At 41.8% G+C, this 118,487-nt stretch overlaps 3 protein-coding genes across 11 annotated transcripts in view; 2 read left to right on the top strand and 1 right to left on the bottom strand.

The window, feature by feature from the left end:
* Window positions 1-15,769: 15,769 nt before the first annotated feature.
* Window positions 15,770-58,643, top strand: LOC123762622 (thiosulfate:glutathione sulfurtransferase). 4 transcript variants are annotated; one of them, XM_045749237.2, is made up of 5 exons: window positions 15,773-15,926; window positions 26,441-26,527; window positions 41,826-42,095; window positions 56,333-56,495; window positions 57,184-58,643. In XM_045749237.2, exons 1-5 carry the CDS (start codon window positions 15,830-15,832, stop codon window positions 57,311-57,313), a joined length of 747 nt encoding a protein of 248 aa, XP_045605193.1. In that variant the 5' UTR covers window positions 15,773-15,829; the 3' UTR covers window positions 57,314-58,643. The 4 variants fall into 4 exon arrangements, with proteins under 4 accessions (XP_045605194.1, XP_045605193.1, XP_069188505.1 ...); XM_045749238.2 differs by lacking the exon at window positions 26,441-26,527 and having other exon boundaries at window positions 15,770-15,926; XM_069332404.1 differs by lacking the exons at window positions 15,773-15,926; window positions 26,441-26,527 and adding an exon at window positions 27,264-27,367.
* On the bottom strand, window positions 58,631-103,087 carry LOC123762620 (cell division cycle protein 23 homolog). Of its 4 annotated transcripts, none has more exons than XM_045749234.2 (13): window positions 102,895-103,076; window positions 99,800-99,943; window positions 95,018-95,130; window positions 87,212-87,305; window positions 84,537-84,711; window positions 79,292-79,469; window positions 75,445-75,624; window positions 72,865-73,029; window positions 72,361-72,455; window positions 67,550-67,701; window positions 63,803-63,992; window positions 61,277-61,345; window positions 58,631-59,063 (listed from the first exon to the last, which is right to left on the bottom strand). In XM_045749234.2, exons 1-13 carry the CDS (start codon window positions 103,068-103,070, stop codon window positions 58,950-58,952), a joined length of 1,845 nt encoding a protein of 614 aa, XP_045605190.1. In that variant the 5' UTR covers window positions 103,071-103,076; the 3' UTR covers window positions 58,631-58,949. The 4 variants fall into 4 exon arrangements, with proteins under 4 accessions (XP_045605190.1, XP_045605191.1, XP_069188504.1 ...); XM_045749235.2 differs by having other exon boundaries at window positions 58,631-59,060; XM_069332403.1 differs by lacking the exon at window positions 63,803-63,992 and having other exon boundaries at window positions 58,922-59,060; window positions 102,895-103,087.
* A 3,920-nt stretch (window positions 103,088-107,007) lies between these two features.
* Window positions 107,008-118,487, top strand: part of LOC123762623 (uncharacterized) — a 14,318-nt gene continuing 2,838 nt past the window's right edge. The window contains exons 1-4 of one of the 3 annotated variants that reach the window (XM_069332401.1): window positions 107,113-107,164; window positions 114,264-114,357; window positions 117,316-117,457; window positions 117,964-118,083. In XM_069332401.1, the coding sequence (XP_069188502.1) occupies window positions 114,302-114,357; window positions 117,316-117,457; window positions 117,964-118,083 (318 nt within the window). In that variant the 5' untranslated portion in view covers window positions 107,113-107,164; window positions 114,264-114,301. Of the gene's footprint in view, window positions 107,165-114,263; window positions 114,358-117,315; window positions 117,458-117,963; window positions 118,084-118,487 lie in introns of all 3 variants that reach the window. The other 2 variants (XM_069332399.1, XM_069332400.1) reach the window with 2 other exon arrangements.

The following is a 118,487-nucleotide window of genomic DNA, read 5'->3' as shown; positions in this document are numbered from 1 at the left end:
AAAAAATATATTAATTCAGGAAAACTTGGCTTATAAGGCAAATCGGGCCTTGAATAGTAGGCCAAAAAGTGAGTTCTGGCTACTAGGTACGACATATATATATATATATATATATATATATATAGTCTGTCATGTATATACTAAAATTTATTTATAAATGTTTATATATGCACTAGTCCTTCATATATTAGTCTCATGATTATAACCTGCTGTATTTGGTCCACTTGTGTTTTTGTACACATACACAGGTGTAAAAATGCAGGTGTATTTTTTACACATACACATGTTTTTTTTTTTACACATTATTTGGTAGCCCACATCCCTGTACAGTAAGAGTTCCAGCAGTACTGACATAAACGGTTTGTTTGTTTCGGGAAACCTGAAGCATATTGCTTCTAATAACAAAACTAGTTGGAACTACAATTAAACTTGTGTATGAAATTTAAATATGCATTACTTTATTGAATTTATTTGCATGGCATGTAATGTACTAGCCTATATAACAGAATACAATATATATGTCTATAAAATAATTATAAAAATAATAAGAGTATGAGATGGTTACACAAATTATGTAGTAATTTATTTGAAAAATTATAAAGATGTTGACAAGATAATTTTCAGTTAATAATTACTTATGTACTGTACTTACAATTAAAAATGACTTGGTAGTTAAGCATATTTGACATTGTGATAATTTCTGTTAAATAATAATGCATATGCTGTTGTTAGTAGTTCAATGGTATTGTTATGTTAAAATTCTTAAAATTTATTCATGTGCATTTTTGCACCTCTGTACGGAAATTTATTTTTCTACTATTTTCACTGAAGAGCAGATAATGTTGGAAAACAGACAGCCAGTGTATATATACATGTTAGGCTTGTATCACGGTACCCCCCAGGGTCAAATTACTGGCTCTTCCCAGGATACAACCTCACAAGAAGCTGACTAACTTCTGGGTACCTATTTACTGCTAGGTAAACGGGTTCATTATGTGATAGGAAACACGCCCATCCATTTCTGTCCTGCTTGGGGTTTAAACCCGGGAATTCCCTATTATGAGTCGAGAACAAACCCGACTGCACTATTTGGGACCCAAATGGACGGTATATATATGATATCCTAAATTAATTTGCTTCTTATATGCTTTTTCACTACTCATGAGTTGTTTTGTCATAGAGCAAATTCAAAATGACTTGCCAATATTTTACATTTTATTAGCAGCATTTCAACAATCTATTATCAGACTGCCATGTACAATAATACTGTGTAATGGTCAGATCATAATTGGTATGACTTGGGTTTGATTTCTGTGCAGGGTCCCATACTTCTTGGGGGGCAGATAGGCGCACTCTCCTTGCTTTACATTCTTCTCTCGTCCTGTCTAAGCTCGATTATGGTTGCCCTGCTTACTCGTCTGCTTCTCCTTCTACTCTTCGCCGTCTTGATGCTTTGCACCATACTGGGTTGCGCCTCAGTTCTGGTGCCTTTCGTTCGACTCCCGTCCTTAGCTTGTATGTTGACACTGGCTTCCTGTCTCTCCAGGACCGCCGTGATCGCTACTGTCTTCGCTATCTTGCGCGGTCCTTGCAACATCCTTCCTCTCGCCTCTGTCGTGCTTTAACTTTTACCCCTCCTGCGGTTCCTGTTCCTCTTCACCACCTCCCTCTTTCTGTCCGGTTATCTCTCCTGCAGGATTCTCTTTCCGTTCGTATTTCTGATGTTTCTCCTCGTGTTGTTCCTTCTTTGCCCCCGTGGAGGGTCCCTCTTCCGCGGTTTTGTACTTCCTTGACCCGTATCACTAAAGCTTTTACCCCTCCTGCGGTTCTAAAACGCCTTTTCCTCGAGCACTTTTCTTCTCACTCCCGCTCCGTTTCTGTCTTCACCGATGGGTCTAAGTCAGCGGACGGTGTTGGCTACTCTGTTGTTTTTCCTGATCGCACTTATATGTGTCGCTTGCCTCCGGAGGCTAGCATCTTTACAGCGGAACTTTATGCTATTCTCTATGCTCTTCGTCTCCTACTTTCTCGTTGTCAGTCTTCCTTTGTAGTTGTTGTTGACTCTCGTAGTGCCCTCATGGCTCTCGGGTCCTTTAATCCAGTTCATCCAGTGGTTGTCGAGATCCAGCATTGGCTGTTTCTCGTTCATAGTAAATTTAAGTCGGTTGAGTTTTGTTGGGTTCCCAGCCATATTGGTGTGTCTTTAAATGAGCGTGCGGATGCTGCCGCCAAGGAAGCTGTCCGCTCTTGTCCCATCTCTCGTAAGGGCATTCCGTATTCCGACTTTTACCCGGTTATCCATTCCTCAGTCCTTACCCGTTGGCAGGCTTCTTGGTTGTCTGTTACTGGTAACAAGCTACGTACTCTTAAATGTTGTGTTTCCTCGTGGCAGTCCTCCTTCCACCGTAACCGGCGGTGGGAAACAGCTCTGGCGAGGTTGCGTATTGGCCATACTCGCTTAACCCATGGTCACTTGATGGAGCGCCGCCCTGCTCCTTATTGTCCTAGTTGCATTGTCCCTCTTACGGTCGTGCATGTCCTTCTTGAATGTCCTGACTTCCAGGACGAGCGTATGTCTTGCTTTCCGACCGCCCCTCACGGTCACCTGTCCCTCGATAGAATTCTTGGTGACTCGGATACTTTTGATATCGTTCGCCTTATGCGTTTTTGTTCTCGTATTGGCATCCTTGGTGATATTTAGCGCCCTCTGATTATTTTGCGTATTTGATGGTGCTACATAGCCTTCCCGGTTTGGTGCCTTCTTTTGATAATTACTTACTTACTTACTTCTGTGCAGGGTGTTTCCTTACACCTGATAACTTTGTTCACTTAGCACTAAATAGGTACTTAGGAGTTACACAACTTGGTTGTATTCTGTGGAAGGGCAGTTATTGGACTAAAGGAATGTAAAATATGCCTAAGAGGCATTCTGTATCCAACAGAAAACCATTTATAAACTTAATGTGAAGATTGCGATAACAGGACAGCTTTATGGTCGTCCTCTTGTGTACAGGGATTCCACTGAGCTTTTGGGGTTAATCTTTGGCGCTCGTTTGTCTTGGTCGCCCCATATCTCTTACCTCTAAGTTGAATGCTCTAAGCCCTTAACCTACTTAAGGTGTTGTTCCATGCTTCTTGAGGAGCGGATTGGTGCACACACCTCTCTTTGCATTCCTCTCTCGTCCTGTCTAAACTCGATTATGGTTGCCCTGCATACTCTAATGCTTCTCCTTCTACTCTTCGCCGTCTTGATGCTTTGCACCATACTGGGTTGCGCTTCAGCTCTGGTGCTTTTCGTTCCACTCCCGCCCTCAGCTTGTATGTTGACACTGGCTTCCTATCTCTCTCCAGGACCGCCGTGATCGCTACTGTCTTCACTATCTTGCGTGGTCTTTACAACATCCTTCCTCTCGCCTCTGTCGTGCTTTAACTTCTACCCCTACTGTGGTCCCTGTTCCTCTTCATCGCCTCCCTCTTTCTGTCCGACTATCTCGCTTTCAGAATTCTCTTTCCGTTCGTATTTCTAATGTTTCTCCTCGTATTGTTCCTTCCTTGCCCCCCTGGAGAGTCCCCCTTCCAAAATTTTGTACTTCCCTGACCCGGATCACTGAAGCTTTTACCCCTCCTACGGTTCTGAAACGCCTTTTCCTTGAGCACTTTTCTTCATACTCCCGCTCCGTTTCCATCTTCACCGATGGGTCTAAGTCTGTGGACGGTGTAGGGCTACTCTGTTGTTTTTCCTGACCACACTTATGTGTATTGCCTCCCTTCAGAGACTAGCATCTTCACAGTGGAACTTTGTTATTCTCTATGCTCTCCGTCTCCTGCTTTCTCGTTGTCAATCTCCTTTGTGATTGTAGTTGACTCTCGTAGTGCCCTCCTGGCTCTCGGGTCCTTTAATCCTGTTCATCCGGTGGGCGTCGAGATTCAACATTGGCTGTTTCTTGTCTCTAATAAATTTAAATCTGTAGAGTTTTGCTGGGTTCCCAGCCATATTGATGTTTCTTTAAATGAGTATGCAGATGCTGCCGCTCAGGAAGCTATCCGCTCTTGTCCCATCTCCCGTAAAGGTATTCCTTATTCCAACTTTTACTCGGTTATTCATTCCTTCATCCTTGCCAGTTGGCAGGGTTGTTGGTCTTCTGTTGTTGGTAACAAACTGCGTACTCTTAAGCGTTGTGTGTCCCCGTGGCCTTCCTCCTGTCACCATAACTGGCAGTGGGAAACGGCTCCAGCAAGGTTGCGTTTTGGCCATACTCGCTTAACTCACGGTCACTTATTGGAGCGCCGCCCGGCTCCTTATTGTCCATATTGAATTGTCCCTCTTAGAGTTGTGCATATCCTTGTTGAATGCCCTGACTTCCAGGAAGAGTGTGTGTCTTGCTTTCCGACCATCCCTCGCGGTCACTTATCCCTTAATAGACTTCTTAGTGAATTGGATACTTTTGATATCATTCGCCTTATGCGTTTCTGTTCTCGTATTGGCATCCTTGGTGATATTTAGTGCCCTCTGATTATCCCGCACATTTGATGGTGTTGCATAGCCTTTCCGGTTTGGTGCCTTTTTTTGATAATTACTTACTTACTTTGTCACCTGGTCATAGAATTCTATTAATTGGCAAGGCAAGATTTATCATCCCTTAACACATGGTGGTTACGGTCATATGTTACAAAATTCTTTCTCTCCAGACGGTTACTAGTTTCTTACAATTTTGTCCATCACCTTGCATGGTATGCAAGTTAGACACTGGCCTGTAATTCAGTACCTGCTGTCTGTCTTCCCTCTTGTATAGCTGGCCTACATTGGCCATCTTCCAAATTTTTGCCAATTGGAAGACTTGTTATAAACCATCGAGAGTGGTAGGCATAGTGCTTCTGCTCCCTGTTTTAGTATTCATGGTGAGATTCTGTCGCGTCCAACAGTGTTTGCTACATCCAATTGAAGCAAATGCTTCCTTACCGCCTTACTGGCAATCGCAATATCCTCCGGTGGTGCCTGGTTGGATTGTTAAAACATTGCTAGACACTGTAATGGAAAAAGATTGCTAAAGTGACCCTTAATATAGCATTTAATGAGAGAACCTGTGTGGAGTCCTGTACTGAGAAAGCACATGAGCTAATGAAGATAGATAACCTTGAGTATTTTGATGAAACATATTATATAATTTACTCGACAGCTGCTGCCTAGATATATATGGGTTAGAGGCGTAATCAAACATTTGTGGTATTTCATAGGTATAATGATTATGGCTGTGATCCGTGGGGTGGTTTCTTGAATTTCTTTACCTTTTATTTTTTTTAATGTTGGAGTCTGTATTTGAATAGGCAGTGGTAGTGTCACCAGCAAAAAAAAAAAAATAATCAGCAGTTTTGCATCTGTTTTGGAAAGAACTGGTCTAGTCGCTGATATTTAGAGGGCATAGATATCGGCCAAGTGTGTAATTGAGGAATTTGTATTTTGGGGGGGGGGAGAATTACATAAAAAAAAAATTAATATACTGTAGTTAAGTTGTATGAGATTACTTTGCCATCTCAGTTGTGATCTAATTTAAGGTGTTATTAAAAAAACTATAATCCAATTGAATGTTTTATTTGTATAGTGTCATGTAGATTATGTCTGACATTTTATTTGTAGTACTGTACAAAGTATTTGTGTTCTAAAGTTTGAAGCCAAAGTTGGTAGTAGGAGTTTAGTATATTGTGTTTCTATGTAAGAATATAATTATTGATAGATTATCTTTTAAAGGTATGATTTCAGTAAGCATTGGGTTATTAAATATTGATTCATAGGTCTTTAGTTCTGTGTTGTCACCATTTTCATGTATAGGAATTAATATAATTATTGGAATTATGCTGAGGAAGGTAGGAATTAGAGGATTTATTGACAAAATTTACAGGAGCTGGATCAATGTATATTAGCTTAACTAATGTACTTAAATTTTCAAGTAAATATATTACATGAGGTAATTTCAGATTACAATAGCTGGTTGGCATAAGGAGTTGCAGCAGTTGCCAGTAGGATGAACATTCTCATTGATTTTGATCTGGATAATTTGAAGTGAATTTAATCCCAGTAGAAGAAAATTAGCTGTTGAATTCAGCAACAGTATCCAAAATGGGAGACAGAGGTGTACCACCTTTGAAGGATTCAGGCTTGGTGTGCGAGACCCCTGGATTGGAGTTCTCGGAGATCTTTTATTAATGTTTCCCTGGGTTCCTTAAATTTTTCTCATGCAAAATTTGGTTCTAAAGTGTACACTGATTATTGTTGCAGAATATCTATTGTTTTCTTTTGAAATATTGGCCGAGTTATGTATATCAATGTGACTGAATATTTTCATAATGTAGAGTACGTAGAGTACTGTACTTATGTATTATTATGATTATAGTTGTTATTATTATTATGGTTATGATTGTTATTATTATTAATTATTATTATTATTATTATTATTATTGTTATTATTATTCGCAATGAAATCACAATAGTGTGATATATCAATGAAAATCACTTTGAGGCACATGGAGTGAATTGAACTCACATTCTAATGATTCCCAGACACCTGCCTTAACCAGATTCTACTGAATTCACTGGGAGGTTCTGGAGGCCTTGAACCAGAACCCATCCAAGGTTTTACAGTTGATCCGACCACTCACTGGCTTACAGTAATGGGATCCACTCTCTTACGCCCCACTCAGATCGCAGTGAAATCACAATGGCATGATATGTCGATGAGAAATTATTTTGAGGCAATAGAGTGACTTAAACTCGCATTCTAGTGATTCTGGTGATTTCATTATGATCTGAGCTGGGTGTAAGAATGTAAACATCATTACCATAGGCCAGAGTGTGGTCGGGTCAACTGTAAAACCCTGGTTGGGCTCCAGTTCAGAGCCCCAGAACTTCCCAGTGAACTCTGTACAGTTTTGGGTTGGTCAACTTTTGTACCAAGTCCCATTGCCTCAATTATTTTCATTTATTATCAATATTATTAATTTTGTTTGCTTCAACAGACTGGAATTAGTTTTCCAAATTGTACTCGTGCATTAGAACATTATCTAGTCTGCACTTACTTTCATAGTCACATTCTTGTCATGAAATCAAAGTACTGTACTGTGTCCATTTTTGTAAGCAATGATAGCTTTGTGTTTTGGTTGTGATTTGTATGGTTGCCAAAGAATGGATTGTTGTAAAGGTTTAGAGATCTATTAAAAAAGTCATTCACTTGTATTCTGTATTATGTACTGTTGTTTGCTTTCCCAGTGAACTACAGTACATTATACGCCAAGCCAGGACATAGAAAGCCATTATACTCGTAACGGCTTGGCATTTTCTCATAATAGTTCCCATCCCTTCACTTACCTAGTTTATGCCTCCAATTGTGTTGCAAGTCATTTACCAAAGGCATTCTTATATCTTCATTTTTATTTCTCGGTTTCTAGTGGTGTTTTAATAGTGTTGGAATTAATAGAATGGGATGGATAAGAAAATAATTAATTCACTCACATACTGTACCTCTTTTGTGCTACAATTAGAAATATTGAAGCCACTGGCAATAAGCCTTACTTGCAATCTCTCTAAGAATTGGAGCATTACTGATCTTTTAAATTTTATTAATTTGTCACAAGAATAATAATGTTTTCAACAATTTTAAATGGCATGCATTCATGAGGAATAATGCATGGAATGAAAACCAAAGCATCTGTGATTTTTAACAAAAACAAAATTGAATAACTAGGATCTATTATATTGTTTAAACATTTTAATGCTGAAGTATGTTACATTTTGTAAATTTACCTTCATTTGTTCCTAATCAAATAAAAGTGTGTAAACAAATAATTTGATCATCATTGTATACCAAGAGCCAGGTAGTATGTCGACATAATGACTTAAAATGTTATTACAAGTTTAGACAACAAACACATAGTATGATACCTAGTATATTCCATGTAAATAGTTACAGCAGTAGTTGATGCATGGTATGACGGGCATGACAAAGCAAACCATGCGATGAGGCTGTGGAGTGCCGGGGGTGGCCAAGACTGGTTACAGTTAGTGGGACTGAGGCTGGCAAAAAGTGATGTTACCGCTGGCTGCTATGTTGAAACTGCCAGTTGAGGTAGATGGGATCCACTTCTGACAGATGGTGTTGCTTCTGGCTGAACTGTGTTGAAACTGCCTTGATGCTGTGGTCAGATGGGCTTATATTCCCTGACTTGGTTTAGAGCAAGGCTGCTCATGAATTGGTCGAAGGGAAACTGCTTGATGTTGTTTGTACTACATGGAGTTCTTGGGAAATTATATATTTGTACCTGCAGAATCAAGCTATTAGCTCTTGGACACTGCCTTTGTAACCAATCTATTTTGTCCTCTATTACATATATTTCTCTAACACATGCAAACATGCACAACATCGCCAGGAAGCAGCCCATAGCAGCTGTTTAACTTGCAGGTACCTATTTACTGATAGGTGAACAGAGGAATCAGATGAAAAACTTTGCCCATTTGTTTCTACCTCAGCTGGGAATCAAACCCAGGTATTTAGGGTGTAACAGTGTAAATGTTTTACTGTTCCATGTTGTAGGTGTGTGTGTGTAATTACCCAAGTGTAATTACCTAAGCATAGTTACAGGATGAAAGCTACGCTTGTGGTGTCCTGTCTTCCCAGCACTCTTTGTCCTATAACGCTTTGAAACTACTGATGGTTTTGGCCTCCACCACCACCTCACCTAATTTGTTTCAACCGTCTACCACTCTGTTTGCAAAAGTAAATTTTCTAATATTTTTTCGGCGTCTTTGTTTAGTTAGTTTAAATCTATGACCTCTTGTTTTTGAAGTTCCAGGTCTCAGGAAATCTTCCCTATCAATTTTATCAATTCCTGTTATTATTTTGTATGTAGTGATCATATCTCCTCTTTTTCTTATCTTCTAGTTTTGGCATATTTAATGCCTCTAATCTCTCCTCGTAGCTCTTAGCCTTCAGTTCTGGGAACCACTTAGTAGCATGTCTTTGCACCTTTTTCAATTTGTTGATGTGCTTCTTAAGATACGGGTACCATACAACCTCTGCATGTTCTAGCTTTGGCCTAACAAAAGTCGTGAACAATTTCTTTAGTATTTCCCCATCCATGTATTTAAAAGCAATTCTAAGTTAGAAAGCGTGGCATAGGCTCCTCGCACAACGTTCTTTATGTGGTCCTCAGGTGATAGTTTTCTATCTAGAACCACCCTTAGATCTCTTTTGTTATCAGAAGTTTTTAAAGATTTTCCACATAATTTATAGGTTGTGTGGTCTATGCTCTCCTATTCCACATCCCATAACATGGCATTTATTCACATTAATTTTAAATTCCATTTGCCAAGTGGTGCTCCATATACTTATTTTGTCCAGGTCTTCTTGAAGGGCATTACAATCATCTAAGTTACTTATCCTTCCTATTATCTTAGCATCATCAGCAAATATGTTCATATAATTCTGTATTCCATCTGATAGATCGTTTATGTAGACAATGAACATTACCGGTGCAAGAACTGAACCCTGTGGTACTCCGCTCGTGACATTTCTCCAGTCCGATGTACTTCCTCTTATTAATACCCTCATCCCCCTCCCTATCCGGCCCATTTTCGTCGTAATGGGGCTTGGTGGGTGGATGCCAGAGTGTGATGCTCCATGGGTCAGTCCTCTGTCCTTTTTGGGGCCTTATGCTCCTGCTGCTCTCTTCTCCAATTATGTTGGATCAGCTTTCCTTTTCCTTGTGTTTCATTCCCCCCCCCCACCTCTTCTCCTTTCTAATTATCATTTCCCGCCGACTTTTCGCCAGTCTTGATTATTCTTTTGGACTTCTTTTGTTTTGATGCCCTGGTGTTTGAGGAGGCATACTCTCTCACCTGTAGAACTGTGGTACCCGACGTCGCGAGCGAGGGGACGCTTTTATTGTCAATCCTTCTTTTGTCACTGAACCCGATCTCAGCGGACTGATGGTTCTTAAGGTGGTGTTTGGGAGTATAATCATGACACACTCCTGGGAGGCCCTGGCAAGACCGGCTTGGTGCTGTGATGGGGCTTGGTGGTCGGCTGCCAGAGTGTGATGCTCCATGGGACGGTCCTCTGTCCTTTTGTAGCCTTATGCTCCTGCTGCTGTCTTCTCCAATTGTGCCAGATCGCTTTTCCTTTTCCTTATGTTTCGTTTTTCTCCCCCCTCTTCTATCTGTATGTCGTTTCCTGCCGACCTTTTGCTTGTTTTGGTTATTCTTTTGGACTGATTCTATTTTGACGCCCGGGTGCTTGGGGAGGCATACTTTGCACCCGTAGAACTGTAGTACCCAACGTCGAGATCTTATTTGGTCATCTTTGTATGGGATGAACCAGAGTTAACCAGTGGATTCATTAAATACACTGGTACTAGTGTAGTACCAGTGTTTCTTATGTTTCACCCCCCATTTATCCCTTAAGTATCCCCCATGTTTTCACCTTTATTGTCTTATCACCTGACCCAGTGCGGGTATAAATCAACCAGTTCTGAAAATTCTTTTCACTTGAGAATGAACCATGGAGGTTCGAAACGTGCAAATTGTATAAATAAGTGTAATACATTCTATAGTAATTCACTTATTTTCTTCACCTTGAAATTACGAAAATGAGTTTTGGAGAACGCCTCTTTCAGCTAAGCCCTGATGCTAAGAAAATAGAGGGATAGAAGCCCTAAATCAGAAGATAGTAAATACAGAATATGCGGTCTCTCGTGTGTGTGTGTGTGTGTGTGTGTGTGTGTGTGTGTGTGTGTGTGTGTGTGTGTGTGTGTGTGTACTCACCTATATGTACTCACCTATATGTGCTTGCAGGATCGAGCATTGACTCTTGGATCCCGCCTTTCTAGCTATCGGTTGTTTACAGCAATGACTCCTGTCCCATTTCCCTATCATACCTAGTTTTAAAAGTATGAATAGTATTTGCTTCCACAACCTGTTCCCCAAGTGCATTCCATTTTTCTACTACTCTCACGCTAAAAGAAAACTTCCTAACATCTCTGTGACTCATCTGAGTTTCCAGTTTCCACCCATGTCCCCTCGTTCTGTTATTATTACGTTTGAACATTTGATCTATTTCCACTTTGTCAATTCCCCTGAGTATTTTATATGTCCCTATCATATCTCCTCTCTCCCTTCTTTTCTCTAGTGTCGTAAGGTTCAGTTCCTTCAGCCGCTCTTCATATCCCATCCCTCGTAGCTCTGGGACAAGCCTCGTCGCAAACCTCTGAACCTTCTCCAGTTTCTTTATGTGTTTCTTCAGGTGGGGGCTCCATGATGGCGCGGCATACTCTAAGACGGGTCTCACGTAGGCAGTGTAAAGCGCCCTAAAAGCTTCCTCATTTAGGTTTCTGAATGAAGTTCTAATTTTCGCCAGTGTAGAGTACGCTGCTGTCGTTATCCTATTTATATGTGCCTCAGGAGTTAGATTAGGTGTCACATCCACTCCCAGGTCTCTTTCTCGAATCGTTACAGGTAGGCTGTTCCCCTTCATTGTGTACTGTCCCTTTGGTCTCCTGTCACCTGATCCCATTTCCATAACTTTACATTTACTGGTGTTAAACTCCAGTAGCCATTTCTCTGACCATCTCTGTAGCCTGTTTAAGTCCTCTTGGAGGATCCTACAATCCTCGTCTGTCACAACTCTTCTCATTAATTTTGCGTCATCTGCAAACATTGACATGTATGATTCCACTCCTGTAAACATATCATTTACGTAAATTAGAAAGAGGATTGGTCCCAGCACCGACCCTTGAGGTACTCCACTTGTTACTGTTCGCCAGTCCGACTTTTCGCCCCTTACCATTACCCTCTGGCTCCTTCCTGTTAGGTAGTTCTTCACCCATACTAGGGCCTTTCCGCTTACTCCTGCCTGCCTCTCAAGTTTGTATAGCAGTCTCATATGCGGTACCGTATCAAAGGCCTTTTGGCAGTCAAGAAATATGCAGTCTGCCCAGCCTTCTCTGTCCTGCCTTATCCTTGTTACTTTATCATAGAATTCTAAAAGGTTTGTTAGGCATGATTTCCCTGTCCAGAACCCATGTTGGTGCTTGTTTACAAACCCAATGCTCTCCAGGTGCTCAACAAGTCTTAGCCTAATTATTCTTTCAAGTACTTTGCAGGGGATGCTTGTCAGTGATACGGGTCTGTAGTTAAGTGCCTCCTCCCTATCCCCCTTTTTGAAAATCGGTACGACATTTGCCTCCTTCCAGCAACTGGGCAATTCTCCCGACATAAGTGACTCATTGAAGATCATTGCCAGAGGCACGCTGAGAGCCTGCGCTGCCTCTTTAAGTATCCACGGTGATACTTTGTCTGGTCCAACAGCTTTATTTGCATCCAGTGTTGTCAACTGTTTCATTACATCCTCTGCTGTCACCTCTATATCTGATAGTCTTTCATCTTGGGTAATCTCTTCTAACAATGGGAGCTGCTCAGGCTCGGTAGTGAACACTCCATGGAATTTTGCATTCAGTACCTCGCAGATTTCCTTGTCGCTTTCTGTATATGCCCCTTCTGTTTTCCTCAGTCTTGTCACTTGGTCATTTACCGACATCTTCCTTCTTATATGGCTATGTAGTAATTTTGGTTGCTTTTTCGCTTTGACTGCAATATCGTTCTCATAATTTCTTTCCGACACTCGTCTTATGTTAATGTAATCATTCCTAGCTCTGTTACATCTAATCCTGTTGTCCTCTGTCCTTTGTCTTCTGTACTTCCTCCACTCCCTCCTGCTTCTCACCTTTGCTTCCTGACACTGTCTATTAAACCATGGGTTATTATATTCCCTCCTGCTTTTTGTCTTTATTGTTGGAATAAATCTATCTTCAGCCTCCTTGCATTTCAATATGACTTGGGTCATCATACCTTGCACTGTTTTTCCTCTAAGTTCTTCCTCCCACTGCACTTCTCCCAGGTAGTCCCTTATCCTTCTGTAGTCCCCTTTTCTGTAATCAAGTCTCCTTTCCCGGACCTCTTGTCCTTTGGTCACAATTTTAAGCTCCATCATGTAGTCAAAGGCTAGGACACAATGGTCACTAGCTCCTAGTGGTATTTCATGTTCCAACTGCTCGATGTCTTCTACATTCTGAGTGATAATGAGATCTAATAGGCTGGGCGTATCCCCTCCTCTTTCCCTAGTATCTTCTTTCACATGCTGTGTTAGGAAATTCCTGTCAATAACGTCTACCAGCTTCGCTCCCCAGGTCTCCTCCCCGCCATGGGGATTCCTCGTTTCCCAATCTATCTCTCCGTGATTTAGGTCCCCCATGACCAGCAGCTTCGCTCTCATTCTATGCGCTAAAGTTGCTGCCCTCTGCAGTTCATCCATACATGTCTTGTTGCTGTCCTCGTACTCCTGCCTGGGCCTTCTACTGTTTGGTGGGGGATTGTAGAGTATCAAGATTACAATCTTCTTCCCATCCACTGTCAGGGTTCCATGTATGAAGCTTGTGCTTTCATTGGTACCCGGATTTTCCAGCTCATCAAACTTCCATTTCCGCTTTATTAGTAGTGCCACTCCTCCTCCCTGTCTCTGTGTCCTTTCTTTTCTTATCACCTGGTACCCCTCTGGAAAGATTGCATCCGAGATCATGCCATTTATTTTAGTTTCCACTATTGCCACTATGTCTGGGTCTGCCTCACTAACTCTTTCTTTTATCTCTTCTGCTTTATTGGCTACCCCATCAGCATTGGTGTACCAAACCTTGAGACTCTTCTTGGAAACTCGGGTGTCAGAGTTCCCCCTTTCACCAGGGGTCTGGAGGGAACTGGGGGGTGTCTGGGGGGCAAGTGGGGGCTGTGGGGGCGAGTGGGGGGGTGCTAGGGGGGTGCCTGGGAGTGCCTGGTAGGCGAATGGGGTCTGGGCATCTAGGGGGGTAGGAAGGGCATAATGGGTCTGAAAGTTAGGGGTCTGAATAGCATAGGGGGGTTGAGAAATAGAGTGAGACTGAGAGTCAGATAGAGGTTGAGAGGTTGGGGGGAAGAGGGATACTGAGGTGAGATGAGAATGGAGCATGGGTGCTGGGAGTGGAAGAGAGGGTATATTAGTTAGGGGGGAATCGGGGGTAGGTGGGGGTTTTGGGGTAGAAGAGGGGAAGAGGGAGATGGGGGAAGGTGTTAGGGGGTCACAAGGTGAGGGGGTTAAATGTGGGCTGGAGGTGCATAGGAGGGGTGAGGGTTGGGTGGGGTTTGGGGGTGAGTGGAAGAGGGGTGCAGTGGAAGCTGGGATGGAGTAGATGGAATTGAAGTCAATGGGGTAGAAGGGGCAGGGGAGTGGGAAGGGGTATTTGGGGAGGGGGGATGGGAAGGTGGGTTTGGGGAGGGCATGGCTTGACCCACTGGGGTCGCTGACAAGTGTGATGTAGCAGGGGCAGGGGAATCGTTGTGGAGGTGCAAATGTGGAAGGGACAGGGGGGTTTTGGGAGGCTGAGGCAGGGGGGATGTATAGGAGGGCTGAGTTGGGGAGGATGCGACCTGGGAGGTGACCTGGGAGGTGACCTGGGAGGTGACCTGGGATGTGACCTGGGAGGTGAGACTACCTGGGAGGCTAGTACGTTGTCGTTGTTGCCATCTATTTTTGTGGGCTGTTTGCTCATCTTTCGTCATAAACCTCTCTATAAACACATTGTAATGGGTTTCACTTCCTCTGAGTAAGTGCTTGCTCCTCATTATGTACTCCACTGCCTCCTCATTGGAGAATTGCACCAGAACAGGTCTCTTCTTGGTACAATTGTAAGGTCCAACCCGTCGATTGATATCCACCTCGCGCTCTGCCATCTCTGCTCCAATACACCTCAATATCTCGTGCAATTCGTATTTTTCTGTTTCTATTCTCTCTTGTCTTGTTGGTGCCCTAGATTCGAATAATCCATGTATTATAATAGACCGTCTCCTCAGGAATTCATTGTCATGCTGGTAGCCTGTCCCCTGGGGATTCCCCATCCCAACCGCAGTCACTAACCCATCTCCCACTAATCCTCTATCCTTAGCCCTGCTGCTAAACCTTCCTAATTCGTTTGTGATACGAGCACATTCCCTCTCCCAGTCCTCTCTTCCCTTCCTAATCTCTTCCTGAACATAGAGCATAAGTTCTTGTTTCTGCCTCTCTACCGCATCCTGTATTTGCTGAAATACCTCACTTTTAATCCCCTGGATTAGATCCTCCAACCAATCACTCCTTCTCTCTACAAATTTCCCTATTAATTTGTCTATAAATCTGTCCTCCTCCTCATCCCTGCTGGTGATTGACCTTGAACCCCTTCTAGTCATTGCAGTAACAATCTAGCCAAAAAGGCGCTCCTCAATACCTTGCACAATCTGCTGTGTGTGTGTGTGTGTGTGTGAGAGAGAGAGAGAGAGAGAGAGAGAGAGAGAGAGAGAGAGAGAGAGAGTGTGTGTGTGTGTGTGTGTGTGTGTCAGTCAAAATAATAATAATAAATTAGTATTATTATTTTAAATAAAATAGTTATAGATAAATATATTGGTTCCTGGAGAATCGTTTTCTCTGGTTGCAGAATCCTGAAGAGAGGCAGATATGCATTAAATTTAACATTTGTTTTGTTTAATTATTACAATCTACTTAAATTTAAGTAAGCTAACTAAAACAAACGTATGTTTTTATAAAAATAAAACGTCAAACTTAGAACTTCCATAGCAGTATTTATGAATTTATAATAAAAATAATTGGCGAAGGAGCAACTGGAACTCGCGGAGCCAAGCCATAGTGGGAGACAGCTGGTGGGAGTGACGTCAGACGTAAACAGTGAGTGTTGGGGCGAACATTGGTAGTGTAACTCCGCTGCAATGGCAGCTTCTCGACCCTTGGGCCGCGCCGCTTGTTGCCTTTCCAACGTTATCAGGAGCAATGCCGCATTGTCATCAGCAAATGGACCATCAGTAGGTAAGTTTTGTTGATTCAGAGCAGTTTAAAATTCCTTATACTTTGATGGAGCTCGTGGATATTGCGTGTGAATTGTTACCATGAGGTCGACTGAACTACTGTTAATGTCAGAGGTAATCTCCAGTTTGTTCTTGAGGAGCCCATATTTACGGACGGTGGAGCGCCTGGTAAAAGGACAGTAATATATTGGACCAGTGAACTATGAAATATCCAGACTCTTAGGAACATCTTCAAAATGCGCAGTTTAATTTACGTGAGGGGCTACTATCTCTAGTGACCTCGACGAGGACAGGAAGACGGCGGCTTGTAAAAGGTACTCCCATTGTCTTTATTTTATCGAGCTGGATTTTGAAAATCTACACAATTTTTGTATTTGGCGCCTAACAGCTGAGTGGACCGCTTCGGATTCGTAGTCTTAAGGTTCTGGGTTCGATCCCCGGTGAAGGCGGAGACAAATGGCCTAAAGAATTTCACTCTGATGCCCCTGTTACCTAACAACAGTAAATAGGTACCTGGGATTTAGATAGCTGCTGCGGGTTGCTTCCTGGGGGGGGGGGGGTAACAAAAAAGGAGCCCTGGTCGAGGACCGGGCCGCGGGGACGCTAAGCCCTGAAATTCTCAAGATAACCCTCAAGATTGGTACAGATGCGTTTTCACCCATGGAACAGCCTACCAGCTTAAACCATAAATGCTAAAACTGTTATCTTTTCCAGTTGTACTTTAAAATTAAAGCCAAATGGGAAAGGGGGGGAAACCTTCGACAAGCCGCCGGCTTCCTGTCCTCGTCGGGGTCACTTTTTTCAGTCAAACGTTTTAACTATTCCTAGGATTTGGGTTCCTTTACTATAACCATGCCCTTTTTTATGTAATACCTCAAATGTGATGAAAATATATAACGGAATTTATCATAGGGAGCTACGGTAATTTACCATCTCAACGGAATTTACCATCTGGAGTGATATTGAAGGAGACGGGGAAATCAGGAGATTGTAAAGAGCACTCTATTATTCTTTAGTATTTTTACAAGCTAAATGTTCATAAAAGGTCTCCCATTGGTTCACAATCGAAAGATCTCTGGCCCGATTCTTGGTCAGGGGGAGATGTTTCGGCAAGTATCCTTTAAACTGCTGACAGGAATGTGAGTTCAGCAACTGTTGTGGGTAGCATCCTGTGGAAGATCAGTATTAGTTGGCACATTGGAACCTGTATAAACCTAGCAGGCTTCCTGTTATCGACAGTGGGATGCGATAAATTTTATTATAGTAGGCCTATATTTGTTACTCGCTGGTTTAACATAATTTTCGCAAATAATTTATATAAACGTCAATACACCATCTTATTTGGCTACAAGCAAAACTTGAACTGTTACATGCTTCGTATTATCTGTTGAGCCACCTTGCGGAAATATAAACTTGGAATTACTGAATTACAACACTGATTACGGTAATCATAGTAGATTATATTCTGCTTAGGATAAACCAGGGCTATGGTTGAGATAATGAGGATGGACGGGAAGGGATTTATCAGGAGAAAACGCCAAACGATTACGAATAAAGCACGTGGTAGGGGTCAGGATAAGGATTTGTGATGGGACGGAGGAAAGGAATGGTGCTCAACCACGACGGTTGGGAATGTAACTTCGACCTGCATGAAGAGAGATCGTCGCTCTACCATCCAGTCCTAATGAGGATGGAATTGAACTTAGAGTATTGGGGGGATAGAATATCGGAGATAAATGTAGGTTTGGCGATTAGAGTAATGAGAGGCAGGGGAGCTAATGAATTAATCCTCTCGGTTCTAAAGGTGGGAAGAGATTAACAATGTATTTTAAGTTACAATAAGAGAATATGAAAGGACCTTTCTCTAATGTTAAAATGTCTTGAAAGCATGTATTGCATTGCCTAAGGAACGGTTACCACCACCATGGGAGGAATATAACATAGATGTGGTAATTATTCCCCTGCTAAAGAAAGAGTATGTATGAAATAGGACAGCTAAAGGCAATATATATAATTAAACAATTACTTAAAGAAAACGCTACATGTTTGTGATGGTTCAGTAGTCTAAGCATGGAAAGGCAGATGTAGTCTGCATATAGGGAGTACACCGACATCGGCACCGTAATACTGTTTACGGTGCCGATGTATTACAGTAATACATCGCTTAACTGACACTCTTCAACGCAATCTGAACTTACAGCTGTATTAGCACGCTTAAAGTCAGATATGGTAAATATGCCCATTTTTTTTTTATTGATAGTAGAGCATTGGAGACTTAAACTAGAAAGGAGACTAGAGAGATGACAAATAATATACACATGGAAAATACTGGAGGGCCAGGTCCCAAATCTACACGGTAAAATAACAACGTAATGCAGTGAACGATATGGAAAAAAATGCAGAATAGAACCAGCGAAGAGCAGAGGTGCCATAGACACAATCAGAGAACACTGTATAAACATCAGAGGTCCACGGTTGTTCAACATCCTCCCAGCGAGCATAAGAAATATTGCCAGAACAACCGTGGACATCTTCAATTGGAAACTAGACTTCTAAAAAAAAAAAAAAGTGCCGGACCTACCGGGCTGCGGTGGGTATCAGGGATGCCAGATTGGGCTACAAGTAGCGAATTGGGCTACTTTTCAGAGCCCCGCGCTCCCAAATTTTTAATTTCGCTACTTGCGACTTTTTTTGGCTACTTTAAAAACAAGTTGGGCTATTAATGTTAAGAAACTCAATGATGATTTTTATGCTTTTTATAATATCATGTGTACAAATCACTGCGGAGGCCAGGTCAGCGACCGACCCCCTGGGGACGTTGATCCTAGGAACTTCCCAAAGAAAAAGTAACCGCAAGGCGAGATAATCCTCCCCAGGGGCTATAGATTTCCCAACCTTAATTGTCATTAATACTTCATCCCGGGTACTGTCTATGTTAAGTGACCTCCCACTGTTGCCTACTGCAAATATTAGGTTTCTCTTTAGGTGTTTCCAAGAATCAAATGACTGTCGTTAGAGCGGATTAGTATACAGGGAACTTGGCAGCTTCATCTGTGCTTGCATTGTTAGTGTGACTGACCTCCAGAAGGATAGTTCGACACAAGTTACCGCATATAAAAAAGAAGTTACCGCTGTTGCTTTTAGAATTTGCTTAAGTGTTAAGATAAAAAAGTGTAAAATGGGGAAGTGGTCTAAATACCAGAAAGCGTTTCAGATGTCCTGGCTTAAGGATCCCGTATTTGAAAAGTGGTTAGCTGAAGTGAAAGAAGATGGAAATAAGGCATATTGTAAAGTTTGTAGAACTGAGATAAGAGCTCATAGAAGTGGTTTAAAGAAACAGTGAAACATTAAAACACAAACAAAATATATCGGAGGTAAGTCATCAGCAGATGAGAATAAAGTCTGTTCTATCAAAGAAGGAAGATAAACTTATTAATTTGAATGTCGTCTGTCTGTATGTACTGTCGCTATCTAGAAATCTAACATTGTAACTCATCTTGTATGTATGTACTTTTACCTGAATAAACATTTGATTTGATTCAATTTGACTAAAACAAAAAATTGGGCTACTCTACTTGCAAATTCGCTACTTTCTGACCGTCAGCTCGCTACTTTTAGTAATTTGGATCTGGCAACCCTGGTGGGTATGTGGGCCTGCGGGCCGCTCCAAGCAACAGCCTGGTGGACGAAACTCGCACAAATCAAGCCTGGTCTCAGGCCGGGCTTGGGGAGTAGAACTCCTCCCAGAACCCCATCTAGCAGGTAATAGCGGAAAACCAGTATATCAGCATATTGTGGACGAATGTAGAGAGAATATTAAGAAACTAACAAAAGAATGCGGTCTCGCTTCATGCAAGTCTACGTTCAATCCCCGACCGTGAAAGTGGTTGGGCACCATTCCTCCCCCCCCACTCACCCGTCCCATTACCATTCCTTATCCTGACCCCTTCCAAGTGCTATATAGTCATGATGGCTTGGCGCTGAATAACTTCCCCTCATAACTACCCTACTAGCTTAACAAAAGGGTATAAAGTAAGAATTATATGGATCCCTTCACACGTGGCAACATTTTTAAGAGAGGTCAGTGATGATGGCGAAAAGGACTACGGAAGAAAATAGTTATGTTAAATAAACTTGAAGCAAATAGACAAGAATCAAGATGATCCATGAGGATATAGAGAAAACAAAGTTGAGAACGGTAATGGTGGACAACAGTAATACATTTAAGCCTAACGCAATAATAAGCAGGAATGCGTCATTCACCTATGGTAGGGGAAAGTCGGCATGTAAGGACTCTTTACACGAGATTAAGGTTAGGATATAAATATTATTTGCAATACGGTGATGTCGGTGAAAAATAAGGAATGTGAAATATATAGTGTGCCGTACGCTCACATTTTAGATCACTATATATTAGTGTAAATTTCCTGATAAGAGATAAAGAAATTATTAGTGTAGCTCATAAGATTGTTTGGATGTGTGATAATGGAATGATAGAATTCTTGAAGGTACAAACACTTTGCCACAAAAGTGTAAAGCTTAGTAATGCAGTTTGTAATAAGTACTATGTGATAACTTTGAGTGAAATGTCAAGTATGATTATTTGTCTATTGCACTGGTTCCCGAACTTGGGGGGCCATGGCCCCCATGGTGGGCCTTTCTGCAATTTGTAGGGGGGCCATAAGTGTAATGGGGCCCCCTCTGCTATCATAACCAGTAAAGTGTAAAGGTGGGGGGGGGGGGGGCAATAATAAGGACGCTATTTGAAAATGGTGGGTAATAATGGTGAAGTTTGGGAACTTCACTGTGTAAACTGTGTAAATGTGTAAATTTGTCTACTGTGTAAATTTGAGCTCCTCGAGGGACCTAATAGACGAAGGTAGAAATAGCTAGGAGAAAGAGTGCCTAAGCACAGTGCTGTGCAGCCTAAGCTGCTACTATATTTTTTTATGTATTTTATCCAAGTAAACTTGCTTGAACTTGATAAATTATAGATCAATGTAGTCTACAGTTTTGTCAGGGGTTTTAGTTTGGTGCCGCTGTTTTTTTAACCTAAATTTTAAAGCTGTATTATTTAAATACCTTGTTTTAAAAGTTTGCTTAATGCTGCAAATGTTTAGTGTTGAGCATAAGGTAGGGGTAGCAGACATCTTCTCTTGCTCGACCCACACAGACTTAAAGCAGAGGGACTAGTGGAGTGCAGCTTCCTGAGCACGAGGACCAGCTGGTACTAACATAAAGGAGGCTTACTACAATACAATATCATACAGAGAGGGTTTGTTCGTCACTTACCCATTACCTATTATTGCCTGTCATTAATTTTACTAGACTGCAATTATTTGATTTAGTGATATTTGTGATTGATCACAAATAGGTTTGTGATAATTTTTCAGTTTTAAATGCCGAGTATGACAAACTTCCCCAGGATTGACTTTGACACCTGGGCGACGTGACAATATTAGCTAATCATGGCAGTTTTTAGAATGATACTTAACGGTACCATAATATCGTCGGTCACTGTTTAAATTATGATCTGGCTTAGGTTCTGCATATTTAAGTTCAATCACTGAAAGTAGTTAATTTTCAAAAGTTTTAATTTGTTCCTATGACGGTGGGGAGGGGGGGTCCGGTGCTGGGTAACATGTCTAGACACTTTGTATAGTAAATGCATCAGACATGACATTTGGTTTTACTTTTCACCTCTGGTATAGACATTTAAAAGGGACAGCCTGTCTATTTAACATAGTTATGGGCTATTCATGCCTGTGCCACCTCTTGTGTGTGGCTTAATCTTTATAAATCGATCACTCAATCGATTTAACGTAAGTTACAGCCCCGCTCCTGTGCCAGGTAAGTCCACTACGGGTTCAGTATAGCCCGTGCTACTTGGAGCTTTGTTCCTAGTAGCTGAATCCTAAACCACCACCACCATTTAACATTATTACGGGCTATTCATGCCCGTGCTATCTCTTGGGTGGCTTAATATTCATCAATCATTCAAAATTTATCCGATCATCCATGCGTTTGGAGTAAGTCCAAAATCGTAGTGTCGTATCTGCAGAAGGCTTAGCTTTTAAGACGGTCGCCAAGTTTGTAGGTGTGAAATGAGGTTAATGTTGCGATCACTTCGCGTACAATCCCGGCCCACGCTAGGTTGTGTTCTTGCGATGTATAATGTCAATTTCATCTGTGCACTGAGCGCGCACTTCCAGCCCGAAAACAGGTGACGTCATTTGCAGCTCAACAAAGTGCGTAATTTGCATAATTTCTTGAAAGATTGTCTAGCTCAATGTAATTGATCCTGAACATTGGAACAATTAAATGGGAAGCATTCTTCGTATAAACGTCGGTCGCTACTCCTTCTGATCAGCACTAGGATGGGTTGAAATATTGAATGTTGTTTTAGATTTAGCTACTTAAAACGAAATGGCCATGTACCACGTGCTATGGTGAGCCCGTAATAGTTCGGTTCCTCGCGATAACCTTGTTACTGTGATATTTGGGTCAAAGTTTTAAATGGAGGTGGGGTCTTCCCCCCCCCCCCCCCGTTTCTTTTTCGCTTCTGTTTTAGTGCACTGGTTTTAGTCTTGTTTTAATAACATTATCTTGGTAGCGGATGTAGCTTCAGAATGTTCAGTAGCGAGTCCCATTCTGCAACGGCTTTTCCAATCATTGTAGCGGCTGTGGAATGTGCATCTAATGCAGCTGCTGTCGTTGGATTAATGTTAAGTTTGATGCGCAGGGCTTCAGTAGCTTCACATTCCAGTAAGTAGTGCAATAGTGGCGCCTCTTCTTCTGTTCCACAGATGTGACACTCTTTAACTATTGGGTTCATTACCTCCCAGCAGCATTTGTAACCAAGTCTGAGTCTGTGTATGGCTACTGCAATGTCTCTGGATATCTTTTTGCCAGACTTGAAAGTGGAGTTCTCAGTGACTTGTTCGTACCATATCGCAGTGGATCTTCCTTTCGCTACTTTGGCTCTGCGGCGACTTTTGATAGTTGGGAGTATTTTGTTCTTGATTTGTTCCTTCATCTGAAAAACTTGAAGGTAATTGAACCTGTGCAACAGGTAGACCAGGTTTTGCTAGAGTCTGCCTTTTCATTACCATCTATGCTAATGTGACTTGGTATCCAATTTAGTGATTGACAGCCCTAGATTATAGGCTTCTTTTCCCTATATGTTGGATTTCTGCGAGGAGTTGTATATTATGTGCTGACTGAATAACAATGCCTGAATATTGAATTGCACCCGAATGTTTTATACTTACGGGCTATTCATGCCCCTGCCCACCTCTTGGGTGACTTAACCTTCCTCAATCAATCGGTTGTTTTATGAATTTATAAATGTGGAGAAAAGCTATAAAGCGAGTTGCATATCTACAGCGTAGTATAGTGGATGTTGTAAACGTTTATAGCTCAGTCAGGTTAAACACTTGGGTTCGGTCAATAACTGGATTGGCGATCACGTTGCTAGGTGGACCTAAAAAAAAAACGCTGTATATTTTCATAAGCCATTGAATATTTAACAAACGTAAACTTGCAAGTGAACAACGTCCTTTGGGAGGGGGGGGGGGAGTTGCTTGTTGTCTGATAGTTTGAAATATAGAGCAAGGGTAAGCACGTAGCCTCTCAACTTGGCAGCGAACCTTAGTATCCTCGGGTGTGACTAGGAGGCGAGCCAAACCTTGAAGTGGCTATGGTGCCTGTTGATATGGCATGTTGATGAAGACAAGTGGCCTCCAAACAAAAAATAAATAAAAATGTACGAAATTAAACGTACTCCAGCGAGCTGTCTCCACGAATATTTTGTCTTTTCTTCACTAAAGTTAATGATTTCGTTTTGTCCGGACAATGAGCCATGTTTGTTAGACACTTTAGTTTCGATAATTTCATTAGATTTCATTGACTGTGGCACATAGTTTAATAAAGTGTGTGTGTGTTTGTGTAATTACCTAAGTGTAGTTACAGGATGAGAGCTACGCTCGTGGTGTCCCGTCTTCCCAGCACTCTTTGTCATATAACGCTTTGAAACTACTGACGGTCTTGGCCTCCACCACCTTCTCACCTAACTTGTTCCAACCGTCTACCACTCTGTTTGCGAAAGTGAATTTTCTTATATTTCTTCGGCATCTGTGTTTATCTAGTTTAAATCTATGACCTCTTGTTCTTAAAGTTCCAGGTCTCAGGAAATCTTCCCTATCGATTTTATCAATTCCTGTTACTATTTTGTATGTAGTGATCATATCACCTCTTTTTCTTCTGTCTTCTAGTTTTGGCACATTTAATGCCTCTAGCCTCTCCTCGTAGCTCTTGCCTTTTAGTTCTGGGAGCCACTTAGTAGCATGTCTTTGCACCTTTTCCAGTTGATGTGCTTCTTAAGATATGGGCACCACACAACCGCTGCATATTCTAGCTTTACCTGTGTGTGTGTGTGTGCGCGTGTGTGTGCGTGTGTGCGTGTGTGCGTGTGTGTGTGTGTGTGTGTGTAAAAAAATAGTTTTGCTCGTTAGACTTAGTTTCCAAGGTCGAACTACTGACCTTTACCAGGATGAAGCCCGACAACAGTTGCCTAACTCTAGAGTAACTAGTGCCTGCTAGGTGATCAGAGGCATTAGGTGAAAGCCATTTCTGTACCCCCCGCCCCACCTTGAAAATATTTGTATATAATCTGGCACGTAAGTCAGTCAATTAAATAAAGTCTAATGAAATTATTGAAACTACTAAAGTGATGAGCAAACGTGGTTCATTATATATATTGTAACATGAACGCGTTTACATGTGTTGAAATTGAAATAAGTTTATTGAGGTAAAATACACACAAAGGGATGAGATAGCTCAAGCAATTCTCACCCCGTTCAGTACATCGTGTTAATACATACATATACACACATCACAAACAATAAACATTACCAAACATTCTGAGAGATAAACATATACATTTCCTTTTACATGTGTTATTATACTTAGAATTAATACTTGTATTTTCTTGCAGGATTTCCTTGTTTTGTGTGTGTTTGCATTCTAGCGAAATAATCAAAGCATTGAAAATACTCTGGGCTCCAACATGCAGTAATTTAGTGTTTGATAGGCTTTGTACAAATAGTACAACTACACAATATACCTAAACCATGGTTAAGACAACGTTGCGTTTCATTATGTACAACAATGTACCTAAACAGTTGCGTTATAGCAAATTTAACTTGTATAAAAAAAAACTTTCGTTATTTGGGCATTTCATATAATTGCGTTGCTTTTGTATATGATAACTAGTGGAATTGTTTCGTTAGCATTGTACGCATATTTGCAGTTTCAAATATTTAGAACAATATAATTATAGACATGCTAAAATATATCATTATAGAATTATTAATTTGTATGCAGATAAGAAAAATACTGAAATAAGTGAATATTTATTGTTTCATTGTAAATGGTTCATTGTAAATTGGCTAAAAGTAAATGGTTCACATACGTCACGTGTAATATAACTAAAGATCATGATTTTTGACAAGGCTTGTAACCTGTGCTGATAATGTTTGTGTTCAACCTTCACATGACCAATGATGGTATATACGGTGAGCAAGGATATCTTACCAGTATCATTTTTATCGCCCACCTGCCAGCCTTGGGATCTTGTCAACACTATTCTTGGTGGATGGCTTGGACTGCAGTGTTGTAGTTTTTCTGAAGAAATGCTTGCGTGGCTTCGGTTTTGTTTGTAATGGATATTCAGTGAATTGAGCATGAAGCAGGATGTTGAAAGTTAAACAAAACATGCCGGTTAGCGGCTTGTTTTGCGTGAATTTTTAATTAAATTTTTCCATATTTACGTAAATTATTTAATTTTGATATGCAATTTATCAGACCAGATTTTAATTCCTAGTTGGAACGGTTCGATTTACATAAATAATAGTGGCTGCCGGTAGCTGAGCGGACAGAACACTTGACGCGTGATCCTGTGGTCCCGGGTTCGATCCCGGGCGACGTCGAGAAACAATGGGCAGTTTCTTTCACCCTGATGCCCCTGTTACCTAGCAATAAATAGGTACCTGGGAATTAGTCAGCTGTCACGGGCTGCTTCCTGGGGGTGGAGGCCTGGTCGAGGACCGGGCCGCGGGGACACTAAGCCACGAAATAATCTCAAGATAGTGACCAAGGGGATGTGTGTTAATGTCTTTGACCAAGCGAAAAATGAAAAATGCGAGACCTCTCGGTGGGTATTTTATATAATATATATATATATTTATATATATATATATTATATATATTATATATATATATATATTATATATATTATATAATATATATATAATATATATATTATATATATATATATATTATATATTATATATATATATTGTTCCCTATATATAGGGAACAAAATATATGTATAATTTTGTCCCCTCTTTCGTAGTGTGAACATTTGTTTTCATCTTGACAAATGATCTCATAACACACAAGGTTGAGATGATGTACTAATGACAATATTGTTTTGGACTTTCCCTAAACATGCAGCTCTTGGCAGGAGGTGTTGGTGGCAGTTGAAGACGCCCGCCTCACTCCTACAGCACCATCCCGCCCTCCTCAAGTTACCTTCCGGAGGTACTAAATATCTCTAGAAAGCATATTTTTAAAACCTTTAGGAAGATCTTTTATTTAGCATTATACCCCCTTTTAAATGTATCGCACAGTATATGGCATAGTAATTTTTTTTTTTTTTGCATATCATAACCAGGTTTTTATTTTAAACGTATTTCTATTGTGTACACACCTGTTATGTGGTAATATTTTGCTTTATATATGTACTTCTTGCATCCGATTATAGCATTGTAATTTGTTTGTCTGGTATCATACCTCTTTATTGTTCATGGACCTCGTATTTCTAGCAGAACTGTTGAAAACCTGTGTGTGTGTGTGTACTCGCCTATTTGTGCTTGCGGGGGTTGAGCTTTGGCTCTTTGGTCCCGCCTCTCAACTGTCAATCAACTGGAGTACAGATTCCTGAGCTTACTGGGCTCTCATATCTACACTTAAAACTGTGTATGGAGTCAGCCTCCACCACATCACTGCCTAGTGCATTCCATCTGTTAACTACTCTGACACTGAAAAAGTTCTTTCTAACGTCCCTGTGGCTCATGTGGGTACTGTCTCCATCTGTGTCCCCTTGTTCTCGTACTACCCGTACATAAACATACATAATGTTCTTGTACATACATACATAAACATACACGTACATGTTCTCGTACATAAACAGTTTGTTTTTATCTACCCTGTCAGTTCCTCTTAGAATTTTGTAGGTAATGATCATGTCTCCTTACTCTTCTGTCTTCCAGTGTCGTGAGGTGCATTTCACGTAGCCTTTCCTCGTAACTCATCCTGCCAAACACACACCAAAACTATGAAGTTGCTACAACGTTCGGACAAGTTTTAACACCTAACCAGGTATAATAACCAATATAGCAAGTTGTAACAACGTTCTAATAAGTCATAAACACGTTAAGCCAAGATGTAAGAACTTTATTACAAGTTGTAACAAGCAGAAAATAGACAGCTACGGTTTGTTTCCAGGGATGCCTCTTGGTTCTGGGACTAGCCTAGTGGCATATCTCTGAACTTTTTCCAGCTTGGCCTTGTGCTTGACAAGGTACGGGGCTCCATGCTGGGCTCGCATACTCCAGGATTGGTCTTACATATGTGGTATACAAGGGTCTGAATGATAACTTACACAGGTTCATGCAGGCCATTTTGATATTTTGACAGAGCCAGACCTCAATTTTGAGGTCTGGCTCTTTGGTCCCGCCTCTCAACCGTGTGTGATGATTGTGTGTGTGATTGTCACTCGTGCACACAAATCCACTTGTGTGGGGTTAGTCAAGTGGACTAGTCCTCTTCACTCCTTAGTTTTTGTTTATGGCAGCATTCTGTACAATGTTGAATTATATTTTTTTACCTTTTGAGAACAGTTTTGGACAAGAAAATATATCGGCCGTTTTATTGTGTTGTGTTGCCACGAGCCCAAGGTGTTGTGTGTGTGTGTGTGTTGCCACGAGCCCAAGGTGTTGTGTGTGTGTGTGTGTTGCCACGAGCCCAAGGTGTTGTGTGTGTGTGTGTGTGTGTGTTGCCACGAGCCCAAGGTGTTGTGTGTGTGTTGCCACGAGCCCAAGGTGTTGTGTGTGTGTGTGTGTTGCCACGAGCCCAAGGTGTTGTGTGTGTGTGTGTTACCACGAGCCCAAGGTGTTGTGTGTGTGTGTGTTGCCACGAGCCCAAGGTGTTGTGTGTGTGTGTGTGTTGCCACGAGCCCAAGGTGTTGTGTGTGTGTGTGTGTGTGTGTGTGTGTGTGTGTGTGTGTGTGTGTGTGTTGCCACGAGCCCAAGGTGTTGTGTGTGTGTGTACTCACCTAATTGTGCTTGCGGGGGTTGAGCTCTGGCTCTTTGGTCCCTGTGTGTGTGTGTGTGTGTGTGTGTGTTGCCACGAGCCCAAGGTGTTGTGTGTGTGTGTGTGTGTGTGTGTGTTGCCACGAGCCCAAGGTGTTGTGTGTGTGTGTGTGTGTGTGTTGCCACGAGCCCAAGGTGTTGTGTGTGTGTGTGTGTGTGTGTTGCCACGAGCCCAAGGTGTTGTGTGTGTGTGTGTGTGTGTTGCCACGAGCCCAAGGTGTTGTGTGTGTGTGTGTGTGTGTGTTGCCACGAGCCCAAGGTAAGTGTTTATTCTAAGGGTAAAATCTTCAAAATCGTGATGACCAATATTTCGATGACGTGTTACCACCTGCTTCCAGTCCGCCTATTGTCTTAAAGTATTCCAATCCAAGTAGTAACCCGGATGGTCCCCACCTCGTGTCTATGCTGAGGAAACAGAGTACTAATAATAGGATAACCTGTTGGGGGTTAGGAATTATTGACTCCGAAGTCTATATTCCTCTTTTAACAGGCACAGTTAATGTAAAACCAGAGTTACTGTATTAGGTGCCAGTAATTAAATATGCCGGTATATAGGAATTACAGAAATAGCAAGAGCACCACGAAAATTAATATAGTACAGATTTAATTGAATAGTTACACACTGAGCAACCCAGCATCCCTGTAAAGATAGGAGTGTAATGTATCTGAAAAGACTATAAAAGATAGTACCTGGGCATCCATCCACTCTGCTAGTAGACCTGTTAGCTATCCTGGTAGCATTCATAATTATTTAAAACTGTTGACATCTTAATTATTTAATCTTTCCCCATTACTAGCGGTAAATAGCTTACAATCAAATGAGAACGTGTTCGTCTCCGAAGCCAGATTCATGTATATGTAATATTCATACTAATAAAGGTGTCATTCAAAATGCTGTAGATTACATGATGCCCTTGTTAAGCCTGCAGTAAATAATTTTGGGCTATCAAATACAACCTTTTAAAAATGCCATTGGACGAACTCTTAGATAAGTTTGAAGACAGAATAATGTCAACAGGAACTAGCAGATTATTGCTTATAATGGTGTCAAAGGATCTATATGGGACAAGTAACACAATCGGTGGACTAACAGACGTTGTCACAGCTGGAATACAACTTGGCTACAGGTATGTGGCTTGTTCACAGGTCTAGAGGAAGTAAAGGGTGTGGACAAAGGCCAGGGAGGGGGGGGGGAGACAGTTATGTCTTGGACTGGAAAAAATTGAGTCATTTAGAAAAATCTAAAGTTGCAGGAAATGGCAAGTCATATAATTACAAATGATGTATGAAATCCTTGGTCTGTGTCCATGCTGAGCTTCCGGTAGATAATAACATACACGAGCCTAATGGATAATCTGTGTAGAGAGAACACCAATACAAATGTGGGTGTTGTACCCCATATTTAAATTATTTTATATTAACAAATGACCCATCTTCTATAATTCTATTATAGTATTTTGTAATATAGTAATTATAGCATACTATAGTATAGTAGTTCGTTACTCTAATTTTATTGTAAATACATTGATACTGCAAGGAATTTTTGTAACTGACATTATAATGTGTGCAGGTTAGATATTATTGGTAACAAAATCAACGCCAAGGTCTGACGAATCTTGCCCTCTGTAATAATATTAAAAATGATACCGTTGACAGACAAGTATGAGGTGCACAATAAACTCGGCTCCTCCTGAGGCAAGACCCGTCTACCATCGCAGCTTGGTGTTCAGTATTATACGACAGTGTTGCTGGTGATCAGTACACTGCTGATCAGTTGCTGATGTTCTCGTGTGTGAGGCTGGCAGTGTGCTGGCAAGTGGAGGTGGTCTTCCGTGTTGGTGTGTAGCAGCCAGACGGCCTTGGTGGGTGGTAGTGTTGGTAGTGAATGATCTACAAGGTCGCCCACTGTTGCACCCAACCTTACACTCTCCTCCACACTATTGTCTTGGGTATGATCCTCTGTCCTGTCTGACGGTGAATACCACCATTATCCTCACTCTAATAAGACTTGTTCGAATTCCTTGGATTATTGATAATTTAATTACAATTTTGCCTGAAGATGTTAATAATAATCTCTCCTCGACACTACTCCCTCCGTTATAGAGTTGCCTCTGCTAGATTTAAATTTGTATCGTTTGTCACTGAACTAACAGGATTTACTCTACTGTTGAATGTAGTAATAAGGTAAAATTTGTATTCAGATAACATCTAATGTTACAACATTCTGGGTTGCCTCTTTAAATTGTTTGCCGCCTTTGTTGTGGTGAATTACAAATGGGAGATGCAAAGATGAAAGGTAGTTGTGTAAGAGTTGGGTTGTAGTGTGTGTTCAACAAGGACACTCCTTGGAACACGCACCTTACCCTGGTGAAGGCTTGCGTGCCCCAGCTACCCAGAGGGCACTTGAGTATGGCTTCGTGAAGCCATCCACTAGGGAATAAATGGTCCTCTTAGTAGAGCTTGTATCCTCAAACTTCAGATTCTGTTGTGAAGTCAAGACAGTTGTTATCCGTAACCCAAAGGTTAGGTTAATAATAGTTTATACGGTACTGATGGTCATTGTTGAAAAAGACTGATATCCATCATTCTCTAGAGGCATTTATATAATTTACTTAATTGTGTGTACACTGTACTAAACGTGTTGTAGTCTCCAGGAAGGCATTAAAGGGGAACGTGGACATGCTCAATCATAAATTTGAGCACTATTAGTGTTCATTTAAGTTTCTATCCTAAGTTTGTATTTGGTGTATCAAGAAAATCAAATTGAAAAATCCCAAGACATCCTCTACAAAATAGACTATGATTAATGTGTGTCTATTCTAGAGATTTAAAATGTGAATACAGTATTGTGATTGAGAATTTTTTACATTTAAATAATTGTTAAAATAATCTTTTAGACACTGTTGTGCAGTATTGATCTTGTGAAACCCCGCCCAGAAACGTGTCGCGAGCTGGGGGCCTGACAGCTCCGTGGACAGCGCTTCGGATTCCTAGTCCCGAGGTTCCGGGTTCGATCCCCGGTGGAGGCGGAGACAAATGGGCAGACTTTAACCCTGATGCCCCTGTTACCTAGCAGTAAATAGGTATCTGGGAGTTACAGCTACTACGGGCTGCTTCCTGGGGGGGGGGGGTAACAAAAAGGAGGCTTGGTCGAGGACCGGGCCTTGGAGAAGCTAAGCCCCGAAACCATTTCATGATAACCTCAAGATAGCCTTTCTTCTGGCCATGGGATTGGAAGTGATCTGGCGAGATGCCGCCATAGATCTCGCTGATCTAAACACCAAATGTGTCATTTATTACGCACCCCAATACCCATCTTGTGGGCGGCAGTGGCAAAGGTTAGAGGCACATAATGGGTTATCTTATGATTTCTGGGCTTAGCGTCCCCTCGACCAGGCTTCCATTTTGTTAACCCCAGGAAACAGCCCATAATAGCTGTCTAACTCCCAGGTACCTATTTACTGCTAGGTAACGGGGGCATCAGGATGAAAGAAACTGCCCATTTGTTTCAGCCTCCATCGGGGGTCGAACCCGGAACACCGGGACTACGAATCAGAAGCGCTGTCCACTCAGCTGTCAGGCTCGGACTAAACCCCAAAATTCATTTAGTTAAGCATTGAGCTCAAGTTAGTCTTGAGCTAGTTACAAAATATAATGCACAGTCACATCAACAGTGAACGAGACAGACCACAAGTACACTTCCTAAAGTAAGCAACTGACACGTGTAGAGAGCTAGTGTCACAATGTGTTTATCCCGCTTACCCCTCCTCTGTTCCCCCCCCCCCCTCTCTCCCAATCTAGTGGGCAGCGGTGGATAGATTACAATCACTTAGTTACTATCTACAGTTAGCAAACCTCGGGATATTTGGCTAAAATATCTTGTAGCCGATAATTTTTAGAGATTTACACATGTCTTGAACATTTGTGATAGAATTGTCTCTGAATTCACGTATCTTTGAAACACTCACAATTTCGATTGTGAGGCCACACTGGTGCCTCACAATCGGCCAGTTTTTGCTTTGGATTAAACAAGGGTGAATTAGTGTTATTTGGTACGTCATAAATATAATATTTCTTCAAACTGGGCATGAAATGGGATCTTGGCTTGGGATAAATACTGGTTATGGGGAAAATGCCATAGTGACGGAGGGTGTGCGAATAATTTTGTTGAGTTTACATGGTCAGATCTACATCAGCAGGTAATGGAAAAATCTCCGAGATACTTATAGCCGAATCTAAGCAGAGCCGTGGTAACATCTAGGAGTCTGTTTCTTGGGTGATCCACAGATGTGTGGCTCTGTTTGCACGATATTATGGTAGGTGGAATTATTAGTGTTGATTTCACTTTGTCTCAGATCTAAAAGGTTTTGTTAACGTTCTTCTACCAAATGGAAGATTGTTTTTGTTGCGGCTGGTTTATGCACCCCATACTCATCCTGTGACCGGTAGTGCAAAGATAGATTACAGAGGATGTAAAAGGTCTTTATCAGACCTCAGCGGAGTTAATTACATTAACAATTACATCTATTCTGCGTACCTTATTATAGTATCAGCTACTAACATTGTTCCATTTCAATAGCTATGTATTTATTTACAGGTAATCATTATACATTAATGGTAAGTCTTTTCGCTTATACATAATTGTTTTAACTATGTAGATATTACAGGGTCATATGAAAGCTGCTGTTAGTTTTCACAATACACTACTGTAGCTTCTTAATCTCGTATGTCAATTATCTACTGGAAGTGAAATATGGATTCAGTGCAAGGACTTTGGATATTTTATCCTTTAGTAATAAGGTAGCTTATTATTTCATTCAGTGTGAGCTTTAATTTCTCCAAATGGTTTAATTTGATAACGGTCTAAGATAGCCCAGAACACACACACTAGAATATTCTAAGTACACACAGGGTTTGTGGTCATACTGTGTCACGGTAAGTTCATTCCTCATCTCTAGTGTAGCCACTGTGAGGGTCAGTAGTGTGATAGGTTCTACTGTTTACATCTCTAGTGTAGCCACTGTGAGGGTCAGTAGTGTGATAGGTTCTACTGTTTACATCTCTAGTGTAGCCACTGTGAGGGTCAGTAGTGTGATAGGTTCTACTGTTTACATCTCTAGTGTAGCCACTGTGAGGGTCAGTAGTGTGATAGGTTCTACTGTTTACATCTCTAGTGTAGCCACTGTGAGGGTCAGTGGTGTGATAGGTTCTACTGTTTACACAGCGCCAATGGTCCTTTCTATCTGGCACATGATATTTGTAATAGCTTTTATGTGTTCGGAATTTTTCTGCTTTTAATCGCAGTCTCTTAATCTTTTGGTAATTCCATTATTACGTATTTTTTAATGTTCAGCAGCTCGCTTTTCTTGGGGTATTATTTTCACCCGAACCTGTTCTCACTCCATATTAATTACACCGTGCTGGCCGCCACACTGGTGCCTCACAATCGGCCAGTTTTTGCTTTGGATTAAACAAAGGTGAATTGGTATTATTTGGTACGTCATAAATGTAATATTTCTTCAAACTGGGCATGAAATGGGACTTGGCTTAGGATAAATACTTGTTATGGGGAAAAGCCCATCACCCCATAAGTATACTTTTGTTTCTACTACTACTACAACCAATTTTCAAAAAGTACAGATTGTTTTTATCAATTGGGCCTATTAAATGTATTTTAATGAATGCGTAATGTTTCTCTGAAGATGTTTAATACATGAAAGACTTGCATTTAAGCAAGCTGGACTCCGGTGCCGTTGGTTCTAATAAGAACGTAAATTATACAGTATATTATTGTGCAATAATCACTGCCATAACTTGCCAAGGACAAAACTTATGTTTACTTGTATTTGGAAATTCATTTTTTATAAAACTTCTTGAATTCCTTTTAGACAATTTTCTTGCATAACTTGTCAGTCCAGTTGCTGTATCGGAAGTGTCTTTATACCTGTAGCAATGTACTGTAATGTGTGAGAACACTGACAGGCTGTGAGGGAGGGAGGGGGGGGGGGATGTCTGCTGTATGGAGCTTGGCGCAGATCAGCAACTGCCACAACCTGCCACTTAAATTATACTGGAAGGAATAATGGGATTGTCGAACTAGTGTTGTTAAGTATGAGTGTGGCAGGAAAGAGGATATAGGACAAACAGTTATCAGACGAACACAACCCAAACCATTAACATCTTTTAGCGTTCTTCAGTGATTTTTCTTAATTTTTTACGTTGGCTCGTACGAAATTAAATATTCTTAATTCGTTTCATCAGTATTTTGATTACCTACGAATGTCCAGTTGATCGTGATATCAAAATGTGTAAATCTGAATTTAACTTGTTCAGGAGCAGGTATGAATGATGCAATCACTTTGACCTCACGATAAGATATGCAATGTTAATGCTGTACAACTAATCTGGTTATTGCTAGTTTGTTTCTTTTACTAGTCCCGGAAAGATTGAAACCATTGTTTCCGGACATAGAAAACCTGTATTGGTCACAGGGTTTTGGGACAGCGTTACGATCATGGCAAGATGGTCAGAAATATGATGTGGAGAGAAGTGTTCATGTATATAGTTAATGTGAGAAACTTGGTGGATTAAATAGTTGTTAGTTGGGTCTGATGCGTTTAAGAAATCACTGTGCAGTGATCAGATACCCGGAACAAATGTTGTCCGTGGTAATTGTACATGTAGAAAGCTTGCACGTTTGGTTTTTATCCATCCGATATAGTCTTCCTTAACGTTAAAATATATCGCTAAACTTTATCGTAGAAATTTCTCATCGGATGCTAGAAATAGAGTTCCTGGCGTGTTTATGACAGGTGTTATTTAATTTTGTCTCGACTATAATGCTTTCAGACTTTTAAGTAATTTGGAGATTGCTGTATAATTTTAATTCTAGATGCTATCATGTTTTGAGAGTCTTGGTTGGTAACGATGCTTGGATGGTGTCAGTTTCGTCACTTAAGAGTGCCAAGTGAATGTCTTCATAAATATTGATGCTCGCGTTCCTTGTGTACGGAAGGAAACTAAAGTCTACACTAGCCATGTCATCAATCATACTACCATGCAAGAAGAGGCGCGTATCTATGGATCAATCAGTATAATCGATCGTAGATTTTACTATTCGGCTATACGTATATCTGGGAGATTGTATTACGTATTGATGATCGACCTTGGCAAGTGTCGACCAGATTATTAGCACATCCATTAAACTAGCCAAAACCGTTTTGTTAAACTGTAACTAGATCGCCAGTGTTTTAACTTTGCTAAACGAATTCTGGGGTTCACTTCCAGAGCACATCATGTTCCTCTAACCTTTTTACCAGCACCACGCGTTCGATTGGTATGGGGTGCATAATAACTTAAAACTATTTTATTGTGAATTATGCAATAAAAGTATTGAGTGTCCTTACTGCAGGTAGAGCCTTGCAGGTGACTGTACCTTGCATCCCCCGCCCACTTAGCTGGGGGCATAACTGGCACTTAGCTGGGGGCATAACTGGCACTTAGCTGGGGGCATAACTGGCACTTAGCTGGGGGCATAACTGACACTTAGCTGGAGGCATAACTGGCACTTAGCTGGAGGCATAACTGGCACTTAGCTGGGGCATAACTGGCACTTAGCTGGGGGCATAACTGGTACTTAGCTGGGGGCATAACTGGCACTTAGCTGGGGGCATAACTGGACAAATATAAATGGTATGCAACAAGCTCACCACTAGTGTAGAGCATTCTGTGGCTGAGGATCAGTTCGGAGTCTGTAATAGAGTAAACTAAACATTATTAAGCGTCACGCAAATGCAAAGGTTTTGGCCATCTATAAGTTTACTTGCCGTTAGTTTCCAGAGTTTTTACACCCGCAGCCCAGCCAGGGTCCAAGGCTTAGGTGATAGCTTGATAGCTATGCCCTCCCCTCCCCCCCCCCCCCCCCCCAAACCACCCACATACAAATTCACTGTTGTACCACGTACGTTACTCCTAATATTCTGAGCTCTACATAAGCATAAATACAGTTATATTGTGGTAAGTTACTCATACAGAGCCGTGTAGTAGAAACGGTGCTTCATGGGGCTGCATATAACTGTCCGGCATGATGGGGTGAGAGACCCTGACCTCGGGGTGGGCATCAGCTGGCGAGGTAAGGGTGCCGCTGTACAGTAAAGGCTGCCTTACTGTCCCAGTGTTTTATGTCAAGAGCTGTGGTCGGAGTGTTCGTATACTCGTAGCTTTCAGAGGTGCGAACAAACCCGTTTAACCTGTACCAGACCTCAGGCCTTGGCTGGTAATATCATGTTATAGCTGCAGAAATGTTATAATTCCCATGTTGGTATTGTAATGAAAAGAAAAAAGTTTACAGGGGGGTGGGGGGGATTTTAGTATGCCTATATAACATGATTGTTAATCATATCGATAAGTGGAACATTGTAATATTTTTATGAACATATTGTGCTTTAGGATATTTAGAGGCGAAATAAAACCCGATTTGAATATTTGGTTGTTGGCCAAATTTATCCCATTGTGTTGGTCATACGGTAGCTACAGTGTGTGTGTGTGTAATATATATATATATATATATATATATATATATATATATATATATATATATATATATATATATGTGACATTGTCACATTCTTAATCACGTGTTTATTTTCGTGATATACACATATATATATATATATATATATATATATATATATATATATATATATATATATATATATATATATATATATATATATATATATATATATATATATATATATATATATATATATATATATATATATATATATATATAATAAAAAAATAAATAAAAATTAGAGGGCTACCCGGCATTGCCCAAGTCTCTCCCATCTAATCATTTATATAGCCATCCCTGTATTCGTCTGTCCATCTATCTAACCAACTATCCATCAATCTATCTTCTGACTGTCCGTCTTGGTCTCTGTCTTATAAAAAATAGAATTGTCTTATGTGTTGGTGGTCGCAAGTGAGAAGAGTTTAGTAGTGTGAAATATTAAAGAATAGTTCCCCTTTGATAAAGGGTTGTGGCTTGAGAAACTTGAAGCTGTTGAAAAACTCGTCTGTTTTATGCGAGTACGGGCAAATTATTGACAGCAGGAAATTTGTTCATTTCTCCCGAGATTGGTGAATAATGGTGCATATTAGTGTAAGAAATTTGTTTGGAATGTTTTTGAAAATATTTATTAGTGTAGCTGGCGGGCAATGTCAAAAATGGTCGTACTCGCCTAAGTGTGCTTGCGAGGGTCGAGTTTCGGCTCTTTGGTTCCACCTTTCAACTGTTAATCAACCGGTGTACAGATTCCTGAGGCTCTGGATATATAGACTCGTTCCTCATTTACATATATCAGAAACAGGATAGGACCGAGTACAGAACCCTGTGTGACTTCACGCCATCCCGAGGTCACAGGGGTTTGAATGTGACCGTAGCACGGCGTTCACTTATGAATTCTGGCTACACCGACCAGCCTGTGTTCATCCAGTACCCCAGACCATTCCATCTGCCAATTTGGGCGAGGCTAGGCCCAATCGTGTGGCCTCCAACTTTGAACACAGACATTTTCTTAGAGCTATGTATACTATATCTCGTCTCTTTATGATCAAAAGTTTTCACACGTAGGGAAAACGGGGAAATAAGCAAATATAAATAATTATAAATACGAATACGTTGTGGGCTGTCAGGGTTTTCAATGCAAGTATTTATATGAATTTCTTATTTAGAGTACTTATAAGATACATCAAAACAACGTTTAAGACAGCGTGAAAATTTTCTGAAAATTATCCGCTGGTATCTTTCTCCAAATTCAGCCCATGACTGCAAGTTCACAATAGCGAAAAGTACAAATAACAGAATTGCAGAAATGTGGAAAAAATACCAGGTTAGAGGTAGACAACTGGAGGGGTGAGCGTGGAACTAGTTAGTGGTGGTGGTGTTATCGACACCTCTGCTAGCCGGGAGGTAGAGATATGAGACCAGTTGTGACCAGACTCTTGTGGCGGTGCACCTGTAGCGTGGCGGTGCACCTGTAGCGTGGCGGTGCACCTTTACAAATATTAGGGCTCGGTTCGTGCCCATTATGCATCTTGGTAACATTTCCCACCATTATACACCCCATACACGATGTGTATGGGGTGATATGGTACATATCATATGTGATATGGGGAATTAAGGTACAGGATCTAATTGGTGGTGTTTCCGGGGATCAATGTTCCCACGGCTCGGTCTCTGACCAGGCGGTCTGGTTGGTGGTCATAGCCAGGTTGAGTAGGTATCCTTTTAGTTTCAAAAGTCGTCTTGAACACCGTGAGAGGTAACTTGCTTAGCTACATTAGTTTTGGCGTTCAGTTCCACACCTTTGTGTGGTGTGGTTTATTATGAATTATGTACCTCTGTAACCTGTTCCATTACCGTCCACGGGATGACATGTGACTCACACAAGAATGTGTAACTTGTGTATTTAGTATAAATAAAACAAACTAAATAGATAATATGCAGTCAATACTACAGTCGACAAATCCTAACTGTTAGGATTTGGTGACAACTCATCACTGAAATGTGACTGTTTACACATTTTAAGCGTTGTAGTTTGGACTGCTAATGTGTAGAATGTGTGTGGTGGGGGAATTTCTGCAAAGGTTGGTGGGGGGTGGGGGGTGAGGAATGACCATGTGGGTGCCGACCCACTGACGTAGTGTGGCCTTGATGGGGGGGGGGTGTTGCTCTCAGACGTAAACACATCACCCCCCCCCCCCCTTACACTCGTCAGATTTTGTTATACACTATCTACATTTCTGGTTAACTTCTCCACGTATTTTGTGATGAAATTGTGGTTTACTTCGCAGTGTTTAAGGTGTTTGCAAGAAAATCATTAAGTGAAAGTTATTAAGGTTTATTTTGCGATCTGGCAACTGTCGGGAAGGTAGTCTGGCCCACGGTGTTGGGCGGGGAGGGCAGGGGGCACGACTGGTGGGAGGGTATATAGAGACTATCCCGGGCACTAGAGCAAGTAAGAGCAACATTGCCGTGGACAGGAGAGGTTGTCAAAAGACAGACCGGGGCTTGGGCCCTCTTACCACCATCACTGCTGAAACACTTGCAGCAGATCAGCAGCACAAGTCATAACTCGCTCCCCAGATCACTGCATTTATTACAAATTGGTGCTTAAGGAAATTGCTGAAAATAATAACATTTCAAGGTGGTTTGTTGAAGAAACCAATTGGGAACAACTAGTTTTATTGAAGTAAAAGTGTTGACCGGACGGCTTGTCTTTAACCATAGACGATGGAGGTGTTGGCCAAATCGCTGTCGTCGGTGCCTCGCATCTTGTCCCTATGTAAGATAAGTTTGTGGTGAATTAGTTCTTTTGATATACAAAGTTCACAAGTGCTCTGACTAACATTCCAATAATTGTTCCCCACTACCGCTATTTTGTATACAACTAATATTGCTGCATCTGAATCTCCTAACACACATTAGTACTTATGTTAGACTAGTTACCCTTGCAGGTAAGCTAGTGTGATAGATATGCCTAAGGCCATTGATATGGCATAGAAAGTCCCAGTGAGTACAGTCGGGTTCCTTCTCGACTCTGTCGCGAATTCAGGGTTCGAATCCTGGGCGTGGCAGAAATGGTTAAGCGCATTTCCTAGTTGTCATCTAATGCCCCTGTTCACCTAGCAGTAAGTAGGCGCCTTTTATTATTATTGGGTTAAGAGAATGGAGAGGCACAGGTGAAGGGAAAGTTCCGAAACGGGAAACAGTTATGAAAGCAGGCGGGCTGTCCGCCTTGCTGACACGGTCTGTGTATTAGTAGGTGTCCCCAGGAGTTAGTCGGTTTGTGGTGGTGTTTCATCCTGGGGGGGGGGGGACCTCGATATAAGCCTAACTTGTATAAATACACTCTGCCTGCCTGTCCCCCGAATTATCGTTTTTATAAATGTTTATTTTTCGCATTTGTATTTTTATTTGTATTATGATTTTCATTTATTTTATTAACTATTTGTTAATTTTTATTTTTTTTTAAATTGTATTACTTTTTATTATTATCATTAGTTAGTCTTTAAAAAAATAAATTCAATTTATTTTTTTCACTTCAAATTTTTTCAAAATTATTTCAAAATTGGGAAAACATTTTGATTTTTTTTAATTACATTTTGTTTGGAAAAAGTTGAAAACAATTTTTTTTTGCAATTATTCTTTTGAATCTTCACAAAATAGCCCTTCGTCTTAGTGTTTTATTAATTAGCTGTTGTAATTACATTTGTATGCGCTATCTATCGCTTTTAAAGTGTGGCAGTATTGACACCCTTTATGCCTTGCTATTGATTAGAATATGGAGTTGGACCAATACTTGACACGAACACTTGACACCCTCTTTCCTAGAAGGTGGGAGCGGGTTACTAATTGTTTACATTGTCGGTATAATGAATATGTACAGTACTTGACATTTTGTAAACAAAGTAAACTTAAAATTATTCTTAAATGGTTAATTCAATTTGATTTATATTTTTTCAAACTATAGGAAAAAATCCTGACACGTGGCACAGTAAATTTTAATAAATGGCTCAATCACGCAATATCTCGTGTATAATAAACACATTGTGTATACACGCCTCCGCTCATGTATATAGGGGTATAGCAAGAGGGAGCATACACGCTCTAGGTCACATTCTCAAGGTTAATAACTTGTTATCGGGAAGATTTTGACGGAACCTAAATAACGCGAGTGTTGTCGAGCTCCGCCAGTCACCAAGACAATTTGATCTACCTCTCTTCTAGTCATAAACTTTCCTGCCACAAAGTTGAGACATTAGTTTTCACCACCATGTGCGGTTGTTGTTATAGATTCAGCTACTTAGAACAAAAGTTCCAAAGTAGCACGGGCTATGATGAGCCCGTAATGGACTTACCTGGCACAGAAGCGGGGCTGTAGGACCATGTGCGGAGACTGACGCTTGTATATACAGGTATTGGGTGACCATGGGGGGGGGGGGTTGGGAAGGGTTGTTGTCCCTGACCTTGATGTTAGTGCCACCATTAAACCCGCGCCTCGGCTTGGAAGCTTGCCAATGAGGGGTAGAAATAGCCAAAGCTACTCTATCCCTTTGAGATGTATTTTTTGTTTTCTTGTCTCAATAAACTTACTTGAACTTGAAGCTTGCCAGTATTTCATATCATGCACTCTTAATGTAAATTAAAATTTGCTAAATTTACATGAATTAAGCCTATTTTTTGTATTTAATATGAAAAATTATCACTTATTGAAATATCAAACTTTTTAAACACTTTTAAATACAATCCATTTGTAATCGGTTATTACATAATTAATTCAGATACCCATATGGATTACAATATTTTCCTAATACTTTTTACTATATACTCCTGTGTTTATTTTGAGCAGGAGGAGTTCAACTACCGGAAGGTGATACGTCTTTTTGTTTCATTCTAGCGTGTGGGTACTGCAGCCAGCATGCCTCGTCTGCCTCCCACACCTGTGCCCCGACTATGATGCCCGCCTCTACCCACTCTCCCACATCCTTCCACGCGCCAGCTTTCACTCATGCTCACGAATCTAGACGAAGAATCAACCGGCGGACGGAACTAGACTATGAGGAACTGAGGGCGCTGCAGGTGGCGGGCGATATCGCGCTCATCGACGTCCGCGACCCCCAAGAGCTGCAGAACTACGGCGAGATCCCCGGCTCCCTCAACATACCTCGTGAGTGTCCCAGTCTTACTGCCATTGTGAGGGGCTTGGGTTGTGTCAAGGGGGGTCAACACTAATGTGGGGGTTGCAGCTGGAAAAGTATTGCAAGGCGTGTCGTGGAACCTTGGGTTACCATGATATAAATGACTTCGATTCAGGACTAGACAAGAACATTATTTTAGTGCCGTCTGCAAATTTGCTAGATAGATAAATTTGGGCTATTACTCAAGGTATATAAAAGATGACCTAAAAATTACAAAAGCGTGGCAGAGGGTTGCATATTGGCAGAGGGTTTGTTTAATGCTAACAAATGTAACTGTCGGGTAAAAAGTCATTTTTTGTAGTCTGCAAAGCTACAAATTTAGATTTTTACACGAACAAAAAATTATTTCTTCTAAATTGTAATTGCCAAATCCGAATAGTAGAAATGTAGTTGTGACTAGTAGAGATCTTTTAAGCGAAAATAAATGTTTAAGTGTTCGGAATAAGAATACTAACATTCATATCTGGAGGCGTCAGCAGTTGACATCTTGTGCTATTATTTAGATTTATCTTGCCCTTATTAGGCCCCATTTAGACAGTGCAGCACAGTTTTGGACAATACTATAATGGACAAGTTCAAAATGAGTGACCAAGTTAATCCCAGGAATTGGAAGTCTCTTTTTGAGAGAAAAAAAATTGGACTTAATTTAAATTATTTAGAAAGGCGAAGACTTGGGAAGGGGGTAGATGCATGGTTATAATATACAAACAAATGAGATAACAAAAGGGAGTTAAAACTATTAACATGAAACTATGAATACAAATTGAGTAAGTTACACACGGAAATCACAATAGCGTGATGCATCAAATGAACAAATTCACAAGGGCCGTGACGTCATTAAGGTCAGTAGAACTTTCCGTTACAATTCTTTTACCATGTCGTAGCTCAGTCGATTAAGACAGCGTCTGGGATCCTCTCGGATATAGGTTCGAACCCTCGTTTCGGCCCTTGTGGATTTGTTCATTGGAAAAAGTTAATGTTCAGAAATACTTTTTAGAAACAGGACTGTAGATTTCAGAAATGTTACCGGGTAACTAGACGTTTAATTTAAAATAACTAAAAATGCATTTAGACAACAGACGATTTTAGTTAATAAATTAACTATGTAGTTCATTTATTGTTCACCCCTTTACCCATCCTGCGAGTGGTGGTGGAAAATGATAGTAGCGCACAATAGTCTCGGGAACTGGACATTCGCAATCATTTATCTAAGAAAATTATAGCACCAGCTATAGTTTTATTTTAAACTTCATGTTTTTCGTTGGTTTAGTATAATTAACATGATATAAGCCACCTAATTGTTTAGGGGCAGAACCCCAATGTTCTTTAGGCTAAACAATTTATATTTGGGCGTTCTGTGAAGTTTTATTGCCTCGAAATGGTGAGTAGTGATTAAATTACCATTTCTAACGTTACGGTACATGATGATGATCCTAAGATGAGAATTAAAATAAGTTTGAGGTATAAATACACACAAAGGATGAGGTAACTAAAGCTATTCTCTCACTGTTCAATACGTGTGAAATAAGTTATATGATAAATATTCTATATATTCTATATAATATATATATTTATACATATATAATATATATGGTGTAAATCACAGCGCGTGATTAAAAAAGTGAGCGTCAGACCACGGAGGAAGAATTGAAACAGGAATTTCCTTAAGTACTTTCGTATATTAATATATAGTCATAGAATTCTAGTAAACCTGTGAGGCACGATTTATCATCTCTGAACCCATGTTGGTGGTGCGTTACATAGTTATTTCCCTCCAGATGCCCTAAAAGCCTTTTCCTCACGATCTTCTCCATTACCTTGCATTGTATACAAGTTAGGGAAACTGGCCTGTAGTTCAGTGCCTCTTGACTGTCAACCTTGTATATTGGGACTACGTTAGCTGTCTTCCAACTTTCTGGTAGGTCTCCTATTTCCAGTGACCTGTTATACACCATAGAGTGGCACACTTAGTGCTTCTGCACCTTCCTTTGGTATCTATGGTGAGATTCTGTCAGGCCCAACAGCCTTTGTCACATCCAGTTCCAGCAGACACCTTTTGCTCATCACTGGTGAGGTCAAATTCCTCCAAGGTTGCTTGGTTTGCCGCCGCCTCGTTTAAGTGCAGGGGCTTCTCCTTGTTCTATTGTGAAGACCTGGAATCTCTGAGTTCGTCACACCACACCTTGTCATTCTCTGTGTATCTGTTCTCCCCTTTGTTCAATTTCATCACTTGTTCCTTCACTGCTGTTTTCCCCCTGATGTCGCTGTGGAGCAGCTTTGGTTGGGTCTTGCTTTACGCGCTGTCATTTTCAAACTGACTGTCTGCCTCCCTCCTTACTCTGAGGTACTCATTTCTGGCCCTCTGGTATCTCTCCTTACTCTCCGGTGTTCTGGTATTTCTGTAGTTTCTCCTACAGAAATACGTAGAACCTAATCCCACAGAAGCTGTCTGCTTCAGTGGGTGCAACTCTCCTCATAGCCTTGTTGACGTCATGTAATTATATCTTGCAGAGATTTGTGGGGAAGTTAGCCGTTTTGTTTGGTAAACAAAAATATGAAAAAGTTTGACAATAACCTGAGCTTGGTTGGTGGTGGGAGCCGGGTAGTTGTGTGGGCCGCTGGGAGTCGGGTGGAGGGGTCATAGGGTGTGCTCATGACACCGTGTAGCTTGTGGGTAAATATTGTCATCCTTCTGGATGTTATCGTAGAGTATTTCCCCCCACCCCCCCAAACTCGGAATATTGATTTTAACCAATAATATACACATTTGTTTTCGATGTTTTTAAAAGGTACACGTTTATCAAACAAGATACCTGAAAGAAGTCTGAGCTATCGGCACCTAGCTGGGCAACTCTTAAAATTGTTAATATATATATAATCTAAGTTTAATGTATTCCAGGGAACTTAGTGCTTAGGGTACTGGAGTGGACCGCTCCGCCGCACATTCTGGCAGATCTTTACGATTTATTCTTGGCACGTTGCGTTAGTTATTTATAATGCACCCCATACCCATCCCGTGGGCGGCACATTGTGAGGTTTACTGCCAGTTCTCCTCTACCTCATAACCTGTGACGTAATGAGGCTCGTCTGGCTTGGCACTAACTGAAATAAAATTGTTGAAAAATATTGGTCCAACATCTAGTGTATTTTGCACTTAGATTTATCGTGCTCCATTTCACTACTCCAATGACCCAAGTGGATTTATATGCGTAAATTATTGTATAAATATAATTGCAGTTTGTGGTGTAAAATAGTTTGTACACAAACTCTTGAAGACTGCTTAATGTTCTTGTTCGCTGGAGGCCTCTTGGGATTTACCAACACTTGTCAAAAGTTGATAGACTACGTAATCATTTTTGGATGAGAGATAAGTCAAATATCAGCATCATGACATCTTATCAGGCAGGAGTAGCTGATAGTCATCATACTGTGAGCTTCGCCCACACCTGTCAACCCACTTCAACGTGTTGGTACAGCGATGTCCTAGTTTCTTGCAGGTTGGCGTACCATTCTGTTAGTTCCTTCACTCGGTCCTTATATTTAGTTATATTGCCCTCTTATCCCTCCCACCTGTTCGTCCAGACCATTAGAGTTCTTGGACAAGAGAACGCTGCCGCATTTCAGGCGGCAGCGAGTTTGGGACATTAAAATATTGTCAGCATGGCATCGTGAATGTTTTAAGTCGAAACTCTTGGCGTCAGAATTCAATGTCAAATACCAAACTCCATGCGCAAATTTTCACCTATTACCTGAAGTCGAGAACCTAAATTTAGTTCAGGTTATTTGCGTTCACCACAACAGTCACTACAGTGGCGACCTTGGTAGTACAGGTGGGTTCGTTCTCGACTCCCGGGCGAACAAATTGTTGAGCATGTTTCCTTTTACATAATGACTCTCTTCACCTAGCAATAAATGGGTACCTGAGAGCTAATAGAGTATTGTAGAGTTGCATCCTGGGGAAGGTTAGTAGTTAGACCTTGGCGGGACTTCGATATAAGCCTTACGAACGTACGTGCGTGCGCCCGTGTGCGTGCGCGCAATATGCACAGGTTGGCTGCTCCCCTGCAAAATGAATTCTGCTATGGCGCGGGCACTGACTGGGAAGTAGTTGGAGTGGGCTGTGTTGTGATGGGTCGCCTCGTGACACCGTGGAGCATGGCCAGGGGCACGTCGCCCCTCTCTAGCGAGGGTGTCCACATACTCTCGCCACGGGTGTGGCACATATCTTGGCTGTCTGCCCACGCTCTCACTATCACCCCAGCCTCTTTCCTGCGTCATCCTCTACTTTACGGGCTATTCATGCCCGTGCCACCTCTTGGGTGGCTTAATCATCACTCGATCAATCCTCTACTTGGTTCTGTCGCACTTAATGATCCATCATTACAACTCTACAACCTGTTGTGGCGCTGAGCCCTTATTCCTGCTATATTAAGCTTTATTTACAGTTCTAGAACACCCCTTTAGTTTAGTTTAGTTCAGTTACCCCTCGTTCTTTCATCGGTTTCCCAATCCTGGTTTTTACAATTTTTTTCAGTTAAACCATATCATGTTTCCATGCATTTGTTTTAGGCAACGTGACTAAAACAGGTGTTAAGGTTGCTAAGCTAAGATGACTAGCGTGTTTCCTGGCTAGTCTGTGTTGACATTTTCAATTGGGACATCATCTTAACTGCGTCATTTTCACATCTTTAGCAGTGTGAAAAAATAGAATTTATAGAACTCTCAAAGATTCAAAGAGCGTTTCCAGCTATGAAATATAAAAAGTGAATTGGAAAAATAATTGGAATGCAGGACTATTAAAGGGTTAAGCTGTTGGTAAAGTGATATAGGTAGTTTAGTTTTATTTTGTTGACCAAACCACACACTAGAAAGTGAAGAGACGACGACGTTTCGGTCCGTCCTGGACCATTCTAAAGTAGTGTGTGTGTGACTTGAGAGTGGTCCAGGACGGACCGAAACGTCGTAGTCTCTTCACTTTCTAGTGTGATTTGGTAAACATATTTCAGCCACGTTGTCTCATCCTCTGCATTTTTTTTAGCGTCGGTCAGAGCAAGGGATAGGCAGTAAGGGTTCCGTATATCAAAATTATTATATAATGGTAAACGTTGGTCACATAATCGGTAAGTCTATTGGCCCTTTTCTAGAGCCCCGCCGCCCATCTATTGTACACCTATTATACCTCCCGGCGTTCCAATATCGTCATACTTGTCCTTGGAGCGAGTGGTGGCTGTTCCCACTACCTGTGTTCAGGTAAAGTCCATTCCACATCTTGACCACTCGCTGCATAATAGATACTTGCTAACATTTCGTGGTTAATGTGTTCCCAACTTTGGTGTTCACTCATGCCGTTGTCCCTCGCCTGGAAAATGACGCTATGATCATATTACCTCTGGGTCTTCTATTTTCTAATGTCGTTAGCTTTAGATTTTAATCTATTCCTATCTTGTATACTTGTCTCGTAGCATGTGGGTTCTATGCTGGAGCTGCATATTCTAGGACTGACCTAATAGTGTATAGTTTTTTTTGAAAGACTACTATTATCGTTCGTCTCCCTGTAAGTTTACTAGCTTTACATATACTGCCAATGTTTGTGTGCTAATGTATTACGCCTTATCAGTGTTCTCACTTTAGTTTCCTCACTGCCTCCCTTGTATACCTCACTGTCCTGGTTTCGCAACTATTAAATCTCATTACTTGTGACATTGCCATTAATTTATTTACGGTTGTGGGTGCGTTATCAGCATGATTGCCACCGTCGAGAATGGGAAAGACCTCTTTCTGTGCCAGCTTTAAACAGGTTGGCATACTTCCTCACCTTCACTGGCCTTCATTCTTCAGTCATCCAGTCGTAGGCCACAGCCGTGGCCGACATGGTGGCGCCAGCCGGTAATAGTCCAACCCGTCCTCCTAAGGTTTCCCAACGTCAAGAAAACTGTCAATTTAAAGTATCCTCTCCTAACCTACCAGAGGACCCAAAAACGGTAAATGGGACAGACGTCACTTTTGCAAGCCGCTTTTTCTAGTAAGACAATTTTTGGTCTTGTGTAACGCATACGAGCGAAAAGCGACGTTCTTTATAGGAGAGGTTGACTAGTGAAGCCACAACCCTGCAACTGCCGTTACCCCGGGCTGTGGTGTGCGTGTTCAGCGAGGAGCAGCAGCATCATGATTTGTTAGGACTGGTATGCGATGTTAAAGTTATTCAAAGACATTATAATTATTCGAAAACTAACCAGCCTTACTTTGTGAAAAGCTCAATGTTTGAATGCGCCATTCAACTACTGAAATTCCACAAGTATGAAATTTGTCTAGGTGAAATGAGATTTTCACAATTGTCAAGTTATTTACTAAACCTCTTAAACCTCACAACACAAATTGTATGCCATCAAGTACTTTTGATTAGTCTCCAACCCACCCCCACCCCCCAAAAGAAGTAGGCTAGTTAAATTAAAGTGAAAATGGTTAAATGAGCTCGTAATGGGCTCTCGCTAAACCTTGATATTCACTAGTAAGCAAATTACGGCGTTAACCTAGTTTCAGAAGGTTTAACAAATTTACTAACTTTTACGTTTTAGTTTAGCTTAATGAATATGGTAAGTCACCTAATGGGTTTAGGGACTTAATCGGTGTTTCCAAACTCTTTAGTCATTACCCTTTTTTCACATTTCCTAACGTAGCTATTCCCTCCCCCTTTTCAATCACCGTTGTTAAAAATATTAGAGACTGTCCCACGCGGCTTTAACAAGGTTTAATCTTACAAAAGGTAAGGGTAGGTATATAGGAATTTGCCGGAACGCTGCAAGTGGATATGGAATTCTCGTAGTATGATTTATATCATCCGGATCGCTAGCGGTACTTTGATATTTGTGCTTTCGGTTGGGTCCCACATTAAATTAAAATTAAATTTTTTATTCAGGTAAGATACATACATACAAGGTAAGATACAAAGTTGATGGATTTATAGATAGAGCTAGTACATACCATGCCTAAAGCCACTATTACGCAAAGCGTTTCGGGCAGGAAAAATATTAATGACTAAACATCATTAAAGAACATGACGAAACTGCAGAAGACCTATTTACCAGTGCATAAATAGCTCATATTATATATATAATGCTCATACTATATATATAATGTATGTGCATGTCTAGCCTTCACGTGAAGGTTACCGCAAAAATCTACCATTTACGGGATATTCATGCCCGTGCCACCTCTTGGGTGGCTTAATCTCCTTCAAACAGGTTAACTAGACCACCACAAGAGGCTTGGTCAGAGACCGGGTCGCGGGGACGTTGATCCTCGGAATCGTCGACAGTTAAGCATCCTTATAGTCAAACTTGTCAAAGCCTAAGAGCTGTTTTATAGAATGTATGGTACGTATGAGGATTTTCCTAAAAAAAAAAAAAAAAAAAAAAAAAAAAAGGTTAAGAGTAAGAATTTGATTACCTGTTGAGAACAGTAGAGGCTTGCCGGGCAGTACCTATAAGACTACAGAACCTAGTCAAGCAAGGACGATGTGGGATGGAGACCATTGTTGTTGTTATAGATTCAGCTACTCGGAACAAGTTCCAAGTAGCACGGGCTATGGTGAGCCCGTAGTGGACTTACCTGGCACAGGAGCGGTGCTGAATGAGTGTAGGAGACCATTGATTGATGAAGATTAAGCCACGCAAAAGGTGGCACGGGCATGAATAGCCCGTAAGTGGTAGCCCTTTTGAGCCATTACCAGTATCAAGAGCTGATACTGGAGATCTGTGGAGGTGCGACTGCACCCTGCGTGACGGGAGATGTCTCCCGCGAGGAGACCATTCAAGGTCGTCTTTTTTAGTACTCAAAGATTGTGGGGACAAGAGAATGTGTTGAGTGAGGTGGAGGTAGTGGTGGGTTGGGTGGAGTGGTTTTACCTAAATTACTAGGCAACAGCTTGGCATTATCTTTACGGGGTACTCATGCCCGTACCACCTCTTGCGTGGCTTAATTTTCATAAATTATCTGATGCCGTCTGGTGGAATGTGCAGTTTTTACCGGCTAGTAAAATATATATGGCCTGAAACTCCATGCGTGTTAGTGGCTTTGCAAGAATCGATCGACAATGTTATGTACTCACAACCAATGCTATAAATAAATAAAATATATTAGAAAGTCCTATCTGAAAGCTTATAAAAAATGGCACGAATTATTTAACATTAAAGGACAATATTTGCACTGAATTAACCCCCCATCTTATATAAACAGCTTAGACTTTATCAGTTACATTTAACCTGCCGTTTTTACCCAAGATCGGCAAATCACCAAGTAAAATGCTGAGCGTCTTAGGGCACTATCCAACAACGTTGTGTATGAACATTACTCCCAGCAACACTACGCGTTATACAACCTGCTTAATTGCATTAGGGTAAAAAATACTTATTTGCAGGATAGTACAGTTTTGTTTTTATCTGGCCGTGGATAAACAGTGGTAACTTGAGACGTATATGATTAGCATCATTTACCACCAGTAAACGTTCTTGATAATAGTTAAAAATTCTTCACTGCCGTCGGGAGCAAAAGTATTGAGGTTTGGCGCCAGTGTCGGGTTTCACCCTCCTTCCCTGCCCCATCACACGGGGGCGGCTACATGCTGTGCACGTACCGCCAATAGTCTTCATGTCCCACTATAGTTGGTACAAGTAAGGTATAATATTGCCGCAATCTAACATTTCCATTTCTAAGGGGGTAAACTTCAACAAGTGTTTGATTTTTGTATTGAGGCAGGTATTTTCTCCCCTGATTCCATGTAAGACTAACCATCCTGTGAGATAGCACACAGACCACTGGAACATTATCTAACACAGTGCACAGTTACAATCCCTATAAGATTTCAACTTGGATTCAACGGAGCAAAAGTTGTTAAACACTTGGGGGCAAAATCTTACTAGTGGTTACAAAATCAACACTTAGTGGGCCAGCCAGGGGCTTAGGGCCCGCGTAGGAATTTCGCTAAACAAAAACAAAAAAAATAATCCTGCAAGTTGGGACTATTAGATGAACTTCTAGCTAGTTTTTTATCTACACTGTAATCTTTCATATAGAATAGGGTAGCAGCACATTGTTGTGTATACCTAAGATTGTTAATAAAGAAAAAAATCAACATTCTCAATCATTTAGACGCTGACAAGGAAATGATTGTTAAAATGCAACTTGTCATAAAGTATGACATTCAGGGATATGCAGTTTGGCAGTAGTAATGACATTAATGGAGAAGCATTAATGTTTACTGTTTAATAAGGATGATTGCGGTATTGGCGCCAGTCCTCTACGTAAACGTGTGTGCAAAGGTCGCTCGCTCTTGCTGCGTAGTTTTTTTTTCCTAGCATAATTACCTGGGGCCAGATTCACGAAGCAGTTACGCAAGTACTTACGAACGTGTACATCTTTCTTTTAATCATTGACGGCTTTGGTTACATTTATTAAACAGTTTACAAGCAGGAAAACTTCCCAATCAACTGTTATTGTTATAAACAGCCTCCTGGTGCTTCGGAGTTCAATAACTGTTTTAAATAATTGTAAACAAAGCCGCCAAAGATTGAGGAGAGATGTACAGGTTCGTAAGTACTTGCGTAAATGCTTCGTGAATCTGGCCCCTGGTCTCTCGGTAGGGGAAGGATAAAGATACGGCATGTGTGTATGTGAATCGACACTTATGATTGACAGGACATTGGTGTACTGGGTATAAACTCTTTCTTATCACTTTTTATTTGAAAGCGTAAAAATCACGTGGAGTTGCGCGCGTTGGCTGCTTGTTGGGAAACCAAACATGCGCTGTAATTTGGATTACGGCCAATAATTTAAGCCCTTATTGGGGGCGAGCCAATTACTCTCGTTTTCTGGCTGTTTAGAGGCCCTAGAAATGCATGGTGATGCTTTAAAGCTACACGAGAGTGGGCTGGAGTAGGTCCTGGTACATTTCTAGTGTCAACTTTGAGGTAGTGAGAGAACTTGAACTTTTCCAGATTTCTAGTAAGATTTTGTGACTTTCACAGCCAGGCCTCTAAACAAAGACACAAAGTGCATTCCATGCACCCGCCAAACCCCATGTTTATGAATGGAAAACGGTTTACACAAGACTTGCAACCGATGACGTCTGAACACTTCCGGAACAACACTTGTTTTTCCCTACATTGTAATACTTGTCTCGAGTGAGACATCATATTTTCATTAAAAAAGTAAACAGAACTGCCTGCTACAGCTTGATTTGGGTGACATTTTTCAGCAAAACTTTGCAATTCTTCTCATACTGCACACATTTTCTTAATAAACGAGGAAGACGCATCCTCTACTCTACATAAACAACCCTCATGCCATTTTCATGTTTACGAATGATCTCTTGCTTTTCCTCTATGGTCATTCTCGCATGTTTTCTTGGCTTGAACTTTACCACTGGCTTTCTTCTGACCTATGGCAAGATGTATAATAAATTTTATGTTCAAGTAGTAAAAAATCCCCAAAAACTAATTCTTTACAAAGAATTCATGCGCGATAGTCACTAGGCGGGAGGCACTGGTAAACTAAGGCACAATAGCCGTGCCACCACATGCTAGGTCGGCCCATAACAAGGGGGGATATTAACAAGGGTATTAAAAGTTTCAACACAAGACAGAACACGAAACAATGGGTATAAATTGGATAAGTTTAGATTTAGGAAAGACTTGGGTAAATACTGGTTCGGTAACAGGGTTGTTGATTTGTGGAACCAATTACCTCGTAACGTGGTGGTGGTGGGGTCCCTCGATTGTTTCAAACGTGGGTTGGGCATGCATATGAGTGGGATTGGGTGGATATAAATAGGAGCTGCCTCGTATGGGCCAATAGGCCTTCCGCAGTTACCTTGTTTTTATGTTCATACTCGTATCAACAAACTAGTTTCCCGAGGCAAAGTCTGTAACCCAATTAGAATTTTCAAAAGAAATTGGGCTTGTAACCCAAAAAGTTTGTAAATAGGGGCATTTGTAAGCCGGTGTCACTGTAATTGTAATCTGCAATTACAGTCTCAGCAGTACATATGTCCAACAGTAAAAACACGAAATGCAAATGAGGAACCCATGGTTTAATCAGGGATGTAAGCTGGCAAAGCAACTAAGTAAAAGGGCAAGGAGAAACTACAGAAATAAGATACCAGAGTAGAAAGATACCAGAGGCAGGAATGAGTACATTAGGGTGAGAAGAGGCAGAAAGACAGTACAAAAATGACATAGCAGATGAAGGAAAAATCTAACCCAAACTGCTGCACAGCTTCATCAAAAGAAAAACAGTGAAGGAACAGGTAATGAAACTGAGGATGGGGGGCAGAGGTTCATTACAAATGACAAGGTGTGTGAGGAACCAAAAATTCAAGGTTTTTACAATAGAACAAGAAGTTCTTAAAATATGAGTATCTAACCAGGTACCACCGAGGCATTTGAGATTGCCAGTAGGGAGATAAGGAAGCATTTGCTTAAATTGTTTGCATCAAGGGCTGTATGCCCAGACAAAATCTCACCATGGATACTAAAAGGAGCAGAAGCATTGTGCCTACCAGTCTCAATGGTGTAAACTAGTCATTGGTAACAGGAGAACTGCCAAAAATGTAGAAGACTGATAATGTAGTCCTACTATACAAGAAGGGAGATAGGCCAGGAGGCACTGAACTACAGGTCAGTGTCCCTGACTTGCATATTATGCAAGGTGATGTAGATTGTGAGAAACTAGTACTGTAGAACATCTGAAGAGAGAACTTTGTAACACTATCAGCATGGATTAAGGTATGGCAAATCTTACTTTACAGAATAGAATTCTATGACCATGTGACAAAAATTAAGAGAAGGGTGGGCAGACTACAAATTTCCTGATTTCCGGAAAGCCTTCGACACCGTACCCCATAGGAAACTAGTGCATAAATTTGAAATCCGGGAAGGATTATCCGGGCTTCAGGATACAGCCTTGCACAAGCACCATATGCAAGGCTGACCAACATCAGAACTGCCTTTAGAAATTTGTGAGGACTCGTCTCGATACTTGTATACCACACGTCAGACCATTCCTAGAACAGATGGCTCCAGCATGAAGTTCATACTGTGTGAAGCACAAGACGAAGCTGGAGAAGATTCAAAAGATATGCCACTAGACTACAGTACTTCTATAAATAAAAGCCTTTCCTTGTAATTCATACCTGTGTGAATTGCACCTTATTATTTATTTATTTATTATTTAACATGACTGGTACCCGCACAATAAGACAGGAGTGGAAACAGAGAAACTCAAATGAGCCAGAGATATTAGAAAGAATTATTTCAGCATCAGAGTAGTTAATAAATGAAATGCAATAAGTGATGTGGTTACCTTGGTGGAGGCCGATTCCATACAGTTTCAAGTGTAGGTATGATAAGAGCCCAATAGGCTCGGGAACCTGTACACTAGTTTTGACAGTAGAGGTGGGACCAAAGAGCCGATGCTCATCCCCCACAAGTAGAATTAGATGAGTACATGCAACTCTTGACAAAGAAGCTTGTAAATTCAACTAAAGTTATTAAAATCTCTGTTACTGTACTGTAAATTGTGTACATTTCTTGTTAAGTTTCACAGTACTTGTAATGGTAAAGCTGGTGACCTTGGTGAGTGGCATGGCAGGTATGTGTGGGGTTGAGTTGTCTGGAGTGTACAAGCTTCCATTAGATGAGACAATATGGAGAATGCCTGGTGAGTTAATGCAGTATATTGTTAGGTATTTACTAGCATGTAGTGCAGTAAATATACAGTATTGTTGTAATGTATAAACAAAAAGATAATGCTTTTATATTGTTGCCACTATTAAATTTCCAAGATTTGTTTGAGGAATCCTGTATGTTCAACAGAATATTAAAGGAAATAAAGTACAGTACAGTACAGACTATAATATTATAGGTTAAATGAATATCGATTTTCTTAATACTATATCTATATTCAACCCGTCCTTCTAATAGAGCGTTTTGGCGCATACTCTACCTAAGGGCAAAAATTATCTTGCTAGAAAATGGTAGTGGCTCGCAAAATTGACACTCGTTTTCTGTTTTGGGTCCTCTGGTAGGTTAGGAGAGGGCAGTTTAGTACAACTAGCTGACCAACTCCAGGGTACCTATTTACTGCTAGGTGGACAGGGGCATTAGGCAATAGGAAACGGCAACCATTTCTGTCCTGCCCGGGATTTGAACCTGGAATCCTCAATAGTCTAGAAGGAACCTGACTGTACTGTACTACCGGGACACTCCCAGTAAGGTTCAATATTAAAAGAGAGATAAAGTATAGTATTTAAAATTGTGATAATTTTGTGTTAGAATTTTGAGCCAAGCTACACAAAAAGATAAAAGTTATTGATGTAGCATCATTAATTTAGATACAACTAGGTTAAAGTCAAATTCAAACTAGCTGTAATACTGTGGTGTTATATTTAATGAAGTGATTAAACTGTGTTGAGGTAACAGATGTAGTACAGAAGACCCACTTGTTTCATCCACACTTACTGGCCACATTTGGGCAAACTATTACAGTATAATATGTCACAAACTCCAGTGACATTATTAGAATAAAGAAATTTGCAGAGGGCCTATCGCTCATGGAAGTATTGCACCAATTCATTTTGTATATTGCCTATGCTTGAAACTTTAAAATGGAATTTGCTTTTATAATTGTACTTGGTAAATTGTTCTATATTTTTTAATTGGTTTAGATTAATAAAAACCTAAGTTTAAATCCATTGCTTTGTTTATATTTTTAAAACCATATTTGTGTGTAGAATATTTAATTATACACTTCAATCAAGTAGCCTTTTCATGCTATCCAAGAAACTAAATTTTTTCAATTCATAATGAAGATTTCTTGACCTTTGGCATTTCGGTTCTCCTAACCCTGGGTCATTATGAGAGTTCATTAAAAAAAAAAAGTTAAAATATGGAAAGAATTTATATTATAAATACTGTACATACAGTATACTTTTTTCCCTTGGATATAAGTATCGGTTCCTGAAACTTGGTTGCCCCTTTAGCCCTGCCTTGATGGCTTATATTTTCTTAATTCTGCACCATATAATTGAAAAGGCTGTATTACAGTGTTTAAGAGACTAGCTTTTGTTGAAGACATAATGTAAACTATAATTTAAGTACTGTACTAGCATGTGCTGCAAAACTGCTTTTTCATTAACTTTTATTGGTTACAGTTGGCAAGATTAAAGTTGCCCTTCAGCTTTCGAAGGATGAATGGGAGGAAGAATTCCACATGGAGAAACCTGACCAAGAAGATCGTAACCTGGTATTTTATGCTCGTGGTCCAAATGCATCCAGTGCTGCAGTAGAAATTGCTCACCGTCTTGGTTTCAAAAGGTAACATTATTTTACTGCAGCCCTTAAGTATTGATATTGCTGATATTGTTACTACTGAAAGAATTCTTGTAGGTCTTTTTGAAGTTTGTGTAATTGTTGTATTTTTCAAAATACAAAACAAAAAACCTAATTGTATGCACTTAGTTATAAATGATTATTTAGCACTTACACTGTTGAGGTGTTTTTTTTATAAAAAAAGGAACCACCTCGCTGTTGGGGGGGGGGGGGGGTACCCAGATGTTCATTCATTAAAATTTTAATGAACCATAATTTGTGAGCAGAGCCATTGACCATTATATTGGTTTCTCAAGACTTTAATTTTTTTTTACAGAACATTAATTTTTTATGTTCTATCAAAATGTCTGGAAATAGTTTCTAGTTGGTGGGGAGGGAATGGGGGGGAGGTTTTGTTGAAAATATTCAGTGTTGATGCATAACATAAAAATGTTGCCATTGAATGAATGTTAAAGATCACAATATAATTTGACTAACTTCAAAATAGGTAATGCCTACAGTTTTAATGTATCCTTAAATATGCTTATTGGTGCTTTGCCATTTTGTTGGCTTTTGGGTGTAATGGTGCATATTTGGAAATTACAGCCATAATTGTTATAGGTACTGTTATTTTGGTATGACAGATTGACACGCATACATTCTCAAAGAATTAAACGGGTGTGTATCTTAATAGGTCGCGCCATTATATTGGAGGATGGGAGGATTACTGCAAGCAAACAGGCCGGCCACTCAAGAAGCCACAGAATGGCTTTGCATCGTGTGACAACTACTACACTAGGAATTTTGATCAGTACTACTTGTAAGGAGAGCGAGTGAAGGTGGTCTTTGACAATTTTGTTTCACAGAACTGTATCAGGGAAATTTATTTTTTTATACTTCATTAATGATAGTGATATGTCCAATATTGTAAACTGATCAGTTTTATGACAAAAGGAGCTAACATTTATTTGAATACTAATGCTCCAACATCAATGGCAAGTGTTGATGTTGAACAGTCAAAACCACAATGCTCGATAAAGTTGTAAGTAGTGGAAATTATTATTGATCTGCATAAGTCAAGAGCCCATAAAGACTAAACACTGTCTTTGTGTGGGGGAGCTGCCATCTTTTTCCAATACAAGAGCACACTGACTGAGAGTTGTCTTTTCATTTAATGTAAAAAAAAATATTTATGCTGCATAGACATTTTTGTTAACTAGGTCCAAAGTTTTATAGTGGATAAAATAGCAGTATAATTCATATATTTGCCACTTTGGTTACTTTTGTTGTCAATTTTCTGTGGATTTATATAATGGAGCTAATGCTATTTTTACTTGTTATAAAATATTCATGGTTAAGCTGCCTGATTTGCATGAGTAAAAGTATTGGCCAAATTAGCAGTTGTATCTAATAATCAACTTTTACATTATAACAAGATATATTTTTAAGCAGTAAATATTACACAATAATCGAAATGCACCTGTCATAGAAAACTGTGTGACAAGTTCAGTTTGCTGATAATGGTGGCTAGATATTTTTTTTTTTTTACTATATGCAGTATAAATAATTTTGTTGGCAATATGATGGTTTTACTTAAATGTCCAGTGTAGCAGGAGGTTAACAATGTTAAAATGAGCAAGAATTAAGTGGATGTTTGCATAGTTCACCTATAGTTTCCTATACATAACAATGAATAAAACCTAACACAAAGAAAATTAGAGCAATATTTAAATTTGTCTGTCTTGCCTACAAAATTGAAGAATTTATAAACTTTAAAAAACATTTACTATATTGTAATGCAAGAAAACATGGTGCTGAATCTGATTGATTACTCCAGGACCTCGAGAACCACATTTCACTTGGTATTTGTTTTGAGCGTTATGTGGGCTTTGATGCTTCATGGATGAGAAGAGCTGGTATAAGAGTTTGGTTTAGTAAAGGGTAACCATATTTTCATACTTGAAGTATGGAATGAGGATTGTACAGGTGGTTTTTTCTTGTTGCTTAAAATTGGCCCAATGTCTAATAAAGAATAATACTGTAGTTATTTTAAGTACAGAGTATGAGCAAATTGTGTAAGTTAATAAATTTATTCAAATTTGTAATAATTTAACCATTAATAACACTGAGTAAACACAGGATTAAAAAAAAAAATTGTTTTATTTAGTAGCACAAAAAAGTATACAATGTAACCAATATTTTTTTTCAGGCACGTAATAAACTTACAGGTTGGAAAAATAGGTAACAAACATGAAAATTATATATACTGTACAGGAACAAATCTTCACTTGCATTATGCAAGCTCATGTATAAAATTCTAGAAAAAGTATATTCTATGACATTTACAGAGGAATTGCGGCATAGAGCAATTGCCAATAAACAGTGAAATAAGTTTATATGATAAAAGAGAAACACGTACACATTATATATAGAGAAATAAAATGAAATGGGAGGCTTATGCTATGGGGTATATGAAAGGCTAAGAGGCGGTAACCGTGCAGAGGCAGAGCGATCTCCTCCAAGGGGTACTCGAGGCCTGACTCTGCTCACCAAGACACTACCACAATCATCCTGCTGTAAGAAAGTTAAAATGTTATACTTGGGCTGTTAATAAAATGCAGTAATCAAATGATACTGTACATACAATATTTTAACTATTCTGCCAAGTGTGCCACATAAATTGATCTGAAAGTAATATGAAGCTTTGCTGCATGTTAATTTAATTCAAATTTACTTAACCCTTGAACTGTGCAACATGTCATATGACGTGTTGAGTAGCTACCCAAAAGTGCGCATCATATGATGTGTTGGAGTACTACTCAAGATTTAAACGGCACGCGGATACATGGGGTTCACATCACCTTCATCATGGCTCTTGTAAACAGACACCAATTTCAACAAAATCGTGGGCCACATTCCCGGGTGTGAGAGCGTCGGTACCGAGTGAGCCAAGGCTGGCACACGCAGCATAAGCTCGGAGCACTGCTGTTCAGCTTGTGACCACAGCATCACCTAAAGATGTCAAAATATATATGTACATGCTATTATTTAGCGATGATAGTATTACAGAAGACCCCTGTGATAAAAATGACCAGGATTCTGATAATAGGAGGATTGTTGTGATAATTAGCACTGTAGTGGGGTTACCTTGAGGTTACCCTGAGGTGCTTCCGGGGCTTAGCGTCCCCGCGGCCCGGTCGTAGACCAGGCCTGGTTGCCGGACTGATCAACCAGGCTGTTGATCAGGCTGCTCGCAGCCTGACGTACGAGTCACAGCCTGGTTGATCAGGTATTCTTTGGAGGTGCTTATCCAGTTCTCTCTTGAACACTGAGGGGTAGGCCAGTTATGCCCCTTATGTGTAGTGGAAGCGTGTTGAACAGTCTCGGACCTCTGATGTTGATAGAGTTCTCTCTCAGAGTACCTGGGAGGAGGAATCTTGGTGGGAAGGGAGGTAAGTAATTATCAGAGGAAGGCACCAAACCGGAAAGGCTATGTAGCATCATCAAATGTACGGAATAATCGGAGAGCGCTAAATATCACCAAGGATGCCAATACGAGATTATTCATAAACATGAAAATGTTTACGAATAATCTCTTTTTTTTCTTCCATGGTCATTCTCACTGTGATTTCTTGCCTTGAACCTTACCACTGGCTTTCTTGGGACCCATAGTGTGGGGGACGGTGTCAGTGGTGTGTGGGGGGAGGGGATGGTGTCAGTGGTGTGGGGGGGGGGGATGGTGTCAGTGGTGTGGGGGGGGGGGATGGTGTCAGTGGTGTGGGGGGGGGGGGATGGTGTCAGTGGTGTGGGGGGGGGATGGTGTCAGTGGTGTGGGGGGGGGGGGGATGGTGTCACGGGTGGGGTGGATGGTGATTCCCCCATCTCAGATTATTATCGACACCAAAAGGGCATGAGAGATATTATAATGAAGCAGTGCACAACGAAGAAACAAACTATAGTTCAAAAGTTTTTGGTATGGTTTCACAGTAGGCCTACAGAAGCAGCACCCAGCACTAGCAAGGACTCCCTTTGTGAGTCAGGTGCAATGTTTCCTAATGCAAATGTGTCCTGGCATATGTATTTATTATTTTTATTTTTAAGAAAGTTGTTGGGGCCGGACGGATGAACGAATTCCACACTGGAACGAATCGGCTTCGCCCCATATAGTTTGTTCAAGTGAGGACACACTGTATGCATATATTATGTGATACCTCTCGTTTCCTTTTTAGAAAGCACATCTTAAGTGCTTCAAGAGTGTTCCAATAATTTTGCTGCTTTACCATGTCTCTGCATGTTGTATATGTTCTCAGAATTCCTTCTATATCTCCTTTGAAAAGGGAAGCATATCGGGCTAAAGATCATTTTGCTGGAGTCCCAGGATTTTAAGGTTTCCATAATCCAGCTTATTTTCCTGGTTGATACTGTCTTGTCAGACAACCTAATTTAATGAGTACTTGTATATCATTATTCCCAGATCCATTACATGTCATTTTCCTTCTATGGGAAGATATTTAAGTCTTGTATCCTGTATTTATAATTTAAGCACTGTATTTATAATTTATAACTGCTAAAAATATTAATTTTGTTGCCCAGTCGAAGACTTTATTGATAACAGCTTGCAGTTTCTTCAATGTCTTCAACAGAGGTAATTTTCATACTGATTTTTGGAGAAAATCCCCAGGTGAAGCATAAAATAAAAAAGTAAAAAATAACCAGTTTGCAATGAAAGGTTGCCAGGCTCTTGTACCTGGGAACACAAGAGATGACACCACCCACAAAATACTTACCGTGTTTTGTTCAGTGTGTTGTCTTCTATTGGCTATCTCCCTTAACATAGTCTTGCCACTTTCTCGAGTCTGTGTGCAAAGGAAAGTCTCAGTGATCATTTCTGTACTCCTAATTTTGTTAACTTCCATTTTATATTAAAATATTCTGTATAATTAAAATATACTATAACTGCTTAAAATCAAATAGAAGTATTGTATACTGTACTGTGGTTAGACTACTTTCTATATTATCATATGGTCAGAAAGCCTTTAATTACACTTTCCATCTTTTAAATTTCCAAAATTTCTGTTTTCCAACCCTTGTTGGCAATAAACACTTGCAGTGGGTTTACCAAACAATTACAAATATTTGTACTGTACATAATGTACTGTAATTACAAAATAGCATGATGGAAAAAAATTGTCAGAATCTTAACTAATGGTAGACACGTCTTCTTTAATTTAAGGTGTAGGAATTCTATCAAATGGGTTAGGTGAGCAACATTTTTACGACATTCATTTTTAATTATCTAGATTGGAAATTATGTTCAGGGAGAAAAATGGGAATGTATAGCATGTGATATTTATCAAATGTCCTACAAGCAGCAGGCTTTTCAGTGTAAAAATTTCTTTAGATAAAAATACTTTTTGCCTACCTGCTCATATAGAAACACGCGCGCACACAAACACACAGTATCATATGACAGAGTACTGCACTAAGAAGACAGGACACTATGGGTATAGCTCTCACCCTGTAGTTACACTTAGACATTACACGCACACACACACCGAGTGCAGAGAGAATGTGCAACCGAGCTGAGCATCCCCCTCCAATTGATATTTCAGGGATCTATGTCCACAGGAATTTTAGCAGATACTGTATTTGGAAAAAGGCAAACATAGTTCCAATCTACAAAAATTGCAACCAAGATGACTTTAAATTATAGACCCGCATCACTAACAAGCGCGGTAGTCAAAATACTAGAAAAAATACTTAAAACCCAATGGGTTGAACACCTGGAGAGTAATGACATAACAGACAATGTGGATTTTGAAAAGGAAGATCCTGTCTAACAAATCTACTTAGTTTTTATAATAGAGCCACAGAGATCTTGCAAAAGAGCCACAGAGTGTCACAAAAAAGGCTGTTCTGGAAACTGGAACATGCTGGAGGAGTGACAGGGAGACTTCTGACATGGATGAAAAATTTTCTAACTGACAGACAGATGAGGGCAGTAATCAGAACAATGCATCTGACTTGAGGAGTGTTACTATCAGAGTTCCACAGGGTTCAGTTCTTGCACCAGTAATTTTCATCGTCTACATAAACGATCTACCAGAAGGAATACAGAACTATATGAACATGTTTGCGGATGATGCCAAGATACTGGGGAAGATAGGAGACAGACAAGGAGTCACAATAACATGGCTGAAATATGTTGACCAAACCACACACTAGAAATTGAAGGGACGACGACATTTTGGTCCATCCTGGACCATTCTCAAGTCGATTGTGGATGGAATACAATGTGAATAAATCACATGTTATGGAATGTGGAATCGGATGCCTGGAATATCACATCACAATCGACTTGAGAATGGTCCAGGGCGGACTGAAACGTCGTCGTCCCTTCTTTTTCTAGTGTGTGGTTTGGTCAACATTCATAGGAGACAGACGAATGGCTTGCCCTTCAAATGGATCTAAATAAAATAAGTTCTTGGAGTGACAAGTGGCAGATGGAATACAATGTGAATAAATCACGTTATGGAATGTGGAATCGGAGAAAATAGACCACACGCAACTTATAAAATGTGGAAAGGAACTAAAAAAAACTAATAAAGAACGAGATCTAGGGGTGGTTTTGGATAGTAAACTGTCACCAGAGGAAGATATAAAAAGTATTGTGAGAGGAGCGTATGCGACTCTTTCCAACTTCAGACTTGCTTTTAACTACATGGATGGTAAAAGACTAAGGAAACTGTTCATAACTTTTGTGAGACCACAATTGGAATATGCAGCAGTTGTATGGTGCTCATATCTCAAGAACCACATTAATAAACTGGAAAAGATGCAATGGCATGTTATAAAATGGCTTCCAGAACTGAAAAACAAGAGTTACGAGAAAAAACTAGAAGCATTAAATAATGCCAAAGCTAGAAAATAGGAGAAAAAGAGGTGTGAGATATGATCACCACTTACAAAGTGGTGATCACAGGAATCAACTAAACTGACAAAGATGAATTCCTGAAACCAGCAACTTCAAGAACATGAGGCCACAGTTTCAAGCAAAGGAAACAAAGATGCAGAAAGAAATATATATTTTTTAAACAGTGGTAGACGGTAGGAACAAGTTAAGTGAGGAGATGGTGGAAGCCAAAAGTGTCAGTAGTTTCAAAGCGTTATATGACAGAATACTGTACTGGGAAAACGGGACACCACAAGCGTAGCTCTCATCCTGTAACTACACTTAGGTAATTACATATTGTAAAACTAATACAATACATTCTGATAAAGTGTTGCTTTTTATGTATTAAAAGCATACTTACTTCCATGAAGAGAGTACATTTCTGAGCATAATCATAAGCCAAATCAAGCATATTTTTCTGAAGGCAGTGACTCGCTAGAAACTGATACGCTTGTCCCCGGTCCTCACTTAGGCCAGCATCTTCAGTTTCTTGCAGATATCGCTCATAAAGAACTGCAGCACGTTCGCCTTCTCCTAAACGACTGTATAACCTGCAAAGCAGAAATTCTACCTCTATACGCCCAGTACTCTTTTTAACCATTATAAAAATGGAAGCTCCATGCAAAATGTTTCACAAACTCAAGTCAACAAGATCATTCAGTGCAAATGCTTTACTGCGGCAAGGGAGGAATGATTGTTCAATACTCATTTCAAAAGTGCTGGGCAAAACAAAAAATACACCAGTAATTTTACCAACCTGATAGATGAATTGTCTAGAATAAAAGAATTGTACTGAATTTGACTTTTCAATAGCAAATACTGTACCATGCTGCAAGAGTGAAGTAATTGTTCATAAATAAACACTACGGTATTTGTAGTAACATAGTATAACACACAAATTACATTAAATGCCCAAATAAAATTTAAATATACAAGAAGAAAGGAAAGCTAACCAACAAATAAATAATGTGACAAGCTGTGAAGGGTTTAAAAACAACTTTTTACTTAACAACAACTCTGCCAATGCTGTTCTGTCAAATTATTCCTATTATATTGGAAATAATCCTTAACTGGGTACTGTTCTAAACTGCACCTTCACTGCTCTCTGTAATACCCATACTATCATAGCATGCACACAAATTCTTATGAAAATTCTGTCATTAGAAAAGAAAGAGGCAGTCCTTCAATCCCTCATATTTCACCTTCGGTCTCAACTGATATCTGCCATAAATTCACAAGCTCTATTCATTTTAACTAATGATGGTTATTTCAAGTCTTGCCATTTTATTTCACCCTTAATTGTTTTTCTGACTTTTACTTTTTCTCGTAAGCCATATTATTTATTTATTTATATAAAATAATATATATATATATAATGTCGTACCTAGTAGCCAGAACGCACTTCTCAGCCTACTATGCAAGGCCCGATTTGCCTAATAAGCCAAGTTTTCATGAATTAATTGTTTTTCGACTACCTAACCTACCTAACCTAACCTAACTTTTTCGGCTACCTAACCTAACCTAACATAACCTATAAAGATAGGTTAGGTTAGGTTAGGTAGGGTTGGTTAGGTTCGGTCATATATCTACGTTAATTTTAACTCCAATAAAAAAAAATTGACCTCATACATAATGAAATGGGTAGCTTTATCATTTCATAAGAAAAAAATTAGAGAAAATATATTAATTCAGGAAAACTTGGCTTATTAGGCAAATAGGGCCTTGCATAGTAGGCCGAGAAGTGCATTCTGGCTACTAGGTACGACATATATACACATACATAACTACATACCTACATACGTACGCGCGCGCGTGCGTGCGTGCGTGCGTGCGTGCGTGCGTGTGTGTGTGTGTGTGTGTGTGTGTGTGTGTGTGTGTGTGTGTGTGTGTATATATATATATGTCGTACCTAGTAGCCAGAACACACTGCTCAGCCTACTATGCAAGGCCCGATTTGCCTAATAAGCCAAGTTTTCCTGAATTAATATATTTCCTCAATTTTTTTTCTTATGAAATGATAAAGCTACCAATTTCATTATGTATGATGTCAATATTTTTTATTGGAGTTAAAATTAACGTAGATATATGACCGAACCTAACCAACCCTACCTAACCTAACCTAACCTATCTTTATAGGTTAGGTTAGGTTAGGTAGCCGAAAAAGTTAGGTTAGGTTAGGTTAGGTAGGTTAGGTAGTCGAAAAAACATTAATTCATGAAAACTTGGCTTATTAGGCAAATCGGGCCTTGCATAGTAGGCTGAGAAGTGCGTTCTGGCTACTAGGTACGACATATATATATATATATATATATATATATATATATATATATATATATATATATATATATATATATATATATATATATATATATATATATATAACATATATACCTGGCTATGGCTCACTGGTCGTTTGTCTCACTAAGAATTTGTCTAAAGATATTTGCTTTTGCCCGTTTTAACAATTGTCAACCATGAGACATGACATTGTCATTAAAAATGTTAACACAAAGGCTTGTTACAGCTTTATCTGGGCAAGCCTCTTCAGCAAAACTTTGCAGTTCTTTCCATATTGCACACATTTTCCTAATCAGGTCAACCACCTACATACAATCTTCATGTTAACAAATGTTTTCTTCTATCGACATCCTCACAACTACAGTATTTTCTTGGGTCAAACTTTACCAATGACTTTCTTGGGACCCATGGCATGATATATAATAAGAACTTTTATGTTAAGCAACAAAATAGCACAAAAACGATTAAATTTTTCACAGAATTTAAGTATGGTTATCACTAGGCAGGACACAAGTGTAAACTGACCGTACTGACTCGGACAAGTATGAACGAGTGTCATACTCTGGAGCGAACGTCGTCCACTGGGGCATATTTTCCGACAAAATTTTTGTTGTACATCGAAAAATTCATATTCAGATGCAACTGTACACCGAGGTTCCACTGTATAATAAATTTGATCAAGTTTTGATATAGGTATCATCATCAATAACTAATTCTACTCTCAATTTGGTGTTTTTCTACAGACAGAATAAGTAGAACCAGGATATGCAGGGCATAGAAAAGGGGTGAAATGAGCAAAAGAGTTACAATAATTGCCGGGTATTGTAATGAACAGAAGCTTGTTATAGAGTATAGGGAATATACTGAGACAAGTATATAGCAGCTTAGGGTGCTGTAATGGGATTGCAGGAGATTGCAAGCTTTCAGTGTTGTGGTGGTGGTATAATAGGTTTGTGATGGTGTGGTGGTGGTGGTGGTGTTCTGGGGCCAGATTCACGAAGCAGTTACGCAAGTACTTACGAACGTGTACATCTTTCCTCAAACTTTGATACCTTTGGTTACATATATTAACTGCGCCAACCATGTATTCTTGGTCAGCAAGAAACTGCGCCAACCAAGAAAACTCTCTGATTTTTCCGTACCCATTCTAAATGTGTGCGAGGTTGGTTGTGTACGAAATGAACTCTTAGGACCTCCAGTGAGAGGCAGTCATCTTTGAAAAATTCCCAGAATGCCCTAGGGCTGCTGGCATTGACTCCAGCTCCATTGACTAATGCCCCGGTCTAATGTATCACATATTAGTCCGATAGCTCCAGGAAGCCTCCAGGGCTTCCCACAGAAAATCTAAAACTAAATTTCCTTTCTAGACTTACTGTACTATGTACATGTATATATGTACTATACTATGCCTAGGATTGCTAGGAGAGGTTAGGTTCTATTTATGTTGCTGTTAAAATGTTTCCCATGTGGCCAAATTCAATAAAAGAAAAGTAAACTTTTTGGTGGACCATAACTACACATTTCTACATTTGTTTAAATAGTTACTATAAGTACTATCATTTAACTAAGTTGAATGTACTGTACAATATTTACAAGAAAATGAGTAATCATAAGCAACAATCACACTGGCAGAACATTGGTCACAGGCTAATTTGTATTATTCCTCAGGATGCAATTTCAATTAGCAAAGAGAGAAATCTTGAAAGCTAAGCCTTAAATACAAAAAGCAAAACAAAACTGCAACAGACTTTTCAAAGTAAATTGTATGGTAATTGTTAAACAAAACTTGGAGGGAAAAAGGGGTTCTTACTTGGCCAGTCTAAGTAATGCAATGCCCTCTATGTCACCAACACTGTGGGCTTTGAGGAAACATTTTTTGGCTTCTTCCCACTTCTCTAACTTTTCGTAACTTTCCCCGAGTGCCACCAGCATCCGAGAGTCATTTGGTCTTAGCTTCTGAGCCTGGGGTGGTAAATAGTTTTGTAATACTTAATATTTAAGCCAAAAATTACATTGTAACAAATTTAAATGCAATGAGCAAAAAACCAGCGTTGAATGTAATGAAACGCCATTTTCTGGGTGTGACCCGGAGGCTCCCCGAAGCTATACATGCTAATATGCCAATATCAGACTTTGGCATCAGTCATGTGTATGGAGTTCTGTGGGCCTACCAGGGACCACGAGCCAGAACTTAGCCCCTTCAGAGAGGCAAGGAGAGCAATGGCCTATAGAAACCCTCGTGTGGCTGGAAGCATTGTATGTCTGCCATCGATCGGGCACCCAGAAAGATAAACATCCCAAAACAAACCCCTATTCTGGTTAAAACTGCTACCTAACACCGAACTAGTGGATAGAACTCCCCAAAAAGATACGAGCAAACTAGCACAACGTCACACGTCACTGCACCGCTGTCTGCGCAGCTCCCCCCTCCCCGGGAACGGAACCCAAAGGAACCCGGAATCGAACCAGGGGAAGGCCAAACCACCACATTTTGCCGGCGGAGAAACACCACATTTTGCCGGCAGAGAAACACCACAGAAAGGAAAAGCACAGCCCCCAGAGAGAACCCCCTGGGAAAAGTCATAACAGACCAAAAACCGAGGGACAAGGTGTGGGAGCAAGCATAACAGCCAGGGGACACTGAGCCCAAGCCCAAAGGCCCAAAACAAACCCAAAACAGACAAAATGGAAAACCAGGTGTAAAATCAACACTAAAACGTTCCCAGAGGAACAGGCAATGGGCAGAAAACACCAGAAAAGCAAAGAAACGACAACAGGAGAATAAAACCCCCCGAAAAAAGGTGAAAACTCACCCAAGAAGCTCGCTCGCACACCCAGTCGCATGTAAACAAACCGCAACGCCGCCCTGGCCACGCTGGGAAACCGGCAGACGAAAATGGCCGCCAGAACAGTGGCTAAGATTGACGCTAAAAAACATACTGGAAAAACCGCTGGGATTTGACTGACGCTGATTTCATTTGATGACTGACGCTGAGATACAAAAACACGCCAGCAAAAGTGGGAAGCAAGCAGACTGGATGGGCGAAAAATGCCGCCCGAAAGCAGAAAACCCAGGCAGGGGCAAACCGCACCAGAACTGCTAGCAGGCATCCCCCACAGCCCCGGGAACCAGCTACAGAGGCCCCGGGGCAGAGCCGTCCTCCAAGCCCTCCGCCCTTAAAGAAAAGCAAGAGTCCATGGGAAAGGCAGCAAGAAAGGGCCGCTGGTAAGACCCAGAAGCCTTGGCAGGAGGAACCGGCCACCGAAAACCGCCCGAGTCTCGGCCCCAACCAAACCCCAACCTCGAAACGCGCAGACGGTCCGGAGCAAAGAACAGGGAGGGAAAGGGGCGAACAGCACCTAACCAAAATGGGGCGGCCTCGGGGCATCCGAGTGGGAAACCAACCTAGCATGTTGCAGCAACCTAACCTAGCTAGCAACACGGATGCTGCCTGTACTCTGAACAGTAATAACATCAGGAGAGTACTGGAGAACAAGCAGAGAAAATCTCTTGCAAGACTCCGGGTCAAGGTGTCAGTGACCCAACAGGCAGCATGACGGAGGTAAAAGTGGCGACTGTCACCCGGAGACAAGGGCACAGCAACCAACGATCCCGTACAAGACGGGTTGGAACCCAGAAGACACATTCAATGGTCCCCCGAGCCCAGACAGGGGTTTCCAGGACCCGTAGACTGACTGCTACGGGAAGCCCGGGCAAGGTGTTGCTAAACTGGTAGGGGATAGCACTGAAAACCCCTGAGACGTGTACAATCACAGGGGCCTAGCAGAGGGCCGCCAAACACTTCCAGTGGAACTATAGCCACACAGGGCAGACCCCCACCAGGCAATTGAAAATAAAAAAAGAAAAACCCCGCAAAAGTACACCGTCTCCAGAGGCAACAGGAACCGGTCGCCGCTTAGGTGGCCGGCTGTGCAACACCTTGACGCCCTAACCAGCACAATACCAATCCCTACCCAGGGGCAAACAAGGGCCCCAAGCCCCAGCTGGCCCCAAGGGCGAGGCAAATGCCGAGCAGCAAGAACCTCTACGGGAATGGTTCCCGAATGCCCCAGGGAAGATAACCCTGTTACGCAAGGGCAGTACTCACAGGACGCTTAGGGAAGTCAGCCACTAAGCGCATGCAGCCCCGGCACTGATGAGGTACTCCTGGCCACCGCACAACACAACACACGGCAGTGAACGCCACACAAGGCAAACACTGCCTAGGAAACTTAGGCCAGAGAAGCATCTATCCCGGTTGACATTAGCTTACGAACTGAAGCTTGGCAGCCGGCGCAGTAGGTCCGGGGCTCCCCCCTCCCCCTCTCAGGGCGGGGAGGGCTGTGTGGACAATCAGCGCGGCAGTAAAGTGTGATGTTTGCTTGTTTGCTCGTTTCCTTGGGATTGTAGGGAGTTTCTACCTCTCTGTTCAGTTTTTTGTTTTAGTTTTTTACCATGTGGGGTTTGTTTTGTCATGCCTACCTTTCTGGGTGCCTGACCCCGGTCGATGGCAGATAAGGAAAACCCCAACCACAAGAGGGTCTTCCAGGGCCATTGCTCCCTGAAACCTCTCTGAAGGGGCCAGGTTCTGGCGCTGGTCCCTGGTAGGTCTGAACTCCTTAGCTAATGTCCCGGTCTAATATAACATACATTAGCCCGATAAGCTTCTGGGAGCCGTAGGGGCTCCCCACAGAAATGCTCAAGTACTGTACCTTAGAAACAAAGTATTTCACATAAATAAACAAAAGATTAAAATTGCAAGCATTATTATTATCTATGTGAAGGATTATTATAAGTAGCAAATTTTGTTGATGCCAATCAATGCTACCATTTCCCATTTTAATATAGAAGGGAGAGATCTGTCTGGAAAATATAGGGGTTTTCATTGAATCAGCCACGTCCTTGCCCAAAATGCTTGAATCGCAACTTCCTTTAGACAAATTTATCTTTCATTAATAAAAAACCCATATATTTAAATGACCAATCCATTAAGTCACACTAATATCTCTCACTTATTATACCCTTTCTTCTTCACCTTAATGACTTCCCATAGGCAAATCATTCTCAATAACTCTTCTCAATTAATTTAATTAACACTTTCGCCCACGAATGACGCAGCATTGCGTTGTTTATTTACGAGACGGAATTTCACGAATGACACAGCCTTGTGTTGTTTCCGGCGGCAAATTGGCGGCGGCTTCAGGAGAGGCGAGCTACAGTTTTGGACATTATATGCATATACATCTCATAGGGAATTTCATTGCAAACACAATAACACCAAAATGAATGACCTAGGACCAGAATTGAGGTAACAAAGTTGAAAGAGTATACCATTTATTGCTCTTTATTAGCGCTCACTGGGGTAATGCTCCATCACTGTCTCTGTTTGCTGTGGGTGGTACGCCGGTCTTTTGGGCTTCATATGCATTTAGTTCTGTAGAGAATTCTATTGTGAACACATTGATATCAATTTGAAAAGCCTAGGACGAGAATTGAGATGACAAAATAAAAAAAAAGAGTATACACTTTTTAGTATTACCACGGTCTCTAATGTAAAGAGAGGAGCCTTGGTGGTGGTGCCCTGTGGCACAGTGCTCTATTTCTGGTAACCTTGGCCCACTTTCATCTTATCAGCAGGGCATTATATGCATATATTCCTGTAGAGAATTTCATTGCGAACACAGTGATACGAAAATGAAAGACCTAGGACCAGAATTGAGGTCACCAAAGTAAAAAGAATGTACACATTTTTTCGCTCTTGCACGATCCCGGGTAACTCGCTCTCACTTTCTCTGTTTGCTGCGAGTGGTAAGCCGGGCTTTTGGAGTTTATATGCATTTACGCCTCTAGAGAATTCTATTGCGAGCACATTGATACCAAATTGAAAAACCTATGACGAGAATTGAGGTGACAAAGTTGAAAAGATTATACACTTCTCAGTATTACCGCGCTCTCTAATGGAAGGCCCGGAGCTCTCTTCTGGGTAACCACGGCCTGCATTCATCATGTCAGCAGGTGGAGCACGCTACGGTTTTTAAAATTATATGCTTATACCCCTGTTGGAAATTCTATTACGAACATATTGATACTGAAATGAAAGACCTAGGACCAAAGTGAAAAGAGGGTACACATTTTATTGCTCTTGTGTGCTCCCGGGTAACTCGTTCTCACTTTCTCTGCTGCGGGTGGTAAGCCGAGCTTTTGGAGTTTATATGCATTTACGCCTCTAGAGAATTCTATTGCGAGCACATTGATATCAAATTGAAAAACCTATGACGAGAATTGAGGTGACAAAGTTGAGAAGAGTACACACATTTCAGAATTACCGCGCGCTCCCGTGAAATGCTAAACGCCACCTGGGGTAGTGTGGTGCTCGCGGGCCCAAAGCAACAAAGTGTTAAGTCAAATGCTTACTCAAAGCTTCGAGCTTCCTTCCATGGATAAATCAACCAGTGTGATAAATATTTATTTTATTGTATGTACATACTCTTTACTAGGATATATGGTACATAAAGTAACAAAATTACAGTACAGTACTAAGATTTACCACTAGGAAATTATGATTTGCAGTAGTGAAAAAGAGGAAAACAAAAATATTATTTTATGGTTTGCTGTCTCACCTGTTTGAAGTAATATAAACAATAAGCTGGAAGTTTTAATATCTCGTAGGTCTGGCCAAGTCCATACCATGCACGGTAGTCCCGTCTGTTCACCTCTGATAATCAAGAAATATACATTAAATAATGCCTAATATAACTAAGCAAGCTAGTCTCAAGACTGGAGCATAACAAAACTTTGAAGTTGTAGTTCAATATAAAAATAAATACAGTAATCAAACATTACAATGTTATAACCAATGAGCATTTGCAAAGACTGCCAAGAGCTGGATTGTAAGAACTATACAGGGCTTAAAAGAAATAGTAGTACTGTACTCTATTTTTGTTTCTGATTGCCCAATTGCCTGTACTTGTACTTCACTAACCCTAAATATCTTTCCTGCTACTGCATCCAAGGATAGATAAAGTGGGCAAAAAAAAAAAATGAAAGATAAAAGGCAGAAATACCTTTAATAATATTAAGCAAAACACACTGTGGTATAAAGTTCTTCCACGCATTTTACATACCAATAGCCTGACGATAACATTGGATAGCAGCATTAGTATTCTTCATTTCCATGTATTCATGACCCATCAATGTCCAAGCTGCCAAGTAGTGTGGATTAAGCCTAAGTGCTCGCTGAAAATACTGTACTGCCTTCTCGTGTTGGGATCTTAAGCTATAGTAGTTACCTGGAAAATATAAATATCTAGCTTTTATCCTAAGGAATTTCCATAGGCATGAAGAAAATTAATGCTGATGGAATGGCACTGTAAATACCAAATGAACAACTTATTATACAAACAAGATACTTTACTGAAGTTGATCAAGGAAGCTATACCTGGTTCCTGTACCAGGCATTGCTTACAATATAAAATAATAGTATGAGGTGTGAGGGCATATGGTGGGTAGACATATGCAAAGCAGTTGTTGAGTCTGAAAAGATATGTATACTCCTGGAGGCAGCCGTAGTCATCTATGTAGGTCAGAACCCAAAGACCTAGCAGACGCAGACGGGCCACCACGACCCTGGTTAAACACGTGAAAATGTGGTGAGCCAGATTAATAATCAATTTCGAAGAAATTCCTAATATTAAAACTGGTCTTTAGCAAATCTATTGGAAGAGTTTGTACCTTAAAATCAAAATATAACTTGGCATATACCACATATGTACTTATTAATCAGCCAAATAGTGACTATAAGCAATAAGTCATATATGTACTGTGTTGTGCGAGAGCGGGTTGCACCCTGAGACAAGGACACACAGCAACCATTAAACCCGCACAAGGCAGGCTGAAACTTGACAGATGCTTCCATGGGTTCACTGAGCCCCGACAGGGGTTTCCAGGGCCCGTAGGGTAACATTTACGAGAAGCCCGGACAAGGTGTTGCTAACCGGTTAAAAACCCAAACAAACAAGGGGTAGATGATAAAACTGAAACCCCTGTTACATGTACAAGTATGGGGGGCCTAGCAGAGGGCCACCAAAACAGTATCAAGGGGAACTATAGTCCCACTAGGCAGACCCCAAAGAGATAGTTACCTAATTATTTCAATGTCTCTGATTTTTCTTTGTTTTTTTGCTGTAATATCATTCAATAGTGTGTAGTGTGATATATTTATATAATAAAATGTGTGAATCATTGCTGTACTCAAAATTATGGTGTGCATATTATTGATTCAATTATTATGTTCATCAAACAGTGAACAAATACTTCGTCGATTATTACACAGGTTACATACAAGTATCTGCATGTTTTGTTCACCATAACGAACCACTAAGTTGGTATTACGAGTCAAAAAGCAATGACGAGTGACCGCCACACACCAGCCAGCCACTCGCTGCCACTCACTCCCTCAACACCTCATTCGCCCACATTCTCCTCCCACCATACTGTTTTTGCTTTTATTCACTATATACAGACATTATATATAAGTATCTACATGTTTTGTTCACCACAACTTTACAACTAAGCTGATATAGTTAGTTCAGGCACTAAGAGGCGTCGCTACACACAGTCAGGTGGCGGCTGCTTCCCTCACACATTCAAGGTCAGATGCGCTAAAATTTCTCCCCAACAATACTGTTTGTGGTGTTATTACCCTATATACACACATTATATACAAGTATCTACATGTTTTGTTCACCATAACTGTTCAACTAAGCCAGTATAGTGCCCAAAGAGCGTAGTGGCCACCCCTACCAACATGACAAATCATGCAGATGTCGCCATCTCCCTCACCAATATGGCTTCTCCCCCACACTCCTTTTGCTGTTATTACACTATATATACACGTTATATATACGTATCTACATTTGTGTTCACCATAACGAACCACTAAGTTGGTATGCTGAGTGGCAGTGGTAGCCAGTGGCGGCCATCATTCACTCTCTCCCTCACCTCACCTGACTCGCCACCATTTTCCTCCCATACTGTTCTTGATTTTATTCACTATATACAGACGTTATATATAAGTACTATCTGCATGTTTTGTTCACCATAGTGAACAACTAAGCTGGTATAGTGAGTCCAGACAGTAAAAGGTGGTCACACAGAGTCAGCAGACAATGCTACCTCCCTCCCCACCAAGATTACTCCTCCCACTACAGCGCTAGTTATCACAACAATCCTGCCAATATCAGAATCCCGATCATTTTTATCACAGTCAGGGGTCTTCTGTAATACTATCATTGCTAAACAATAGCATGTACATATATATATATTATGGCATTTTTAGGCGATGCTGTGGTCACAAGCTGAACAGCAGTGCTGCGAGCTCATGCTGCATACGTCAGACTTGGTTTCTCACTCAGTACTGAAGACCTCACACCCGGGAATGTGAACCACATTTTTTTTTTAAATAGCATCTGTTTACAAGAGCCCTGATGAAGGTAAGGTGAACCCTGTGTATCTGCGGGCCGTTTAAATCTTACTTAGTACTCCAACACGCCACATGACGTGATGCGCAATTTATAGCAAGTTACTCAACACATCATATGCCATGTTGTGCAATTAAATGGTTAACTTGTACAATATTTTATATCTATAGTTTCAATAAACTTGGTATCAATAAGACAAGACCAAAGTATTTAAAAGCTACTCACCAATAACGCAACAAGTCTCTACCCGATACTTGTCAACTTGCACAACACGGTGTGCAAGATGTGAGAGTTCCACACGCATTTCTTTCACGTACAGCAAGTTGGAATAAGTATCCAGGTTGTCCAGACGAAATGGGTCTATGGCTTCAAGTTCCTTGAATATTGTCACAGCTTGATCCACATCTTTTAAAAAGTATAATTTTCATTATAAATTGCAGCTGAAATTCAGTTATCATTAATTTCCATTGTAGCATTCCCTGCACAATTATTATAATGATAATTATTGTAAACTGAAATACAGAATACTTTGAAAGCATACTTTAGGTGAATTAGTTAATTTTGTGAAACAGTGTTTTAGTATTATAGAGCAACTTTGTATTCATAAGGTAAGTCAATTTTTTTTTATACAAATCACGAGGCTAATTCTGAAGTGAAATACTAGGCTAACATGAAGTATCCTAAACTAATAAAAGAGAGACTTAGAAATTGTTTGTGTAATGTTCAAACAGACACTGCTCATCCCATAACCTAGCAATGAAATTTTGTTTTACCTTAGACCACATTACTATATACTCTATCAGCATATTTGTATTGAGACAGTTTGAAGAGAAGGAATACAAGAATTTTGTTTGAAGTGTACTGTATATGGCTTTTTGTCATTTACTTTTTGTAAATCCATAAAGTTATTTGAAAAGGATTAGCAAATACAGTCTTAGTAAAGTTCTGTTACATGCTGTAAAGCAATTTTAAGTAGGAAGAAGTTCTGTACATAAATACTTAAAAGCTAATAGTGTATCTAATATGTGGTATTAATGAAGGTACAGTGGTACCTCCACTTACGAATTTAATCCGTTCCTAGAGACGGATCATAACTCGAAAATTCTTAAGTCAAAACAAATTTTCTCATAAGAAATAATGTAAATTGAAAATCCATTCCACACCCCCAAAAATATTAACTCAAAAATACATTTTATACCAAATACCACTCTTTTTGTACTAGCTAAAATACAGTACAGTATGTATATTTTACCTTTATTGAGAACTCTTGTTGGCATATGGAAGATGGTAAGGAGGGGGAAAGAAGGAGAGGTGTTACTGTTTGGAAGGGAAGTCCCCTTCCATTATAACATCATGCAGTGATGAGTTCTCTGGGGTACTCTCTCTCCTACATTTTGCCTGCATACCATTAGGACTTGGTTGTGGCTCACTGCTTGTTTTTCTCACTAAGAACCTTTCCATAGAGCCTTGTTTTTCCGTACGTCTGAACACTTGTCTGTAGTGAGGCATCATAGTGTCATTAAAAAGGTTAAGGCAACGGCCAACTGCAGCTTGATTTGGGCGAGTTGTTTCAGCAAAACTTTGCATTTCTTCCCATACTGCACACCACTTTTTTATTGTTGAGGAAGGAAGATTCTGTACTGCCTCCTCCTCCCTTGAAGAAATTTTCTCAGTCGTCTCTTGTTGCTGCTCCTTGTGAAGGGCTTGGAATTCTTCGGTGGTCAGTTCTTCGCTGTGTTCCTCCTCCAATGCACAACACTCAACTCTCACAACACTGTGAATGCCATTTCTTTTTCTAAATTTCTCTTACTATCCCCTGCTCCCCTTAAACTCTTTCGTATCTGCATCATTCGTTCCGAGGGTCTAATTTATAAGATCTTCATGCATTAACCTTGCTTTTTCACAAATGATGGGCTCTGAAACAATATCACCCACTAACTCATTGTTGTGTATCCAAATTAAAATTAATATAACTTTTTTAACATCCTTAAGTGTTTGTGTTCTATGTTTTATGATTATTGATACACCTTTTGCCACTTTGGCACTCATAATGTCCTGTTCCTTAGCAAGTACGGTGGATATCGTTAACATAGAATTGTTGTACTGCCTAGCTAGATCAACAATCTGCAAACCATTTTCATGTTTATGAAAGATCAGTTGTTTTTCTTTGTGGCCATCTCCACATGTGTTTTCTTAGATTGAATCTTACCACTGACTTTCTTGGGACCCATGGCATGATATATAATAATTACTTTTATGTTCAGAAAACAAAAAAGCACAAAAACAATGAAATTCTTTACAAGTGCGATCGTCGCTAAGCTGGTGGCTTGGGTAAATTGAGGCAGAACCCCATGTAGGGACACTTGGGGCAACCGAGTACATACAGGAGCCCCAGAACATGAAAAGAACTCTGCCAGAGGCAGAGGAAGAAAGAAAGGAAACACAGAAGGCAGAGCTGAGGTGAAGGCCACAAACGGAAAACCGCAGGAAAAACATGAAGAGGCTGGCTCGAAGAGCCACAGCACGACCCTTGCAAACACAACAAGAGAAGCACAGCCAGGAAAGCCCAACCTCACCAAAACAACCAAGAACACTCCAGCAGGGGAGCAGGAATGCAAAACAATCCACATATCTCCATGCCCCAACAGAGCAGAGCGAACCGAAACCAGAAATATGTCACTGGGAAGGACCATAGCACAAGACGGAAGCGAAAAAGCGCCCCCTAAAAAATGCGAGCTTACGCACCCAGCTGGCACATGAAAATAAGATGCCATGCCGCCCTGGTGGCTGGCCAGGAAGTTCATTTAATGTTATTAAATGATTGATTAATTTTGGCCCTGGGATGGTGGTTTGTTCGTTTGCAGCCGTCTCCTTTTCTGGAGAAGATCGAGACGGCGAGCTTCCGAAGGGGTCCATGGGTTATTGATGCTTGGATGGTCAGGCCAGTGGTGCATCATGTTTTGTGTCCAGTTGCAGCTCTCCGCCGTTACCTGTTCGCATCGGGTTCTGTGTCTGAGGACACTCTTTGGGTTGATCTGGTTTCCCACGGTCCCTGTCCCAGGGTTTGGGTCTCTCAGGTCGTCCGCTGGGTTATCAAGTCTAGCCAGCCTGTGGTCTACCCTCGTGTCCATGATGTGTGGAAGTTTGCAGCTCTAGCTGCGGTTTTTGGTAACATGTCCTGAATTGACATTTGGACACGAGGTCTTGTGTGGCTTTGGGGCGTCGGTCGCAGTCAGTTGCGCCGTCATATGGCATGCGGTGCTGCTGTCTCCCCGGGAAATTTCTTTTACTTATCTGTGGGTATATAGCTTCAGGAAGCCGACAGGGCTAACCTCAGAAAACCAGCATTGAATGTAATAAAATGCCATTTTCTGGATTGAGCCCTGGAGGCTCCCGACACCCTCCCTCCCACCGGTCGGCAGTTTGTTATAAGTCTACGAACTGCCAGTGTGAGCACTTGGGCCACCTGGGCGGGGGGCCCCTCCCCCTTCCCGGGGTGTGGGGTGGGTGTCAATAACACATGGCTAGTGGAGTGGACTTTTTCTCTATTGTTGTTTCCTCTTGGGGGGAGTTCTAAGGCTCTGTTCGGTCTTGGGTTGCAATGTTTTACCACTTAGGGTTTGTAATGGCACTCCTACCTTTCTGTGTGATACCCCCGGTCGATGGCAGACATGACTACTCTCTCACAATGCGGTGTGTTCATAAGCCATTGCTCCCTGTGCCTCTCTGAGGGAACCAGATTCTGGCTTGTGGTTCCCAGTAGGCACATAATGCCAATTAACTGATGCTCTAGACAAATATAATGGATCTCAAGCCGTTAGCTTCAGGGAGCCTACGGGGCTCAACCCAGAAAATAGCGTTTAATTACATTCAACGCTTGTTTTTTTACTGTTTACAAGTCTATTAAGATGTATTCCTCTCTCATTAATTATTGCATATACGGTGCTGTACTGCAATGGAGAATGGTGGTGCTTTTCAAAGAGGTAAATAAGCATTTGAGCAGCATGTACTAACTAGGCATCCAAGAACTAAAAAAAATAAAAAATAACTGAAGATAAAACCTTCCATTCACCTCTCTGGTTATGGTGTGTGATAGCAACTTGAGCCATGATGTATGTGGAGTGTGCAAGTCCAGCATCTTGCAAACTGGTGTAGATCTCCAAGGCTTCATCATTTAGCTGTAGCTCCAAGTAGGTGTGAGCATAAAACAATTTCCTCATCCAATGGTCAGGTAGCTTTAATGTGGCAAGCTATGGAAGTGTAAATAGCAGTTAATACAATGTTGAAATTGTACTCTTTGAGCACACTGATAACAGCTTTATTTATGGGGGTTTCTTACAAGCTAAGGGAACCAAACAGATAAATATATATGTTTAGATTTTCTGAATGTATCACAATTTATGCCATTCTAATTAGAACACTATCATATTAATGAACATGACAAAAAAAAAAAAAAAAGTGTTGAATGTAATGAAATGCCATTTTCTGGGTGAGTCCCGGAGGCTCCCCGGAGCTATCCCAGGCAGATATGCTAATGTCAGACTTTGGCATCAGTCATGTGTATGGAATTCTTAGGCCTACCGAGGACCACGGCCAGAACTGGGCCCCCCTCAGAGAGGCAAGGGGAGCAATGGCCTACATAAACCCCCGTGTTGTTGGAAGCATTCTATGTCTGCCATCGACCGGATAAGGCATCCAGAAAGGTAAGCGCCTCAAAACAAACCCCTATTCTGGTTAAAATTGCTACCAAAAGCAGAACTAGTGGATAGAACTCCCCAACAGAAAACAAGCAAACTAGTGTGATGTCACACGTCGCTGTGCCGCTGTCTGCGCAGCTCCCCGCTCCCCGGGAGGGGGAAGGGGAAGCCCCAGACCCTTCACACCAGCTACCCACACCTCGGTTCTGAGGCTGGATGTCAAAAACACGAAAAAAATGCCGACTGGAGGGAGGGATGCCGGGGAGCCTCCAGGACTCGCCCAGAAAATGGCGTTTCATTACATTCAACGCTGGTTTTCTGGGAGAAGCCCCGTCGGCTCCCCGGAGCTAACTACCCACAGACGGAAAAAGAGGGACTTACCCGGGAGGCGGTCGTCACTCACTCCTCAACTCTAAGTCGAAACAACTGGCTGCAACTGCCGACCCAAAGCAACACAAGCCCGATGGGGCCCAGGGACATTCACAAGGTGACGAGCAGCCAGGAGCCTGTTCGACCGCCAAAAACCCCATGCCTGAATATCAGACCAAGACATATTTCCAAAGATGGCAGCAAGAGCCGCGAACTTACGGACGTCATGGGCACGGGGATAGACCACAGGCTGGCTGGATTTGATAACCCTGCGGACGACCTGGGAGACCCGAACCCGCAAACAGGGAAGAAGGGAAACCGGATCAACCCAAAGCACTTTCCTGGACACTTAAGCTGTGGCGCGCAAATAACGGCGTAGCGCCGCAACCGGACACAAAGCATGATACACCCCCGGCCATACCAACCAAGCATCAACCACCCACGGACCCCTCCGGAACGCAGCAGTCTCATTCTTCGCCAGAAAAGAAGAAGACGGCTGCAAGCGAACAAAACAATCTCCACGACCAAAAGAGCAGAAACCCCTGCGTCGGAGGAGAGCATGAAACTCCCCGACCTGACCCCCAGAGGCTAATGCCAACAAGAAAAGAGCCTCGGAGAAACAATCCCGGACCGAAGGGGCCACATCGAAATGAGGAGACGAAAGGTAAGCGAGCACTCTGTCCAAAGACCAGGACGGCTCAGGCGGCACATGAACAGGCCGGAGATGAAACCTAGCACGAGACAGTTTGAGAAACGGCACAGATGTAACATCGATGCTGAAGGCAAGCTGAGGCGGCTCCGCCAGCGTCGCACGATACAAGGCGACATTGTTTGGCATAAGATGACGACCCTGAAACAACCAAGTGAGAAAGGACAAGACCACCCTAACAGACAACGCACTAACACGATGAAGATACAAAAAGAAACAGAAGGACTGCCAGGAAACTTCATACTGCCGCCGAGAAGAAGCCCTCAGGTGGGACACCAACAAGGTGGTCACCTGATCACCATAGAGATGATGATAGACTTGAGTCAAAAAAAGCCGTATGCGAAGACTCGAGGAGAAGATCGAACCAGCCACGTTACGTACCAGAAAGCAACGAAAGTGTTAACTTAGATGCCCCACAACAAAACCGAGCCAGTCCCGGAACCTTGGATGAATCAGGACATGCCAATAAGCGTCCCGGAAGTCTAGGGACACCATCCAAGCGCCCAGCTCCAAGAGGAGCCGAACCTGAGACAGTGTAGTCATTCGAAAGGAGGGGCAATGAACCCAGAGGTTCAGACGAGACAAGTCCAGAATGAACCGCAGATCCGCGTAGTCCCGTTCTGGGACCCGAAACAGACGGGAAACCCATCTGAGGGACGACATCGTTTCGACGATGCCCAAGCAAACCCACTCCGAGACGACCTGACAGAACGCAGGGGAAGAAACCTGCCCTGCCAGCCCCAACCCCCCGAAAGGGACAGGGGGGGCCACCCAATGCCACCGCAGGCTGACAGACACAACCCGAAACGCCCACGAATCGTGGGACCAGGCGTGGGCGAACCGCACAAGCCTCCCCCCATCGCTCCATCAATGGGGCAAACCGTGAAAGGGCCGGCGTCCCTTACGAGACCCACAACTCCACACAGAGCCTGGAAAAACTGCGCCACGGCCGACTCCTCAAACAGAAGAGGACAAAAAGACGACGACAGCCTAAGAGCCAGAGCCCAAGCAGATTCCACGGAGGAACCCAGCACCGCCTGCCGACATGCGAGATGGGAACCATAAAACAGGGAAACGTCATCCCGCAAAATCTGCGCGAAAAGCTTCAACAAGGCAGCCGACGAACTCGCTGCCGAGGACAAGGCGCTGAACCCCGGGATGAACCCAAGCGTCCTCACATCCTCCATTAGCCAATCAGAGGACAGCTCCAGGCGGGAAAAGAACCACAAGGCCAAAGCCAAAAGGCCCCGGGCGCGCAAGTCCTCCACCACGAGAGCCGCCGAAAGGGTGGCAACCTGCACATGGAGCTGAACAACGCCCACATCGCTGGGAAGGGCAGGGGCAAACAAGCACTCGTTCAGGTACTCAAGATCGCCCCCCAGGAAAACCAGAATCACTGTGGAAGCTTCCCGCCACTCCAGGGTGCGGGAACAACAGAAGGAATGCCAGGAATCCAGAACAAATAAAGGGCAGTCCGCTAGCCAGGAAGACTCCGGAACCTTGTAACAGAGCCAGAAAGGGAACGAAGTCCCAAACCTGAACTCAGATGGATACATTTCTGAGGAATAATCCAAGTCACGCAGGAGGTACGCTGCAAGGGCCACCTGCACCACACCAGGTTGGATGCGATAAGCCGAAAACCTCCGGAAAGACGGAACCAACGCACCCGAGGAACACAGAACCGAACCCCGGGGGGGGGGGGGGGGGGGGGGGGGGGTCGACACCAAATCCAACTCGTACGAAGAGGGGGGAAAAGAACACCTCACACCTTGTAACAACAAGCCCCGCTCAGAGAGAAGAAAAACCCAGGCGAGGTCCAGTGGGGCCCCAAGGCCCCCCCAAGTCAGCCCCTCCCCAGCCTCGAGGTCCTTTACAGCAGGATCTGGGGCCGAGTCCTCTCCCCAGGCACCGACCCCACAAGACAAGGACGGAGCAGCCGTAGAAACCGGAAAAAAGGGGGCCCACTGGTCAGATCCAGACGCTTCGGCTGGGAGACAAGACTCGAATGCTTCTGCCGCCCCCCTGGAAGGGGGCATCCCCCGAAGCTGCCCGAGTCTCGAGATCAAGTAACCCCTGCTCTAACTCCAAAACCCTCAGACGCTTCGGGGCCGGAAGCAGGGAAGGGGGGGGTCGGGGGGGGACCAGAACGAACAACAGAAGGGGAAGGACGAGGAGGTGCGGACTGAACCAGGATCAAAGCGACCCCCACCCCTCAGTCCGGGTCTCGAAAAGCAAAGCGGGGCAGACCCGGGGCATCCGGGTGAGCAACCAACCGAGCGTGTTGCAACAGACGAAACCTAGCTTGCAACGCACGTGCCACCTGTTCCCGAATAGAATCAGAGGATTGGGTAAATTGAGTCACAAGCAAGCAGCAACACTCAGAGGACTCGGGGTCAAAAGTATCACCGACCCAACAGGCAGCGTGGCAGAGGCAAAAACAATGAGGGTCACCCTGAGACAAGGGGACCGAGCAACCCTCAAACTCGCACACAGCGAGCGAGGACTCCGGGGTCACATCCATTGGACCCACGTGCCTCTTAGGGGATTCCCAGGGTCCTGAGTGTTTACTTTAAGAGAACTCGCGCTCAGGTAGTCCCAGGCAGGGTGCAGCTAACTGGCGCCCAAAACTATCAAGCAAATTTCTATAGCTGTACCCCAGGGACGTGTACACTCACGGGGACCTAGCAGGGGGCGCCACTGAGGAGAACCGTGGAAGGGCAAACACCAGTGGAATAATAGGGCAGAACCCCCCACAAAGCAAAAATAAAAAGAAAAACAAAACCCTGCAAGAGGACAGCGAACCCCAAGGAACAGAGCCGGCCGCTATGTCGGGAATACAAAGCTGCGCAGCACTCTGCGCCCCTACCAGTGCAAACTGCCTCTTACCTGCAGGTAACAAGGGAGAACAGAACACCCAAGAGCCCAACAGGCGGCGGAAAAACCGAACGGTAGAACGGACCAGCAGAGGCCGGTCCCGAGGAGCCTGTGGAAGGTGGCCCCCAAGCTCCAAGGGCAATACTTACAGGGCACCGAGGGAAGGCAGCCCTAGGCGCATGCAGCCCGAGTACTGAAGATAACTCCTGGCTCTCGCACCCACAGAAAACAAACACCACACACGAAGCACAGTGCTGTAGCAACACAGGAGGGGAGGCATCACAAAATATGAAACCACCAAAAACAAACAACATGCAGGAAGGCATGTTGATGCTCTCCCTTGCATCAAAGAGAATAGCATGATTGAGAGGCCAACATATTCTCCAAGGCCACAGTAAACTCATGCACATATGCATGGCCACTTTATTGGAATAAAAAATAATGCAAATTAAAATATGCAGTGGAAAATACAAATAATCATAGTAAATCATAGTATTGGGTATTAAATAGTATTAAATTGTAACATTTCAAATTCTCCCATTTGTATTCAGAACTGAAGAGATTAATCCACAGAAGTTAGTGATGCTTAAATTTTTTAATCACTAAAAATTAATAGAAAATGCCATTAGAAAATACCCTATAACTAAAAGCTTCTGAATTTCTCTGACCATTTCTCTGTCGGTGATGAGAGCTGCCAATTCCAACCAAGCCCCCCATTGTAAGGGTTGGATGTGCAAAGCCTGACACAGCACTTCCACAGACTGTCTAGTAAGGTCCAAGCGTTTCAGTACTACTCCATACAGCCACAGCAGCCAGGCATCCATGTCAGTTTCACCAACATCTCTGTACAGGAGCACACAATATAAAAATGACTAAATATTTATCTATCAATTGCACATATAACAATTAAGTAAAAAGTGAATGAATCTTTACAATGAAAAATCTTACCAAAATTGAATTGGTGCCTATACTGTACTACAATTCTCTACAAGCAAAGTAAAATAAAAAACCAGAGTTGAAAGTACAGTAATGAAACCCCATTTTCTGGGCGAGACCCCTTCGGCTCCCCATAGGTATCCAGGCTGATATGGATATATTAGACTTTGGCATCAGTCACATGCATGCTGTTTGTAGGCCTACCGGGGACCACGAGCCAGAACCTGGCCCCCTCAGAGAGGCACGAGGAGCAATGGCCTATGGAAAGAAACCCCTGTGTGGTTGGAAACATTCCATGTCTGCCATTGACTGGGTCAAGCACATAGAAAGGTAAGCGCCCCAAAACAAACCCCTATTCTGGTTAAAATATTGCTACTGAAAGCCGAACTAGTGGACAGAACTCCCAAATGGAAACGAGCAAACGAGCATGACGTTACCACATCACCACACCACTGTCTGCGCAATTCCCCCTCCCCGGGAGGGAAAAGGGGGAGCCCCAGACTCTTACACTGGCTATCCACCTTGCAGTTCTGAGGCTGGATGTAAAAAATCGTGAAAAGAAAGACTGTCGACTGGAGAGGGGGAGGGTTGCTGAGGAGCCTTTGGGTCTCACCCAGAAAATAGGGTTACATTACATTAAATGCTGATTTTCTGAGGGGAACCCCTTCAGCTTCCTGGACGTACTTACCCAAAGACAAAAACAAGAGGGACTTACCCGGAAGGCAGTCCGCACTTGCTCCTCAACTCGAAGTCGAGACAACTGACTGCAACCGCCGACTCAACGCGACACAGGCCCGACTAGGCCCAGGAACACTGACAAGGTAGCGAGCGGCCAGGAACCTGTTCAACCTCCAAAAACCCCGCACCCGAATGTCGCCGCTATGAGAAGTGACAACTAGCTGCATAGTACCCTGCGCCCCAACCAGTGACAAATACTACCCCCTACCCAAAGGCAAACAGGAGTGATAGAAACACCCCAGCTGATTCCAAGGGAGGCCAATCACCAAGCAGCAAATGACCTTACGGAGATAGCGTCTAAGGTGATTTGTGGAAAATGGCCACAAGGGCAGTACTTACTAGGCGCCTAGGGAAGGGAACCCTAGGCACATGCAGCCCGAGTACTTGTGAGATTACTCCTGGCTCACTCACCACCAAAGAACAGCGCCACCCCACAAGGCACAGAGCTGGAGAACAGAAAACAGGAGCCAGAGTCACACGACCGTTGAGGGGGAAGAGGGGGTTGCCCAGACAGTGACATGGTGACGTCATGCTCATTGCTCGTTTTCACTTGGGGAGTTCTGTCCACTAGTTCGGCTTTCAGTAGTAATATTTTAACCAGAATAGGGGGTTTGTTTTGGGGCGCTTACCATTCTGGGTGCCTGGCCCGGTCGATAGCAAACATGGAATGCTTTCAACCACACGTGGGTTTCCATAAACCATTGCTCCTCATGACTCTCCGGTAGGCCTAAGAACTCCATTCACATGAGTGATGCCAAAGTCTAATATATTCATTTCATCCTGGATATCTCTGGGGAGCCGAAGGGGCTCCCCACAGAAAAATATCCATCACAGAACTGGTAACAAAAACAATGCATACAAAATGTATTTTTATTATCTTGCACACTCATTTACCTCCATATTTTAATATGATAATGGTGACTCAAGGTAATAAAGTATATATACTGTATTATATTAAACAAATCCACAAGGGCAGCGATGAGGGTTTGAACCTACGTTCAGGATGATCCCAGACGCACCTTAGTCGATTGCGCCATGACATAGTAAAACAAATCCACCCTCGTGGATTTTTTCACTTGATGTATCACACTACTGTTATTTCTGTATATACTGTACTATATTACCACTGTCAGAATCGATGCACGCGAGAGACCGTCCATGAGGAGATTCAACATGCCCAAAATGAACTACAGTACCTGGAGAACCAAATGCAGATAAGCCAAAAGCTGGGTCATCAGTAAAGTCCAATTCCACAGGTGAAGAGGGATGACCTACACACACTGCAACCCTCCAACCCACACAGTTGAAGCAATGGGCCATTGGAGTACATTGCCATCACCCCCCCCCACCTCCCCACAGGAGGCTAATTCATCAAGGTACTAGACCAGACATACAGACTCATATATACAAACAGTACAGTATACTGTACTTCTGTCTCTTCTCCCTGAGAAGAGACAGAGAAGGAAAGTCGGTAGCCAGAAAGACAGACCAGAATCGGACTTCATTTGTGCTCGGTGTGGGATGGACTGCCACTCTCGGATTGGCCTCATCAGTCACACCAGACGATGCACGAGGATTGACAACTAGGGCGCAACTCCATAGTCTCCCGAGACTGAAGGATGCCTACTACTACAGTATACTGTACAGTATATGAAAAACATACAATTACCTGGATGTGGAGTTTGACGAGTGAAGAGCATAAATTTTGGACAGCTCCGTGTGCAGCTCCTTCAAGTAAATCCCTTTGTGTTGATCATTGGTAACTGCCAGCAAAGAAAATAATAAAATTCTTCATTTATGTAATTATGTTTGTCCAGTTCAATAGAAGTTTAATGCATAAATTCATACATTATTATTGCCTCATTTGTGTGTGATAAGAGACTTGGACAATTGTCCTACCCTTCAAGATAAACTGGATAAGATAAGTATAAAACAACACTTGCCAAATGGAATTCAAAGTGAAAAACCAGCATTGAATGTAATGCAGTGCCCTTTTGGGGGGGGGGGGTAGCCCCGGAGGCTCCCTGAAACTAACTACTGAACTGATATGTGCTTTATTAGTTTGGGGTCATCAGTCACGTGGAGTTCCAAGCCTGCCGGCGACCGCGAGCCAGAAGCTGGTCCCCTCAGAGGCACAGGGAGCGATGACGTATGAGCACTCTTAATGTAAAGTACTGTACTGGTATATCATATTCCGCCATCTACTGAGGCAGGAGCCCAGAAAGCTAGGCGAACCAAAAACAACTAGCTGGTAAAATGGGACCTAAAGCATGAAAGAGTAAAGAAACTCTTTCTCAATGAAAAGAAACATTTAAACTAGCATTCCCGCTTATTAGTGGAACTCCCCCCCTTCCCTTCCCCGACAAGGGGAAGGAGTCGATCCAGGCGCCTCCACAGTCTACCCCTCCAATATGAAGTCAGATGGAAACTGCCGACAGGAGAGAGGGGTGGGGGAAGGTGTCAGGGAGGCTCCGGGGCTACCTCCAGAAAATGGCATCTCGTTACATTTAATGCTGGTTTTCTGGGGCAGCCCAATCAGCTCCCTGAAACTAACTACCCACGGAGAAGGAAAAACAGGGACTTACCCGAGAGTCAGCAGCACCACAGGGCTCAAGGCGAAGAAGTGACCGACGCCGCGACAGACGTCCCAATGTCACACAAGGCTGCAAAGGCCCCAGAACATTCACGAGATATCTGGTGGCAAGGACCCTGTTCAACCTCCAAAACGGCTGCTCCCAAATGTCGCCCTAAGACATGTTACCAAAAACAGTGGCGAGCACTGCATACTTCCGCACATCTTGGGAACAAGGGTAGATCACAGGCTGGCTGGACTTCATGACACTGCGAACAACCTGAGATACACGAGCCCTGGAATAAGGAATCAGGGAACCAGGGAAACTGGATTCACCCAAAGAGCATCCACCATCACAAAACCAATGTCCCATAGGTAGCGGCATAAAGCCACCTCTAACACGTGATACACCCCCGGCCTAACCAACTAAGCATCCACCATTACCGCTTCGGAAGCCCGTCATCTCATTCTTCACCAGAAAAAAAGGAGAAGGTTGTAACTGAACAAAACGACCACCTGGACCAAAGGAACAGAACCCCCGGTGCCGTCTCCAACCCGAGCCCAAGAAGTGAAGGACAACAAAAATAAAGCCTTCCTAAAACAATCACTAACTGGAGGGTTCACCACAAAACAAGGAGACGAAAGAAAAGAAAGAACCAGGTCCAAAGACCAGGAAGACTAGGGCAGCATATGAGCAGGCCGGAGGTGAAAAAAACCAGCGTTGAATGTAATGAAACCCCATTTTCTGGGTGAGACCCGGAGGCTCCCTGGAGCTATCCAGGCTGATATGCTAATATCAAACTTTGGCATCAGTCATGTATATAGAGTTCTTTGGGCCTACCGGGGACCACGGCCAGAACCTGGCCCCCTCAGATAGGCCAGGGAAGCAATGGCCTATAGAAGCCCCCTTGTGGTTGGAAGCATCCTATGTTTGCCATCGACCGGGTCAGGCACCCAGAAAGGCAAGCTTCCCAAAACAAACCCCTATTCTGGTGAAAATATTGCTACCAAAAGCCGAACAAGTGGATAGAACTCCCCTAAACGAAACTAGCAGTCTGTGCAGCTCCCCCTCCCCGGGAGGGGAAAAGAGGAGCCCTAGACCCCAAACACTGGCTATTCACCCTTAGTTCTTAGGCTGGATGTTAAAACACGCGAAAAACCGCCGACCAGAGGGAGGGATGCCAGGGAGCCTCCGGGTCTCACCCAGAAAATGGCGTTTCATTACATTCAACGCTGGTTTTCTGGGGGAGCTCATTCGGCTCCCCGAAGCTAACTACCCACAGAGGAAAAACGTACGGACTTACCCGGGAGGCAGTCGCTGCTCGCTCCTCAACTCGAAGTCGAGACAACCGGCTGCATCCGCCGACCCAATGCGATACAGGCCCGACTAGGCCCAGGAACGTTCACTAGGTAACGAGCAGCCAGGACCCTGTTCGACTGCCAAAAGCCCCGTGCCCAAATGTTAGCCCACGGCATGTTGCCGAAGACGGCGGCAAGAGCAGCAAACTCACGAACGTCATGAGTATAGGGATAGACCGCAGGCTGGCTAGCCTTAATAACTGCGGAGACCCGCACATGCGAACAGGGAAGAAAGGAAACCGGATCAACCCAAAGCGCGTCCACGAACACAGAAGTCGTAGCGTGCAAATAATGGCAAAGAGTCGCAACCAGACACAAAACATGATGCCCCCCCCGGCGTGACGAAACAAGTATCGACAACCCAAGGACCCCTCCGGAAAGTAGCAGTCTCATTCCTCGCCAAAAAAGAAGGAGACGGCTACAAACGAACAAAACCATCACGAAGACCGAAGGAGCAGAAACCCCTGTGCCGGAGGAGAGCATGAAGCTCCCCAACCCAACCCCCAGAGGCCAATGCCAACAGAAAAAGAACCTTGGAGAAACAATCCTGAACCAAAGGGGCCACAACAAACCGAGGAGAAGAAAGAAAAGTGAGCACTCTGTCCAAAGACCAGGATGGCTCAGGCGGCGCATGAGCAGTCCGGAGGTGAAACAATGCATGAGAAAGCTGGCGAAACGGCGCAGAAGTAACATCAGTACCAAACATAAGCTGAAGCGGCTCCGCCAGAGCCGCACGATGTGAGGCGACAATGTTAGGCATAAGTTGACTGTCTTGGAACAACCAAGAGAGAAAGGACAACACGACCCTAACAGAAAGCGAAGTACAACAACGAAGACAAGAAGAAACGGAAGGACCACCTGGAAACTTCATACTGCCGCCGAGACAAAGCCCGCAGGTGGGACACTAACAAAGAAGCCACCTGATCACCATAGAGATGATGATAAACTCGAGTCAAAAATACCATATGCGAAGACTCGAGAAGATCGAACCAGCCACGTGACGTTCCGGTCTGATCTGCTGGAAGAGGCGGAGCTGCGGGAAAACCTCTGGGTTCAGAAACTGAGGAAGTAGCGCCTGAAACCACGGCTGGCCCAGCCGCCATGGAGCCAAGAGGACAACTTTCCGCTGGTAAGTCTCCAAGCAAGGCAGAACCTGGAGCAACAGCTGAACCGGGGGAGAGATACAGGAACCCCCACCTCGACCAGTCCTGCCAAAAGGCATCGACCCCAACGACCTCGTAGTCGGGGGAAGGGTGCCACATACAGGGGGAAGGCGCTACAACCACGCCGACGGAAAGAGGTCCATCTCGGGGCGACCGAACATCTGGCAAAGCCAACTGAAGGAGTCGGCGTCGACCGTCCATTCCGTGGAGAAGGGAACGAAACGAGACAGGCCATCGGCCAAGACTTTGGACTAGGGAACGCACTTCTGCGGACCCCGAGAGGAAGAGCGAGGAATAGAGAAGGACAGCAGCAGGAAGAGGGGAAGTAGAAAGAGGGGGCAGCAAGCAAGGGAAGCAAGGGCAGCAACCGAGAGGGAAGCGGGGGCCAAAGAAACCTCCATAGCAGGAACAGGGGGCGCAACCACGAAGCCCTCAAACGGAGTGAATCCTGAACGTCAAGTGAAGAGAATCCTGTCACGCTAGGGTAGTACTTATGGAGCATCCAGGGAAGGGTACCCTAGGAGCATGCATCTTCAAGTACAAAAACACCTAGTAACCACACACAGCTGATACAGCCACACAGGGCAAAATCCAGAACAGGAACTTGAGGCCAGAGGTGACCAGTAGCCACCAACACATCAGAACGAGAACCGAGATGGAGGACGGACGGCTCCCTCTTCCCCCTTATCGGGGGGATGGGGGGGAAGGGTATGCTAATGAGCGGGGGTACTAGTTGAGGACAAGGTTTGCTAGTTTCTTTTCTTTCTGCAGGAGTTTCTTTGCTTCTTCTGGCTGTGGGTAGCAATTTACCAGCTAGCTGTTTGTTTTGATTCACCTATCTTTCTGGGTATCCCCCCAGTCGATGGCGGAAGATGACATACTTTAAATGTAAAGTGCTCATACACCACTGCTCCCTGCACTTCTCTGAGGGAACCAGGTTCTGGCTTGTGGTTCCTGGTAGGCTTAAGAGCTCCTGTGACTGATGGCCCCAAACTAATATATCATATCAGCTCAGATAGCTTCAGGGAGCCTACGGGGCTCCCCTAAAAACAATACAGGACTGTATCTGTATAGTAATTATACATTTCCTATATCCACTGAAAGCACACAACCTACTAGGCATTTCATCACTGCCAGTGTGAAACATCAGACTCCTTTTTAGAACCCTAACCTGCTAATGTTTGGGTCTGTCTTTAACCCTGAAGTAGGTGGAATGGTTTAATTGCTGTTTTTCACACAGCTTCTAATACGTTAGGATGAAAACACTACAAATGAATTTTTAATTTGATGCTCTTCTAGGTGTACATTTACCAGAACCACTAAAACTTAATTTTTGCAACAAATGCTTTTTCACAAATCAACAACACCTTCTGACACGCATTGTTAATTTTTCATGGGGTGCTGCTTTCACTTATATCCTGAAAAAACAGGTTAGTCAAATTATTATGTGAAATAGGAAATTAACATTTATATTGAAACATTAAATTTATTAGGAAGTGGAGTTGGTACAATTTTACCGACTGACTCCATTAACCACTGAACTGCTCTGCATTAAAATATGACACCCCCGTGGTGTGCCGAAAATAAATTCTTTCCAAAAAATTACTCTCTCTTATATTGTTAAAATGCAGTCTGTAATCACGGGAAACTAAAAAAAATATTGTGACATACTTTAGCCGTGATCGAGCTAGCAAGTTGAGCAAATTATGGGCCCCTGACTGATGGAACGCTCGTTGGTCACTTGGCCCAGCTACCCTGTGGAGCGGCAGTTGCCTCGAATATAATGTTTCACAATTATTTTTATGTTTCTCATTTGTTTCTTCTCTGGTTTTTTGCTGTAATATTATTCAAAAGTGTGTAATTTATGGAATTTATATGGTTCAATATGTGGAATATCTATATATGCTCAAGATTATGGGGCTCATATATGTGATTGTATCCACTCGAATTAACGGCCTCTTATTTTCCGATATGCCGGTTCCATCGACCAATTTGGGAGACCGGTATCTGGAGCCTCATATACCGGTCTGGCGGTCGATATAACTGTACGTCGGTATTGGGTTTGTTTTGGCAGCGGCGGGCCCTCACATGGCAAACAGGCCACCGACCTCAATCGTCCAGAGTCGTAAATTAAATCTTAACTTTCTTTTAAAAGATACGGTTTAATAAAGCAAATTCTAAATTATTCTTAATAAAATATTTTGAAGCCATTGTTATTAAGCAAAATTTTTTGGTTTCTTATTAAATACCTTTTATAGTATAGGCATTAGGTATTTTTTTTCCAAGGACTTGAATGTACTGTGTCGGACTATGTATCCTCATTGTTTACTATAGACTTGTGCGGGTTGCTTCAATTTTGAAGAACAATGTCTAAGAACGTTAGCCAGAGATAATCAGATTCAGACAAAAATTGACAAATTCATGATTTCAACAGTCCATGAAAAATCTTCGTCTATAAGCCATGCTGCATCCACTGGGTATTCAGCAAGTTGTGCAGCATCCACCGGCAACGAATGCTTTACAAGCCATGCTGCACCTGCTGATGCTGAATTCCTATCAACAAGTCGTGCAGCATCTACTAACTATGATATAAAATATGATTGAAATGCATATACATTAGTGCAAAAAGTGTTGATAGAGAACAGTATTGTAAGTGTTAATTAATAACTAAGCCTTGACAAAAAGATATACTGTGCACAGTGTAATTACAGAAATAAGTTTCAATTGTACAAGTGTATTACAGCCATTAGTCAACTTACTTTTTATTAACCACCGTGCTGCGCCGAGTTTATTGTGAAATTCCCCGTGCGCATGAATTAAAGTGTTCCCAAAATATTCTTTTTTCTTCATAAAATAATAAATTCCCTTCCCTGAACATGTCTATGTAAAAATAAATACCAAATTCCACTTACTTTGGCTGTGGGGACGTGGACAGGGTGCGCTGTGACATCATCAGGGCCTGGTCGCCTATGCATGAATCGCCCAGACACGGTCGCGTGGGTTATTTAAGCACCAGGTGTTGCCACAAATATATTTTCAATTATTTGTTCTATTTCCAATGTGGTTTTATTTGTTTTTTTTTATTGTATATGATGCATATTTGTGTCCTTTACAATATGTATACAGTAGAACATTCATAATGTTTTATGGAACTGTGATACATGTGTCAGTACTGTAATGTGTCCACAATAAATGTTTAGTTGCAATATTACTTTTTAAAAATTCACTAAAATTACAATATGTACAGTTTCACACACTATTTACACAGTAACACACTGTATTACACACTCAGTACTTCGGAAATGAGTAATAATCAATGAAGTAGTCCATGGTGCAGAGCGCGACTTCACTCTCGTTGCACCAGGTACAGATAAATTTTCGCTTCCCGTTTCTTCATTATGCGTGCTTGCAAATAACGCACTCACGTACACCCTTGTCTTTAGTACTTGTAGTTTGTATGTAGCCAATCTTGTAAAGCTTAAGGTAGTATTGAAAAGATTATAGGAAAAGATCAATTTGTAAGGTAGTCTTGAAAAGATCGCTTTGTATGGTCCCACACAGGAAGAGATTCAGCTTGCCTCAAAGAGTGTCCGTCAGTCAGGATGAGATTCAGGTATTCTTGAAAATATCTATGGAAAACAGCACCATGAAAGCTGCTAACACTACTTGTATCAGATGCATCATCACTGAATGCAGAAAACGATTCATCTATGTATCATCTAAATAAATTTTGGAGATAGCATAGGATTGTAAGGGTGACGCTCAGAAATACAACTGGATACACTCGCTGTATCGTCCTCATAGGTGCTGTATCACTTGCATCTGATCTTTGTGTTATGTCCTTATTACGCCTAGCTTCACCAATATTATGACTCTTATGTTCTTCAAACAATAAGGTTTGAATTTCACCAACAGAGCATTATCTTTCAACACCGCGTTGGACAGGTCTTTGGGAGCCAGAGGCGCGTGCGCCACCCATGGTTGCTCACTCGGAACTAACCCAGCCAGCAACCCTAGGGCATTCTGAGAATTTTTTCCAAGATGGCTGCCTATCACTGGGGGTCCTAAGAGTCCATTTTGTATACAACCAACCTCGCACACATTTAGAATGGGTACGAAAAAATCAAAATTTTCTCAGTTGGCGCAGTTTCCCACCGACCGAGAATACTCGGTTGGCGCAGTTAAGTGGTTAAAGTGCAGTGTATTACTCCCACGTGAATTAGTAGTAGGCCTAGCTGTTATGTGCAGTGCAGTGGTTAACCAAAGAAGTACTTCTAACTCTAACTCCACAACTTCAACTCCAAAGCCCTGCCTTTAATACAGTGTGCAGTACTTTGGATGCAAATACAGTACTGTATTACAAAGTCATAGCTTATCCTACCAAGTGCGTCAACAATGTCATCATTCTTTTTCTTCTCGCCTGAAAGATATCTTGAGTAGAGATGAAGAAATCGCCCGAGGTCCGTGGTGCAATGTTCAGTGAAGTAAGCACATCTGTTATCAAAACCAGAGCAAAGAAAATTGAATTAAAATATGTAAACTACCAATACAATATTTGTAAAAAAAATTAAAAGCTCACATCACAAGTCTAATTTTCTTGTAAAATTAATAAATGGGTATTGTACATACGGGGCACCTCGGTTTACGAATTTAATCCGTTCCTGAAGATGGTTTGTAACCCGAAAATTCGTAAACCAAAGCAAATTTCCCCATAAGAAATAATGGGAAATGAATTAATCCGTTCCCGACTCCCCAAAAAATTTTCTTCAAAGTAAACTTTATACCTAATTCACCCAAATCTTCACTACTAGAGTATGTACAAGTTATTACTTACCCGTGCTGATGACTTCTGTTGGCATATGAAGACAGTGAGGAGAGGAGGAGAGGTGTTAGTGTTTGGAAGGGGAGATCCCTTCCATTATAATATCAGGCAGTGATGACTTCTCTGGGGTACACACACTGGCACATTTTGCTTGCATACCACTAGGACCTGCTTCTGGCTCACTGCATGATTTTCTTATTGTTTTTCTTGAAGATTGTTTTTTCCTTCTTTGTAACACTTGTCTGTAGTGAGACCTCACATTGTTATTAATACGATAAATGCAACGGCCTGCTATAGTTTTATCTGGGCGATTCTTTTCAGCAAAACTTTGCACTTCTTCCCATACTGCACACATTTTCTTAATTAATGATGAAGGGACATCCTCTACTGCCTCCTCCTCTTTCCCTCAAGATTTGTTAAACTGCCTAGCTAGTTCAACAACACGTGTACCATTTTCATGTTTACGAATGATCTCTTGTTTTTCCTCTATGGTCATTCTCACATGTGTTTTCTTGCCTTGAACCTTACCACTGGCTTTCTTGGGACCCATGGCGAGATATATAATAACTATTATGTTCAAATAGCCAAAAATCTGAAAAGAAACTGTAAATCCTTGCAAAGAATTCAGGCAGGATGGTCACTAGGCAGGAGGCACTGATAAACTGAGGCGCGATCGCCGTGCCACCACGTGCTTGGTCAACCATATGCGTATCAACAAACTCGTATCCCGAGGTAAAGTTTGTAACCCGATTCAAATTTTTCAAAGAAATCGGGCTCATAACCCGAAAAGTTCGTAAACAGGGGCATTCGTAAACCGAGGTACCACTGGGAATAGTGCTCAACGAGGTGGCGGATGACTTGGCCAAACGTGCCACATCAAAACCACAAATTGACATTGAATGTGAATTCACAATGAGACAAATAAGAAGCAAAATCAGAAATATTCAGGCACAGGCAGGAGTGGAGAGGAGAGGGATAATGTATGAGAGAAGTCTAACCATGCAACACTACATGTATGTGAGTCAAAACACCCTTTTCACTTATGGTAAAAGGAGAAATGCTTGGAGTGACTCTGTGTACATGCGGCTCAGGCTTTGGTACAAATATTACTGGGAATATGGGATAGGCGTTCATGATAATGACACGAAGTGTAAACTATGTGGTATGTTAAGGTCTCACACCCTTGCCCATTATGTTCTTGATTGTCCGTTGATTAATGTGTATAGAAACACTGAGATAAGGACTGTTCCTGAGCAAATAGCCTGGATGTGTCACAAAGGAAAGGTTGATGATATTCTTGAGAGATATAAGAATTTTGCACCAAGACTGTAATATTTTGTTGAATTATCCATATAACTAGGTCATAAAAGTATTTGTGTACGTCTGATACCATACCACTTGTGAAGGAGGAAATGTACATGTTTATCTCTCAGAATGTTTGGTAACAGGTTTATTGTTTGTGATGTGTGTCTATGTATGTACTAACACATTGTACTGAACAGGGTGAGAATAGCTTGAGCTACCTCATCCCTTTGTGTGTATTTTACCTCAATAAACTTATTTCAATTTCAATTTCAATTTCAACTGTACTGTATATCAAGACATATTTTCATGTCTACAAAACATACTTTGAGCATTCAAAAAGTTCTTTTCTGAGCAACTTAATCTGCCTCTCACAAAGGTATAATAATGCATTGTGCATAAGGATCAATGGACAGTCAAGCAAGATATATTGTAAATGTGGCACCACAGATAAATGACCTACAGCAATCCTTGCAGGAGCATTTTAAACCATTTAGGAATCACTGAAATCAGTGTTAGTAGGCAGAAATAATTCACGTTATGACTCGCCAAGCTCCAATAATTTTACCATCTCATTAGCAATGAGAAGCTCTCATTAGCCTAATAACCAACCCCCAACAAATGCCTGCTTCTCTTCACCTCGCCAAATGGCAGCCCAACTATAACTCAGGTCCAACACACTCCTACAAACCTCACACACTTGTGTTCAAATAAATGATAGACAAATTGGTATCACTGCCCAGCTGCAAACTGAAGAAGGCTGCAAACAGAAAAACAACCACCTGGACCTAACGAATACAACCCCTGGCATCGGAGGAGAGCATGAAACTCCCCCACCAGAACTCCAGAGGCCAAGGCCAACAAAAACAAGGCCATACAAAAGCAATTCTAAACCGAACGGGCCACAACAAAATGATGAGAAGAAAGAAAAGAAACAACTCAATCTAAAGACCAAGAAGGCTTAGGCAGTACAAGAGCAAGCAGGAGATGAAAAAACGACACAAGAAATTTTGTGGAACGGAGCAAAAGAAACATCCACCCTAAACACAAGCTGTTGTGGCTTCGCCAACGCCTTGCAATAAGAAGCGGCTATTAGATATGAGATACTGATCTAGAAAAAGCCAAGAGAGAAAGGACAAAACAACCTAGTCCAAACCCCAACGCCCGAATGTTTGAATGGATATAAATTCACTAGAATGCATCCAGTGTAGGATGACAAAATTAATCCCCAAAATTAGAAACCTGTCATATGAAGAAAGATTAACATGCTTAAATTTTATTCTCTATAAAGGGGAAGAATTAGAGGTGACATGATAGAGGTGTACAAGTGGATGAATGGACATAAAGGGGTTATCTTGAGATGATTTCGGGGCTTTAGTGTCCCCGCAGCCCGGTCCTCGACCAGGCCTCCACCCCCAGGAAGCAGCCCGTGACAGCTGACTAACACCCAGGTACCTATTTTACTGCTAGGTAACAGGGGCATAGGGTGAAAGAAACTCTGCCCATTGTTTCTTGCCGGCGCTCGGGATCGAACCCGGGACCACAGGATCACAAGTCCAGTGTGCTGTCCGCTCGGCCGACCGGCTCCTCAATTATTATATTATTATATAATATTAATAGGGGATATTAATAGGGTATTAAAAATATCAACACAAGACAGAACACGAAAGAATGGGTATAAATTGTTTAAGTTTAGATTTAGGAAAGACATGGGTAAATATTGGTTCGGTAACAGGGTTGTTGATTTGTGGAACCAATTACCATGTAACTTGGTGGAGGTGGAGTCCCTCGATTGTTTCAAACGTGGGTTGGACATATGAGTGGGATTGGGTGCTTATAAATAGGGTCTGCCTTGTATGGATCAATATGCATTCTGCAGTCACCTTTATTCTTATGTTCTTAAAATCGACAAAAACCGACAAAGAGAAAAACAATGAGGGAAAGACCGCCAAGAAACTTCGTACTGTCAAAGTGAAGAAGACCGTAGGTGGGATACCATCAAAGAAGCCACCTGATCACCATATAAATGGCAATACACACGCATCAGAAAGACCAAATGCGTAGTGGGGAGCAGTAAGGCGAACCAGCAAGGTACCTCACTGTCCCGACTTGCTGAAAGAAGCAGAGCCATGGAAAAATGCCTGGGTTCGGACACCGAGCAAGCAGTACCTGAAACCAAGACTGGGCCAGTCACCATGGAGTAAGGAGAAGAACCTTTCCACGATAGGATTCCAAGCGAGCTAGAGCTTGGAGCAACAGCTAGACAGAGGATACGAGATACAGGAACACCTATCTTGACCAGTCCTGCCGAAAAGCATCTACTGCGACGGCCTCGCAGTCGGGGAATGGCGTTACGTACTATGGGAGATGCCAAGACCACGCAGATTCAAAAAGGTCCATCTCCGTGCACCCATACATTCTGCTAAGCCAAAGGAAGGAAGCGGTGTTGACTGTCCACTCCGTGGAGAAAGGAATGAAGTGTGACAGGCTGTCTGCCAGAATGTTGGACACTCCCTGAATGGAACAGCGCAGTTAGCTAAACCGAGAATTCCGCAAAAGAGCTACCTGAAGTGACTAGCCCTAATGAACCACAGGGGAGCAGTTCGAATGGAGCCAGATCAAAGAGCTCCAAGGAGGCCGAATCCATCGCAGCACTTGCCACACTGCTGCAAACTCCCGCACAGTGCTGTGAGCCCGACGTAAGGCCAGCCCCCAATGTCCTTGGCCGGACTGGTGAGCACTGGCCAGAAAGCCCCAACCAAGAGATGGAGCAAAAAGGGACTCCCCCCCCCAAAAAAAAAAAAAAATTAATGTACAATATTTCAAGCATTGATGTTCAAGCCAAAACACTAGCAAAGATATTTAATAGGTTACAAAATCAACACCTTTTAAAGACATTAAATCAAAGAAAATGAAAATTGTTTCTGGGACTTATTACTCAATAATACTGAATACATTTAAAATACATTTCTAACTTTTTATTAAAGTACTATGGTTCCTGCCTAGAGTATGACTACAGTAAGCTTATGTGCATAGTACCTGTCATACTCCTTTAGGTCAAAGTAGGACTTGGCCAGATGGTAATGATCAAGTTCATCCCCAAGAAGGTCATAAAGGGATGGAAGACTCGGCAGCTGTTCATCAAGCTGCACATCACGGACACATACTAGAAGTTCGCTAAGCCTGTAGCAGCAACAGAACAATGGACATTGTATATTAGTTCTATAACAGGGGTTATAGAATCCCGAACTAAAACCTGCAATATTTTAAATGCTATTAATAAATAAAAACACTACTATAATGTACAGTACCTGTACTGGATTTATGTATATGTATACATATGACTATGAATACATATGTATGTGTGTGTATATGACTGTGAATATGTATGTATGTTTATGAATGTACTACAGAATATGTACATACATAAACATACATTTGCCTACAATGGAAAGGCATTTGCCTTTCCATTGGAGACATTCGGCACTGTGGAGAGGGGGGAGGGGGTACCTGCTGCATGGGTAACAGCTTCTTCCCCGTATCATCCTACCCAGGCTCTGCGCCCTGGAGAGGCCACTCTAGACTATCAACCAGAGCACAACTCCATAGTCTCCCGAGACTGATGGATGCCTACTATTACTTATATGTACGTGTTTGTGTTTATATATATACAGTGGGGCCTCGACTTACGATGGTAATCCCAGATGGCTCCCAGAGAGGTATCTTAAGTCAAAACGAATTTTCCCATAAAAAATACTGTAATGGGAATTGAATTAATCCATTTCACACTCCCAAAAAAATGAACTTCAAAGTAAATTTTATACTTAATTCACCCAAATCTTTAATATTAAAGTACTGTATGTACAAGTTATTGCTTACCTTTATTGATGACTTTTGTTGGCGTATGGAAGACTGTGAGGACTCACCTAGTTGTGCTTGCGGGGGTTGAGCTCTGGCTCTTTGGTCTTGCCTCTCAACTGTCAAACAACTATGTACAGGTTCCTGAGCCTACTGGGCTCTATCATATCTACACTTGAAGCTGTGTATGGAGTCAGCCTCCACCACATCACTTCCTAATGCATTCCATTTCTCTACTATTCTGACACTGAAAAAAATTTTATAACGTCCCTATGGCTCATTTGGGCACTCAATTTCCACCTGTGTCCCCTAGTGCGTGTGCCCCTTGTGCTAAATAACCTGTCTTTATCTACTCTATCAATTCCTCTGAGAATCTTGTATGTGGTGATCATGTCCCCTTTAATTCTTGTCTCCCAGTGACGTGAGGTTTAATTCTCGTAGTCTCTCCTCGTAGCTCATACCTCTCAGTTCGAGTACTTGTCTGGTGGCAAACCTTTGAACCTTTTCCAGTTTAATCTTATGCTTGACTAGATGTGGACTCCATGCTGGAGTCGCATACTCCAGGATTGGTCTGACATATGTGGTATACAAAGTTCTGAACGATTCCTTACACAAGTTTCTAAAAGCCGTTCTTATGTTAGCCAACCTGGCATGTGCCGCTGATGTTATCCTCTTAGCATGAGCTTCAGGGGACAGGTCTGGCATGATATCAACCCCAGGTCTCTCTCTCTCTCTCAGACTCTTGAAGTATTTCATCTCCCAAATGATACCTTGTATCTGGTCTCCTGCTCCCTACACCTATCATCATTATATTGCATTTGCTTGGGTTAAACTCTAACAACCATTTGTTCGACCATTCCTGCAGCTTGTCCAGGTCTTCTTGAAGCCTCAAGCTGTCCTCCTCTGTCTTAATCCTTCTCATAATTTTGGCATTGTCAGCAAACATTGAGAGGAATGAGTTTATACCCTCTGGGAGATCATTTACGTATATCAGAAACAGGATAGGTCCGAGTACAGAGCCCTGTGGGGACTCCGCCTTTTCAACGCCAAAGGCGTGGTTTCAACGCCTTTTGACCATGTCGTAGCTCAGTCGATTAAGGCAGCGTCTGGGATGCTCTCGGATGCAGGTTCGAATCCTCGTCACGGCCCTTGTGGATTTGTGCATTTGATGCATCACGCAATTGTGATTTCTGTGTGTAATGATCACCATGGAGTTTCCCAATCTACTCTGCTTGTAACTTGAGTATTGTTAATTCTTAGGTTAACTGATTGGTGGACTTCTAACCAAACAAAAACATAAAACATTTTATCAATGTTAAGGATGTTTGTTAGCAGACAGCCACAGTTGGATTTAAGTTCAGTATTCACTGTGTCATTTAGAATAAGTGGGTTAGCATTTGAGAAAAATGAAGGTTGTGTCATCAGCAAATAGATTTGGCTTCAGGTGTTGCAGATGTTGAGTGGCATTAGGAAGATCATTGATGTAAATGAGAAAACAGAGTGGACCATGAATACTACCCTGTAGAACACCAATGTTAATTCGCAGTGTGGGAAAAGTAGCGTCGTTCACCAAGGTAAGAATGCAAGTATTGAAGCCAGTAATCACTGACTCACTAGTGTTGTAGTTTGAGAAGTTTAGTGTGGTTAAAGGTGTCAAAAAGTCTTATGCAGGTCAACAAATAGAGCTGCATGTATCAAGCATGTTAATTAAAGCATCATTGGTGCTTTTATAAGGTGTGAAGCTACACTGATAAGAACTAAGTATTGTGGAATGAGCCTCATTTATATTGCCTGCCAGCAGGGGCACTTCCCTCCTACCTTCCAGATTATACCTGGCGGTGATTGGCTTCACCACCCCTAAGGCAGTAGGACTCCAGCAGAAGACAACTGCAACTCCTAGAGACCACAACTCACTTGTGCACCCTCTCTACTTTGGGACTATTTACCTTTCTTGCCAGTCATCCACCTATCTACTCATTTACTTCAGAAGCAGTGTTGCTACCTACAAGACCCCCAGAAATCTCCAGACTCAAAGTGAGCCTCTTTGTCTTCCTTAGCCTTAACCACCTTATGTAGGAGTTGCCATTAACTTCTAGTGAGGTAGTACTTCTATGTTTATCTAGGTATGAGTAAAGCTGTGTGTACATTAGTTTTCAAATAATTTGGCAAAGGTGGGCTGGATTGAAATTGGTCTAAATAAATTATTTTAGCGACATCACCACTTTCATAGAGTGAGATTACTCTATCCTTTTTTAAGATTATCTGGGAAGGCTCACCACTTGGTGGTTTGCAGGAGTCCCCGCTGATAGCACTGCTCCCTGGCCACCACAAGGTCCTTCTTCACCTCACGCATGAAGTCCAGGTCCCTCAGGGGCGATGTCGACCTCCTATCCATTACCTCGCCGAACCTGCCAGCTGACTTGTCACACAGACCCTCGTAGCCCGCCATCATCCGTTTGTAAACATGCAGCGGGGCTACGGACCCAAGAAAACAATCAAGACTACGAGCTTAATGAATAGATAAATTTATAAACAAAATATAAACTTACATGAATTCCCCTGAGCACCACCATCCATCTAATGGCTTCGACGAAGACAGGAATTCACAGGCTCGTCAAAGGTTCCCCCTATTTATCCTGAGGATTTTTCCAACTGGATTCTTAAATGAAACGCGAGCGCTCCGCGAGCGTTCCGCGAGCGCTATGTCATGGGTTCGTATCCTGGCCGGGGAGGATTTACTGGGCGCAATTCCTTAACTGTAGCCTCTGTTTAACGCAACAGTAAAATGTGTACTTGGATGAAAAAACGATTCTTCGCGGCAGGGGATCGTATTCCAGGGACCATAGGATTAAGGACTTGCCCGAAACGCTACGCGTACTAGTGGCTGTACAAGAATGTAACAACTCTTGTATATATCTCAAAAAAAAAAAAAAAAAAAAAAAAAAAAAAAAAAACGAAAAGCTGTGCGTATTAGTGGCTTTAGGCATAGTTTTTACCTTGTTTATTTAGTTATTTGTTTATTTATTGGCTATAAAAAGGCCCAAATGAATCTACCTGCGGGCCTCTAATACTCTAGTGACCTCAGTGAGAACAGGAAGCTGGCGGCTGTTCAAAATTCCAGATGAATTTTCAGGTCCATTTGTCCTGATGATTTTTGCAAGCTGGATTTTAAAGTTCAGCAGAGTTTTGGTATTTACGGCTTTGGCGGGTAGGCCGTTCCATGGGTTTTTACCTAAATTTACCCGAGGGCTATTAACACTAGTGGCCTCGACGAGGAAAGGAAGTTTCATAGGTTTATAACCCTGTGGGTGAAAAAGCATCTCCTGTTCTCAGTCCCACATTGTGGCTTGTCTAACTTAAAACCGTTGCTCCTTGTCTGTATTACATCTGACCTTTTGAAGAAATTGTCGGGATCAACATCCTCCAAATTACACACAGAAATCACAATAGCGTTATGCATCAAATGAACAAATCCCCAAGGGCCGTGACGAGGGTTCGAACCTACGTCCGAGAACATCCCGGACGCTGCCTTAATCGACTGAGCTACGACATGGTAAAATAATTGCAACCAGAAGTTATACTGACCTTACTTAGACCCTGTAGCCTCTCCGAGAGACAAACCAGGATTTTACGCAATTCCCCCGTGTACTCGAGCTCTGTCAATAGGCCGTTCTACCTCTTCGCCCTTACTTCATTACACACAGAAATCACAATAGCCATTGCAATAGCCAATCTCGTCTCATCACATTCCCAAGCTGTGTGAGTGCCCCGACCACATAGGTCACCCCACTTGCAACAAAGACGTACAGACTCAAACATCTATGGTTCAGGGCCCACCTGCACCATGTTGCACAGAATTAAGGTACGCCTCCGATGTTACTACTGCTCGGCTTAGACTCGGTTACAAGTATCTCTGGGAATTCTCATTATCTGCCGATGTAGACCTGACTAAATGTAAACTGTGTCAACAAAATTATTCGCACACCCTCCGTCACTATGTGATGGAGTGCGAAAAGATACGTGAATTTAGAGACAATTCTATAATCAATGTTCCAGCGATGTGTAAATATTTCATTCAAAATGATCTGCTACCAGAAATTTTAGCCAAATATCCCCAGTTTGCTAACTGTAGGTGGTAACTAAGTGATTGTAACCTATCCATCGCTGCCCACTAGATGGGGGGCGGTGTGCAGGACAAACATATCAATTGTGACACTAGCTCTCCACATATGTCAGTTGCTTAATTTAGAACCTGTACTTGAGATCGATCTCGAACCCATTGTTGATGTGACGACTTATATTGAATTTTGTAACTAGCTCATCAAGATTGTAACTTGCTTAGCTAAATGAATTGTGGGGTTCAGTCCCTGAGCCCATTTTGTGCCTCTGTAACCCTTTCCACTACCGCCCACAAGATGGGTATGGGGTGCATAATAAATGAACTAAACTAACGCCTCCGAGAGGACCTCGTTCTCACCACGGCTGAGATCTTAGAAAAGGTCTCTACCATCGGCAAAGTCTCACCGGCTGACATCTTGGAGCCAAGAGAAGGTGTTCACTTTCTCTTTCTCTTTCTCCGGCGACAACGACCTAGACAAACTATTCGCCGCCTCCATAACGACCACCCTGCTAGACGCCGACCTCTCCCTCACTCTTCCACGACGCTACCTGGCGGACAGGACTGTTTGCCAGACACATCAACGACAACGACATCCTCGCCAGTATCAATGTGTTAAAGTTTTTCATGTGTATTATACATATATAAAACGCTGAACTGTAATGCCAATCCTGACCTCAAAAGCTTCATAGAAGGTTGTAACAGAACCCATGAGCACCACACCAGAAATAAATACAGTTTTGATATTCCTAGAGTACGACTTAATCAAACTAGAAATGCTCTACAAATCAAGGGACCCAGAATGTGGAATGACCTTCCCAACCATGTTAAAGACTGTACCTCTCTCAACCAGTTTAAGATAAAAACGAAGCACTACCTAATAAATCATATTAGTTGATACTAATAGTATCAACCAGGTCAACACTGAAAGATATATGTTGCGTTTTCTGTGGAAGTATGGAACGCGAGACCAGATTCCGGCTTAACTGTGATACAAATTAATTTTAAATAAAGTTTTCTAAAATGAAGACAAATTTCAGTATTTGGTTTTCTGCCATCTTTATTCTACTTGATGACATTAACCTGAGAGGAGGGAGGGAAGAAAGGTCTCAAATATTATGTCAAATTTCTAGCAAATGGCTGAGAAGCTGATGGCGAGAGGTGTAGATGCTTGAGAAACGAAAGGAAAAGAAAGGTGGACAAATTACACAGAGATAACACAAGAGAAAGAGTGTGGAAGCTTATCTTAGATAACGCTTTCTCCCACGATTGATAAATCTATATGAATAAAAATGTAAATATTCGTTTGTTCAAAATCTTAAATCTCAGAAAGTTGTTTACCGATTGCTTTGAAATTTTGACACAACGTTCCATTCGAATACGCGCGCGTTTTTATATACCTACCATATAGATGTCATACCTGTGACAGGTAAAATATGCTTTTTTTGAAAAACTACTTTTCATGTGAGGGAAATCTCTGAAAGTTCTTCACCGAGAGCTTTGAAATTTTGACACACCTATGCATTCGAATACGCGTGTGTTTTTATATACCTACTATATAGATATCACCCTGTGACAGGTATAAACTTTTTTTAACTGTTTTTCATATGAGGGATAGATGGGGAGGACGAGGGGATGGGCGAGTGGGAAATGATGGGGAGGACGAGGGGATGGGCGAGTAGGAAATGGTGGGGAGGACGAGGGGGCAATGTTGGGGAGGACGAGGGGACGGGGAAGTGGGGAATGGTTGGGGGGACAGGGGAGGGGGGAATGGTGGGGAGGACAAGGGGACGGGGAAGTGGGGAATGGTTGGGAGAACAAGGGGGACAGGGGAGGGGGAAATGGTGGGGAGGACAAGGGGACAAGGGAGTGGGGAAAGGCTGGGAGGACGAGGTGACAGGGGAGGAGGGACTGGTAGGGAGGACGGAGGCCGGACGGGGGAGGGACGGACGTTCTAGAATCGGCAAACCAAACAATCTCTATATCTCCACAGACAATGGAACAACAAACAATATTGAATACCCACAAGCATTGTGAAATTAAACATATTAGAAACGTGCGCTTTCTCTTTTCTTTCTTTTTCATTTAACCAGACTGAGTCACAGCAACGCGTGGCCAGGTACAGCTAGTAGTTAATAAACACATGTTTAACTTTCACATTACATCTCTTATCAGCCTCACCTCTATAACCACCTCTCCAGTTGATATCATATATAACCCATGTGAAAGAGTCTGTGGTTACCGCGTGGACACTTTTTCTCTACAACGTTGACTCTTGGGAGAAGACAGATGGCTGCGTCACCTTGGACGCCTGCTTGGCAGGGTCTGAAGGCAGTATAAAGCTGCCTGCTAGAGAGAGCTCCTTACACAGCTTCTGCCAGCAAGATGAAGTGCCTCCTGGTCCTCCTCTCCCTCGCTGCCCTTGCATGGTAAAAGCTCTATTACTCCATAACAACTGCTGTATATTTGTAGGCGTTTTACTCTTGTGAGACTATACACTCAATATAAATTTAAATTTATGTGCTTCATCAGGTATGGGTTTCGTACTATTGGAACATTCAGCAATACTGACCTGGAATTACACAGGTAGTGTTTAAAGCCATAAAAGACTCTTTGGTCTATTCATAATCACATATATATAGGAACTTCCTCGTGTTGACCAAAAGGCTCTTTGCTTTTTCATTTATTCTCATCTTCTAATGGCATATGTACTATGTACTAGATGCGCTTTCAAGAGAAGCATAAACTCCTGGTCGCGGCCATTTAGCAATTGTTTTTTTTTTTTTTGCAAATGCTACCTCAATTTCCTCCCTTTCATTCAACTGAACTCTAATTTTACAACAAAAATAAGTGCTAGCTTCCATCTCTATGTCTTATCTGGATTTTTAGTTCCCTCCTGGTCATTTCCTGCTGCACATTCTCGTGCTAAACATGTAGATTTTGATTGCCTATTTTAGATGTCTCTAAAGTTCTTCATGTTGTGCTCATGTTATCTCTGCCCTTCCTTTGCTCCAGCTAAACTACTTCAGCTTTTTCTCCTGTGTTAGCCTAATATAGTATGGGATTGCAGATTATATATATTTTTTTCTTTAGTGTATTTTTGAGGTGCGTACTCCACATTTGGGTTAGTTATTTTATTACTCTGTGTTCACCGTTCCTCATAATTCCTTGTCCAGGTTTTTAATGGTTACGTAAATGTTTTCGAGCTTCTGATATGCCGCTGATTTTATCCTGCTAATGTGTGCCTCTGGTAAGAGATTTTGTATTATGTTTAACAGCAGCTCCCCTAGTCTTACAGATTAATACAATTATCTCTTATTTGTCTGGAATTGGTCATTAAGCCTCCTCACTTCTGTCCCGTGTTCTCGAGTGAGCGGTGAAAAATATATTGTCCCAGGTTCTCCTGGTAATCTTCGTTCCATCATGGTGTATCACAGACTTAAGCTGAGTACAGGCGGGAGAAAAGAAAATATGGAGAAGAAAGCAGGAAAAGATGAATGAAGATGATAAATTCTGGCAGTAAGTGATGGTGGGGAGGTGGAGGAAGAGGAGGAAGTGCAGGAAGAGACTGATAAGTTGGCACTTAGAGAGGAATAGGAAGAGATGACTGTACTCACCTAATTGTGCTTGCGAGGGTTGAACTCTGGCTCTTTGGTCTCGTCTGTCAACTCTCAATCAACTGGTGTTCAGATTCCTGAGTCTACTGGGTTCTATCATATTTACATTTGAGATGGATTACAGGAGAAGTGAGTGGAGGTACTAGAGGAATAGGCAAAGTGGGAGGAGAGGGAGAAAAATGACAGGATGCAAAATAAGTAAGAGATGAGTTAGCGTGAAGATGATGTTGATGAAGCAGGATGAAGAAGCAGAGAAGCAGAGTGAGAGGTAGAGCAGAACTGTAAGGGAGCTGGGATGGAATAGGGGTGAGGTGGGATTGAGGTGGCAGAAGACTTGATGTGGTATACTATGCAAATGGTGTCGGAAAACCCGACACCATTTAATAATATTACATGCAATAGGCAGATAATATTGCTGCTGTGTTGTATACACAAGTTAACCCATAGAAAATGTAGCTTGTAGTGGAATTTTCCGCTAATAGAAAACGGGATATCATTGCCACATAGTACTATAAATTCACCAGCTATTCTGTTGGGCATTATTCTTAAATACATTAGTCTTTTGACTTTTTACGTCATAAAACCATCTCATTTTAATTAACTTAATTATCAGTATCAAAATAGAGTAAATGTGACCCTTCTAGCACATAATGACATCTGGACAAAGTGAGCCAGGAGCGTCAGTGGGGTGAGAGAGGTCAGCCATTGTTTGTTAAGACCAGAGGCGTTGGGAAGCAAATTCAGCTCCTATAGTTCTCTTGGACGAAGTGTTATGGAGACCAAATTAGTGTTCAACCATCATCAACACGCTGTCAACATAAACAAGGGAAGTGTCTTACCGAAACCCGTTTATCTAATCATTTCTGGCCAGTTAATGTTAAGTAGATAAAGGGCGATCCGGTTAGCATGAGAAAGAGCCTCTAATTACAGGTAATTAAGTCCTTGTCTTATATAATATACAGTGTTTTCTCTGATATAGCTGTCATATATTAGGATTCCAGCTTTAAAGCTAGTACCCTTTGACAGGAACAAGAAGAGGAAGCAAGAATTAATCTTGGTACATCAGTTACTTGGGGTGTTGGAAGCTAGCCTCTCATGAGGATAATTTAGTGTCTACATCCTAGTTATACTTGGTGGACTAAGCCTGCTGTACAATAAGATAAGGAACCTCCTCAATTTATATACTAATATATGTAGTTTAATACTGTAGTTTGATTGGCTGCATATATATAAATTTAATATAAACCCCCCTAATGTGTAAGGATCGATTTGTGAGAAATATTGCAGAAATACAGTCCACTTAACATCATACCAATTGCTATCGAAATATATAAATTAATGTAAATATAAATTCTATATAAATTCATAAATTAAATAAATATAAATTTCAGGTCGGTTCCCACATTATATGGTCCTTCGAGCCGGATGACAAATTATTTGGTCATCTTTGTATGAGTTGAACGAGTTAACCAGTGGATTCATTAAATACACTGGTACTAATGCGATTTATACAATAACAATACATCACCAGTCAAAGACCGGCAGCGTAGCCTCGAGCGAGCTCTAGAGCCCCTCAGCCCAGCTCGGCCTCATCAGCGGTTTCATGGTCACTCACCGATTTGGTGCAGTGTTATTCTGTGAAGGGACAGCGCTTATTTTTAAGCCAGCCAAATTAGTGGCTGTGCCCTTGCAAGATTATTCACGAGTTTTGTGGTGTTAATTTCGCAAGAGATTATCCACGAATTTTGTGGAGTTAATTTCGCGAGGTCACTAATAAGATTTAATACTTCTAGATAATATTAGAAGTTTCATAGAGGCTATTATGAGGCTATCATCAATAATTGTGTATATTATTTCTCTTAAATATAGAATTATTTAATATATATTGCAGTAGTGTTCACAATATAATATTTACCAATTGCCAACCCACAACAGGGTAGGATATATATTGACTAGTGTTTATAGATAACCTAGTCCCCTATTACCATTGACTAGTTAAACTATTTATTGCTCATCCTAGTCCCATTTATTACCATAGTCTAGTTATACTACATTGAGCAACCTAGCACCATTAATGAATGGTACAGGTCCTATTTTGGGTGTAATTTTTATCAACTCGAGTTGAGTTGTGTATATATAATAATTTACTTATGATCATACCACCTTTTGAGTGATTAATTAGTGTCTATACCATCCTAGGGTGATAATTGAGGAGCTAACCTAAAGGTACTTCATGTGACACTGGTTTATCACTCAAATCATTAGTGTGTATGATTATATATATATAATGTGTATTAATTTCAAGTGCTACCCTCTAGAAGAGGTAGGATTATAGCCTAGTGATTGCAGAATTTTACCCTAGGCTATCATCAGTACTTGTTCAGCATTATAAGTAACCCAAGTACAAGCCCCACAAGGCTTTACCAACTAGCCAGTATGGATAATGCAGGGAGAACGAAAAGAACCCTTGCAGGCCACTTAACAAGACAGATCAAGAAATGTGAAGATTTGCCACAACAATCTCTAGTTGATTATGCTGACCTAGAAAGCTATTATCAAGCAGCTGCAGGTAAATTTGAGCAAATCAAATGCCAAATAGCAACATATGTGGCTGAACTTGCCAACACCAATTTATCAGAAACAGAAATAGACGACTTTATAGTTGATCTAGCTAGTTATGAAGATCACACTCAGGCCACGTTACAGCCTTATGTCAAATTAATTGTCCAGAACAGAGCAACAACAACAACAGTTTCATCTAATACGAGTCAAGCAGAGGCTCGACTCCCTCCAATTAATTTACCCACTTTCTCAGGAAAAGACGAGGAAGATTGGGACGAATTTTGGAACAAATTCGTTGACCTTGTGAACTCAAAACAATCTTTACCTAAGAGTAGTAAATTCTCTTATCATCAAGGCCAATTATCAGGTGAGGCTAAAACAGCAGTGTCCCATCTGAGATTAACTAATGACGGCTATGATCTAGCAGTACAACTCCTCAAGGATAATTATGCTGATCCAGAAGTAAGAACATCACATTTAGTTCATGAGCCTGTTGCATTTACCCTCACCGGAGGCTTCAGCTGATTCACTCCAAGTCTTCAAGCTGGAGGTAAAATCAATGATCAAGGCCCTCAGCCTGACAGCAGATACAAACGGGGCTGAGTGGGTCTTGAAAATAATTGTCCAGGAGAAAATACCTAGGGACGTATTGAAACAAATGAGTGCTCATTACAATAAAAGTATCTTATCTATGAATTAAATATCTGAGGGTTTACGTTCAGTAGTTTATTTATTTATTTATTTATATATATACAAGAAGGTACATTGGGTTTGTGAGAATACATTGGATAGTACAGTATTTACATTCTTGTAAAGCCACTAGTACGCGCAGCGTTTCGTGCAGGTCCTTAATCTAGCAGATAATTTTAAGTAGGTAAAATTAGGGTAAAATTAGTTCATCAATTACGAATACATGGCAAATTAAAACCACCAAGTAAACCTTCAGAAACCGAAATAGTAAACCACAGAGTACCAAAGGTACTCCAAATCAATCTAAACAATATAATTCAACACCAAAGTGGAACAGTGGCAGTGTGGGCGTGTATGCAACGGGACCCTCCAAGCCTATAGTTACTGTGTCACCCAAGAACGTGACACCAAAGGGTACTGGAAACTATGGAACGTTTGTTCTGCAATGAGAAACATTCAATGTGCCACTGCCCTAATTTTCCTGATAGTGACACCCGTGTTGAGCGACTCAAAGATTTGCAACATTGCACGAGGTGCCTCAGGAAACATAACATCAACGACTGTGATACCCAATTACACACCTGTAATAGGTGTAACAAGGGTCAGCACCATGCAGCATTGTGCGGAGACACCAAAACAAAGTCTCCAAACCCCAAGGTGGAAGATAGCATTCCCACCACAGTACAGTACTGCAAGGTGCAACAAACAAAGAGTGTCCAATCGGCAAACTCTAAAGGTAATACGACTTTGCCTACTGCCCAAATTACCATCCAGAATAATATGGCCAAGGTCCATACCCGTGGGTTGTTTGACCAAGGATCCCAGAGAACATATGTCACTAAAAAGTTGGCAGATGAACTACAATTAAGGCCTGTAGCCCAGACGACAATCAACATCTCAGGGTTTACAACAGATACAGGACCCCAAGTCTACCAGGTGGTACAACCATCAGTACGTTTAGGCAGGTACGTCTGTCAAGTACAAGCCATTGTTGTGGACAAAATACCAGCAGACCTACAAGTACAAGGTCTGAGAGCAAGAGCCAAATTCCTGAGAAATAGAGAAATAAAATTGGCAGATAATATTAAGTCTGATCACCTCACCGACTTCGGTATCCTTGTAGGTACAGACTACTACCATCGATTCATTGGTAGCCCTACTAAATATCAGGGCATAACCATGCTAAATTCTGCAGGAGGCAAATTACTCTTAGGCCCATTAAGCCTGAAGAGACCTATGCCTGCAGATAAACAATACCAGTAGAAATCTAAATTTGTCAGCTGATTATATATCTCCAGTAGCATTATACTAAGGAGATTACAGCTGACTATACCAACAGAGGTTGATGTTAATATCATCATTTAAAGTTGAAGATGAGTTCATGAGGCCTCAGTGGCAAATCAGTGAACAGTAGCCTAAACAGCTACAAGTCACTGCGACCAATGTCACTGAACCCACTGCAGTCTCAGAACCATACTTGACTTTAATGATGGACTATTCAATCCTCTGAATTAACTAAATTAATTTAAACCCCAATAAATCTGACGACTGATTTTGATACATTTATTATTTAATCAAGATGAATTCCATGGGCCTCAGTGTTTATATATCAGTGACCAGTTACCTGAACAAGCTTCAAGTTATATCTAATGTCACTGACCTCACTGCAGTCCCTGAATTTATTCTATATAAATTAAATAAGTATAAATCTCACAGGTCGGTTCCCACAAGCGGGAGAGAGTAAAGTAACAGGAGTGTGGGAAGAAACAGGTGGGCTAAAATGCGTAGATAATGAAACTTCGGCAGAAGCGAGGTGAAGAGCTTCCTATATAGGTCATGAGTGATACCAACTCGAAGATTTGTGTGTGTATGTACTCACCTATTTTTCCCTGCAGGATCGAATATTAGCTCTTGGATTCGATTTTCCAAGCCGCCTTTTGTTTAATGCTCCTTACCTGTTTCCCTATTGTATCATCTTTTAAAATTATGAATAGAGGTTGCTTCTATTGCCTGCTCCTTTGGTTCATTCTATTTTACCACTACTCTCATGCAAAAGAAAGCTTTCTAACATCTTTATGACGCATATATCAAACTTCCATCCACGCCCTCTTGTTCTATTGGTACTCAATGTGAGCATTTCCTCTGTATCCACTTTGTTCATCCTCATAACTATTTTATAAATCTATATCGTCTTCTCTCTTTCCTCTAATCTAGCTTCATCAGGTTTAGTTCTATGAGTTTCTCTTCCTACTCCATTTTCGTGTTTCCCTTTCTCGTGTGGTTATTTCCATTTCCATCGTCTTACGCTTCCTGGTGTAGAACTCTTGCAGCCATTTCTCGGACCAACTTTGCAGCTTAAGTCATCTTTGCTTATCTTACAATCCACATTTATTAAAACTCTTCTCATTTTGCATCGTCTGCAAACATGGAAATGTAAGACTCAAGATCTGTAGATAGGTCGTTTACATAAATGAGAAAAAGTGAGGATCCTAGCACCAATCCTTGAGGTACTCCGCTTGTTACTCTACTCCAGTCCGACTTTTCCCCCCTTCACTGTCACTCTCTGACTTCTGTCTGTTAAGTAATCCTTTACCTAATGGTACTGCTCTATCGCTAACTCCCGCCTACATCTCTAATTTGTGTAATAATCTATTTTCAGGTAATCCATGGCTTTTCGGCAGTTTAGAAATAAGCAATATGGCCAACCATCTCCGTCGTGCTTTATTTGTATTACTTGACCTTAGGTCCGTCAGGTACGATCTTCGTTCCCGAAGTTGATGTTTGCCTACAGACCAATGTTAGTGACATTGGTCTGCATTTATGTGCCTCTTCCCTATCTTCTTTCATGTAAATTGGTACCACAATTGCCCTCTTCCAGTAGCTGGGTAGTTCACCCAGTGTGTTGATCTTTATTGACTTATTAAAGATCAATACTAGAGGTATGCTGAGAGCATGTGCCGCTGTTTTAACATCTATGGTGATACGTTATGTTGTTCAGTAGGTTAAGTTTCATCTAGTGATGCTAGATGTTTCTATATTTTCTCTGCTTTTACTTCATATGTAGCAATCTCAACTAGTGTTATTCCCTCTTCTAGCACTAGGAGCTGTTCGGGCGCAGTTGTGAACACTCCATTGAAGCGACGGTCTCGCTTCATGCAGGTCAGCGTTTAATTCCCGACTATCCAAGTGGTTGGGCACGAGTCTTTTACCCCCGTTCCATCCCAAATCCTTATCCTCATCCCGTCCCAGTGCTATATAGTCTTAATGGCTTGGCCCTTTCCTCTGATAATTCACTCATTCACTTTCCCTTTTTTTGTAACCTGATCACTTGATCATTCACTGTTATTTGTCTTCATACATGGCTATATAGGCGTTTTAGGAGTTTCCTTGGTTTCGAAGCCATATCATTTTCATTGTTTCTTTTCGACTCTTTTCTTATATTTATGCATTCGTTCCTAGCCTTTTCGTTTCATTCTATTTCGGTTGTCCTGTCATTTAACCACTCCATTTCTGTCATTCCCTCCTGCTTTTCATTTTTGCTTCTTGTCACTTTGTATTATTCCCTGAGTTATTATATTCTCTCATATTTGTTTTCTCTTATTATTTGGTATAAATCTCTCTTCTTCTTCTTCTTCTTCTTTGCATTTTACTTTTACTTTGTCAATTAGTTCTTGGACTTTCCATTAACCTGAGCTGTAGGAGATCGAACCGTGGACCCCACGCGTGTAAGGCCGAAGCTCTATCGAACTATATTTATTTATAATTCTTGGACTGTTTTTTCACTTAAGTTCTTCTCATTACACACTTTTCGGATCCTCTCTTATTTTCTTGTAAACCCATTTTCTATTATCTTCTCTCCCTAAACCCTTGTCCTATGGTCATTGTTTTAAGTTCGATCATAAAGTCCAATACCAGGACACAATGGTCACTGGCTCTTAGTGGTGTTTCCTGCTCCAAGTTCTCGATGTCTTCATTCTAAGTAAAGATCAGGTCCGATAGGCTTAGTGTACCTTTGTCTAGTCTCATCTTTTACATGTCGTGTCAAAAAGATTTTTTTTTTTAACAATTTCTACCAATTTTGCCCTCCACACGTTTCTTCCCTACACGGGAATTTCTCGGTTCCCAATCCGCCTCTCCTTGATTTAAGTCCCTGTCACTAGTATTTTAGCTTTCGTTCTGCGTGCTTCTGTTCTGCTCAGCAATTCATCTATGTATACATTGATGTTGCTGTCGTGGTAATCCTGCCTTGGTCTTCTGTTGTTTGCTGGCGTGTTGTAAATTACCAGGACCACAACCCTTTTCCAATCTGCTGTCAGAGTCCCTGGGACGGAGACTCACCTAGTTGTGCGGGGGGGGGGGTTCATCTTCGGCTCTTTGGTCCAGCCTCTCAGCTATCAATCAACTGGTTTTACAACTGGTTTTACGCTTTACACTGCCTCACCTAGGCAGTGTAAAGCGCCCTAAATGCCTCCTTACTTAGGTTTCTGAATGATGTTCTAACTTTTGCCAGTGTAGAGTACGCTGCTGTCGTTATTCTATTTACATGTGCCTCAGGATTTGGATTAGGTGTTACATCCACGCCCAGGTCTCTTTCTCGAGTCGTTACAGGTAGGCAGTTCCCCTTCATTGTGTTCTGTCCCTTTGGTCTCCTGTCACATAATCCCATTTCCGTAACTTTACATTTGCTCGCGTTGAACTCCAGTAGCCATTTCTCTGACCATCTCTGCAACCTGTTCAAGTCCTCTTGCAGGATCCTATAATCCTCATCTGTCACAACTCTTTTCATCAACTTTGCATCATCAGCGAACATCAACATGTAGGATTCTACTCCTGTAAACATGTCATAAACGTATATTAGAAATAAAATTGGTCCCAGCACTGATCCTTGAGGTATTCCACTCGTTACTTTTCGCCGGTCTGACTTCTCGCCCCTTACCGTAACTCTCTGGCTCCTTCCTGTTAGGTAGTTCCACACAGGCTTACTGTATTCACCTAGTTGTATTCATCTAGTTGTGTTTGCGGGGGTTGAGCTTTGCTCTTTCGGCCCGCCGAAAGTGAAGGGGCCTCGTAACCTGGTGGATAGCGCGCAGGACTCGTAATTCTGCGGCGCGGGTTCGATTCCCGCACGAGGCAGAAACAAATGGGCCAAGTTTCTTTCACCCTATGCCCCTGTTACCTAGCAGTAAATAGGTACCTGGGTGTTAGTCAGCTGTCACGGGCTGCTTCCTGGGGGTGGAGGCCTGGTCGAGGACCGGGCCGCGGGGACACTAAAAGCCCCGAAATCATCTCAAGATAACCATCTCAAGATAACCGCCTCTCAACTGTTTACTAACTACTTTGTTTTTTTTCCTACAACCCCTTCCCCCCTAGGAATCAGCCCATGGCAGCTGACTAACTCCCAGGTACCTATTCACTGCTAGGTAACAGGGACATTCAGGGTGAAAGAAACTTTGCCTATTTGTTTCTGCCTCGTGCGGGAATCGAACCCGCGCCACAGAATTACGAGTCCTGCGCGCTATCCACCAGGCTACGAGGCCCCGTTGTGTGTGTGTGTGTGTGTGTGTGTGTGTGTGTGTGTGTGTGTGTGTGTGTGTGTGTGTGTGTGTGTGTGTGTGTGTGTGTGTGTATATAGGTTCCTGGTTAAACAAGAGATAATTTATTGCTTTCTCTCCCATTAATATAAAACACCTTATATATGAATTATTCAACAGGTCGCAAGAGGAAAGTGAGTGTAACTGTGAAGTTGTCTTGAAGCTTCCCACTAACGAAATTATCAGCGTGGACGACCTGCCAGTCAACGTTGTCATCGGCTGTGACGACCACAGCGGCTGCATGAAAACTTGCCGCGAGGAGGTCAGTGTAAATGAGCTCTCACACATTGATATAAAATCTATAACAATTATGTGTTTCCATCATGGCTCGCAAACAATATGCCATTGATATAAAAATATTAGACATAAATTACATGCAATCAATGAAGGTTAATAAGCAATGTACAAAATATATACATGCATTTATCATACATGGGGCCAGATTCATGAAAGAACTTACGCAAGCACCTACGAACGTGTACATCTTTCCTCAATCTTTGACGGCTTTGGTTACATTTATTAAACAGTTTACAAACATGAAAATTTCCCATTCCTCTGTTGTTTTTGTTATAAACAGCCTCCTGGTGCTTCGGAGCTCATTAACTGTTTAATAATTATAAACAAAACTGCCAAAGATTGAGAAAAGATGTACAGGTTCGTAAGTGTTTACATAAGTGCTTTCGTGAATCTGGCCCCCTGGTCCCTAAAGTGTGCGTCTGCCTTTTATTTAATGCCAATGAGGCTATTCCATTCCCGTATTTTCTCTAGTGGGATTCACTCACAAACGGAGGAGACATGCACTACGTACAGGAGAACGGTAGACTATTAGGCCAGAACCTCTGTGACATTGTGGCTGCACAAGGAATTACCAATTTGGAACCACAAAAGGTTAGTAATGATTAGAGAAAGTAGAGTTTCAGATCAGAGTATAAAGTTAATATTAATCTAATAAATTAAGTGTGGATAAATAGAAATGTGTTCATCTAGTTCTAGTTACCTATAAAATGTGCTTGCAACTTGCATCTCTTGAGTCCTCCATTTTTAACTTTAATTGACCAGTAAAGTTTAATATTATCATATTAACTTTTGAACCATTGTGTAGAGTTTGCTTTAAAAACCTGTAAGGAGTTAGCCTCACAAACCAAGCATAGAGTCTACCTCACAAACCACAAACTACCATATATATATATATATATATATATATATATATATATATATATATATATATATATATATATATATATATATATATATATATATATATATATATATATTTTCAGTGACATATATGC

This window comes from Procambarus clarkii, chromosome 27, assembly GCF_040958095.1.
Source record: "Procambarus clarkii isolate CNS0578487 chromosome 27, FALCON_Pclarkii_2.0, whole genome shotgun sequence".
NCBI lineage: Eukaryota > Metazoa > Arthropoda > Malacostraca > Decapoda > Cambaridae > Procambarus > Procambarus clarkii.
This window is presented reverse-complemented; position numbering and strand designations above follow the sequence as displayed.

Excerpts from the sequence above, each read along its gene's own strand:
- LOC123762622 (XM_045749237.2), top strand. The coding sequence starts at position 15,830 with ATGGCAGCTTCTCGACCCTTGGGCCGCGCCGCTTGTTGCCTTTCCAAC. Across the intron at positions 26,528-41,825 it reads CCTCAAGTTACCTTCCGGAG|CGTGTGGGTACTGCAGCCAG; the intron begins GTACTAAATATC and ends GTTTCATTCTAG. Across the intron at positions 42,096-56,332 it reads CGGCTCCCTCAACATACCTC|TTGGCAAGATTAAAGTTGCC; the intron begins GTGAGTGTCCCA and ends TATTGGTTACAG.
- LOC123762620 (XM_045749234.2), bottom strand. The coding sequence starts at position 103,070 with ATGATGGCGGGCTACGAGGGTCTGTGTGACAAGTCAGCTGGCAGGTTC. Across the intron at positions 99,944-102,894 it reads CTCCTGCAAACCACCAAGTG|GCTTAGCGAACTTCTAGTAT; the intron begins GTGAGCCTTCCC and ends TTGCTGCTACAG. Across the intron at positions 72,456-72,864 it reads ATGTTATCGTCAGGCTATTG|AGGTGAACAGACGGGACTAC; the intron begins GTATGTAAAATG and ends CTTGATTATCAG.